This window comes from Bos taurus, chromosome X (assembly GCF_002263795.3).
Source record: "Bos taurus isolate L1 Dominette 01449 registration number 42190680 breed Hereford chromosome X, ARS-UCD2.0, whole genome shotgun sequence".
Taxonomy (NCBI): domain Eukaryota; kingdom Metazoa; phylum Chordata; class Mammalia; order Artiodactyla; family Bovidae; genus Bos; species Bos taurus.
In genome coordinates, this window is record NC_037357.1 from 119,090,702 (window position 1) to 119,234,880 (window position 144,179).

At 38.1% G+C, this 144,179-nt stretch overlaps 4 protein-coding genes and 1 non-coding gene across 5 annotated transcripts; 2 read left to right on the forward strand and 3 right to left on the reverse strand.

Moving 5' to 3' along the window:
* Positions 1–19,315: 19,315 nt before the first annotated feature.
* On the reverse strand, positions 19,316–59,173 carry ZFX (zinc finger protein X-linked). Its single transcript, NM_177490.2, has 8 exons — positions 59,108–59,173; positions 42,981–43,069; positions 39,220–39,789; positions 27,547–27,696; positions 27,185–27,328; positions 26,581–26,733; positions 25,911–26,051; positions 19,316–25,065 (listed from the first exon to the last, which is right to left on the reverse strand). The coding sequence occupies exons 2-8, from the start codon at positions 43,039–43,041 to the stop codon at positions 23,882–23,884; spliced, it is 2,403 nt and encodes an 800-aa protein (NP_803456.2). The 5' UTR covers positions 43,042–43,069; positions 59,108–59,173; the 3' UTR covers positions 19,316–23,881.
* On the forward strand, positions 58,339–59,075 carry LOC104970594 (basic proline-rich protein-like). The gene is made up of 2 exons (XM_010822139.1): positions 58,339–58,670; positions 58,739–59,075. Exons 1-2 carry the CDS (start codon positions 58,339–58,341, stop codon positions 59,073–59,075), a joined length of 669 nt encoding a protein of 222 aa, XP_010820441.1.
* Positions 59,174–66,397: 7,224 nt separating the features above from the next.
* Positions 66,398–68,841, reverse strand: LOC112445114 (uncharacterized). The gene is made up of 3 exons (XM_059883851.1): positions 68,638–68,841; positions 68,009–68,358; positions 66,398–66,687 (listed from the first exon to the last, which is right to left on the reverse strand). Exons 1-3 carry the CDS (start codon positions 68,839–68,841, stop codon positions 66,579–66,581), a joined length of 663 nt encoding a protein of 220 aa, XP_059739834.1. The 3' UTR covers positions 66,398–66,578.
* A 10,980-nt stretch (positions 68,842–79,821) lies between these two features.
* On the forward strand, positions 79,822–79,926 carry LOC112445227 (U6 spliceosomal RNA). The gene has a single exon (XR_003033596.1). It is a non-coding gene; the product is annotated as a U6 spliceosomal RNA (small nuclear RNA).
* Positions 79,927–115,148: 35,222 nt separating this feature from the next.
* EIF2S3 (eukaryotic translation initiation factor 2 subunit gamma) lies at positions 115,149–130,042 on the reverse strand. Its single transcript, NM_001046117.2, has 12 exons — positions 129,961–130,042; positions 129,362–129,425; positions 128,288–128,415; positions 128,076–128,197; positions 125,663–125,757; positions 124,322–124,480; positions 122,917–123,051; positions 121,553–121,647; positions 120,996–121,140; positions 119,377–119,546; positions 118,857–119,029; positions 115,149–115,568 (listed from the first exon to the last, which is right to left on the reverse strand). The coding sequence occupies exons 1-12, from the start codon at positions 130,027–130,029 to the stop codon at positions 115,505–115,507; spliced, it is 1,419 nt and encodes a 472-aa protein (NP_001039582.1). The 5' UTR covers positions 130,030–130,042; the 3' UTR covers positions 115,149–115,504.
* Between the last annotated feature and the right edge of the window lie 14,137 nt (positions 130,043–144,179).

A 144,179-nucleotide genomic window follows, 5' to 3' on the forward strand; every position in this document is an offset into this window, starting at 1 on the left:
TCTGAGGAGCTGAGCAGTGCTTCCAATAGTGCCAAAGGGATGGGAGAAATGAAGAGTCCAGGGTCCACCGAGGAGAAGGGACCCTGATAAATACTCCGTGTTTTCAGCTAGAATCTCTGAAGGGCCGTATCTTAGGAACAAGGATGAGTCAGAAATGAATAAGCACTCAGAAAGACTTACTCTCCGCTTCAAATCAGTTTAATCCCTGATTACATTAAGGAGAACTGCCTCTTTCAGTTGCCAGCCTGAAACTAAAGTAAAACAATTCTATAAGAAAACAATTCGTTACAGAGAATCAAATTATCTCTATAATTTTTCATATATATGTCAAACATTCCATCAAAAATTATTAGGAGAATTCTGGCTGAGATGGACTAAGAAGGTTGAATTTACCCTCCCATCTGAAACAACCAAAAGATGAAAAAATACATGCAACACTGGGTTACAAGACACTGGACATTAGGCGACAGATGACAGTGATGCAGAGAGCTGGAAAACAAACAAGGTGAACACTAGGAGCACCCCACATTACGGCCTTGGGTGCCCAGGTCATGGGGCAGGGCAGGGGAGCTCAGAAATAGCCCACTGACCTCCCCAAGCCGAAGAGACAGAGCTGAAAATCTGAGGAGATCAAAATGGCTAGAATCTTCAGGAATGAGTTTCCAAGAGGAGAGAACCGCAGAGAGAGAAGGCCAGCTTCTCTGCAGAGGGCCTCCCCTGAGTATTCAGCAGAGTACTAATCAACACAGGCATGTCAGGAAACTGCCCAAGGCCAGGGAAAGAATCAAATGAAGAGATTAGAGGGAACAGGACTCAGAGTTAACACAGGGCCAAGAATACTGCGTGTTCCCACTAACCGGACTGGACAACCTCAAAATTCACAGGGAATTTGGCAGAGTACTCAGAAGAATCTGAGGTCAGTTGAGGGGATAATTAACCCTAGACTAAACACTGCTCTGATCCTGTCTAACAAATCTTAAAAACAAGACCTGAAAGGATCAAATTGTTTCCAAGGAGCTATGTCACAGAATAAAGCTTAAGAATGTTTATAGGAATACAAAATTATCCATCACTCAACAAGGTAAAATGTACAATGTCTGGTGTCCAATTAAAAAAATTACTAGGCATGCAAAGGAGGAGGAAAATACAACCCAAAATGAAGGGGGAGGGGGAATCAATCAATCAAACAAACCCCAAAATGACACAGATGCTAGAATTAGTAGACAAGACCATTAAAAAGGGTTAAAAGGTATTTCATGTCCTCAGAAGTTATGACATGGGAGATATGTATTAAAAAAAAAAGACTCAAATTGAGCTTTAAGAAATAAAAATTATAATGTCAGATATGAAATTACACTGGACAGGATTTATAGTGATCAGTAATAGCCAAAAGTTTTCCAAATATAATGGAAACTATAAACTCACAGATCTAAGAAGCTCAGTGAATCCCAAACACAAGAAACATGAAGAAAACTACACCAAGGCACATCATAATCATATCGCCCAAAGCTAGTGATAAAGAGAAAATCTTAAAAGCAGCCAGACAATTTTAAAAAATGTTACTTAACAGAAGAACATCATATTTCTCTTTGGAACAATGCAAACAGTGAAGATACATCTTTAGAATATTAAAAGAAAAAAAGTAAACCGAGAATTCTATACCAAGTGAAAATATCTTGCAAAAATGAAGGGAAGTAAAGACTTGTTCAGATTTACAAAAGCTGAAAGAAGTCATCACACAATGGGGAAACAACAGTCTTTTCCAATACCAAAGGAAAACTGAATATCCACATGCAAAAGAATGAAATTGGACCTGTATCTTATACCATACACAAAAATTAACTTGAAATGGATTAAAGATTTAAATGTAAGGCCTGAAATCATGAAACTCCAAGAAGAAAACATCAGGGAAAATCTCTTTGTCATTGGTCTTTGGAATGATTTTTTGGCTATAATACTAAAAGCACAGGCAAAAATAAACAAGTGAGACGATGTTAAACTAAAAAGGTCCTGTACAGTAAAGAGTATCATCAACAAAATGCTGCTGCCTATGGAATAGGAGAAAATATTTGTAAACCGTATAACTGGTAAGAGTTAATATCTAGTATATATAAGAAATCCATACAACTCAAAAGCAAAATAGCCAATAACCCAATTTAAAAATGGATAAAAATCTGAACAGACATTTTTTTCAAAGACGACACAAATGACTAATGGATTCATGAAAAGTGCTCAACATCACAAATCATCAGGGAAATGCACATCAAAACCACAGTGAAATATCACTCACACGTTAGGATGGCTGTTGACCAAAAGGACAAAATACAGTAAGTGTTGGCAAGGAGGAAAGGAAGAAAGGGGAACCTTTGTACTTTCCTGGTGGGGATACAAATTGGTGCAGACGTTATGGAAAACAGTATAGATGTTTTTCAAAAAATGAAAGCTAGAACTACCATATGACCCAGCAATCCCACTTCTGTGTATAAAACTAAAGGAAACAAAATGGATAAATGGATAATGAATATATGTGATTTGTACACATAAAGGAATGTTACTGACTTTAAAAAGAAGGAAATCCTGCCATTTGCAACAATATGGGTCAACTTGGAGGACATTATGCTAAGTGAAATAAGCCAGACACAAAAAACAAATACTGCAAAATCTCACTTATATGTAGAATTTAAAAAACTCAAATTCATAAAAGCAGAAAGCAGAATGGTAGTTGCCAAGAGCTAAGGGTAGGAGAAATAGAGAGCTGTTAGTCATAGGGTGCAAAGTTTCAGTTATGCAAGATGAATAAGCTCTGAAGATCTAATGTGTAGCATGGTGACTAAAAGTAGAGCAACCATATAATATAGCAATCCCACTCCTCTCCAGAAAAGATGAAAACTATAATTCAAAAAGATTCATGCACTCTGTGTTCATAGCAGCACTATTTACAATAGCCAGGACATGAAAGCAACCTAAATGTTGATTAAGAGTGGAATGGATAAGAAGATGTGGTACATATATACAGTGAAATATTACTCAGTCATAAAAAGAATGCTATTTGCAGCAACATGGATAAACCTAGAGATTGTCATACTTAGTGAAGGAAGTCAGAGTAAGACAAACATCGTACAACATCACTCATATGTGGAATCTAAAATATGATACAAATGAACTTATTTACAAAAAAAGAAACAGGCTCACAAATTCAGAAAACAAATTTATGGTTACCAACCGGGAAAGTGGGGGAGGGAAGGGAAGAATTGGGAGTTTGGGATTAGCAGAGGCAAGCTAGTATAGATAGGATGGATAAATAACAAGGTCCAACAGAAGCGGAAGATATTAAGAGGTGGCAAGAATACACAGAAGAACTGTACACAAAAGATCTTCATGACCCAGATAATCACGATGGTGTGATCACTCACCTAGAGCCACACATCCTGGAATGTGAAGTCAAATGGGCCTTAGAAAGCATCACTATGAACAAAGCTAGTGGAGGTGATGGAATTCCAGTTGAGCTCTTTCAAATCCTGAAAGATGATGCTGTGAAAGTGCTGCACTCAATATGCCAGCAAGTTTGGAAAACTCAGCAGTGGCCACAGGACTGGAAAAGGTCAGTTTTCATTCCAATACCAAAGAAAGGCAATGCCAAAGAATGCTCAAACTACCGCACAATTGCACTCATCTCAAGGCAATGGCACCCCACTCCAGCACTCCTGCCTGGAAAATCCCATGGACGGAGGAGCCTGGTAGGCTGCAGTCCATGGGGTCACTACGAGTCGGATACGACTGAGCGACTTCACTTTCACTTTTCACTTTCATGCATTGGAGAAGGAAATGGCAACCCACTCCAGTGTTCCTGCCTGGAGAATCCCAGGGACAGGGGAGCCTGGTGGGCTGCCGTCTATGGGGTCGCACAGAGTCGGACACGACTGAAGCAACTTAGCAGCAGCAGCACACACTAGTAAAGTAATGCTCAAAATTCTCCAAGCCAGGCTTCAGCAATACATGAACCGTGAACTTCCTGATGTTCAAGCTGGTTTTAGAAAAGGCAGAGGAACTAGAGATCAAATTGCCAACATCCGCTGGATCATCGAAAAAGCAAGAGAGTTCCAGAAAAACATCTATTTCTGCTTTATTGACTATGCCAAAGCCTTTGACTGTGTGAATCACAATAAACTGTGGAAAATTCTTCAAGAGATGGGAATACCAGACCACCTGACCTGCCTCTTGAGAAACCTATATGCAGGTCAGGAAGCAACAGTTAGAACCGGACATGGAACAACAGACTGGTTCCAAATAGGAAAAGGAGTACGTCAAGGCTGTATATTGTCACCCTGCTTATTTAACTTACAGGCAGAGTACATCATGAGAAAGGCTGGGCTGGAAGAAGCACAGGCTGGAATCAAGATTGCTGGGAGAAATATCAATAACCTCAGATATGCAGATGACACCACCCTTATGGCAGGAAGTGAAGAGGAACTAAAAAGCCTCTTGATGAAAGTGAAAGAGGAGAGTGAAAAAGTTCACTTAAAGCTCAACATTCAGAAAATGAAGATCATGGCATCCGGTCCCATCACCTCATGGGAAATAGATGGGGAAACAGTGGAAACAGTGAGAGACTTTATTTTTTGGGGCTCCAAAATCACTGCAGATGGTGACTGCAGCCATGAAATTAAAAGATGCTTACTCCTTGGAAGAAAAGTTATGACCAACCTAGATACTATATTGAAAAGCAGAGACATTACTTTGCCAACAAAGGTCCGTCTAGTCAAGGCTATGGTTTTTCCAGTGGTCATGTATGGATGTGAGAGTTGGACTGTGAAGAAAGCTGAGCACCCAAGAATTGATGCTTTTGAACTGTGGTGTTGGAGAAGACTCCTGAGAGGCCCTTCAACTGCAAGGAGATCCAACCAGTCCATTCTGAAGGAGATCAGCCCTGGGATTTCTTTGGAAGGAATGATGCTAAAGCTGAAACTCCAGTACTTTGGCCACCTCATGCGAAGAGTTGACTCATTGGAAAAGACTCTGATGCTGGGAGGGATTGGGGGCAGGAGGAGAAGGGGACGACAGAGGATGAGATGGCTGGATGGCATCACCAACTCAATGGACGTGAGTTTGAGTGAACTCCGGGAGTTGGTGATGGACAGGGAGACCTGGCGTGCTGCAATGCATGGGGTCGCAAAGAGTCGGACACGACTGAGCGACTGAACTGACTGATTGTATAGCACGGGCTTCCCTGGTGACTCAGAGGGTAAAGCGTCTGCCTGCAGTGCAGGAGACCTGGGTTCGATCCCTGGGTCGGGAAGATCCCCGGAGAAGGAAATGGCAACCCACTCCAGTATTGTTGCCTGGAGAATCCCATGGACAGAGGAGCTTGGTAGTCTATAGTCCATGGGGTCGCAGAGTCGGACACGACTGAGTGACTTCACTTGACTATTGTACAGCACAGGGAACTATATTCAATATCTTGTAATAAACTACAATGGAAAAGAATCTGAAAAAGAATATATATATATATATATATCTGAATCACTCTGCTGTACACCAGAAACTAGCACAACAATGCATATCAATTATACTTCAATTTTTTTTAATTAGAAGAAAAAAGAAATTTAAGAAATTTAATGGGCAAACTGCATTAATAGACACTAAAACAAAGAAGATATATGGATGGTAAATGAGCATATGAAAAGATGGCCAAAGTTACTAGTCATTAGGGAACTGTACATTAAAATCTAAATGAGATACCATTACAAACTTAATAGAAACTAAGACAAAAAAATTAAACTTACAATACGAAGTACTGACAAGCACACAGGACAAATGGAAGTCTCATACATTGCTGATAGTTATACAGAATAGTACAGCCACTCCAGGAAATGTTTTGACAGTTTCTTATAAAGTAAAACATACACTTACCACATTACCCAGGTATCCCACTCCTAGGAAACCACCTTACATAAATGAAAACTTATGTTCACAAAAACGTGAATGTCTATAGCAACTCAAATCATAATTGCAACCCAAATGATCTTCAATGGGTGAATGAATAAACAATTGTGGTACAGCCGTATAATGGAATGCCACTGAGCAATAAGAAGGAACAAACTATTACATGGATGAGTTTAATGGCACTATACTGTGTGAAAGAAGTCACTTTCAAAAGTTATATATTGTAAAATACCTTTTCCATGGAATTTTGGAAAAGAGATTATAGAAGATTGTTGGTTGCCATGGATTAGGGATGTGATGAGGGTAGGATGTGAAGGGGCAGGTTGAGGGAGATTTTTAGGATGATGGAATTTTTCTGCAACCAGTTTGTGGTAGGGGTTATAGAAACATATATATTTGTTAAAACTCATGGAACTGTACACCAAAAACAAAAAAGGAATCATTTTTACTTTATGTTAATTTCTAAAGCTCATAAACTTCTATACCAGAAAGTCAACTGCACTGTTATTTTAAAATAAAATGAAATTTCAAAAAAGAAAAATATTAATATCAATACATAAGCACTAAAATGGGGACAATTTTTAGAAGAATTATCATAAGTCTTGGTGAGGATGTGAGGCAACTAGAACTCTTAATACTGCTAGTGGAATTTAAAATGATACAACTGCATTGGAAAAAAAGTTTGTGCCTAAAATGTTAAATGTAGACCATACAAACCACTCACTCCATTTACCCAAAAGAAATGAAAACTTATATCCACACAAATACATAAATGTTCATGCCAGTTTAATTTGTAATAGCCTAAAACTGCAAACAATCCAATTATCCATCAATAGGTGAATGTATAAAAATATTGTAGTATATCCATACAATGGAATAACACTCAGCAATAAAAAGGAATGAACTATTAGTACATGTGCAAATATGGAGGAAATTCAAAATAATCATGCTGAGTGAAAGAAACAAAAGAAAGCAAAGAAAGAAGGAAGGAAAGAAAGAAAAGAAAAAGAATAGCAGGGTTAAGAGCAGACTATATGCAGCCATTGATCACTTAGGAAGGCTTTCTTATCTCTCCATGCTATTCTTTGGAACTCTGCAATTCAGATGGGCATATCTTTCCTTTTCCCCTTTGCCTTTAGCTTCTCTCCTTTTCTCAGCTATTTGTAAGGGCTTCTCAGACAACCAACCATTTTGCCTTTTTGCAATTATTTTTCTTAGGGATGGTCTTGATCCCTGCCTCCTGTACAATGTCACAAACCTCCGTCCATAGTTCTTCAGGCACTCTGTCTATCAGATCTAATCCCTTGAATCTATTTGTCACTTCCACTGTAAGGGATTTGATTTAGGTCATACCTGAATGGTCTAGTGGTTTTCCCTACTTTCTTCAATTACTTTGCTGACAAAGGTCTGTCTAGTTGAAGCTATGATTTTTCCAGTAGTCATGTATGGATGTGAGAGTTGGACCATAAAGAAAGCTGAGTGCCAAAGAATTGATGCTTTTGAATTGTGGTGCTAGAGAAGACTCGAGAGTCCCTTGGCCTACTAGGAGATCAAACCAGTCAGATCAAAAGGAAATCAGTCCTGAATATTCATTGGAAGGACTGATGCTGAAGCTGAAGCTCCAATACTTTGGCCACCTGATGTGAAGAACTGACTCTTTGTAAAAGACCCTGATGTTGGGAAAGATTGAAGGCAGGAGGAGAAGGGGACGACAGAGGATGAGATGGTTGGATGGCATCACCAACTCTATGGACATGAGTTTGAGCAGGCTCCAGGAGTTGGTGATGGACACGGAAGCCTGGTGTGCTGCAGTCCATGGAGTCGCAAAGAGTCGGACATGACTTAGCGACTGAACTGAACTGAACTGATATGCAGCCAATGATAGAATTACTGAACTGGAAGGTATATCACAAGAAACTACCCAAAAATGAAGCATGGAGAGATTTAAAGGATGAAAAATGTATTTTAAAAAGTATGAGACACGGGATACAATATAGAGACCTAAAATAGATCTCACTGGACTCCCAGAAAGAGAGGAGAGAGAGAATGAAGAAGCTACATTTGAAGAGAGAACAGAAGTCATTCATTTCTGGTTTCAAGAAACCCAACAAATCCTAAGCAAGAAAAATCAAAAGAAATTCACACCCAGACATATCACAGCAGAATTACAAGGGTGGGGAAAGCACACACAAGGGAAAAAACTAATCACTTGCCAAAGAGCTATAGTTAGCTCAGTAGCCGACTTCTCAATGAGAACAACGGAATCCAGAAAACACTATAATGAAAATAACTGCTAACATAGTATTCTAATTTAGAGTTTACAACACACCGAGAATTAAAACATATGACAATAGTCATGGGGCAACTAAGCCCATGTGCCTTAACTACTGAGTCTGTGCCCTAGAGGCCAGGAGCCCCAACTACTGAGCCCACGTTCCCATGGGCCTAGAGCCCATGATCTAGAACAAGAGAAGCCACCTCAGTGAGAAGCCCATGCACCCCACCTAGAGAGTAGCCCCTGCTTACCACAACTAGAGAAAACCTGTGCCAGCAACAAAGACCCAGCACAGCCAAATAAATAAAATTATAATAAATAAATGATACAAATGAACCTATTTACAAGACAGAAACTGAGTCACAGATCTAGAAAACAGACTTATGTTTACTAAGGGGGAAGGGGGGATAAACTGGGAGGCTGGGATTGACATATACCGACTTCTATATATAAAAGATAACTACTAAGAACCTACTATATAGCACAGGGAACTCTACTTGGTGCTCTGTAATGACCTATATCAGAAGGCAATGGCACCGCACTCCAGTACTCTTGCCTGGAAAATCCCATGGATGGAGGACCCTGGTAGGCTGCAATCCATGGGGTCGCTATGAGTCGGACACAACTGAGCGACTTCACTTTCACTAATGACCTATATCGGAATGGAGTCTAAAAGACAGTAGATACATGTATATGTATGGGTGATTCACTTGGCTGTACAGCAGAAACACACACTGTAAACCAACTATAATAAAAAGCCAGTTTTAAAAAAGTAAATCAAAAGTCCTCATCACAAGAAAAAAAATTGTTCTTGTAACTATATATGGTGACAGATGTTGTTAACTAGACTTGTGGTGATCATTTCACAGTATATACAAATACTGAATCATTATGTTAAATGCCTGAAACTAATATCATGTTATATGTCAACTGCATCTCAATAAAATATTTAAAATTTTTTTTCCAGAAAAACATATATATGACAACAGTAGCATTTAAGTTAGGAAGACTAATCTATAGTCCTTACATTTTCTCAGAGAAGTATAAAAGTACCAATTAACATTTGACTTTGATAAGTTAAGAAGTCATATTATAATGTATAGGGTAACAATTATTAAAACAGCAAAAGAAATTTCTTTTATTTGCAGACCAACAGAAGGGGAAAAGTGAAGCAGGAAAAAACAATAAATCCAAAATAAAGCAATTAAATAGGTAAAAGGTAAATATGCATCTAAATTTACTCAACAATCACTAAAAGTGCGAAAACCAGGTCTTCTGTGCCCAAGCGTGTGATGCAATATGAAGAACCACCTATTAAGTATTCCTGCCAAAAACCTGAATATGAATCTAATCAAGGCTTCAGATCTAACTACTCATTTGCAAGAAATAAGAGCAACAGAAGAACAAGTTAAATGACATCAAGAGGAAGCAACCAGCCAAATGCAGTCTGTGAGACATTCCATATAACAAATGACCTGATTTCTCTGAAAAATTAATTCCGTAAAAATGGGCAGCTGAGTGGGTGAAGAACTCTTAAAGAATAAAAGAGTCAATTAGGGAAATTTGGATATGGATTGGGTAATATAAGATAAGCAATTATTGTAAATGGTGATGGCATAGTAGTTACATTTTTTAAATGCCATCTGCTTGAGAAGCATACTTGGGTATTTATCAGTGAAGCTACATATCTAGAATTTGCTTTAAAATACTGCAGCATAAAATGGGATGGGAGGAATAGATGAAGGAGATTGGCAAAATGTTGATAATTATTGAATATGGATAATGGGTAAATGGGGGTCCATTATCCTATCCTGACTGCTTTTGTTTATACTTGAATTTTTATAAGAAAAATATTAAAAATGTACAGGTTAATGTACAGACAAATACGAAATATTTATCAGATAAATATCATGAATATTTTAAAATTTTCTTATGTGCTACTTACAAGAGATTAATTTTAAAGCATGATGACACCATAAGGCTATAAGTAAAAATAATTTTTTTTTTGATGTGTAGAAACAAAGTTATGGCTGTTAGTATATAGGCAGGCCCCATTTATCAAAGAAAAAAATTTATGTATTTTACATTGATATCATCAAATGATTCTATTTTTTTATTTTAATAGTTATTTTTTTAAATTTTATTTTATTTTTAAACTTTACAATATTGTATTAGTTTTGCCAAATATCGAAATGAATCCGCCACAGGTATACCTGTGTTCCCCATCCTGAACCCTCCTCCCTCCTCCCTCCCCATACCCTCCTTCTGGGTCGTCCCAGTGCACCAGCCCCAAGCATCCAGTATCGTGCATCGAACCTGGACTGGCGACTCGTTTCATACATGATATTATACATGTTTCAACGCTATTCTCCCAAATCTCCCCACCCTCTCCCTCTCCCACAGAGTCCATAAGACTGATCTATACATCAGTGTCTCTTGAATGATACATTTGTAAGTACATAATAAGCTCCCCAAATTTATATTATATGGTCATTGCAAAGAACCAAGAAACTCAAGACATCCTTGAAGAAGAATAAAATGGGTAGACTTTCCCTAAGAAATATAACAGTTATTCTTGATACTCCCCTGGTGGTCCAGTGGCTAAGAATCGTGCTCACAATGCAGGTGGCCCAGGTTTCATCCCTGGTCAGGGAACTAGATCCCACATGCTACAACTAAGATCCCGAATGCCATTACTAAGATGTGGTGCAGTCAAACAAATAAATAAATAAATTTTTAAAAAGAAATATAAGAATTATTCTTAAACTATAGTAAGTTATGGGACTAGTATCCAGAGAACATAAAAACTCTTTCAACTCAATAATAGAAAGACAGACAACCCAATTTTAAATGAGCAAAGGATTTAATAGACATTTCTCCAAAGAAGGCATACACATGGCCAGTAAGCATATGAAAAGTGTTCAACATCCTTAGTCATTAAGTAAAAGTCACTCAGTCGTGTCCAACTCTTTGCGACCCCATGGACTATACAGTCCATGGAATTCTCCAGGCCAGAATACTGGAGTGGGTAGCCTTTCCCTTCTCTAGGGGATCTTTCCAACCCAGGGATTGAATCCAGGTCTCCTGCATTGCAGGCAGATTCTTTACCAGGTGAGCCAAAAGGGAAGCTCAATAATGTATTAAGTAAGTATGCTATTTACCCCATTAAATTTTAATAAAGTAGAATTAACCCACTGAAATAATGTTCTAATAATGAAATAATGTTCTAATGTCACAGTAAGTTGGAAATTGCATTCCTTAGTCATTAGGGAAACACAAATCAAAACCACAATGAGATAAAACTTCACATCCACTAAGATAACTATAATCAAAACAACAGCCAATAACAAGTGTTGGCAACAAAGTAGAGAAATTGGCACCCTCATAATGCTACTGTTGGGAATGTAAAATCATGCAACTGCTTTGGAAAATAGTCTGGCAGTTGGTCAAAATATTAAACATAGAATTATTATATGACCTAGTAATTCTACTCTTAAGTATACATACCCAAGAGAAATGAAAACACACGTACGTGCAAAAACTTGTGCACAAAAGCTTATTGCAGCATTATTTGTAATAGCCAAAATGTAGTAAGCCAGAAAGAGAAAGACAAATACCATATGATATACCAATAGAATCTAAAATACAACGTGAATGAACAAAACAGACTCACAGACATAGAGAACAGACTTCTGGTTGCCCAGGGGGAGGCAGGGTAGAGGACAGATGGATTGGGAGTTTGGGATTAACAGATGCAAACTGCTATATATAAGATGGATAAACAACAAGATACCACAGTATAGCACAGGGAACTATATTTAATATCCTGTGATAAACCATAATGGAAAAGAATATGAAAAAGAATATATATATGTATGTATAACTGAATCACTTTGCTGTATAGCAGAAATTAACATAACATTGTAAATCAACTATACTTCAATAAAATAAAAAAAACTAAATAGCCAAAAAGTGGAAGAACTCAACTGTCCATTAACTGATTAATGGATAAACAGATGTGGTATATCCATACAATGGAATATTATTCTATCATAAAAAGAATGAATTAGTGATACATACCACAATATGGGGGGCTTCCCAGGTGGCTCAGTGGGTAAAGAATCCACCTGCAATACAGGAGACGCAGGAGATCTGGGTTCAATCCCTGGGTCAGGAAGATCCCCTGGAGGAGGGCATGGCAACCCACTCCAGTATTTCTGCCTGGAGAGTCCCATGGACAGAGGAGTCTGGTGGGCTACAGTTCATGGGGTCACAAAGAGTCAAACATGACTGAAGTGACTAATCACACTCGCATGTACTACAATATGGATGACCTTTGAAAACACTATGCTAAGTGAAAGATGCCAGTCAAAAAGAGCACATATCATATGATTCCATTTATTTGAAATTACCAGAGTAGCAAATCTATAGAGACTGAAAGTAGACCAATGGTTGCCAGAGGCTGGGAGGAGAGGGGGACCAGGGAGTAACTGCTAGTGGGTACAAGATTCCTTTTGGGGTGATGAAATATTCTAAACTTAGATCATGGTGATGGTTGCAAAACTCTTTCATTATACTAAAAGCATGCAATTGTGTATTTTAAATGGATGGATTTTATAGTATGTGAATTATATCTTAATAAAGATGCTTTTTAAAAAGTATAGTAATTCAAACAGGGTGGTATAGTTGCAGAAAAAGACAAATGACAAATGGAACAACACAGAACACCTAGAAACAGACTCATATACATAGGAATATTTTCAGCTGGCTCTGAAAATCAGTGAAGACAGTACTGGCTTTTCAATAAACAGTTGAACTTGTATCCATTTGAAATCGAAAAAATTTAAATTGGATGCCTAATTCTTAGGCATGTATATTCTAGAACTGACTCTGTGGATTAAAGACTTAGTTGCGATAAGTCAAACTACAAAGCTTTTGCAGATAACACCAGAGAGTATCTTCATTAGAGTAGGGAAGGGAAGGCTTTCCTAAGACACATGAAGCACTAAACATAATGAAAATACTTCAATTTTGGTTCTTTAAAATGAAGACTTATGTTCATTAAACAAAGCAATAGAAAGAGTAAAATGGCAAGCCATAGAGGAAGAGAAGATACATGCAGAGACTGCTAAATTACATATAACTGGCAAAGGACTAATATCAACAAAGAAAAGGTAAACAATCCAACCAAAATGGGCAAAAAAAAAAAAAATCTATACAGGCTTTCACAGAAGAAACACAAATGATCAGCAAGTGTGTGAAAAGATGCTCAATATTATTCATATTTAGGGATATGTTAAAGCCTCAATGTAAATTTTTTTTTTTTACATGTACAAAGTTGGCAAGACTTGAAAGTCTGAGAATATGCTTTGGTGAGAATGGGTAGGAGTGGGACTTCTCATACATTGCTGCACCTGTCAGAGTGTAAATGGGTTCATTTTGAAACAAAGCTTGGCATTCCATGTTAAATTTGAATAATGTGAGAAAACACATTCAGAAATAACAGCTATGTCTGCAACAATAAATGCTCTCCTTGCTAGCTTAACAAGATTTATAATATACTGAGAAAGAAGGATATGGAGAATTCTTATCTAGCACCATCTATAGGCTAAGCATTAAGACCTTTTCACATGCTTCTTAAAGTTGAAGCAAAAGGGGTACCCAGACTGCTGTTATTCTATGACAGGAAACTTCTGGCTGAAGTTCCTTCTACCACATAAAAATAACTCAGAAGTACTGTTAGTCCATGAGGACAAGCTACACATTTACAAATATCACCACTCTCTTGCTTTGCTCTTCAAGCGACATAGGTTTCAAATATTTAAATTTTTCAGTACAATAACAATCACATGCTGGGATGTGAAATTAAAGAGATTCTTCAGTTGAAGACAGACTTGACCCATCACCAAGAAAGTGTTCAACAAATAACTTCCAGACATGATTAAAACAGCACACACACACACGATGTATCTTAATGAGATTTCTGAATTCCAAAGATATTTTAAAAATCATATGAATTTTAGAAAACAAAGGAAACATATAGAAAAGAGAACCAGTGAAATAACATCTATCAACGGTGAAAGATTTATAACCTCCCAACTAAGGGACTGTGACCAAAAGTTTATACCTCCCAACTAAGACATTAGTTGGGAAGGCAAAAGTAGATTTTTGGGGTAGTCAAGGCCTCAGAAAGAATATAAGACACCCACATATCAGGCATGAGGGAATAAACATTTGGTATGCATCAATCAAACAACAATTTATTCAGCACAGAGATGTCAAATGGGGAGAGATAAAATGAATAAGAAACAATAGTAGCAATAAATCTTGCAATATATGCTTACATATAAATAGAGTATGATAACGTGAGTGAGGATTTATAATACAAGCAATAAGAAAGGATTGTTGAAATAGAAAACACATATCGGACAAAGCAGAATTCAAGATCACACACTAAAAAGGACAAAAACAGATGCTCTGTACAATCATAAAGAAGATATGTCATACATCTATGTAACAGAAATGTACAAATGCCAAATACATAATGCAAAACTTGAAATACAAGGAAACTGAATAAAACACCAATATGATGGGAGATTTTAATATTTTTTCAAAAATTTAAAAATCAGATAGTTAAAACAGTATAATATATATTTGAAATTATAATGAAGTCCAACTTTATCTATAAATTTATATCAGAAATGGAAAAATATACATTGTACTAATTTTCCTGTACTGTATGTTCCCCCTAAAAAAACTTATTATCCCTTGCCCAAAAAGAAAACTATAAAATTCCAAAAAATGTAGAGGATATTTGGGACACAGTATGAACCCAAACCAATAAAACTAGTGATCAACACTAGAAAGGAGATATTACCAGAAATGCAAGAGAATAAAATAATTATGAGAATATTACGTACATCTTTATGGTAATAAATAGAAAAATCTAGAAAAGTGGTCCTTAACCATGGCTACACATTGTCATCAATTGAGGAACTTGAAAATTACTGATGCCTAAGTCCTTCCGCCTAGTCAAGGCTATGGTTTTTCCAGTGGTCATGTATGGATGTGAGAGTTGGACTGTGAAGAAAGCTGAGCGCCGAAGAATTGATGCTTTTGAACCATGGTGTTGCAGAAGACTCTTGAGAGTCCCTTGGACTGCAAGGAGATCCAACCAGTCTATTCTAAAGGAGATCAGTCCTGGGTGTTCTTTGGAAGGAAGATGCTAAAGCTGAAACTCCAGTACTTTGGCCACCTCATGCGAAGAGTTGACTCATTGGAAAAGACTCTGATGCTGGGAGGAACTAGGGGCAGGAGGAGAAGGGGACGACAGACGATGAGATGGCTGGATGGTGTCACTGACTCGATGGACATGAGTCTGAGTGAACTCCAGGAGTTGGTGATGGACAGGGAGGCCTGGCGTGCTGCAATTCATGGGGTTGCAAAGAGTCGGACACGACTGAGCGACGGAACTGAACTGAACTGAAGTCCCTCCCAGAGATTCCAATTTAATTGGTCTGGAGCGTTGCCTGGGCACTGGGTGGGACAAAGGCTGCCTCACGTGATTCTGATGTTTGACCAAAATTGAGAACCACTGAATTCTTAGTGGGCTTGGACCATATGGTCCATGAACCAGCATCACTATCTCCACGGAGCATGCAAGAAATGCAGAGTCTTGGACCCCACATCAGGCCCACAGAATTAGAATAAGCATGTTCACAACCTCCCTCAGGTGATGTGAATGCACATTAATGTTTGCAGAGTACTGATTTAGAAGAAATGGATGATTTCCCATGGCAATACAGATACCAAAATGCATTTAAGAAGAAAAGTTGGTGGGCCAGTTAAAATAGAAGAGATCATTAAAGTAAAAACCTACCATTTTACAAAGAGGCAGCAGACCCAAATGCTTTCACGACTGAGTTCTATCGAGATTATAGAAAAGTTTCCAAGTTTATCTTATGGACTTAGTTTTACATTAACATTTAAACCTGATGACAACAATACAAAACAAGGAAACACCAAAATTATGAACACAGATACAAAAATTCTTTTAAAAAATACTAGCCAATTTTAAGTAACAATATATTTAAAGGACAATAAAAATTTCATAAGTAGGGTACTTTTATCCTAGAAATGCAAATTTGGTTTAACTTTAGGAAACCTATCAATGTAATTCAGTATACTTCATTACATCAACAAATAAACAGAAAATCAGTAACTGTATCAATATGTGGCTAAAAGATATTTGATAACATTAGTTATTCCTAATAAAGTCTCTAAGTAAAATAATAGTGGAAGGAAACTAACTTTGATAAACATGTTTTCCAAAACCAACATTATACTAAGTGGTTAAATGCTGGACTGCTGCCATTAAAAGCAGGAGTAACACAGAAATGTCTGCTGTAATATATATAGTATTCAGCATTGTTTTAGAAGTTCTAGCTAACATAAAATAGAAAATGGAAATAATTGACATCTTTTTGCAATATGACTGCAAACGTAGAAATTCAAGACTACTAAAACAAATTAGAATTGAGACTGTCATGTGGTAAAGTAGCTAGGTCTATGAAAAATATATAAAGATGAATAGGTGCTTTAATAGTATCTAAGTTGACTAAACTATGGTGGGTACAATCTCTGGCAAGTCTTTCAGCTGTTACAGAGAATGAGATAGAGCTCAGTCTATTTTCCCAAAGGGACAGATATATTATGTGACTTATAGAGATGCACAGTCTTATTTTGGTCAAAAAAAATTTTACATTCCTCCAAATGTCCTCTTGCTCTGTTTACATATTTACCTTTGTACAGTTTTGTATGAGCATGAAGGGAAGGCATATAGTCTATTAACTATGATTACCTCAAGAAAATTGGCTTGAAGGAAGTGTAGAGATGACATCATTAAGCTGCCTTTATACTTATTTTGTACTGTACGGCATGTTACAATAACATGTGTTTTATAACTTAAAAATTTAACAAAACTAAAACTCAGTAAAGATTTTCTTTTCTCTGTGCTTTGTCTTCATCGTGGCGCACAGGCTCTAGAGTGCGCTGGCTCAGTAGCTGCGCTGCACCGGCCCTAGCGCACTTCCATGGTGGCTCAGAGTAAAGAATCCGCCTCAATGCGGGAAACCTGGGTTCGATCCCTGGGTCAGGAAGATCCCCTGGAGGAGAGCATGGCAACCCACTCCATTATTCTTGCCTGGAGAACCCCCAGGGGCAGAGGAACCTGGTGGGCTACAGTCCATGGGGTCGCAAAGAGTCGGATACGACTGACGACATGGCCCTAGAGCACGCAGGCTCAGTTGCCCCCAGGACATGTGGATGTTAGTTCCCTGACCAGGGACTGAAGCTTCATCCCCTGCACTGAACATAGATTCTTAAACACTGGATCACCAGGGAAATCACACAGTAAAGATTCCTTTAAAGGATGTTCTGGGTGGGACTTCCCAGGTGGCTCAGTGTAAAGAATCTGCCTGCCAATGCAGAAGACTGCAGGTTCAATCCCTCTGTGGAGAAGATCCCCTGGAGAAGGAAATGGCAACCCACTCCAGCATTCTTGCCTGGGAAATCCCAAGGTCAGAGCAGCCTGGCAGGCTACAGTCCATGGGGTCGCAAGAGTAGGACACAATTGAAGCAACTAAACCACCACCACCAATGTTCTGGGTAATGGGGTAAGAGGGAAAGGCATTTTACTTTCTTCTCTGTACCATTCTGAATTTTCCATAGTCTCTCCAAAAAGAATGTGCATTAAAAAAAATCTTTTAAGTCAAACAACAGTTACAGAAATACTTGATGTTTGAAAAGAAAATCACTAAACATACAACAGAATCAATGTTGTGGTTACAAAACACAAGATTTATGCGTTACCAACTGAGATTGGAAGAAAACAAAGAACAGCCCTTTAATAAAGCAAGTGTATTGTGGGTCACATACAATAAAAATAACTTGCAAGATATCCATCTTTGTATAGTTTAATACATGTTCCCTTTAAAAGCTATTTTTTTTTTTCTGAAGAGAACTTGAAGCATACCGGCCTGGGAGAAATAGGAACTTAATGTTTCAAAGTCTGTCACAACTACCTCAAGAGAGGAAAAACCAACAGGAATATGCAAGGCCAAAAGCAAAGATCTCTGCTAGTGGGCTAATGCCAGAGGGCAACCCAGAATTGGACTAACCCTTACTTTATGAGACTGGCTTAAGGGAACTTTTCTTTGCTTCCCCTGAGGGTGGGGAAGATGGTTGTTCCATTTCTTTGGTAGAGGACCAAGCCGTCTCTCTATAGCTCAGAGGGTAAGGTGAACCCCACACTTTCAAGTGACTGGCTGCATTATTCAAGGCCTAGACTGGATGGAGGAAAAGATTTAGCCTCTGGGTCTCTCAATCCAGCTTTTACGATATGAAGCCACATACCCAGTGTGGGTGGTTTCTTCTATTTTCAATGTGATTAGAACCTCCCAAACTCCATCAGATAGCTTTGGAATACCTCCCCTCATTTCAGAGCTCAGGCAAAGGGAAATGGGTTCTGCATTTAAAGTCAAACACAAGCATGAAAGAAAAGCAGAAATTGGCCTCTCTTGAAAAGTAAAATATAGGTCTAGCTAACTATTCCATTTTTGTCAATGGGTTTAGCTATTTCTGAGTAATTCACATCATCAGTGAACAAAGACCATCCAGAAGTACTATGTAGGTTTTCTGCGGTGAACTTCCCTTGTGGCTCTATGGTATCAGCACATCACTACAACGCCAAATCCTTTGTGTTCACCAGTATCAGCAACACAAGTAACCTGAGACCAAGAGAATAGGAAAAATCAAGGAAAATAATTCTTGATTTTTTTTACTTTGACCTCAAACTTAGTTGACTAAGAATTTCCATCAGAGGCCATGAAAAAGATTCTGAAGTCTGAGCAGGTACAGATGCTATATGTAGGTATAACAGTGGTACTTTCATCCGGCCTAGAAGTGATGAACTACTGAAGGAGTCACATTACTTCCATCTAGTACCGTGTTGGGGATTTATTAACTGTGTGATTTAAGCCTCGTGTCCATGTATGTGTGTGTGTAGACCTTGTCTACAGGCAACACTCCACTAGAGTAACTTAAAAATAGGAATTTATTTACAATAGCAAAGGTGTCAAAAATAACAGGAACAATATATAACAAATCCAAGAGTTATTTTATGAAAAAGGCAAACAATACATACACAAAAGATAAAACAAAATCCAAAAGGGCAAACTTAATGTGACCTTAACAGCTGCATATGTGGCAAAATGGTTTTTCAGATATGAATTACTTAAGTACTGCTGGGCCAATTCAACACACTTTTTTCAGCCTTTCTTTTTTACTTGCTGAACCTTCCTGTGAATTCTATTTACTTTTGAGGAATGTAACTTTGGGGAGGCCATACAAGATTTATGAAGTACATGCAGGATATTTACATGTATACTAAAAGATAGACTTACTGACAGGCTCACATTTCAAAAGGGGTATAAAGTGGTATGAAAGTGAACGTATAAACTGAGTCCCGTTTCACCATCACTGCTTCCTTCTAGGGCATGTGTGTGTGTTGTCTGCTATATAAAATTAATGCACCAGTAATCTTTATAAAGTTCCTCAAGTGCTCTAAAGCAGTGCTTCCAAACTTGAGCATGCATCAAAGTCATATGTTAAGACATGTTAAAACACAAGTCACTGACTGGGTCCCACACCCAGTTTCTGATTCAGTGAATCTAGGGTGGGGCTGAGAATTTGCATCTTTTTGACCAAGTCCAGGTAATAATGCCACCACTGCTACCAGGCCACATTTTCAAAACCACTGCCCTGTACTATCACCCTTGTAAGATTTCAACTACTCATAAAGCTTTTCCTTACATGAATCCTAGAATTTGTGAGAAATAAAGGAAATTGTTAATACTGAGGTTCCCAGAGAAGAGAGCAATACATTGTCTGTGGTTGGGATCAGACAAGTAAGATGTTATCCATCAGGGGTTCTATCGTGATTCAGTTTTCAGCATGGCATGGTTTTGTCTTTTTTATGGCTCTAGACAGTAACATTCACCTATCTTCTTAATCATTTACCTCAAATTTTGATTAGTGTTTCAACTATTAGAGAAACACTTGTTCCAACAGTTACATAAGCTCTCATCTTTAAAAATCAAAGATGACTCAAATCTGTTTTATTTTCTTCTGACTCCTGATAACTTTTACCTGACTTCTGATTTTTATTATAACAATGACTGTTCTCTAGGATGTTAATGTCTACTAAAGCCTTCCAACTGTGTACAAAGGGGTAACTCTAGGGCAGGGATTCTGCTGTGGAGGTACGGACAACCCCACTGACTAAATGTGCTATTGGACTGATGCTGAAGTAAACTTTAAGTGCTCTCAAAAACCATTTTGTGCGTGGGGAAATTTATCTTGGGGGAATTAGAGATGCTAATAAAACAAATCCTTTATGAAGATAAAAGTAAATAAGAATTTCAAGGACATGCTCATCAAAAGACTTCCCAGTCACCTCTTAACTTCTCTGAAATGTTACTTGCAAATTTGCAGACCTGAAATATTAGTAGTATTTAAATCCAAGTAACAAAATTCAAAGCGATCAAGCATTGTGCATTCTGCTGCGGCATGTAAGGAATTAAGAAATGGGGAAAGGAAAATAATCCACTGCTTTTGATGTTTATTGGGTTTACAAAAACTGTACATTTTTTTTTTCCCTTAAGAAAAAGCATTAACTTAGTACTGGTATCAAATAGACTAAACATTAACAGGAAAATATTCTGATTTTTATTTTTGCACGTTATTCTCAAGTACACAATTACAATAATGTCACACATCCCTATATGATTTTCTTTTTATGTATTTTACTTTTTTTACAAAGTGTACAGAGGGAGGGACATACAATATTTAATAGGATATTTCTACAGAACAATAACTTATATTATGTCCTTGTAAAAATCTGTACCTCTTTAAAACATTTAACTGAAACATCCTTTTAGCTTTGCTAATCAAAATCATTTTAAGAATTAAAACTAGGTTGTAACTAATGTCAGTACATAACAGTGACTACGATTTCAGTTTTTCTTTATACAGACAAATACACTTTATCATATTCACTTGACCAAACCCTTAAATACCTTTTAAAGGTTTCAATATTGTGCTTTAAAAAGAAAAGAATGGTGTATGATTCCAGACCGTGTAAGAGAAATATAAAGTGTGTAAATTGTTGTGTTCTTTATCTTTCAGTTAGTTTAAAAAAATATAAATGACCAATTATATTTTCTGTATTAATTTTTACAGGATGTTTTAAAATTAACAAATTTCTACTTTAAGTGTTTTCTTTTACATTATTTGTGGGAAAAATAGAAATTAAGGGAGATTTTAAAGGTTCTCACAAAAAAACAGACAGAGCTTTCAACTGTACTGCAGGGCAATGAATCACGAAATTGTTACTTAAAAAAAAAAAGCACGTTACGGGGGGCAAAGGGCACAGGCGTTTCTATGCCTTGGCTTTCACTGGCATTCAAGGATGGTGTTTGTACCAGCCTAAAGCACTTGATTTAGAAATGGACTCAATCAGTCTAGCACTTCAGAGGCTTGCCAAACACTATTAGATTTCTAACCCTAAAAATATAACTCTTGCAAAGACGTATCAATGGCAAAGACAAAGATGAAAGCTAAAAACCTAATAGCACAAAGGGGATAGAGCACCATAATGAAGTGGCAAGGCAGCTAACAAGTGGGGAAAGAAATTCCAAAATCTCCCACAATGTGCCAGATACTCATGTGTCAACAGCCAATGTACTAAGGATTCGCTCAGTCGTGTCCGAGTCCTTGCGACCCTGTGGACTGTAGCCCACCAGGCTCCTCCGTCCATGGGATTCTCCAGGCAAGAGTACTGGAGTGGGTTGCCATTTCCTTCTCCAGGGGATCTTCCCGACCCACGGATCTAACCCAGGTCTCCTGCACTGCAGGAAGACGCTTTAACCTCTGAGCCACCAGGGAAGCGAGACCCCAAAACCTATTTTCTGTTCTCCAAAATTCACCTTAACCAAATTCTAAGTAACCAAGTACATTCTATGTATTTATGACCCTGAATCATATCTATTTGTTAAAAAAAAGTTAACTGCTAAAGAAAAACACAACTGTGAAAGACTTGGTGATATTCCAAATAAGGCCTCAAAATTTTCTCATGCACTGAGAATACACCTTTACCTTCTAATCAAAGCCAACGTGAGTGTTACGTTTTTGAAAGGCTGCTAGCTGTAACGGAGAAGTAACGAGCAGTCTCAACTTGCCAAGTTGAAGTCGTAATTAGCACCCATTCTGTGGTACATGGAACCGCTGCTTCCTTAGTCCCCTCACTTGGTGACACAGAGTCCCCTCACGGGCTTCTCAGAGAGAACTGAGGGAGTATATATCTGGATACTCATTAGCTTTTCAGAAAAATATAAAGGCATGAAGCTGAAGTTATATGAAAACATTCTATGTAGAAACATCTTAAGTTCTATTTTTCAGTTACCAAAGATATTTAAAAGAAAATACCTTTACTCTTTAAAAATACTAGTGTCCTTATTTTCCTTCTAATTCTTCACCTGAGTAGTCTCTCCAAAGAGCATGATTTACAAAATGCTCTCTCATGCATCCCTGCATCTTTCATGTTATTGTAAATTTAATACTTCTCATTATTATAGATTTTAAACAACTACTAACTGGGATTGTGTGTATAAATATGTAAAATAAGCAATACACACGATACACATGATACATGTCATATATATGTGCATATACATAAGTCAGGGTACATTTACATATATAAAGTTGCAAAAGATCCTATGAGCCACGAATTACCTCTAGGAGATTCCAAATGCAGTCCTCAGTAAGTCTCATTTGTAGCACACAATCATTCCAACACAAAGCAGCACAGACAAAATACAACAGGATCAGGCAAAAATTTTCAGTAAAGCTTTCTAAAAGTTTGCTATGCTGACAAAAGGTGTAAATACTTCAAAGAAAGCACCCCCTGAAAGGATATTTTGTCTGCTGAACAAAACGAAAGGTAAACCCGAACCCAGCCACTGCTCTTCACTCAGCAATGCCAGGGACGCAAAAGCTCGAATGAAAACTTTCATTGTCACGTGGTCTGAAAATATTAAACAAGAAGAGTAAATGACTTCCATGTTAGGATAATTAGACCTGACCATAAAATCTCCCGTTTATGTTAGTAGATGTCTCTGACAATTTTATTGTGAGAAATTTATGGGAAAAAATAAGTCAACATGAGTACTTTCAGAGTTACCAATCTAAAATTACCTCAACTTTAAGTTAAATGGTCTTAGAAGAGTACCATCAAGGTAAGCAAGGTAAATATTTAAATAAATATAAAACTTCTAAGATAGAAAAATTCAGTATAGAATCAGGGATTACTTTATTAAAAGCAACTTGCTTGTTGCTGCTTTTCCCCATTTATTAAACAAACTGAATAGAATTCAGAACACACTATTGAACAAAATATAAAAAAAAAAAGTCAACTAAAAGCAATAAATCTATTTGTACACAGCATAAATCAATATACAGTATTGTATGTGAACGAGACTGACTGGCTTTTAAAATGATTTTTCTGCTTCAAAGCCAACATCTCTACAAAAGTCTGCCGAAGTATTATTAGGGCAGGCCAACTTCTTTATGATGTCGCATTATGTGCTGGTTCTTTTCTGAAGGTCTTCGGAACCCTTTCTTGCAGTACTCACAACGGTGAGGGTAGTCTTTTGTATGAATGGAAATAACGTGCCGTTTAAAGCCTGAGGCATCTGTAGTGCTATACTCACAGTACTCACACTGATACACTTTCCTGCCACTGTGTGTCTTCATATGCTTTTTAAGCTCATTCTGTTGCCTAAATCCCTTTCTACATCTCTTACACCTAAACGGAAGATCTTTTGTGTGAACTGAGAGAATATGGCGACTTAGAACAAAAGGATCTGCAATCTTAAAGTCACAATGTCTACACTGGTGCATTTTTTTACCCTTGTGGGCAGCCACATGTTTCTTGAGTTCTGAAGGCCTATGAAAGCCTTTATCACACATGTCACACTTATGGGGATAGTCCTTTGTGTGAACTGAAATTATGTGTCGTTTCAAATCGCTTGAGTTCGAACTCTTGTGGTCACAATGCAAACACTGGTGTGTTTTGCTTTCTTGGTGGATAAGAGCATGTTGCTGGACCTCTTTGGTATCTGAGAAAGTCAGAAGACAAATGTCACACTTGAATGGCATCTCTTTACTATGCTTAGTTTTTACATGCGTTTTCAAGTTAGAAGAGTCTGCGGACCTATATTCGCAGTACTGGCACTGGTACGGCTTCTCGCCAGTATGGATTCGCATGTGCTTTTTGAGCTCTGATGGATGACGAAAACCTTTACCACACTCCACGCATATATGAGGAAAGTTCTTGCTATGGACCGCCAAAAGGTGGCGATTCAGTAACCCTTGTTCAGCTGTCTCGTATTCACAGAATTTACATTTGTGCATTTTGTTAGCTCCTTTTTCCTTATGCACCATTTTATGAGTAAACAAAGCCCCAGCATGAGAGAAATGCTTTCCGCACTCATCGCATTCAATGGCCTTCTCCGCCTTGCTGGTAAGCTTGTGGCTCTCCAGGTGGTTGTGTAAACTTATCTTCTTGTTGGTAGTGTAATCACAGTCAGTACAGCGGTACTTCTTCTTGGTAAGGTGTTCAGGATGGTTTTTCATGTGCCTTTTCAAAAAACCTCTCGACTTAAACTTTTTCCCACAAATCATGCAAGGATAGACAGTCAAGGGATGTCCATCAGGGCCAATAATTATTGCTAAGAAAGGAAAAGAAAGGAGCATGAGTGATCAAACCAAGTTCTGTTTTGGTTTCTTCAAGAATTTAAAGTGTGTGTTCTGAACATTACTGGGCAAGTACTCCTATGTTAGGCTACTTGCTGCTTAACATTCCTTTTACAATTTTTCAACATAAGAGATTAGCAGCCTCATCATGAAGGGTACCTGGTCTGAAAACTCCACTCAGTATGACTGTACCAATCTCACTCCCTTCAGCTTGGAAAAAATAAATGAAATAAATATGTAACTTTTACCAACTAGCAACTGAAGCTATACCAATTAAGAAATCGGTGGAAAATTATTGATAAAAAAGTTTCATAATCACAATTGCCGTTTTGGTTATTCTTAACAACATAACATGTCAATTTACAGTAAAGCTTAAAGATGTCTAAAAAATTTTAGTATGCAAATCAGCATGTAAGAATAGACAGGAATATGCCACATGAACTGAAGTACCTGTCCTGCTGCTCTGTAAATTATTCCTGCTTTATGCTGACATAATCAGATTCTTTAAATACGTTCATTTTTTTAAAAAAAGTTAATGCTTATAACATATCTCAGGGATTTCTTTGCATAGCCACATAAAAATCACCCAAGTTTTGAATTTTTTAAATCTACATTTGATCCACTCACTGTTGTTTTTAATCCAAGGAAATCATTCATGAATATCACTGAATTCTTAAAATTATATTTTTAAATTCAATACACAAAAACTCTATGTGGTCTAGCAGCTAAAATGCCATCACAACACCTTTAAGGATACATACTAGAGTTTCATCTGAGAGCTCGCAAAGCACGCTGCGCTGTGGAACTCGTATGCCCTCACCTGTTTGGTACTGCCTGGAATCAGGTCTTCTCCTTTTCTTTGGTTTTTGTTTAGCCAGTCTGCCAAGCCCAGCAGACTCATCTATGTGCAAGAGGGCACTTGCAGTGCCATTCCGGTTTTCAATTCCATCAGAATTATTACCTAACAATGTGCATTAAAAAACAAAATTATAAAGTATTATAAATTATAAAGAATTAGGGACTCTATTAACTATAACAACGAAAATAAGCCATGATACTCATGAATGACGGAAATTCCCCATTCTAGGTAATGGGTTTTATGACCACATCTATTATAGCAAGACTGTAAGAAATGCCTAGCTTCCATATCTAAAAAACATATGTCAGCATTTTGCCCCATGGACTCTCTTGTTGTCTCCCCAAACTGTAAAGTCATGGGCCACATATAATCAAGATGCAAAGTTTCAGCTTGAAAGCTTGTGTACTTCTTGCACTACTTCCTTCTACATGATATACACATGAAGGAAATTCCTTAAAAATAAAGACAAAAAGTAGACTTTATAATCTTCCTCTATTCTTATTCAAATCAAATAACCCTTACAGGATGCTGGTATTTCAGATTTGTGAAACATAAGACCACAGAAACTGTTTTTAATCATGAATTCACGTTCAAGAACCAACTCAATCCCAAGAGCTGCAACAGGACTTACCGTAAGCTGCTGCCCATGCTATCGGCATGAAGGTTTTGATTTCGTTGTCATCCATCTGCTGCTCATGGGCGGCAGCGGCTGCTGCAGCGGCAGCAGCATCCTCCTCTCCTACAATCACTTCCATATAAACTTCATCTGCAATTTCAGCAACATCTAAGTAGAAAATTTTAGAAACTTCTGTGACCACGTTTACAGAGATCACAGGAAAGATATTTTCACGTGAATTCGGTTAACAGACAAGTAGAAAGAAGGTTCACATGTTATATACCTAGAACACAGCTTTCACATAGTAAGCACTCAATCAATATTTGTTGAATGAATCATGTATTTCTTGGCTTTTAACATAATTTGCTTTCTTTAATTTTATCTTTCCATATTCTTTTCCATTATGGTTTATTATACGATTTTGAATACAGTTCCATAATTTGTTTTTAAAGCCATATTCTAAGCACACATAGTAAGTCATTGATGTTTCTCTTGGAATACAGCAGAATCATAGTCTCTATAATACTGCTACTTGTTTCCTCCAGTTACTGGTCATATTTTTTAAAAAAAAGAGCTACAAGAACAAAAATTCTCTCCCACAAAAAGGCCACCTACTTACTTAAATCTTCATCTTCTTGCTGAGAGTCGTTGACAGTCATATAAACCATCTTTTCTCTTGGCACACGAATACTGTTATTCTGATCAAGTAGTTCAACTCCATGATCATTCTCAGGCTCACTCTCCACAATGTCTACAGTCCCACCTATCAGGGAAGATGACAGCTCAAGAATCTATGTGAAAACTTCATTTTCACTTGTTTTACTTATTACATTTGCATACTTTTCTACTGCTATATTGGAATCCTCGCTTAAAAGGTTATTTTCAGAAAAGATTACAAATATTCATTGTCTAAACCACCAAAGAGTAATTAGGGTGAAGTGTTTGATCAGGATGGATACTATGCTGAAGGTCTTCTCTTACCTAAGTCATCCTCTCCAGGATCAGCTTTAAAAATGTACACCTTGATAACTTCAGGGCAAGTGCCATCTACTTTACAAGGATCGATCTCTGACTCTGCATCCATGGTCATTCCAGAGGAACCATCGTGTTCTATTTTGCCAGCATCATCCACTAAAAAGGGCAGGAAATATATAATAACAGCAGATATTTAAATAAAATGTTACCATTTTCAAACACCCTTTTTACAAATATAATCTCTTAACTTGATTCACATAAAACTGGACGATTTTTACCTCAACAAGTAGACATGCAAAACTGATTGTAACAGGTACTGGAAATGTGGCTAACTGTTAAGATAGAGCAGGGTCACAGAAGGCTTTGTACAACCAGGCAGAGGGGTTCAGACTTGACTCTGATAGACAGGTGGTTTCACAGTCTGGTCAGGTATGACAATCTCTCAGGAAACTTAAAAACACGTGCACGGCCAAGCAGTTCTACAGAATCAGAAACTGTCAAGGGTGGGGCCTGACAGATTTAGAGGTGCCCTGCCCCAGGGATTCTGATCAGCAGTTCAAGAACTTCTGCTGTAGATGGTGCATGAGTCTCACAGAGCTGGCCTTGAGAAAGGTAGCTTCAAAGGAATCAAGACACAAAGCAGAGATACCACTTTTGAGTCTACTGCAATAATGCAAGAAGGCCTCAAAAATCAGGACAGAGGTAGGATGCATGGGGAAGAGGGCTATCCTTGAGTTGTATCTAGGACTAAAATTGCAGAACCTGAAGCCCAAATAAAAACTGAACAAATGGATCTCTTCCATTGATAAAAGCAGAATCTATTTTCATTATTCAGTCTTTTACAAAAGTAGAATTCACCTTCAGATTTTCATCTTGAAAATGTGTCTACTAACTTAAACTACGAAATTATTCTGAATATGAAATATTACAGAAGTGATTTACTTTAAAAAGAAAACACTTTGGTGGTCCTATTAAGTACTAAAAATTTCACTGTGATTTTAAAGATTCCATTAGAAATGAATTTCTAAAAACAGACAAAGAAGACTTTCATAACATTGAGTCATCACACATATGATTTCTGCATAAGTGCCTCCTTCTAATGTTGTAATGAAGAACTAAAGTTTCAGAATAAGGCCTCTCCAAAACAGAAGAGCATAATTTCTGGAAATTAAGACCTCTTCTAATAATAACTATCACTTGCATAGCATTTTGCAATTTCCTTAGCATTTCTATATAGTTTTATTCCATTTGATTCTTACCTTTTCCAGAAAAAGAAAGGAAAGCTCTGAAATGATATGTGATTAGCCCCATCAGTTAATAAGGGGTGGGAGAGAAAGTGGGGAGGTGCCTGTCTTTAGAACTTAGACTTCTGTCCTCATCCTCAGATTTTTAAAGAAATGTATGTTCACTATATAAAATTTGGTATTAAAAAAAATTACCAATAGTCTCACTAACCAGAGATCGCATCATTAGTAAATTTTCTTCCTAGTTTTTTCTTTTTAAAATTAATTTATTTTAATCGGAGGCTAATTACTTTACAATATTGTCAAGTCTTATGTAATAATCATCATTACATCCCATTTAGTATCTTAAAAGCTAAAGAAAAATTTGACTTATCAACAATCTCATTTGCAAAAGTAAAACTACAGCAAAATATAGGCACACTTTATCCTTAGGTTACATTTTCTCAGAACTTTGTAGATACTGTTCCACTGTCTTCTAGCACTGAGTATTTCTGTGTGGATGTCCCTATAATACTTTATCCTCAAAGTTCCCTAAACATCACTGTGATTATGACTTAGTAGTTTTATCATTTGGTCAACTTGAAAGAAAGATTTAATCTTTATTTCAAGAAAGTTCCTTGAAGATTCTAATCTTTATCTCGGAAAAATTTTTTCCATTATTAAGTATTTTTCTAGTTCAGTTAGTCCCTTCTTCTGGAATTTCACTTATGTGCACTTGTCTCCTTTATCTGTCTCCCATATCTATCCATCTTCCCCATAATCATTTATATCTTTTTATTTTTAACCATTTCATTTTTGTGATTTTCTTAAGCCAGGTATCCCTCTGCCCCTCCCTGGTTATATACTGAGACATATTTATTCTTGTAGTTACTTCTATGGTGGCTTTTATCTTGATCATATTCTTACTTTTCAACTTCTGTCAGTTTACTATTTACCTCTAATGTCTTGTAATACATTTTTGAACCTCTGTATCTCTTCTCTGAGTTTTAAGAGATCACATTGTTTGCAGTTTCATTGAGCCTGCAGGTCAGTGCTAACCAATAGAATTTTGTGACGACGAAAATGTTCTATATATCTGCACTAGCCACATTTGACTACTAAGCACTTGAAATGTGGTTGGTGCAATTTAGAAACTATGTACTTAAATTCATCTTGCAAAATATTAAATAAAATATTTCAGAGAGCTGAAGAACATGAATCTTCAAAAGGCTCACCATGCATGATAACACAACACATGAAAAAAGGTCCACACCTAACTAAATACAATCTATGATTATATTTCAGACCAATGGGGATGAAAAGATGATCTGTAAAACTTTCAGATGAAAAAGAAATATCTACAAAGAAACGAGAATCAAAATGGCATTAGGCTCTTAAACCAAACGTTAGATGACAATGAAACATGCCATCACAAATTCTCAGGGAAAATTCATTTCAACCTAGACTTCCATACCTAACCAAGTTTATCAGTTAACTTAGAAGTTCACTTTTAGACTTCCCTCTCTTATCTTCCTCAAGAATCCTCTTTTTGAGGTTAAAATTTCAACTTAATTCTATTATATAGCCTATAAAATATTTCAAAGAATTGGTTATAATCTGATCTCCTTTATTCTTGAAACTTTCCTAGAGAGGTTCAAAGGCTTACTTAGTCTCTGTAGACAGAGACTTAAAGGATCAGAGCCATTCCAATGCCTAACCTAAGTTACAGTGATCTCCAACTTGGCATCAGAGATATAATTAGTGAAAAATATAGGCCAAATTACACTGAATTGGCCTAAAACACACAGTTAATTAAACCTTGTTAACCAAGAACTGCTTTCTTCACAAATTCAGAGGGAAGAGGAATGATTGCTCCAATTCCACCCTGCTGCTGCTGCTGCTAAGTCGATTCAGTCATGTCTGACTCTGTGCGACCCCACAGACGGCAGCCCACCAGGCTGCCCCATCCCTGGGATTCTCCAGGCAAGGACACTGGAGTGGGTTGCCATTTCCTTCTCCAATGCATGAAAGTGAAAAGTGAAAGTGAAGTCGCTCAGTTATGTCCAACTCTAGGTAGCGACTGCAGCCTACCAGGCTCCTCCGTCCATGGGATTTTCCAGGCAAAAGTACTGGAGTGGGGTGCCATTGCCTTCTTCGAATTCTACCCTATGCCTGCCTTTACCCAAAAATGCCCTGATGGGACAACAGGAAGGTTTTAAATGAAGCCAGTCCAGGGTTAGTCTTGCTAGCCCAATGGATGTCACCAACAGAGAGACTCTGTGTGGATGATTATTATGGCTAGTAGTTATTGACAGGCATGCTTTGTGCTGGAAGCCTGGTGTGCATGACCTCTAATTCTCACAACCACACTGCTGGTCAGGTAGTATTACTGCCTTTTCACAAATAAAACTTCAAAAAGGTGAAATTAGTAATTTGCTCAAATTCATACAGCTTATAGGCAGCAGGCATGGCATCCAAGTTGAAGGCTGGCTGACTCTAAGCTACATGTGCTATTTCCATACACCATGCTGCTTCTCTATCATCCCTATGAAAGGACAGGTATGTTCTCTCTCCCTCTCTCCTGTCTCTCCACTAACCAACTCCCATTATCCCATCAAGTAAGCAGAGATCTGTCCCAAGAGCAAGCTATCAGACAATTTTTGTCTAGGGCTCAAGCAGATAAACAGTAAATATGAATCACAAGCCCAATCTGAAGCTCCAATTGTATCTAACACTTTCAAGATGTAGAACTTTTAACCCAATCTTTTTCGTGGTGGGGAGAAGGAACTACAACATCTTTATCTTATTTGAGCACTTTATCCCCTGGCGGCTCAGACGGTAAAGAATCCACCTGCAATGGAGAAGACCCAGATTCGATCCCTGGATCAGGGAGATCTCCTGGAGAAAGGAATGGTAACCCACTCCAGTATTCTTGCCTGGGAAATCCCACGGACAGAGGAGCTTGGCAGACTACAGTCCATGGGGTCGCAAAGAGTCAGATATGACTGAGTGACTAACACTTTTCATTCCTAATACAAATCTATCTGATATCCAGACTGGACATTAAACTGAAAGCTCTTAATTCACTGTAATTTTAGTGTTGTGATTTCTTAGTAAATTTCAGAATGCCTACAGTAAAGATAATAATTTTCTATGGATTAACACAAACCTTTCTGAATTTTATCAAAACAAGCATCTTCTCTATAATAGTTCAATAAATAAGACTTTTCTCACATTTCAGAAATATTCCCATGTGGATATGTATTTTTTAAATTCTGAAATTTTGCTGTGGTTTATCAAATGGTTTAAGGAAGAAAACTGATAGAGCACATATATTTTAAAAAATGGTAAGATACATACACATTCAAGAATCAGCCCGTAGAACAAAGAAATAAATATTTTATCATGTTTCCTGTGCTAGTAACTCCTAGAATCAATAAACAAGTCCTTTGACTGTATTGATCCTCAGAGTTTATGCATCAAACATAAAGGGGTTTGGATTTATTTAACCATTCCCCAAACAACTTTTAGTTGGATGTCTTCACTATGAAGTTGTTCTTAATTAGGAGCTAACACAAGACCAACTGGTCAAAACACCTAAACCAGAAGGCCAAGGCCACCACACTCCACATCCTCAGGGGTGCAGTTGACACTGTGGCTAGACAGTGAACAGTGGCAGGCAGCAACCCTGTAGACAGACCCTCAGCTTGTCTACATGCTCCACCTCCAGCAATGGCTTTGCCATTTGCCCAGTTGCACAGAAAGCTCCCTGAGAGGGAGCTTCAAACCCTCCCTCTTCCTCAACCCTAAATTTAATCCAAATCCTACTTTCTACATACGTCACAAAGCTGCTTCTGCCAAACTCAGTTACTGAGAGAACCTTATTTCAAACCATCATCAGCTGTTCCTCACATGGACTTCTACAACCTCCTCCTATAGTGTATTTTTTTTTTGTTTCTGATTTTACGCTGACCTTGTCTGCTCTCAACATTACCATTAAGGTTACTTTTCTAAACTGTAAATCTAGGTATGTTATTATTAATCTACTTACAACCTTCTAACAACTCCCCTCTTAGTACAAGATATTTAAGAGCCTGTACGATTTGTGCCCTTCCCTATCTTACCACTCATTTCTCACCACTTCCTTCATTTGCCTCAGCAAACGCATTATTTGTACCCCAAGCAAAAGTCTCTGAACTTATCTTTTCCAGCTCCTTCCATTTAAGCATGCTCCATTCCTCCCCTCTTGGCTGCCCACTGAACATTTCATTCCCCTTTCAAATTAAGTTCACCATACACTATTTTTTAAAGATGTGATAATGGTGTTACTGTTTCATTTTTTAAAAATCCTTGTCTTTGCAAACTATATACTCAAATACTTACGAATGAAATGATAGGTAGAATTTGCTTCAAAACAACTTAAGGAAGGAAGGAAATGCATAGGAGTAGAGATGAAATAAATTAAGATATGTCTTCAAGCAAGCTTCCACAGAACTTGGGCTTATAACACTTCTATGGCATTTAGCTCAATCAAGTGTACCCCAAATTTCCTAACATCTTTTCACTTAGTGCTTCCAAAATACTTGGTACATCCAGTTATATACACACTCAATGGTAGTTACCTGTTTCTGTTTGTCTTCTCTCCATGACTGTGAACTTTAAAAAGTCAGAGACCTTCACTGTTTATTTCTAACAGCTAGCATGGTTCTTGGCTTATCATGGTTTATCAATAATGTTTGTAAATAAATATATACAAAAAAAGTAAACATGGGCAAGAGTAAAACAATAATAGTTCACATACAATTCACTTATCTCATGTAAACATATTTTGAATATAACATTTGAAATAACATTTTTGTAGTAGAAAAACAATGGAATAGGGCATCAGCGCTGTCTGGGTAGATTCTGCTATAATGGGTTAATAATTAAGAAAGCATTTGGGCCCCCTCTAAATTATTTCCTAACGTAGATATTGGCAGTAATATGGTAAGTTTTAGTAAATCATTGCAACTCTTATTTGCCTCCACTATCCACCAATAAACACTACTTATCCCAAACTCTACTGCTTTGTAGTATTAACTGTATATACACACACACGAAGAAACGCAATATTAGAGTAGGGACTAGAAACTGTGGAATAAAACACACTTGATTTCAAATGTTCACCCTAATGCTAGCTGTATATGTAACTTTGGACAATTTACTTCCACTGAGTCTCAGTTACCCAATCTGTAAAACAGTGATAACACCAACATTATAAGGTTGCTGACACTAACAAAGTATAAGCTTAGGCACAAAGATATTATTTAGTGAAGATTTACTATTACCTATTTTTGTTGTTACCAACCTGTTACAAATCTCCAACTAAATAATCTCTCTTAGGACAAGAGGATAAATCTCTTAGAATAAGTTTTAAAAATTGTTCATATTGACCTGATAACAATCAAACCACATTTAGATAAAAACCAGAGATAAATGTTGAGAACATTATGCTAGGTAAAAGAAGCCAGACACAAAAGACCACATATTATAGGATACCATTTATATGAAATGTCCAGAATGAGCAAATAAAGAAAGCAGAATGGTTGCTTAGAGTTGGAGAGGATGGAGAGGGATGATATGAGTGATACTTCAAAGAACATGGGGTTTCTCCTTGGGGAAATGAAAAAAATTTCTAAAACTAATTGTGAGGATAGCTGCACAAGCTTATGAATATACTAAAAACTGTTGAATCGCACACTTTAAATGGGTGAATGGTACAGTATGTGTACAAAGCTGTTACCATAAAAAAAAAAGTTTATTTCAAAACTTAAACTGAATATAGGATTAGAAAGGAGTATCTAACTCCTATTCATCTCCGATCTAACTGTTCTAATTAAAAGACATGAAAGATGTCAACAAGACCTAGAGTGACATCTCGTTGATCAATCAGAGGCACCCAGAGAATATTTTGTTTCCTGCAGCTGTTGCAAGGTAGTGCCTAACTCATCATCACCAGATCTTCTCTAACTTTCCCTATTGTACAAACTGATGTTTCACCAAGTAGCATCTTGACCATGCAGCTGCAAAGTGAAACTATAGGAGGGTGAAGATCACTGCAAAGAAATTAGGGATGTCTGGAAGCTGTCTCAAATTAATGGAGAACTTAAGGAACAATTTGAGTAACAAGTGGATGACTCAAACACTCCACTTTCAGAGAGACAAAAAACTCCTAAGTGCCATAAAGCAAAGCTACCAAACCCAGCCTGACCAGAACCAAGAGCCACAGCTACTGGAAGGGAAGAAATGTGTCATTAATACCTTAGATGAGGCATAATGTCCACAGATTTTCAGCTATAGCATTCATATATTCAACAAATATTTCACATCTAATATGCCAAAGGGTTTGATGGGGAAGATATGTAAGTAGCTAAGATGCAACAGATAGTTCTTGTCCTCAAGAAACACTTTAGAAGCAATCACAACATCTAGACAGCAAAGATAGAGATCATTCTGACTTCAAAGGCAGCTTATACTGTGAAAGAGTGTGCCAATGTACACTACCCACAACACTACTACTTGCTATGTCATCATCTTTTTAAATGAGACCTTCAGAGGAAAGAAATCTGCCAAGATGGACACTAAAGACTCTAAAAGCTATTTAGCAGTCTCTTCGATTCAATTCCTTTGGAGAAGGAAATGGCAATCCACTCCAGTATTCTTGCCTGGAGAATCCCATGGACATAGGAAACTGACAGCCTACAGTTGATGGGATTGCAATAGTCGCACACGACTTAGCGCTATCTTTCTTTCTTTCGATTCAATGATTTCCTGAAATTTTTAATGAGAAGAATATTTGAACATCTGTTCATATTCTTCTTTGACCTATCAAGTAATGAATAAACATCACAGGAATTCAGAGATACCATCTCTCTCATGTTATGAAGAGCATTAAAGCTGAGTGCTAATAATGGCATCTCGGCATTCTCTATCACGGATAAAATCAGGCCATTCCTGTGTATGTTTGGCACAAAGCCCTCTCAATCCTAAACTTCTGAAATCAATATAGGTTTTAACTTAAAATGCAGCATAAAAGAAGTGTCTTTACTGGGAGGCAGAAACAAGAGAAAAGCTAATTAATTACAAGGCATTCAACTGGTTTGATTCCAAAGCCAACAGTTTAATATGATTATTACTTTGAAGGGAAAAGGAAGGACTGTTCAACAGTTTGTGTTCTGCACCTATAAACCTATAAATGCTCAACACACTTCCACCATCCAGCCAACCATCAAAACCTGTACTCATGCTTTTTCTATCCCTTCAGTGACCAAAATGGCAATTTATACAAACTGCTTCACCTACCCCACCACTTCCACCAACTTCTCAACCCATTATAGCTTATCTCCTCTACATCCTCTCCACTGGCCCATGCTTTATTGAAATTATTCTAATTAAGATACCACTAACTTTTTATTATAATTTTTAAAGTTCCTTTCCACTTACAGTTATTACAAAACATTGGCTATATTCCTCATGTTGTACTATACATCCTTGAGCCTGTATTATACCCAATAGTTAAAATAAAAATTTTTTTACATACGGTAATATACATGAGGGATGGGATGGGGAGGGAGGTGGGGGGTCCAGGATATGGGGACACATGTATATCTGTGGCTGATTCATGTTGATGTATGGAGAAAACCATCACAACATTGTAATTATCCTCCAATTAAAATAAATTAATTAATTTAAAAAAAGAAAAAAAGAAAAAAAATTTTAATTAAAAAATAAAGTTGCCTTTCCACAAAAACAAAGGCTCACTGAAAAAGATACCAATGACTTCTTAACTGCCTAAAGAAAAAGGCCACTCCCTCCTCAGTGACTGACACTCTTAGAAATTCTTATCTTTGACAGTGTTAAAGATTTTTCTCTTCCTCTTTTTCCTAAACCTTTCTGATTTTCATGGGCTCTTCTCTGCCTACTTCTTAAATTCCCAAAGGATCAATACTTGACATTCTTATTTGATAAGCACTTTCTGGGGCCCACCATCCATTTCCAGATAGGACAGGATACCAGCTATACAACCTCTTGTCCCAAATTTCTTCCTCTCTAGTCACAAACTCTCTCAAAAGCACCAAATTCATATTTTTAACTTCCACAGAAACATCCACCAGATTGTTCCCAGCAAACAACCCAAACTTTAAACAGGTCCTAAATCACTTTCTTTCCACTGAATTTATTTCTCCTCCCAGGTAACAGCATAACCAGGCAGTCATCTCCCAAGGTAGAATACCTTAGGGTCCTCCTTGAATTCTTTCTTCCTTAAATCCCTACCCCTAAATCTATCACCAAATCACATTCATTTTACTTCCTAAACTCTCTTAAATTGAACTCCCCTTCTATACTCCCACTATTATGTAGGTACTCAGATCTTCTTTGTCTCATCTAGGAACCATTTCGACTACTCTCTATCACTAACTCTCCTCACCTATTCTTACTCCATATTACTACTAGGATTATCTTCCTAAAATAAATTCAAGTTTCAAACAGGGTATTAATATTTTTCCTTGTCAGAGTGGCAAAAATTAAAAGGGGAAACAATGTCCTACGCTGGTCAGAATGTAGGGAAATGGACATTCTCATAAACTTGGTGGGTGGAGTTAATACTAGGATTAGGCAAACTATCAAGGCAAATATAACCAGACTTGTAAATATGTGTACCCTTTGATCCATCAATACTAGTTCTAGGAATGCATTCTAAGTAATTAAACAGAAAGTGCACAAAGATACAAGTACATCCTAAAGTTCCCATGATTCTCAGAAGAGGCCAAGACTCTTTTTGACATACTATACCATTTTCCTGGAATGGCTCCTCCTCATCCATGACCTCCTTCATCTTGTTAAACTAGGAACTCATCGTTGAGTTCAAAGGTCAGCAACTCCATTCTGTCTCCAGATTAATTTAGTCATACCTCTACATCATAGTGTGACCTATCTTTCTCTCCCATTGTAGACTGCAAGCTCTCCAAGAACAATGGTTTTTTGTGTTTTTTTATTTAGCATATATCCATATTCTTGGGTTTCCCAGGTGGTGCAGTGGTAAAGAATCCACCTGCCAATGCAGGAGACACAAGAGATGCGGGTTTGATCCCTGGGTTGGGAAGATCCCCTGGAGAAAAAACGGCAACCCACTCCAGTAATTTGGCCTGGGAAATCCCATGCACAGAGGAGCCTGGCAGGCTATAGTCTATATTTGCACTATCTACACAAATTTCTGAAACACAGTAGAGGCACAATAAACGTGTTGGAGTGAAGGCATTTTTCTTCTTTTCACAAACAATTCTCTGATTTCCAAAATCTTAAGAACTTTTAAAAGGTTATTTCCTAAAATGCTGGTGGACTCCAACATGTTCTATTAAATTAACTGTAACAGGTATTCAAGCAAAGCAAACAGTCTTGTAAATTTGTATGAGCAAACAGTCTGTGAGTCTTGTTTGAATTTAGTTCCTAAAGGCATGGGAATTTCCAGACTGGGTCAGAACTGTGGTCTATTCAACTGTGGATTTTCTCTCTGACAGAGGCACGAAGAAACAGATTGTAAGACGACACAGCTGTCCTCCCAGATGTTAGAGGTGTGTTCCAAAACAGTTACTTTTCTTCGATAATCTAGTATGAGTCTGTCACATTTGAAATCATGTTTTGGAATCATTTGTTTAAATACTATGCCAGAGCTCTTTTCCATGCTGTTATAATAAACAGCACTTTACATACTGTGTAAGTACATAAGTCGGAGAAGGCAATGGCACCCCACTCCAGTACTCTTGCCTGGAAAATCCCATGGACGGAGGAGCCTGGTGGGCTGCACTCCATGGGGTCGCTAAGAGCTGGACACGACTGAGCGACTTCACTTTCACTTTTCACTTTCATGCACTGGAGAAGGAAATGGCAACCCACTCCAGTGTTCCTGCCTGGAGAATCCCAGGGACGGGGAGCCTGGTGGGCTGCCGTCTATGGGGTCGCACAGAGTCAGACACGACTGAAGCGACTTAGCAGCAGCAGCAAGTAAATAAGTATTATGTAAGTAGTACATCCATATACAAGAATATAAGTAGTTTGACTACACATTTTTCTTTTAAGTTTCAAGAGGGTTCCTAATTCTAATAAAGGCTTGTAACAGCCTAATCACATCCTTCATGATTTCACAAAGTTCAGTTCTATTCCTTTCCACCTTTGTCTTTCTAGACGAAAGAAATTTCATCCTTCTATTGTGTCCTTAAAAAGAAATGACTCTATCCTGTATCATTTCAGTTTTCTTAATTTTGAGTTATCTTACAGGGTCCAGACTGAAACAACAATGAAGAAAGGTCAATGAGATTTAATTTAACTTTATAGAAGTCAAGAAAATATCCTCCCAACCTAAGTTAGGAAAGACAACCTTTGAAAACACCTTTGACAATCACTGTACCACAAGACTTACAGGAAATCATAAGGTAGTCCTCACAGTTGCCTTTGTCATCCTCCTGCTGGTCCACAGGGATCCCGTTGGCATCTATGACTGCTTCTGAGGCACAATCTGCTACCAATACTTCTTCTGACACTACATCGGCTGTCAGAGGATCAGTGACGATTTCTGCCTCTACTACGCTATCATGAACAACGTGTTCAACGTGTCCAATGTCAGACACGTGTATGGACTCACTCGTCAAGACGTGTTCTGGCATAGACATTGAGGCTGAAGTAATATCAGAAGCTAAGACGTCATCTGGGACTGTACAATGTGCTAAAGACACTTCTTCTGTTACATCTGAGTCCAGCACTTGCTCAGGAATGATGACTGTTTCAGATACATCTGCTTCTTCCATGATATCTGGACACTGAACATCTTCTATAACAACGTCCTCGATAACATCTTGGATTACAACTGAGTCTGGGTCATCGGGAACAAAGTTATGCACAGTTATGTCTGAATCCACAACATCTGAAACAAAAACAGTTTCTTGTACTTCCACAACAATTTGATCACCATCCATGTGTGTAGCATCAGCTCCTTAAAAAAACAAAAATTAAAATCACAAATTTCAGGTAGACCTGCATGACTACCTCAATTAATACAAATGTTACTTAAGTTCTACCAGGAAAACAGTCTAGAGCGCCTCAGTTGTCTCAAACATTAAGACAGATTAAAGAAATAAAGAGGAACTCTATTTTTGAATCATATCAGAAATTAGAAATTCTTAACACAAGAATTTTTATACTCATCCCAAATCAACTGATAAGGAAATAATAGAAAAATTGAGACAGTCACACAAAAAAATATATTCATGAAAGTAATTTCCTAGACTAAGATTAAACCCACATGTATAGATACTTGAGGGATGATTATGATTATAAAAATTAGTAAGTAAAGCAACTTCAGGAGGTAAATATACCATTTCCCTCATTGTATGTTTTTCACTTCTTTCCCTTCTTGCTCCATGTCTCTCTCATGTTTTTTCTTCTTTTCATCTCTCCCATGTTTTCTTTTACTTCCCTTCCATTTTTTCCCCTTTCTCCTGTTTTGTTTGAGGACAATATCCCACCAATATCCTCCATTTATGACTATGGAAATTCAGAAACTATCTTCTGAATCTAGAATATAAAAAGGATTGGGCCATAAATAAAACCAGGGCTAGAAGGCCACAGTTATAGAGGAAAGACAATTGGTTAAGGAGCCTCTGTGGAAAGGTAAGATGAATAGAAGTGTAGCTGCTCTGCAGCAGTGGAGGGTAAAGTTAGTTGGAGCAGGGCCTGATCCAACTTCACCAGGGTAGTCTGCCTCCATCCAGCTTCCTCCCATCTTCCCATATCCCAATCCCCCAGGGAGTTCTTAAGAATATAAGAAACCCTATTCTAGTCCACTCTGCAGTTAACGAATGAAGGTAGAGGGTTGAATCATTTGAAGCCCAGTGAGATTAAATGACTTCACCAAGATCACACAGTTTGCACAGATTATGGTGCTCAGTAAATATTACTCTGAATGAATGCCACAAATGAGAATCAAAATCAGATATCCTTGCCAAAACATAATGTAAGACAAAACAAATCCAGTATCTTGGCTCCTGATCCAGAAAAAAGCAAACATATTTTATAAAAGTCTTACCTAAAAAGCTATTCAGTCGATTAGCACTTCTGGATGTGACTCAGACCAAGCTGAGTCCAAGCAGCTGCCTAACTCAATGACTGTATCAATGGCCAGGCCCACAGAGACACACAGGGCTTTTTAAAAAAACTTTTTAACAAACACAAATAATCAACAAGGGCCAAAGAACCTTTAAAAATGTAAGACATCTTAAAGCCAGTTAATATTCATTTAAATTTTAATTATTCCTAGAAATAACAAAGTGTTTGCTTTAATTCCCATAGAACTCACACAAAATGTTTTATACTGTTTTCAATATTCTCAATGTAACATCAAGTAATAGAGCACTGTAATCTCCATTTTGCAGGCACGAAGATGAAAGCATTTAGTGGCAAGAGTACCGGTTAAAAAATCTAAACCACAGGGCAGGATTTGGACACTTATTAGTTTTGTGACCTTGGGCAAGTCATTTAACCTCTGAGTTTAGGTTTCCTCATCAGTAAAATGAGGACAGTAGTATCTGCCATGCATACCTCACAGGACTGTTGTGATGATCAAATGGGAATATATGGGAAGTGTTCTGAAAAACTGTAATGAAAGGTTTCATTATTATTAGGACATATGGAAATGGAGGCCCTGGCAGATTAAGTGACTTGCTCAAAGATAAACAAACACCATAAGTGTTAACAATCAGGGCTAAAATGCAACAGCCCTTCAATTTACCCCTCAGCCCATGATCTAGGCTTGCATGCAGCAAGATTAAGCTAGTAAATAGCGTGCGTTTTTCTCAAAGAGCTTAGTCTCTCCTTCAAGCACATTAATTATACTTCATGTTCTAAAGAAGAAAGAATCATAACTTTGCATTTATCATTATCAAGCTGAAATTACCAAAGGTGAATCAAAAGACTATCCCATATTGTTAAGAAAAATACACAAACCCCCATTAGATTTAGAGATTAAAGAAAAGTTAAAATTAAATATCATTAATATTTAATTTCCTGATAGTTAATTACTATTTCCTTAATATACTGTAATAGTCATTTCAAGTCCAATGGAAAACTCATTAACATTTTATTTATAAGGATTCCTAGTTAATGTTATATAAAACCATTTTACATTACAAAACCTAGCATAATAACTTCACTATGTTATATAATGGGAACCATGAGTAATTAAAAATTGTGAATACTTTTTTTCTTCTATTTTTAGAAATTCATAAATTTAATTTTTCTTGAACAGTTTGGGGAGTGAGGTAAGACTCCATCTTCCTGAAGCAAATGGCTCCTTTTGTTACCTTGTGAGAGAGAGGATTTTAAAAGTAGGATGGTGTCAGAAAACAGACTGCCTTAGGTTTATACTTTACCTGCTGGATAATGGGAAACAGAGAAATGACAAGATCCACATGTTATTTTATGATGAGTACTCTGCTGGGCTAGGCAAAAAAGACTAATGGGAAGGAAAAGAATTTAAAAGTTACTGAAGACTAAGAATGAGATGATAGAGTTCGTCTATGTGGAAGAAAGTAGAATGAAGAGATGTAAACAAGGAATATCTTCAAAGGAAGAACTTTAATAGAACTTAATGCTATAATTGAACTATACACTAAGGTTTTGATCCTATTGCTGTTGCTGCTCCTGCTGCTGCTGCTAAGTCGCTTCAGTCGTGTCTGACTCTGTGCGACCCCATAGACGGCAGCCCACCAGGCTCCCCCGTCCCTGGGATTCTCCAGGCAAGAACACTGGAGCGGGTTGCCATTGCCTTCTCCAATGTGTGAAAGTGAAAAGTGAAAGTGAAGTCGCTCAGTCGTGTCCAACTCTTAGCGACCCCAAGGACTACAGCCTACCAGGCCCTCCGTCCATGGGATTTTCCAGGCAAGAGTACTGGAGTGGGGTGCCATTGCCTTCTCCATGCTGTTACTGACAAGAATATGAGTGATGGTTAAGAGGGAGCCATATTTTTAGGCAGGGAAATAATAATGCACTCACTTCAACATCTGTAGGTTTGACAGGATAATAAGATACCTAAATGTGAATATCAATGAGAGCATCTAGCAATTTGTCCATCTGACAACCAACTCCAAATCTGGTAGTTGGGAAGCGGAACAATCCAAATAGTTATACCTGTTGTATCAAAAAATGAGTTTGGTTCTTGTGGTTGTAATTCAAGTCCATCTTCATCCATGGCCTTTAATTTTCATCAGTCACAGCTCCTAAATTAGGGGAGAAAGTAAACCAAGCATTAGGTGTTTTATATCATGTATTAAAAATATCATATAATATTTACACTTCTGAAACACTCAAAATTATGTGACAAATGAATATCTATCAAAAATGTATCTAGGTGAAATAAAAAAGTTAAAATTAAATTGCCAAAACCATAATGATATATAGGCATCTATATGACAAGCAAAGGTAGATAAATCAAAAAATCAACTTTGCCTAGACTTTCTGAGATACTACTTACATACATCATACATACAGCAAACATCCTGATGTTCTGACACATGCATAAATCTGGGTAATCACTATTCTACCCAGATCAAGATAGAGAACATTCCCAGCATCCCAGCACTCTTGTCTCCTCTCAGTCTGTAATATTCCTCACTCACACAAGGTCAACTGGCTTTATTAAGACTCAATCTGTAGCTTACTGAGAGGAAATTCCTGCACAATTTTCTTACTGCTTCTCTAAATTTAACGCAGTCTGCTATCTTCCAACCAATACATTAAACAACAGTTAAAAATTCAAAGTGTGTGTAGCAAACACCCTTTAGGATCTCTGCCTAACTTAAAATGACCTAACTAACCCTCCAGTCTAGAGAAGTAAATTCCCACAGTGAATTTATACTCTCCTGGCCATAGCTGATTGGCACTAACTATAAAACAGTACAAATAAGTTCATCTTTGAGCACAATAAAATCAAAGTCCTATCCCTAGAATTGAACCATGAGCAAAAGTCACTCAGTCTATCATTCTCTCTCTCCTCTCCTCATGGCTGGAACATAGGAGGTGAGGAAGACTATTTACCAACTTCAGCTTAGACTAGTGAGATAAAAGTTTACAAATAAAAAACAAAAAGAATCCAGTGAATACCTTGAGAAATAGAGAAAAGGGAGCAGGGAAGGGAAGCTTACCAATTATAGCTTTTTAGCTCCTGGTTCTAGATCTTTCTGAGGTCCAGCTACAGTCTGCCTTGAGTTTTGCAAGCCACCCCAATGACCTTAATGCTCCCTTTTCTACTTAAGCCAAAAATTTACAACAAAAAAATTAACCAATCAAATAATATACTACTTAATACTAATCACTGCTTCAAAAGAGCAGACATCAGGGATTAGGGCTTACTCATGTTACAAGTATTACATAAACTTCCTCCCTCACTGGTTTCCTTATCTCTACTTTCTCACTTTCTAATCCAACCTAAATGGTAGTATTAAACACATCTTTCTTTTACTTTTATCATCTTTTGCTGATGATAAAAGTGCCACAGGAGCTTGCTAAAATTTCAAACAACAGAAACAAGAGTCATTTTTTTTAAAGCATCAGCTAGGTGATATCAGGCCTCTGTTCAAAAAATGTTTAATGGCTCCCTGTTTCCTTCAAATAAAGATGAAACTTCTGCCATATTCTAAGTGCCAGTTGCAAATTATCTTTTTCTCATTACCTTCCTAAGTCTCTCTCCTTCAAGCAACATCCCCGAACACCACATTCACACACTTCAACCAAACAAAAATGCTCAATATGCACATAAGATCCAAATTCTATACTTGGCTCAGAATTTCTTCTACCAGGAACACCTTCCCCCAAACCCCCTTCCCCACACCCAAAAAAGAAAAAGATGAAAATAATATCCCCCCTCCTCTGAATTTCTACAGCATTTTATCCTTTTTCCCTTTTTCTGACTGTACTTGTTTGCTGTAAATTATGATTATTTTCAGATGCTAAACTTGCATTTATATACACATATATAATCCTTAATGAAATATCCATGAGAAACTCAAGTAACATTAATAAACAGATTTTCAGTTTGTCAATTCTGAGATGTATTCTATCCATTTTCAGGAAAGTGAATGTTTCATGCTATTTATTTGAAGTTGTTCAAATTAAACGGACCAAAAACAAAAATATTTCAACTATAAAAAAATGTAAAAAAGAAAAAAAAAGTAAAACATAAATGCTCTGAATAAATTGTCACTGCTCTCTCCCCAACAAAATCACCTCTGGCCATAGTCCATTCTCCCGTTTTAAAAATGTAACTACAAAATTATAAATGTAAGCTAATTTTCTAAGCATAATGACATAGTCTTAAAACATGAAACTAAGCCAATTTAGAAGGTAATAAATAGGGTTCCTTAAGGTATTAAGGTTCCTCTCCCCAATTTCCCTACATAAACCCAAACCCATCAGCTCTAAGAATTTTCCATCTGCACAGTAACCCCTTTTCTCAGCTTTTCTATTAAAGTGTTTGACAGCTAATCCCCTCATTCTCTCCTTCCTCAGTTTAAGTGACACTCTTGTCTCTCCCTATCTTCCCAGCTTCTGTCTACTCTGCTGGCCCTCTCCCCTTACTTCAGTCATGCCCAGGATAGGACACTTAGCCCTATTCTCTTCTTTCTCTTTATTCCAGAGTTTCAATTACGATTTACACAAAGATAATTCCCCAAATCCAATACTCAGGGTAGTTCCTAACACTTCCACCAGGCTGTCTGCTGAAGATTTTCATCAGGAGAAAATCCTGCTTTCTCCCGATATGACCACTAAGGCCTTTTCCTTCTTCCCTGCTTATATTCCACCAGGTTGTCATACTGTGTCCCTTCCTTCTCCACAGGTTCCCTGGAATCTGTCCCTTTTTATTTCTAGTGTCACCCTTCACTCTCGGTTTCACATTTCCTGATCCCCAAGGGACAAAAATAGCCTCTCAACTGGCCTTTCACTTTCTGCCACTCCCACAACAAATGACCAGGAACCTCCAAGTAAGGGCTGGTGCCAACTGCCAGGGCATTCCTGCGATCTGTGGGCAGACTAATTTTCAGAAGTACTGTTTTGTTCAAGGCACTCCCTGCTCAGAAAGCTCCAGCAGTTCCCCAAAACTCAGGGTGCTCTAAAATATTAACCCAAGTTACCATATTAAACTTATTTGCTATTATTCTCTATATTTCACATCATATCCATTTCCTCAGATACTCTGGTCCAAATGGAGGGTGTCTGTCCGCTCACCTTATTTTGACTCAGGTAAGCAGTAACTGTTCAACAGTTTTGACTGGTTATTTTTCCTTCTATTTTGTCATTATAAAAACTCAAATCAGGAAAAAAACATGTTTTGAACTTCCAGGCAGAGGTTACTGTACTTTGTAACCCCTCTGGGTTAGAAACGTCTCTGATCATCAGACTGAAACCAATGTTCTTAGAATGGGACTAGGACACCTCTATGGATTGTGACAAAGTCGGGGTGGTAGGGGGCGCACACTGATAATGTAACTGAAAGTGCCCCTACTTTTGCTGCAAGAACCATGTCCAGGGACCAGCTGAATCTGAAGACAAATCAGCAGAATGGTTCAGAGAACCAAGAACCCAACGATTTGGGTGAACACATAGTTTTAGTCTATCAAATGCCCTCAAAATAATTCCAGGACCCCACTGTCACCTTAAGCTCAGTAAAATATTCCCTTCCTGGATGCATGATCTTAAAAATGCTATGCAAGAATTCACAGCAGAAAAACATACCATTTTAAGAGAAATAATGGATTGAGCTAAACTCAGGAAATTCAAATAACTTTCTTCCATCCTTTAAAATAAAGCAATAAAAATACCATGCCAAGTTAATAAGTATAGCGGTGGCATTTTATGTCTTAAATTAGGGATAAAGAATATAATTTATTTGTTTTATATCTTGTGATACCTAGACACTTTCACAGTCTTCCTCTCAGGCAGATTAACAGGGTACTTATGTATTCCCTCTGCTTTTTGTCATAAGCATACAAGAATCACTTGTCTGCTTCTGGTCTTCCAAAAACTCAGTGCCTTTTAATTTCATGATATAACTCTAGTTCCTCTCCCTAAGACATGCTCAGAGACTCAAACTGTATTATACATATTAGATGCAACCGCTCAAGTCACAGGAAACACAAACAAAAGCAGACCCGTCTGTAACAGAATTTTTCTTAAAAAGAAAATGAAACTGCTTAAAATTTACATTTAAAGCCTAATATGTTCTCTCTTAAGCTACATTTCTTTACCAATTCTTTCCCATATTTTTCAATGTGGGATATGTAGCTATCATTTCTTCAGATATCTAACTTTCAAATCTGGAATGCTATTTCACTTCTCTCACCAATTCAGCCCTTAAATTTGTCTCACAGCCAGCCAGTCTTAAATTCATCATGTTCCCTTTATTTTCATCGCTACCACTCTAACAAGCTCTGGTGGGCTTCCTCCAGAACCCAGTGGCAATCTTCCAATCAAAAGTTTGAGCCCTTTTTGAATTGAAGAAATTTTCTTCTGTTTCTACACTTCTTCCATTTTCTCTGTTCATTCTTATTAGAATTTCTATTACAGAATGCTAGAACTCCTAAATCTAGCCTCCACATTGCTTTAACCTTTTCTCCTGTATTTTCTATCCTTTTCTATTACATTCTCAGAATCCTTAAACCCTTTCTTCTAAACTAGCTATTTGATCTTCACCCCATCCACTGATTTTTACTTAAAATATGTTTTGGGACTTCTCTGGCGGTCCAGAGGCTAGGACTCTGTGCTTTCAATGCAGGGGGCATGAGTTCGATTCCTGGTCAGGGAACTAATATTCAGCACGCCAAGTAACATGGCCAAAAAGCTTTTTTAAAAAGTTTTAATTTCAAAATAAACTTAGTTTTCTTTTTCACAGTAACCTTTTTTCAGTGGATACTGCATCTTCTCAAATATCTCTGAGAATTTATTCTGTACTCTATATTAAACTGTTCCCTCTGCTGTTTCATTATTCAATACGTTGAATTTGGTGCCTCTCTTTCAGACAAATGGTATTCCTCAAAAGCATTGTTCTTACAGGTTCTCCACGTATATTTGTGGATGAGGGTCTAGACTACATTCTGATAGCTGGGCTATATTCTGTATTTTCTCAGCCCAAGTGAGAATCCCTGGTTGCCTAGCAATGAACCCAAGTTCTGACCAAAGGAGTCCTGTCCAGAATAAGGCCAAGGGAGAGAAAGGAACCATGTAATTAGCCAGACTTTCCTTTATGGTGGATGAGTATCCCATAACGCAGGTACTGGAGGTCCAATATCCTCAGGATAGCTATAAGCTACCTAAAGCACTGCCCTTTTAGCTTTCTCCCCACAATACTCACATTGGAATTTCCTATGGATGAATTTGCAATTCAAAAAGCCAAATTTCTGGCATTAGCTCAGAAGGACAACTACTAGAGACATCTATACGGATAAGTAAATGGCTTGGCTTTCCATAACTTTAATTATCTGGTTGTGCCCATGGCTTGCTCTTTTTCCTAGGATGTCCCCACTTCTGACACTGGGGATAACACAAAATGACAATTTGGGGACGGTCCTTCCAGTTTTTCAAATAGGGATACATTTCATTAAGCTAAGCTCTCTAGGGCCTTGTCATTGATTCCCAATTGCTTTATGCAACCAGAAATTCATCATATTCTGGACTACAAGTGGCATATCCCTCAGGTTTTCTTTTTTCTTTGAATTTGTATACTTCTTCCTCAATGTGATTTCAAAAGAAAGTAAAAATAAATGTGTGTTCTCTAGTCTACCTTCAAGTCATTATTAATTTGTATGTGTCAAATAAAACAGCATGGAAATATGTAAAAGGAAAAAGAAAGAAAACTATGAGATAGAAACGGAACCAAAAAAATCAATAGTAGTAAAAACTTACAACTTTTATCAACACCTGACAGATCAAACACTCAAAAAATAAGTAAAAATATATATAAGTAATATTAAGCTAAAAGGTTTAATTCAAATTCCACTAACAGAATATTCTAAACAACCTTGCCACCCTCTGTGTTAAGAGGAAAAAAAAATGCTTCCTGTTGTAAATGTCAGAGCCTGTCCTTCCTTGTCCTGTCCTACTCAGAATTCTGTACATTTTGCTCAAAAATTTAATGCCAAGTTGTTACAGATTATAATTTTTCCCATAAAACCATTTGTGCCAATCAGTCATTTCAAGGTTTTTTGGTTAAAGTCTAAGAGTTCAAACTTTCAAAATCTATTAAAATTTTGTCCTAAAACTAACACAACACTGCCTATTAACTATACTTCAATTAAAAATTTTTTCTTTAAAAAAAGCTTTTAAACGGGAAAAAAAAATTAGACCTAAAAATGACAAGTCTTCCTAAAATCTTATTTTTCCAAAGCCCCTATTCATGTTCAGATTAAGAGTTGCCAAAATATTAATACCTAAACGTCCACTAACAGATGAATGGATAAAGAAAATGTAATATATAAATACAGTGGGATAGTATTCAGTCTCAAAATCCCATCAGTCAGACTCAGAGAAGCAGAGAGTAGAATGGTGGTTCCCCGGGGTTAAATGGAGGAGATGTTGGAGAGATAATGGTAAAGGATAGAGAGTTCTGCAAATCCTCTATATGGCATAGTGTCTATAGCTAACAATACTGTAGTGTACACTTAAAATTTCCTAAAAGGGTAGATCATATGTTAAGTGTTCTTACTATGAAGAAGGAGGTGGTGAAGAGAAAAAGGAAGAACAGGAAGACAACAACAGGATTCCACTAACATGAAATGGGAAGAAAAGGCAAATCCATACAGACAGAAAGTAGACTGGCAGGGGCAGGGGGTGGAAACTGATTGCTAACTGGGTACAGGCTTTCTGAGGTGATAAAAATGTTCTAAAATTACAGGTGATAGGAGGACAACTCAATCTACAAAAAATTCACTGAAGTGTACAGTTTTGAAGGGTGTATTTTGTAACAGCTTTCTCTCAATAAAGTTGTTTAAAAAAACACACAAGTACACGCAAATCAAAAACTAGTTCATGTTACAATATGTATTTTTAGATAGGAGACTGATATCAGTATCACTTTATAACAAAAAGAAATATATTAAAACTTAGATGAAACACTAGAAGTATTTCTTCTCAAGTCAAACTTAAGACAAGGATGCCCACTATATTACTTAAGATTGTATGGGAACTGATAGCCATAGCAGTAAGATAATGAAATGCAAGATATAATTATTATTTGAAAGAAATTATATTTATTTACATATGACTTACCGAGGAAATTCAAGAGAATCAACTAAAATCTTAATTTCAGAATGAATTCATGAAGTGTGCTGATACAAAATTAATATACTTGAAGGCAAAGGTTTTTCTTTTTTAAGACAAAAGCTTGTTTATGCCATAGTTAAAAATGTAAAATAGCACTGATAAGAATAACTGAAAACTCTACTAAAGGATTTTTTAAAAAAATACAAATACAAAGAAAAATCAATCTTGCTCTTCAATATATTGGATCAGTAATATTAATTCTCTTTGATTACTACATTCAGTTAAAATTCCAACACACTTTTGTTGTAAATCAACTGACCTTATATATGTAGGTCTACTTTCAGACTATTCTGTTCCACTGACCAATTCGGCCTTGCACCCACTATATTAATCATTATAACTTTATAATAAGCTTTGATATATGGTAGTGTAAGTTTTCCAACTTTTTTTTTCAAGACTGGCTTTGCTATTCCAGGCCCTTTTCATTTCCATATAAATCTGATATGGTCTATTAAAAAAAAAAAAAAAAAACCTTTTAGGGTTTTGATTGGGACTTCATTGAATCTGTATGTCAAAATTGACATATTTATAATATGGACACTTATGATCCATGAACATTGTGTCTCTCTACATTTATTAGCTCGTCTTTCATTTCCTCTCAGTAATGCTTTTTAACTAAAGGTCTTAGTAAGCTGTGCTGGGTTTATTTGAAGGTATTGAATGCTTTGTGATATTATTATAAATTGTACTACTGGCTTTTAAAACAAAAATATCAAACAATCAATCAACTGTACTGGCTTTTAAATCTGATTTTCAAATTGTTTGTTGTTAGTATAGAGAAATACAATTAATTTTTGTGTATTAATCAATGTCCCCCAACTATAAAGTAGTAAAAACAGAAATAAATGTCACAGAGATAATAACACCCCCCAAAAAAATTCCCATAAATTTGAAAGTCTCAGTAATTCAATGGGCAATAGGAAAATTATAAAAATCACAATACATTTAGAAATAACAAAAAATCAATTCATATCAAATTCACAGTATCCAGTTACAGTTCAGAATAAATTTTATAGTTTTAAAGGCATTTAACAGTAGAGATTAAAAACTAATGAGCTAAACTTCAAATTAAACTTTTAAAATGTCAGAATAGATGCAAATAAGATAGAAATATTAACCATATGAGCAGAAACAAAAAGGGTCAATAAAAAGAACTATTTTAAAAGCCTTAATATAGTCAAGTTATTGGCAGTATTTAATATAGGCAAGTTATTGGCAGTACAAAAAAGGAACAAATTAATGAAGTTAGACATTTTAAAGTCATTAGAGAAGACTATATATTTTATACCAATATATTTGAAATGTTATATCTTTCTAGAATACTTTATTTTGTATAAAGAAAACTCAAGAAAAACCAAAAGACTTATCATGAAAAAAACTATTAATCAAAAAACAATTCAGAAAAAAAAAGACACCAGGCAAAGACAATTTCACAGATGAATTCTAACTTTCTAGAAACAGATCATCTCTATTAAACACAACTTGTTTCAGGAAGAAATACTCAATATATCCCCCCTCCAAAAAAAAAAAAACCCCACCAAAATATCATTTTTAATGATAAAATATTAGAAGCACTCCATTAAACATTAAAGTACCTAGACAACAATGCCTGTTATCAATGTTTTCATACAAGTCTGTGCTAGAGGCATTAGTCAATGAAGTAGAAGAAAAAGAAAACAAAAAACAAAGAGGCAAAAAGGAATCAAAAGAAGAAATGAAACATCTTTATTCACGTACACTTATGTATTTAGAAAATACAAACGAATTATAAACTCCCACATTTCAGTGAATCCAAAAATACCACCTGTTTTAAGATGCATCCTTGTTCTACCTACAACTAAGGAAAATACACTGTCAATTAAACTGATACTACACTTTAACATCTAGAAATTTCATTTTAGACTTATCAAGACAATTCTTTTAGACTGATTTAGATGTATTTCCATCATAGCCTGTGCATATACAGAAGAAAAAAATAGAAGCAAAAGAAATTGATAGAGGAGTACTCCTAAAACTTCACATTCAGGGTCCTACTCTGGAATGCTCTTCTACTTAAAGCTCTTCAATTTTTTCTAACAATACTTTCCTCTACCAACAAGAGTATTGGTGATACAGCATTTCGCAAAATATTCCATTATTATCTATGGGATTTTCTTTCAGGTAAAGACACTCACTTCACAATTCCTTCTGCCTTCAGTTGTATTGCTGAGCAAGAAATTACAAAACAACAATCCACATACTCATTTAAGTGATGCATATAAAGACGATAACATCAAGACATGGACAACCATGATTAAAGAACACTATCAACTGAAGATCTATGTGACTCTCTGAGGGGGAGAGATGTAAGATGTAATGGAGGGGGGGGAATGTACTTCAGAATCTATGAAATATAGTAATATGCAAGTTCAACAAGGTTACACTATCAATACATTAAGTCCATAGTACTCCCTATATATCAGCAATAAATAGAAACAATATCTAAAAAATATTCACAATAACAAAAATTATACAAATTTTTTCTAGCAAAAAATCTAATAAAAGCTGTGCAAGAGCTTTATGAAAAGCAGTAGAATACAACCAAGACTCAAATCCCAGCTCCACTATTTAGCATATATCTGTATTTATCTATGTATTATTCTGTAAATTTGATGAAAATACAATAGAAATCCAATAGTTTTTCATACAAACCAACAAACTGACCCGAAAATAAAGGAAGGAAAACAGCTTTAAAACTCTGAAAAAGAACACTTATTAAGATTTAATTAGGGAGGAGGGAGAGGGGTTCGGGATGGGGAACATGTGTATACCTGTGGCAGATTCATGTTGATGTATGGCGAAACCAATACAATATTGTAATTAACCTCCAATTAAAATAAATTTATATTAAAAAAGATTTAATTATAAAGCTATCATTGTTAAATCAGAGTGGTAAAGGTATTATAGTCAAACAGACCAATGAAATCAGAAAAAAGTAGAAACAGATATATATATGAGTACACGATAAACTTCAAGAGTAGTGTTACAAATTAGTGAGGAGGAAGGCCAAACTACTCAGCAAATTCATATTAAAAAGATAAAATTAGACCCCTACATCACACAATAGGGAAAAAATTCCAGATGAATCAATGACCTAAATATGAAAAAAGTACAATATCATTTATGACCTTGGGGCAAGGGAATAATTTCTTGCTGATATGAGAAAACATAAGACATGTATTTAAAAAAAAAAAAAAAAACTGAGAAAACTGACTACTTTCACATCAAGAAGTCCCACACAAAAAACATTCCACAAACAAAACTAAAAGATTAGCCACAGGCTAGAAAATGGTATTTTCAGTGTGTAAAACTACACATCATTAATATTCAGAATATAAAAAGAATAACCATAAACCAATGAGGAAAAGGCAACAATCCAATAAAAAATGGACCAAGGTTAGGCACAAGTAAGTCACAGAAAATTCATACAGCCAATAAATACATGGGAAAAAAAGTTCAACAACATGAGTAATCTAAGAAATGCAAAATGAAAACAGCAATGAGATACCATTTTTACCCAAAGACTGGAGAAAACTGCAAAGTCTAATCTTTTGGCAGTGGTCTGGAGAAATAGAGGCTCATATACAGTTGGTGGGGATGTCAAATGGAGCACAAGTCGACAATTCCCAATAAAACTGACAAATGCACTGACTCTTGAACGTAGCCACTCGACTTCTACAATCTCAAGAGAGAAGAACCCCCTATTAGGATGCTCAGGGCCACGTTGTTTGAAATTGCAGAAAACTGCTAACAATCTAAGGGCCCCTCCCTACGAACAGATAAATAAACTGCAGTATATTTACACATTAAAATATAAGTAAAATGAATGAGGTAGATCAGTGGTTTTCAAATTTCTTGGACTCAGGACCTCTTTACACTTTTTTTTTTTCTTTACACTCTTAAAAATTGAAGACCTCAAAGAGTTTTTGTTTATGTGGGTTCTATCTAGACATGTTTATGTTAAAAATTAAATCCGAGACATCTTAAAAAGATTTATTAGTTCATAGAAAATCAACCCACTGTATGTAAACATGAACACTGATTTTTAAATAACTATTTTTCAAAACAAAAAAATTGTGAAAAGAGTAGCACTGTTTTACATTTCTGCAAATCTCTTCAAAGACAGGCTTAATAGAGGACAGCTGGATTCCCATAACTGCGTCTGTGTTCCATCTATCATGACATCATGTTTCGTGGCGCCTTTGTACAGTACTTGTGCAGTGCACAAAAGAATGAGGCTGGAAGAATCTCAAGGATCCCTGGGAATTCCTGGAGCACTCTGAGAATCGCTAAACCGGATTCACATACAAGCATAAAAAAAATCTCAAAAAACACTTTACTAAGTGAAAAAACATATGTAAAATGATAAACACAGTACGATACCATATATGTAAAGTTAAAACACACAAAGCAGTACTTGATATTGTTTCTGGTACATACGGATTAAGACAGTGGTTATTTCTGGCAAAGAAAAGACAGGAACGGGACAGGGAGGCACTCTTTATAATCTGTGATGTTTTCTTTAAACACAGAGCAAGTTATGAAACAAATAAGTGTAAGATATTTAAGATCTGTTAAATCTGAGCGACACTTGTTTTTTAGCAATTCGGAGATATTTCATAATTTTAAAATTTTAAATATTTTTTCAATCCTAATGGTTGTATTTTCAAGATCGTGTAGCTTCCTCAAAATGTACCTCCCTTTGAGTAAATTATAGTTACAAGATTCCTGGATTTTATAAAAAAAAAAAGTTCTTTGGAAAATAATTTGACAGGAATAAGAGGAGACTGGCTATATTAACCCCAAGTTTAAGCAGTGGGGGTTACTCAGCTTATGTGGTATGTCTTACTACATACACCCCTTGGTCAAAGAACACGGTGACTAGACAGATACTTTAATAGTTGAAAACTATCCAACTACATACAATTCTCTGCACCCAATAATTGAGATAATTGTTTTTAGGTAACTGTCTTTACTATGTGCCAGGTGATGCTCTGGGACAAGGATAAATGAGAACCTGTCTCTACAGGTTTAGGAAAGATAACAAAAATATAAATACACAGCTAAAACAGAATAGGTTAAATGCTAAATTAAAACATACCGACACTGCTATATGAGACAGAAGAATAAACCTGGAAAAATGATAGTGCCATAAAAGAAAGAAAACAAGCTAGAAGCAGGAGTTATTTTAGGGGCTCTGGGTTTAAAGAGCAATTTCCCCCCAAATAAACAGTACTGGGCATCTACTATGTTCCAGATAAATTTGGTTTCGGCCATGTTAGACACCTGAATAGAGGTGGTTAATAGGCAACTGGAAATGCTAGATGAGAAACTAGAAAAGAGGGTGGGCATCGTAAATGGCACCAAAACCACGGGAGAAGATTCAAGAAAACAGCATAGATGACTGACCTGGAGGAAAATCCCATGCCAAAAGACAGAGAAGCACGGAGTTTCTGAAACACAGAACACTTTTACGAGATACACCTGCTGACATGCTGTGGGAAAGTTTCCCAATTTGGGAAGTATCGGATCTAGAAAAGTGGGATGAACAGAAATAAACGTGCTGGTGAAAGGAAAAACAGCTGAAGTTTTTTTAAGATGAGCAAACCCAGGAATGTTTTTAAGGACAGGGAAAGGCACCAGCAGTTAGAAGGCAATGATGCAAGTGGCAGAACCACACTGACAGAGAGCTCCATCCTTTGGGACCAGTGGATCCCACAGGCAGAGCGTCTGGGCCTGAAGGAGGCCAATTCTTCCTGCAAGCGAAGAACAGGAGGACAGCTTAGGGAGAGACAAAGGAAGAGCTTGAAGTGGCAGGAAGGAAATTCAATTGCTTATATCTGATAGTCGTCTATCTTTCTGGCCTAAGTAAACGATTAGGTAATCTCTGCTGAGGCTGAGTGGTTTAAAGGACAGGTTTAGGAGTTAAAAAGTAAAAAAGAAAAGTCTGGAATTGCCAGTGTACACAAACACAAATGATATAAACAAGGACATCAGTGGCAATAAAAGTCTAGATGGGTTTAGAAAAGAAGCATTTACAAACAGCAATGCGAAAGAAAAGTTTTTCTTCAATGCATTATGCGCATGCTTTTTAAAAAAGGCAAACTTGCATCTATCTGAAAGATACACAAATTGAAAATCAACACCTCGTTTATCCAAGATGGCCAGTGTTCCACCAGTTTTAAACCATAGATGTCTGTCCTCTTAACTATACAACTTGAGTCTAACTCTGAATCTTATTCATCCACTCTTGCTGTACTGGAACATCCACTGCTGCTGCACTGCATGTGCAGCAATAACAATTCTTTTAGAGTTCTATGTATTTCCCAGTTGTCAAGATACAAAGCAACTGGTTCTTTCAAGTTTACGTTTACCTTTACCATCCCAACAACCACAGCCCACCCTAGTATCTTGCTTAAGAGTCAGCCTCCTACAACGCACTGTCTCAAACGTTTCTAACCCATGGCCCTTTACAATCAACATCAGACTCTTTAAAAAAAAATGGAAAAAGTGAAACAACTTTCTAATAAATATTTATGCTACCTATAAATTTACGTTATCATAAAATTCTAGGAGACACATTCCCAAAATGTGCATCTAGACCAGTTCAAATATTAATCAAAACATGAGAAGGCTTAGTTTAGCGAACAGCCTTAGTTACCCTCTTAATCAAAAAGGTGGTTCCTCTTACAAGCAGAAAAATAGGGATTCCAAAAAAGCCATCTGAAGGCTGCTGCCTTTTTAATCATCATTAAAACTGACTTCTTTAAAAATTACCATGGGGATACTTACAGGTTCATTCCTCCTTTTGGTAAAGTAACCCACAGCACTGATCCTGTAATGTTCAACCACGGTAAATGAAAAGCTAGAAGTCCCTCCCCATTGGTTTATTACAGAAATTATAGCAACTCTTGAACAAAAGGTTACTTGAAGTGAGAAATTAGGACAAGAAAAAGGAGCAGTTATCTTTTACAGATTATTTTTTAAAAGTAGCAAAATTGGCTTTACTTTCGAACATTCTTGATAATCATTCCTGTAGTGAAACACTGCTTTTCAAGGTTAACTTGCTACTCTCATATCTCAACTTTGAAACTCTTCTGAGGCCACCGGAAGGTCCAAGAGACTATAAAGCCGGGCTCAGGTGCGTCATCACTCTTGATACTTGAGGGCTCTCTGGGCTCTTCCCATCAAGTATAAGCCTCTCTACCTGCAAAGCAAGCTCGATCTACCTTAGCCACCACTCCCACCAGCCAAATTATACACACTCGCTGTTTTCTGTAGGAAGCGTTCACCCTTGAAACGCCCTTTCCCCACCCCCATCAAACAAAGTCCTACCCATCCTTCAGTAACCTCAAAATGTGACCTAACTTTGCTTTCCTCTGAAACCCCAATAACTGGTTGTACCTTCCCCGCACCACCTCAGTCCATCTCACCTCATCTGCCTCTGAACAACGAACTTCTTGGAGTCGCCGTCTGCACTACAAGAATCTTTTTACTCTTTCGGAGCACCACCTGGCACTGGGCTCCGAGTTCACGGGAGAGTAAAGTATGCAATCAAAACTACTTACAAGGTGGAACTGCACCGTAGAGTTTTTCACATCAAATAGAGAAACTGAATACCATACCAGGCACAGGAACAGCACTGCATCACTTTATGCTGTCCTTTAGTAAGAATATAAAGCTTCTGCCCTTTTCTTACTCCTGGCGGAAAAAAAAAATGCTACCAACAGATCGCTAAGAGCTTAAATGTATCTTTTCTAGAAAGCTGTTGCCGAATTAATGAAATTCAAATGACTCCGTAAGATTTTTCATTCCTCCGTTTGCGTGCTGTGCAATTTGCATTTTTCCCTTATAGCATAAAAGTGGTTAAGAACTTCTTACCTATCAATTTTTTTTTTTTACTCCTTAATTTTTTTACTCGAGAAGACGGTGATTGTTGGAAAACAACTGCATCTAGGGCACCCTAACAGTCACGTGTGACTTCGATGTGGTAAAAATTAAAAAATGTCTTGGGGTCTCTTTTGCGTGATGAGTCCACATGCCTCGGCGGCCATCCGTCCGGACGACCCTCAAATGACTACCAGCGCGGGGGAAGGGACCTGAGGGACGAGATGGCACCGGCACCCGGGCGCCAGCTATGGCCGCCTGCGGCAGCTCAGTTAAAATACAGCGGAAGCAGGAGCCAGTCACGGGGCTGCGGGAGGCAGGGCAGGAAGGTGGCGCTGCCGCCGAGCGCCTGGAGCCCGAGCGCCCATCATGGCGGCGAGGGCAATGGCCGCTGTGGGGAGCGAGCACGCCCCCTCCGCACGCACACGCTGCCGTGCCGGGCCTCCGGGACCCGTCACCGGAGCCGCAGCCGCCGCCGCCCGCTCTCCGACCCCCCCTCACGGGCTGTAGCGGAATTTTCTCTTCAGACGCCGCCTTCAAGATGGCGGCTCCCCCTCCCGGCAACCCCCTCAACCGTCCCCAGTAGCAAGCGCCGAGGTGCCGCCATCTTGTCCCCCGTCCCTCCCCCCCCCCCGTCGATATTTACATAGCGAAAATCGGCCCGGCCGGCCTGCGGCCTTCACCTCACGCCTGCAGCCTTCGCCTCCTTGCCAGGCCTCACCCCCGCGCGATGCCCCAGGCCGGCCGCGACACCGACCCGGGGCCCCTCGGCCATCTCCAGGGCCACCGGGCAACCCTCCCCCAACGCCCGCCCGTTTGCGGAGCGCGCCTCCGCCGCCGCTCAAGGCAGCCGGGCTCCTCCCCGGGCCTAACTGCGGCCTCCTTGGGGCCTGCTCGGCGCCGCGCGCCACACCGCCCGGCCTAGCGCGGAAGGGCGCCACGCGGGCCGCCGACCAGGCCGGGACCAGGCCCCTGCGCGCAGGCTAGGCCCTACGGCCGCGGCGGCGCCCGGAACTCACCGGACGGGCGTGCGGGCGGTCGGCGACGGTGGCGGGTGCTGCAGGCCGGCCTTTCTCTGGAGCACTGGGCCGGGCTCCGGCTGGTGGGGCGGGCGGAGGGAGGGAGGAGGGGCCGAGTTCGGAGCTGACAAAAAGCGGCCCAGCTCCCCGGCACGGGCCCGCCGTCAGCACGTCACGTCACCGCCCGGGAGAGAGACCCAGGAAAATGCGGAAGGATAGATAGGCCCCCTCCTTTGCCCGGTGTGTCCCCCTGGCGCCCCGGTCGGCGCGCTCACGCTCCGCGACCGGGGAGCCCAGTGGCCTCGCTGCGGCGGGGTCTCCGGCGGCCGCAGTCTCCGTGACAGCGCCCCCCTTCTTTCCACCTCCTCCGCGCTCCCGCCCGCCGCCGCCGCTACACACGCGCCGCTGCCGCCGTCTGGGCCGTAAAAGCCCGCGCGGGGCCGTGGTCTGCCGACCCCGTGGCGAGGCAAGCGGCCCGCAACCGGCCCGGCCGCCCCCCACCATCTCCCGAGGGCCGCGGCCGGCCCCCGGGCCCTCCCCGGAGACCTACCGCCTCTCCGCGCCGGTCCTGGCCCAGGCGCCTGCTTGAGTTGTTTGCAGGCCCTCAGACCCCCGCCCGCAGTAAATGTGTTTTCTTCATCCCTGTGGCTGGAGAAGAAGATAAATTTAGCAACCCCCACTATCCCCTGCCTTCGCTTAAAAAAAAACAAAAAAAGCAACTTTGAAATAAAATGAAAATAGACTTGCCAGTCTAAATGGGTGTGTGGCCAAAAGGAGGGGGAGAAGGGTTATCCTAGAGCACGTAACAACCGTTTAATTTTTTCTTTTTAATAAACGTTCAGAGAACCTAATTGATTAGTTTACGGCAGAAAAAATAAAAAGTGTTACGTGTTACATTTTGAAACTTGTTTCGCACATTGCAACGAACAGGAATTTGTAACGTATATTTTCTCTATATCTGTGTTTTACGGTTGGGGAGTCTGAAATATATGTCTTGTGTGATTGTTTCATAAAGAATTTTTCACATTCTTTAATAAATACAGAAGGAGCAGCAGAATGGCGATATGGGTGTTTTTTACAAAGTCCTTAAGCCTTTCAAAGTTTAAAGAGACTTAGTAAAATATGTATTTGAGTAAATAAAACATTTATCAACTCCAAAAATGTGTATTTTGCAATTTCGCTACTGAAATTGGTATGCTTTTTTCATAGTGAACCCAAACTATGTTTAAAACTTCCTAGTTAAATGCTAAATAATGTAGCCTTTACATTAATTCGAATCTGATATGCTTTATTTCTTTGTTCAGCTCACTAAATGTTAAAGATATTTCTAAACAGTAAAGAACACAAAAGTTATAAAGCAAACAGCATATTAGTGTGAAATCTCTTCAAATATAGAGGCCTTCTATTTTAGTATCCCGTGATGATTTTTTAAAACTCCCAGAATGCAATTTGTCCTTTCCTTCAGACCTCTTAAAACTATAAAGTTGCTTTCAAAAAGGAAAAGCAAAGGTACAGTAAGAAGTACTCTCTGAAAATGTACTTGATGGTAAATTTCCTCTCAAGGCTTTAAGCTTGATTTTTTTCAAGCAATTAAATGATAGATGACATGTCATCATTTATAGAAAATTCCACTGGGCTGAGATACTGACTATTCACAGAAAGGTAAATAAAACTAATATTTTTTCAAGTTTAAAAAAAAAGTGAAAAATAGCTTGTATACCCACACTAATATGATTTCAAAATATTGGTAACCAGCATTTAATAGGTACTTTCCAAGGGCCTCCTTTTAATGCTATGACATGTCAAGAATGGGTCTCATCAATCATGTAACTAAGCAACATAGGACAAAACCTAATGTCAATATTCTTGTTCTAGTTCTTCCATAATTACCCTCCAATACTTCTAAGTCCACTAGCACTTGAGGAAAAAGTGTCAAGGAACATAAAAAAGATGTTTGTTCAATTTAAAAAGCCAAAAGCAGTTTAGGTACAGACACTTTTAAAGACTGTTAGGGGACTTCCCTGGTGGTCCCAGTGGCTAAGACTCCCTGCTCCAGATGTGGAGGAATGGGTTCAATCCCTGGTCAGGGAACTAGATCCCACATGCCTGCAACTAAGACCTAGCACAACCAAAAATAAATATATTTTTTAAAAGACTGTTAACTTTGATGGGAAACAAGGAAAGGATGGCCGAGTCCTATTAATTATATTTAACAAACCATTATTGAAGTCCAACAAAGATTAGTCTATGGATGATTGTACAGATGAGGTCAGCTATAATCTTTTGTTTTTTTGCGTTTTTTAAAAAGGTATTTCAAATCCATTTATGGAAAGCTGTAAGAAACAGTATATGATAAAAATTTCACTGGAACTACATTTAATACAAAATTCTCATGTTATAAAAGTGAAGTCGCAAAGGAAGTATGAACAGCAGAGATCAGAAATTGTTCAATGGTTCGATATTGGCCCAGTGGCTAAGACTCCATGCTCCCAATGCAGGGGGCCCAGGATCGGGGAACTAGATCCCACATGCCACAACTAAGACCCAGCACAGCCGAAAAAAAGAAATATATTTTTTAAAAAGGAGATTGTTCCATATTGTATAAAACACAATTTACAGGTTGTGAAAATATTCACAGTAGGACCCTGAAGACACCTAAAATCACTGAAAGCATTTGATAATCAAGCACTAAGTGATTAAGCACCTGAGACCTTGCATTTAAGGGACCTACTACAGCCTCTCTTGCACTGATACTTTTTTTTGTTGTTTTAGTATTAGGGACCTAGAGAATTCTGGACACAGGGAGTAAAAAGATGGTGCTTGCCCTTGGGGAACTAAGAATAAGGAGCCTGTGTATGGCTGAATACAAACATTCTTAAGTGCTTTCATTTTCTCACTTAAATAAACACACAATAAAGTGAAATTTTATTTAGGGAGATTGAGAGCAGAACATTTCAAAGGCATATGCTGTGAATACAAACTAGATGGTTTCAAAGCAGTCAAAGGGATTTTGGTTATGTGCTAAAATTTATTTGTTCCTTCAGGGCTGTTAATGTATATCAGATAGTTAAAAGCAACTACTCAAGGTTTTGACAGTGTTTTAATAACTTAACTAAAAATCCCTGACATGTTTATGGGTCCTTGAGCCAGGAATAATACAAGGCCTTTCAATCATCTCTTCAGAAAAAGATTATTCAGAAAAGAAGCTGTTAAAAAAAAGAAAAAAAGAAGCTGTTGCTTTTCATTTCTCATCACTGACAGAAATCCAAATAAGAAACAATAAATTACTAGCTTATGAGAAATATAGACCTTCTTGAATAAAGTTGTGGTAATTCATTATATTATATCCCAAAGGTTAAAAAAGCATTTACTTTCCCGTAGCAAGAACCTAGTTTTATTGAACTAAGCATGCCCTATAAAAATTTATCATTTATCTGGTACTTGATACTTGTTATACTTAATATGAACACGTTGCGTCACGTTGGAATTCAGCTGACTATAATTAATGCCAAGTAAGAATTTTTACTCTGAATCTTTAAACCACCCTACCCAAGGGAAATAATTTTAAAATAAACACTGACTGACAATTAGGTGGTTTTCAAACAGTATTTTTCACACAAATCATTAGTTGAATAAGACAGTTTAATTCCTGAGAATTACTAATAGCTAAATTCTACCTCATGGATTATAAATCACAGGACAAAGCAAACAGATTAGCTCCAATGAAGAGGTAAAAATTAATATATGAGGTCTAGAAACAATAACCAGTAATAATGAGCACCCCAGGCACCCAGACTGGGATCTCTATATATAATTTCCCACTACAGGACCAGGGTTTCTGGGAGAAATGACTGATTCCTGGGCTGGAGCAGAACAGTACAAGATGAACCAGCGATATCTTCTCATAAAAGAAAGCAAAAAAAGAAAGTGTCAGAAGGTCTCAGGAGCCAGTTTTAAAGAGGCTCCAGCTGGCTAAAGATGAAAAACAATTGAATGTTAAAAGAATAATTGCTTTGGATCAAAATACATCAAATATGTCCCTCAGTTTATACTGAGGCTTTTAAAAATGATCACCTAATGGTGATGGTTGCACAACTTTGTGAATATACTAGAGACTAGTGAATTTTATAGCATGTGAACTATATCCTGACATCTAAAATATGATCACCTTTGGAGAATACTAGAGAACCAACCAGACTTCCCAAGTGGCACTAGTGGTAAAGAACACACCTGCCAATGCAGAAGAAGCAAGAGACATGGGTTTGATCCCTGGGTTGGGAAGATCCCCTGGAGGACAGCATGGCAGCCCACTCCAGTATTCTTGCCTGGAGAATCCCATGGTTAGAGGAGCCTCGTGGGCTACAGTCCATAGGGTCGCAAAGAGTCGGACACGACTAAAACAACTTAGCACACAGCCGTGCAGAGAACCAACCATTATTTTAAAAACTAGTAAAGGGAAAGATCAAGTATTTATCCTGTATAAACTATACTGAAATAGCCAGAATACTGGAGTGGGTAGCCTTTCCCTTCTCCAGGAGATTTTCCCCACCCAGGGATTGAACCCAGGTCTCCCAAATTGCAAGTGGACTCCTGACCAGCTGAGCCACAAGGGAAGCCCAAGAATACTGGAGTGGGTAGCCCATCCCTTCTCCAACAGATCTTTGCAACCCAGGAATCAAACTGGGGTCTCCTGAATTGCAGGCAGATTCTTTACCAAATAAGCTATTAGGGAAGCCCTGTATGAACTATAAGTTAAAAAAAATAGTTGATGAATGGAATATTCTTTTAATAGAAGTATCCCTTCTCCAGTGGACCATGTTAATGCAGAGTTCCAAAGAATAGCAAGGAGAGATAAGAAAGCCTCCCTCATTGATTAATGTAAAGAAAAAGAGGAAAACAGTAGAATGGGAAAGACTGGAGATCTCTTCAAGAAAACTAGAGATAACAAGGGAACATTTCATGCAAAGATGAGCACAATAAAGGACAGAAATGGTATGGAACTAACAGAAGATATTAAGAAGAGGCAGCAAGAATACACAGAAGAACTATATAAAAAAGATCTTCTCAACCCAGATAATCACGATGGTGTGATCACTCACCTAGAGCCACACATCCTGGAATGTGAAGTCACGTGGGCCTTAGGAAGCATCACTACGAACAAAGCTAGTGGAGGTGATGGAATTCCAGTTGAGCTATTTCAAATCCTAAAAGATGATGCTGTGAAAGTGCTGCACGCAATATGCCAGCAAATTTGGAAAACTCAGCAGTGGCCACAGGACTGGAAAAGGTCAATTTTCATTTCAATCCCAAAGAAAGGCAGTGCCAAAGAATGTTCAAACTACTGCACAATTGCACTCATCTCACATGCTAGCAAAGCAACGCTCAAAATTCTCCAAGCCAGGCTTCAACAGTACATGAACTGTGAACTTCCAGATGTTCAAGGTGGATTTAGAAAAGGAAGAGGAACCAGAGATCAAATTGCCAACATCTGTTGGATCATCAAAAAAGCAAGACAGTTCCAGAAAAACATCTACTTCTGCTTTATTGACTATACCAAAGCCTTTGACTGTGTGGATCACCAGAAACTGTGGAAAATTCTTCAAGAGATGGGAATACCAGACCACCTGACCTACCTCTTGAGAAATCTGTATGCAGGCCAGGAAGCAATAATTAGAACTGGACATGGAACAACCGACTGGTTCCAAATTGGGAAAGGAGTACATCAAGGCTGTATATTGTCACCCTGCTTATTTAACTTATATGCAGAGTACATCATGAGAAATGCTGGGCTGGATGAAGCACAAGCTGGAATCAAGATTGCTGGGAGAAATATCAATAACCTCAGATATGCAGATGACACCACCCTTATGGCAGAAAGTGAAGAAGAACTAAAGAGCCTCTTGATGAAAGTGAAAGAGGAGAGTGAAAAAGTTGGCTTAAAACTCAACATTCAGAAAACTAAGATCATGCCTTCTGGTCCTATCACTTCATGGGAAATAGATGCGGAAACAATGGAATCAGTGAGAGACTATTTTTTGGGCTCCAAAATCACTGCAGATGGTGACTGCAGCCATGAAATTAAAAGACGCTTACTCCTTGGAAGAAAAGTTATGACCAACCTGGACAGCATATTAAAAAGCAGAGACATTACTTTGCCAACAAAGGTCTGTCTAGTCAAAGATATGGTTTTTCCAGTAGTCATGTATGGATGTGAGAGTTGGACTGTGAAGAAGGCTGAACGCCGAAGAATTGATGCTTTTGAACTGTGGTGTTGGAGAAGACTCTTGAGAGTCCCTAGGACTGCAAGGAGATCCAACCAGTCCATCCTAAAGGAAACCAGTCCTGAATATTCATTGGAAGGACTGATGCTGAAGCTGAAACTCCAATACTTTGGCCACCTGATGCGAACAACTGACTCATTTGAAAAGACCCTGATGCTGGGAAAAATTGAAGGTGGGAGCAGAAGGGGACGACAGAGGATAAGATGGTTGGATGGCATCACCCACTCAATGGACATGAGCTTGAGTAAACTCCAGGAGTTGGTGATGGACAGGGAGGCCTGGCATGCTGTAGTCCATGGGGTCACAAAGAGTTGGACATGACTGAGGGACTGAACTGGACTGAACTGAACTGAAGAAGCATCCCTACAATATATGAAGAAGACTTGATAGAATATCACCATTTTTCAACCACTAATAAATCAATGGATCTGAACAATGATCATCAATAGCTGCTAACCAGAGTAACAAGCAGACATATGCCTCATGATGGAAATACATAGTGCATTGATGGAAAAAAATGAAACCTGAACCTAATCAACCCACTAGCTCTCTCTGCCAATTTACAGGAAATAAAAGAACAGAGAAACATATCAATGAAACAACAGGGATGTAATCGATAAAATCTAGATGGTGGGAAACACTATGGGATCTTCTTTCTTCAATAAATAAATTATAAGGCGAAAAACATTGGAGGGGAAACCAACAGATGAGAAAAGCAACAAAAGATATCTCAGTCAATTGAACTGTATGAACTTCATCCGAATCTTAAGTCAAGTTAAGTATTAAAAAAATCAGACAATTAGAGAAATGTGAACACTGACTGGATTGCTATCGACACTAACCAGATAAATGCTGACATAAACTATTGTTAATCTGGTTTAGGTGTAAAGATGGTGTGATCATATGTTTGAGTCCTTATCTTTTAGAGATACATTGTCAAAATATTTACAGATAAAATGATATGCTGTCAGAGATGGCCTTCAAAGAGGGTGAGTGGAAAAGAGGTTGAGGCTGAGTGGTAGATAGAATTGAAAGAAGATTGCAATTGAGCAGACAATCGTTGAAGCTGTAGGATACGCACATGGGTGCTTGATGCATTATTCTCTTTGTGTATATATTTGAAATTTTCCGTAGCAAGTTTAAAAAACAAACATATATAAGCATAGAAGGAAAAAAATTACCTTCAAATTTCAAAGAATCTTTGGAGAAGGGCAAGCATTACAGATACTAGTTGTTTCTTTTCTCACTTTTCTGTGGACCATATAATACCACTTCTTTTCAAAACAATAAGAATAAGCACTAAAAGAAATAAAATTAGACTACATATTAGGAAAACAGCAATGCCTTTCAAATTTGGAAGGGAACACATTGTTAAAGATGTGAATTCCTGGGCCTCAGTTCCTAGAAATTCTTATTTTTAGTAGGTACAGTACACAGCTGAGGAATTTGCAGTTTATCCAGGAGCCCAGGTGATACATAAACAAGTGGCCCACACACCAATAGCACTTTAAGAAATTCTAGTACATCCTTTAATACCTCTTTGCCCACATTTATAAAAACTTTCTCTTTGAGTATCAAAGAAGTAAAATTGCTAGATGTGGCACATTTTCAGTATTACTTTCCAAAATGACTGTACTAATATACATTCCCTCCAGCAGAAGAGAATTCCCAGTTCCCCATTCCTTGGCCAACTCTTGATGTGCTTGTGCTTTTCAATTTTTGCCAAGAACATAACTATCTTACAGAATGACCTTTCAGCTAGCAACATTTGTTAAAGCAGCTCTTGAAAAATTTTCCACATTTTGAACAAAGACTTCTTTTTAATGACATAACGGCTTTTCACCCGAAAACACATTCAATAAATATGCTAAAAAGAAATGATAATTCAACCTTAACCTTAGAGCAACTACAGGACATTAGAATTATTAGTCAGAGACTCTCATATGGAACAAATTTGAATTGTGCTCAGTGTTTACATAAACCACAAATGTTTTTTGATTGTTTTTGCATACAAACATCAAGCAAATAGAAACAAACAGCCCAAACTGAGAACAAAACAGGAAGAAGCATCTGGCAGAAATGTGGCAAGTTTCGTAATTCTCCAAAAGGTGAGGTGAGCCAAAGACACAGCAGAAATCTGACCTAGTAAAATTAAAGTTTCAATAAAGTGTGAATTGTGCATATAAGATTCCTAGTCCTTGGTAATAGAGCCCCCACTTTATGGTAGTGACATTAAGGGAAATTTCACATGAAGATGAAGTCAGCAGTAAAAAGAACATGACATGATGTGGTCTGGTGAGGAGTCTGGGAAGGATTTTGCTATGAAAAATGACATGTGAGTAGATCTCCCCACTCCAAAAAAAAGGACTATGAATAAAAGGGTTAAAGTGGCCTGTGCTCTGGAGCCAAGCTTCTCAAATGGGTACACAAATTGCCTGGGAATGTTGTCAGAAAGGCTCCCTGTGACGCAGTGAGTCCAGTTTGGGGCCTGAGATTCTGCATTTCTTACTAGCGCCCAGGCTAGGCCTGCACATCAAGGGTCTGTGGAACCTGCATAGTTGCCCTTGTCCCCATAACTTTGCCTGAAGTCTATCACTGAGAAGTAGTGTATGGCAGGTACCTGCTGGTACTGCTGCTAGAAAGACAGCAGCCCTGGCCCGGGAAACAGCTGAAGCCTTCTCCACAACCACCCAGCATAAAGGAGCTGGCTTTCTGTAAGCAAGGAGTTCTGCCACCTGGACCTTCTGTGGCCTGGGGAGTTGGGGGTAGAACAAGGAAGAAGTCAATAGCTATTGAGATTAACACTGCCGACCATGTCCACGCCTCCAGGAACTCATCAGGCAGAGGAGGACAAAGATAAAGATAGGAAGAACAGAGCGTCAGCCCCAGCACCCAGGGACTCGCTGTTCCCACCAAGGCGTAGGATGAAAGCTTAGAGAAGGTCTTCCTAAGCTGGAGGAAGATCTGTATCTGTGGACTGAAAGAACTCACCACGGTTCACAGGAAATTAAGTACCTGCCCACAGAGATATTTGGCAACAATGTTTAATAAGGGGCAGGCGGGGGTGGGGAGTGGGGTGGGGGAAGCCCTGCCATCATTCTGGGAGGAGAAAACAAGTCATCATTAATGGAGGGCTTGAGTTCCACACGCCACATGGTACTTTCCATGAATTCTCTCATTTAACCCTCATAGCCTTCCAATAAAATGGTGGTGCTGGCTGTTAAGTGGACTGGATTCAGCGACTCGGACCATCTTGTCAGGATCCCTCTGCCCTCCAGCTGCCTCAGCTCTCTCATTGCGCTTGGGAGCAGGCAGGCTTCCCCCAGATGCACTTGCAGCTCTGGGCTCACAGTGTCCCAACTCAGCTGCCCCAAAAGAAGACAGAGTCCCTCTTCTGGTTTCCCCACAGAAGGACACCGGTTGTTTATGTTCTGTGCTCACCCTTGGATCCATGACGGTGGGCAAGAGGATGGAGTGAGATATTCAAGCAGGGGCTGAGGGTACTATGACTAGAAGTCCCACCAGAACTAAAAGGTTAGAGCGAGAAGAAACAGACAAAGAAAAGAGAGGAAGGCTGGTCTGGCTAACAGATCCAAAGGGTCCATGACAGGGAGGTCTAGGAGCTGCCCCACTTTACAAAGGACAACAGTAAGGATCAGAGAGGATCAGAGAGGTCAAGTCACTTTGCTCAAGGTCACACATCACGGGGCAAGTCAAAGAGCTCTGGTCAGAGCGCCACAAAGCGAGGCGGTCTGACCAGAGCTCTTAACCACTGTGCTCGAAGGCAACAAAGCCAGTTTGATTTCAGACTTCTCTACAATATTGGTTTTCAGAAGAAAATGAAGCAACAGGCCAACTTTTGGGGGAAAAAGACTGTAACTGAAAAGATCTGTGTGCTCTGCCAAACTGTCTTTCTCTCTCTCTCTCTCTCTCTCTCTCTCTCTCTCTCACACACACACACACACACACACACACTCACACTGTGTGACAGGCACTGTTCTAAGTTCTAAGGGGACCTCTGTATTCCTCTGCTTGAGCTGAGGGAAGAGGAGGCTGGTGGCCCACTTCTCCCAGAGTGACACGTCTGCTCTGGAGGAGGGTAAGTGGGCAGGGATTGTAGCCCCTCGTCTTATCATCTCGCTCTTCCTGATATGGAACCTTTGCCCTCTGAGCAAACAGGAGCAGGAATGATGGAACCCAGTACTACACAGCCTACCGCATGTGTGCAGACCTTCCGTCCTACTGTGAAACCTGGGCAGGGGAGAGATCGCCAGTCATCTGCCCTGCCCCTGCCTGGATATATACCTTCTGCAACACAGAGCTGGCTGTGATGAGAGGTGGTGTTGGCCTGCCTCCCTGGAGTGAAACCAAAGCTCTAGACCAGGAGATGTAAGGGAATGGGGCCTCATCTTTCTGGTTCTATTTTCTAAGAGTTCTAAGAGCAGAGCCTCCATCATACTGAGCTGGGGGATGGGAAGCAGTCCTTGGCTTAAATTCTACTGACTCCCATTGTTCTTCAGTTCAGTTCAGTTCAGTTGCTCAGTCGTGTCTGACTCTTTGCAACCCCATGAACTACAGTACACCAGGCTTCCCGGTCCATCACTAAGGTCTGTAGATTTTCTTGAATAAATGCTTCTCTATTTGCTGTATGTCCTTAAAACAAATTCCAGATACTTAAAATGATTGACTTTTTAAAATAATTTTTACCAGTTAAATGGTTATTTCATTGAGGAGAGTATCTCCTGACCTCTTTATCCCACTATTTTAAAAGTCAACTACCATAATCAGGTTTTTTTTTTAAGGCAAAAATAAGTTTTCTTGGTAGTCTTATATTCGTGATTCAAACATATTCAGTGTGTCTCAATTCACTGCAATTATTTGTTTTTTTAAGCTATGCTGCACCTAGGCTGCCGGAGAAGGCAATGGCACCCCACTCCAGTACTCTTGCCTGGAAAATCCCATGGACGGAGGAGCCTGGTAGGCTGCAGTCCACGGGGTCGAGAAGAGTCGGACAGGACTGAGCGACTTCACTTTCACTTTTCACTTTCATGCATTGGAGAAGGAAATGGCAACCCACTTCAGTATTCTTGCCTGGAGAATCCCAGGGACAGAGGAGCCTCGTGGGCTGCCGTCTATGGGGTTGCACAGAGTCGGACACGACTGAAGCGACTTAGCAGCAGCAGCACCTAGGCTGCAGGATCTTAGTTCCCTGACCAGGGATTGAACACAGTGAGAGTTCAGAGTCCTAACCACTAGACTGTGAGGGAATTCCCTGATGCAATTACTTTTACTGATGTTCAAATTATCCCAAATTATTCTTGGCTACAAAGAACTGCTTTAAAAAGTTGCCTTCAGATTTCTTCTGAAGTGACACTAACAGTCACAGAGAACTTTCTTGCTATTACAATACAGGGTACACGACATTCCATAGACCCACAGAATGCTTCTGAAAAACTTAAAAGTCATAGTTACCAGGGAATTCCCTGGCGGTCAAGTGGTTAGGACTCCACAGTCTCACTGTTGAGGACCCAGGGTTCAATCTGTGGTCAGAGAACTAAGATCTCACAAGCTACATGGTGCCACCAAAAAAAAAAAGTCAAGCTTACCAGTATCAAAAGGAACACATAGGACTTCCAAAGAAACAAAGAAGATAAAAGTAAACACTCAAAAGAGAAAAATAAATGTAAAAACCACAAAGCAAATAAAAAATGATCACGCACATGCTCAATCACTAAGTCATGTCCAGCTCTTTGTGACCTCGTGGACTGTAGCCTGCCAATCTCCCCTGTCCATGGGGTTTTCCAGGCAAGAACACTAGGGTGGGTTGCCATTTCCTTCTCTAGGGGATCTTTCCGACCCAGGGATTGAACTTACATCTCCTATGTCTCCTGCATTGACAGGTGGATTCTTTACCACTGTGCCACCAAAAAATGATGAGAAAACAAAGTAGCATAGAAAAATGAAATGAATAATAAAACAAATGTATTAGTGATCATGATAAATATAAATGGAATCTACTCCCTTATTAAAAATTAGTATTCACAAATTGAATTAAAGTTCAATTTTATATAATTTAAATGAAGCACAAGATGAAACAAAAAGATTAATGTAAAGGAAGAGGAAATATATAAACAAATACAAATTAAGAGAAATCTAATATGAAAAATATTAGTAGAATTTGACATTTAAAAAATGACACTGATGAGGTACCATTTCACACCAGTCAGAATGGCTGCGATCCAAAAGTCTACAAATAATAAATGCTGGAGAGGGTGTGGAGAAAAGGGAACCCTCTTACACTGTTGGTGGGAATGCAAACTAGTACAGCCACTATGGAGAACAGTGTGGAGATTCCTTAAAAAACTGGAAATAGAACTGCCTTATGATCCAGCAACCCCACTGCTGGGCATACACACTGAGGAAACCAGAAGGAAGAGACACGTGTACCCCAATGTTCATCGCAGCACTGTTTATAATAGCCAAGACATGGAAGCAACCTAGATGTCCATCAGCAGATGAATGGATAAGAAAGCTGTGGTACATATACACAATGGAGTATTACTCAGCCATTAAAAAGAATACATTTGAATCAGTTCTAATGAGGTGGATGAAACTGGAGCCTATTATACAGAGTGAAGTAAGCCAGAAGGAAAAACATAAATACAGTATACTAACGTATATATATGGAATTTAGAAAGATGGTAACAATAACCCGGTGTACAAGACAGCAAAAGAGACACTGATGTATAGAACAGTCTTATGGACTCTGTGGGAGAGGGAGAGGGTGGGAAGATTTGGGAGAATGGCAATGAAACATGTAAAATATCATGTAGGAAACGAGTTGCCAGTCCAGGTTCGATGCATGATGCTGGATGCTTGGGGCTGGTGCACTGGGACGGCCCAGAGGGATGGTATGGGGAGGGAGGAGGGAGGAGGGTTCGGGATGGGGAACACATGTATACCTGTGGCGGATTCATTTTGATATTTGGCAAAACTAATACAATTATGTAAAGTTTAAAAATAAAATAAAATTGGAAGAATAAAAAAAAAAGAAAAAAGAAAAAAAAAAGAAATAAAAAAAATAAAAAATGACACTGAAATTTAAAAAGAAATTTATACATAGAAGGATAGAGAAACACTAAACAATATGATTACTACCCTGCAAACAAAAGTCCAAGACAGACAGCTTCACTGAGGAATTCTACCAAACATACAGAGAACAACTTATACCTACCTTTATCAAATGATTGCAAAATAACTGAAGAGTGGGAAACAGTGCCAAATTCATATTATGAAGACAATATCACTCTGATACCAAAATCAGACAAACACACTACAAAAAAAAAAAAAAATTATAGGCCAGTATCTTTTACGAATACAGATGTAAAAATCCTCAAAAATATTAGCAAAATGAATTCAACAACGTGATATAGCACATTAACAAAAGGAAAGACAAAAACCAAATAATCATCTCAACAGATGCAGAAAAAGCATTTGACAAAATTGAATATCCATTCCTGATAAAAATTCTCACCAAAATGGGTATAGAAGGAACATAAGGAAAGCCGTTTACAACAAACCCACAGCCAACATAATACTCAGCAGTGAAAAGCTGAAAGCCTTCCTTCTAAGTTCAGGAACAACACAAGGATGCCCACTCTTGCCACTTCTATTCAGCATAGTATTGGAAGTTCCAGCTACAATAATCAGAAAAGAAACTACAGGTATCCAAATTGGAAGGTTAGAGGTAAAACTTGTCACTATTTGCAGATGCCATGATATATGTAGAGAGAACCCTAAAGTCTCCACACAAAATCTATTAGAGCTAACAAATGAATTTAGCAAGAGAGCAGGATAAAAAATTAATTCACAGAAATCTGCTGCATTTCTTTATACAAATAATGAAGTGTCAAAAAGAAAGTAAAAAAAATCAAATTTAAAATCACATTAAAAAAAAATCAAATACCTACCAATAAACTTAACCAAGGAGGTGAAAGACTTCTACACTTAAAAAGATAAAACACTGATAAAGGAAACGGAAGATGATTCAAAGAAATTGAAAGCAACCCCATGCTCTTGGATTGGAAGAATTAATACTGTTAAAATGGTCACACTACCTCCAAGCAATCTACAGATGTAATGCAATCCATGTCAAAATACTCATGACATTTTCCAAAGAAATAGAAAAACTACTCCTTAAAGTTATATGGAACCACAAAATGCCCAGAATTGCCAAAGCAAGTCGGAGGAAAAAGAACAAAGTTGAGGACTTCCCTGGCAGTCCAGTGGTTAAGACTCCGCCCTTCCACTGCAGGGGGCATGGGTTCGATCCCTGGTCAGGGAACTAAGATCTTGCATGCCACACTGTGCAGTGCCTGTTCCCCACCAAAACAGAACAAAGCTGGAGGCATAACCCTCCCAGACTTTAGACTATATTACAAAACTACAGTAACCAAATAGTGTGGTCTTGGAAAAAAGCAGACATATAGATCAATGGAACAGAATAGAGAGCCTAGAAATAAACCCACATCCCTACAATTAATTAATCTATGACAAAGAAGTCAAGACTATACAATGGAGAAAAGAGAACCTCTAAAACAAGTGGTGCTGAGAAAGCTGGACAGCTACATGAAAATAAAGAAATTAGAATACTCCCTTATACCATATACAAATATAAACTCAAAATGGTTTAAAAACCTACGTATAAGACATGACTACATCAAACTCCTAGAAAAGAACATAGGCAAAACATTCTCTGACATAAATCATAGCAGTATTTTCTTAGATCTGTCTCTCAAGGCAAAAGAAACAAAAGCAAAAATAAATGGGATCTGCTACTGCTAAGTCGATTCAGTCATGTCCGACTCTGTGTGACCCCATGGACTGCAGCCTACCAGGCTCCTCCGTCCATGGGATTTTCCAGGCAAGAGTACTGGAGTGGGTTGCCATTGCCTTCTCCAAAATGGGATCTAACCAAACTTAAAAGCTTTAGCATAGCAAAGGAAACGATCAACGAAATGAAAAGACAACTTGTGGAATGGGAGAAAGTATTTGCAAACAATGCTTTTGACAAGGAGTTACTATACAAAATAAATGAATAGTTCATACAGTTCAATGTCAAAAAAATCAAACAACCCAGTCAAAAAATCAGCAGAAGACTTAAATAGACATTTCTCAAAAGACACAGAGATGGCCAACAGGCACATGAAAAGGTGTTCAACATTGCTAATCATTAGAGAGATGCAAATCAAAACTACAATGAGGTATCACCTCACACCAGTCAGAATAGCCACCATTAAAAGGTCTACAAATAAATAAATGCTGAAGAGGGTGTGGAGAAAAAGGAAACTTCCTACACTGTTAGTGGGAATATAAACTGGTGCAGTCAGTAAAAGAAAACAGAATGGAGGTTTCTTAATAAACTAAAAATTGAGCTAGCATATCATCTAGCAATCCCACTCTTGAATATATATCTGAAAAAAATGAAAACTCTAATTCAAAAAGATATATGTACCCCAATGTTCATAGCAGCACAATTTATAATATCCAGGACATGGAAACAACTCAAGTGCCAATCAACAGATGATTGGCTTAACATGCGGTATATACAGACAATGGAGTATAACAGGCATAAAAAAGAATAAAATATTGCCATTTGCAGCAATATTTTGAGGAGGAAATGGCAACCCACTCCAGTATTCCCACCTGGAAAATTCCGAGGACAGAGGAGCCTTGTAGGCTACAGTCCACGGGGCGGCAAAAGAGTTGGACATGACTTAGTAACTAAACAATAGGGAATCATATTCAAAACCTTGTAATACTTGTAATGGAATACAACCTGAAAAAAAACTGCATCACTTCGTGTCCTGTAATCATAGGACCCTAAAATGAGAAAAACTTAAAAATGTACAGTTTATTACAGGGAAAGCACACACTCTGTATAGCAAGGGTATGAAAGTCAAAATATACATCACAGGGACTTCTCTGGTGGTCCAGTGGCTAAGATTCCACACTCCCAATGCATGGGGTCCAGATTCAATCCCTGGTCAGGGAACTAGATCCCACATGCTACAACTAAGAGTTTGAATGCTGCAACTAAAGATCCCAAATGCTGCAACTAAGACCTGGCACAGCCAGATAAATAAATAAAAATAAATATTAAAAAATACATCACAGTGTATGATTCATAGCAGGGGTCTAGAAAGAACAAGTGTAGGGTTCCATTGTTTTTCCCCCTCTGGTCCCACCAGATGTTTTGTACTCATTTTGTATCTTCCTGCCCCAGTGCCTAGAATCAGCCATTTCTTCAAGGAGCCCTGATTCCATTTATGGGAGAATGGTGTTTAGAAACAAAGATCTGGATGAGAGGTGTGCTTCCTACTTTTGGGGTGTAACTGTTTCTAGGCCATTTCAGCAGCCAGAGCCAGAAAATATATCTAAGTATACTATCTGATATTTATAGACCTATCTATATTTCTGTATCTATTTACCAACTGGAGTACAATATTTATGTATAGCTCTTTTTGTTGACAGTCTTACATTAGTTAAAACATGGGCTTTTAAAAACAATATATTGACAAACATTATTATACTAGTTTCAGGTATGTAACATAATGACTCAATATAAGTATATATTGCAAAATGATTCCCACAATAAGTCTAGTTAACATCCATCACTATACATAATTACAGAATCTTTTTTCTTGTGATGAGAACTTTTAAGATCGACTCTCTTAGCAACTTTCAAATATGAAATATAGTACTGAACTATTGTTAAATGAAGCACAAAATGATTCATGTAAATGAAGTGGAAATATATAAAACAAATGCAAATTAAGAGAAATCAAAGATAAAAATACATTAATAGATTGGGCTTCCTTGGCGGCTTAGTGGTAAAAAATCTGCCTGCCAGTGCAGGGGACATGGGTTTGATCCCTGGTCTGGGGAGGTTCCACATGCCACAAGGCAAGTAAGTCTGTGCGCCACAACTACTCTAGAGCCTGTGAGACACAACTACTGAGACCAGGTCCCACAGCTACTGAAGCCTGAGCCCTAGAGCCCATGCTCCACAACAAGAGAAGCTACCTCAATAAGAAACCCGTGCAATGCAACAAAGAGTGGCCCCGCTTGCCACAACTAGAGAAAGCCTGTGTGCAGCAACGAAGACCCAGCACAGCAATAAATACATAAATAAAACAGCGATATGGAAAGACATCCATGTCCTAATCCCCACAGGGATTTTGCAGATGTGACTAAATTAAAAATCTCGTGATTGAGAGACTACCCTGGATTATCCAGGTGGGTCCTAAATGTAATCACAAGGGTCCTTAAAGAGGGCAGCAAGAAAGTCAAAGGAGATAGTAGGAGACCTGAGAATGGAAGCAAAGGGTTGGAGTGATGTGAGGAAGGAGTCACAAGCTGAGGAAAACAGGCTGCCTCCGGAAGCTAGAAAAGTCATGGAAAATGAATTCTTCTCTAGAGGTTCAAGAAGAAACCAGCCCTACAACACCTTGACTTTATTTAGCCTAGTGAAACTGATTTCAAATTTCTGGCCTCCAGAATTGTAAGAGAATAAATTTGTGTTAAATTTTTGTAGCAGCAATAGGAAACTAATACACCTATCTTTAGTTTTGCCTTTTTCAAAATGCCATATGAGGACTTCCCTGGTAGTACAGTGGATGGGCATCCGCCTGCCAATGCAGGGGACATGGGTTGGAGACCTGTCCGGGAAGATCCTACATGCCATGGGGCAACTAAGCCGTGAACCATAACTGCTGAGCCCAAGTGCTGCAACTATGGAAGCCTGTATGCCCTGGCACCCATGCTTTGCAACAGAAGAGGCCACTGCCGTGAGAAGCCCATGCTTCACAACTGGGGAGTAGCCTCCACTCTCCACAGTTATAGAAAAAAACCCTTGTACAGCAACAAAGACCCAGTGCAACCAAAAAAAAAAAAAGCCATATCAATAGAATCATACAGTACTTTTGGGTCTTTGGAGTCTGGCTTCTTTTGCTTGGCAAAATGAATTTAAGATTCACCAATGTTTATATTATACATACTTTACCACAAAAAGAAAGATTCATTCATTTTGTTGAGTGAATCAATGGATCTTTCCTTCTTATTACTGACTAGTATTCCATTGTATGCATGCACCAGTTTGTTTATGGGTTTCCCAGGTGGCCAAAGTGGTAAAGAATCTGTCAGCCAAGCAGGAGACATGGGTTTGATCCCTGGGTCGGAAAGATCCCCTGCAGAAGGAAATGGCAACCCACTCCAGTATTCTTGCCTGGGAAATCCCATGAACAGAAGAACCTGATGGGCTACAGTCCATGCGGTCACAAAGAGGCAGACATGACTTAGCAACTAAACAGCAGCAGCAATCAGTTTGTTTATCCATTCACCTGCAGAAGGACATCTGGTTGTTTCCAGTGTTTGATAATGATGCTATAAATATTTGCATACACGTTTGTGTGTGTACATAAATATTCATTTCACTTGACTATTAAAACCAACTCATAGGTATTCATAGCTTTTAGGACATGGAGATGTAGATTTAAATAGCATTACCAGGGAAACATATTACTAAATAATACAAACAAACAAAAAAACCAGGCTTTTAAGGCCAAGGTTACTTTCACAGAATAAGCCATAAGTTCTCAGTTCCAGATGTCTTACAAGACCCCTTTGTTAGACATAACATTTTAAGGACATCTTAAGAAACCAGAATATTGTCTTCTTATTCTGTTGCTGGGATTTCTTACAACAGCAGTTAGGAGGGCCTATGATTTTTTCAGACTAAATGCTGAAATTTCATTATTTAGAACTATGAGAAATAAGGACAATTCTAAGAAGATTAAACTTACTATGGAAAAGAAAGGGGCAAAACAGAATTACAAACAATTGGAATAGGAACATATAATGTTATCTATCTACGGTGTAAATAGAAAAAACCTAACAACAAATATTTGAATTTCTGATTTACAATATTGGCAATCCATTCACTCCTCGTCCTTAGTATTGTTTGCTATGAAACTTTGTCAAATGGTTTCATGAAGTCATTAAAATGTACCTGTTCTTTTTCCAACAGATATGCAGTGACACTTCTGCCAAGGGAGTTTTGCCTGAATAGAGAAAAAAATAAGACATTCAAATGTAGAAGTGGCAACATTTTCCCCTAAGGCACCAAAGCCACAGAGGAAGAACTCTGAATTGCAACACTCAATGCAAAATCAGGTTCATGTCACATAATCTGCAAAAGGTTTATAAAACCAACTGCAAAGCATTTAACAAATATTTGTCAGGGTATGGGATTTTCTCCTATTTACAAGCTAACAAATTAGCCTGTTAACATTTCCTGGATGCCAGCAGCACAGTAAGCAGTAGCAGCACCATCAGCATATTTGTGTGGGTTCCCCACAGCCCTAAGCCCAAAAAGAGGCCATGCAGAGGGGCCAGGTGGTCATACTATGTACACAACGCATGTCTGCATCACAGCCAAAGGACACCGGCCGTGGGGAATTGACATCTTATATAGCAAGCTTGCTCTTTACCCCAGAAGGAAATATCACCTCCCCCCTCAAGGCAGCTCCTTGCACATACAGCCCAGAGAAATGAGTCAGGTAAAGTGGTCAGGGCCTTGCATTCTTGGCACATACAGCAAGAATAAGCAGGGACACTCTGGGCTGTGTCAGATTGTATCTCCCAATTATACTATGCCCAGAGAGAAAAGAGGCCATCTCTCCTCCCACTTGAAGTGAACAGTAAGACGTACTGCCCACAGTTTTGCCCCTAGAAATACCTTCTGCCTTTGGCTGGGCAGCAAACTGCAAAAACCAGGCCTGTGCTTTTTCTCTGTTAACCAGTCATAGAGAACTCTCGGGAAGCCATAAATGTGGATTAAGTGAGAAATGAATTGATAGGATCAAGTACCATAGGAGTTTAAGACACCTCTCCAGGCAGTTTACTGGTGCCTTCTGACTAGCCTGGACTCAATCGTATATATAACATTATCATTTTCAAACAGAATACTGGTGTCATATCCAACTTTATGCTTCCATGGATTAGATAACATCTCGTTTCTAGTGGTCCTTTCAAGTGCCATATCTCACTCTCCTTTTGCCTTCCAAATCTCCTGTCCATGCTCTCGAATGAGTGAACCTACGCAGAAGCCAGAGAGCAAGGAAATCTATTGATCCAATCCCTTCCCAGGGTACAGCAGAGGCAGAGAGGGCGGAGTGAATCTGGAAGGGCAATGGAAGATATCCAGCACAGCCCATAAATGGCATTGATGTCATTGGTGTGATTTTCTAAAACCTTAAACCATTCTTGGTAAGGTTCCAAACAAAACAACACATACTCCTTTCAATTTACACAGTAGTTCCGTTCCTGGAAAATTCCAGGATATTAAAACTGCTCAAAAAATACTTTGAGTTATGCTCGCTTCAGCAGCAGTATACTAAGATTAAAATTACACAGAGAGGATAAGCATGGCCCCTGCACAGAATGACATGCACATTTGTGAAAGCATCCCATATTTTTAAAAGTAAATTTTAGAAAAAAAGTACTTTAACTTTACATGTAAATAAGGTTAGGCTTAGGCTTGGACAACCACAGATAGGTTTTTCATACACATGGATGGCTAGAGGGACATTCAAAAATTATGTAAAACGGAGGAACATTCATCCCTGTACAAATGTCACAGACACTGAAGGACACATGACATTCTTGGCTCCTGCCCTCTAACTGCCAGGAGATCCCTGCCAGGGGATTCCTGTCAATCACTGTAACAACCAAAATAGCCCCATGTGTTTTCAAAGTATACCCTTGATGGCACTGCCCCCGGGGAGACCCACTCTCCTAAGGCGAAACATTCATCCTTACAGAATTTGAGTTTGATACTTCACCCCTTAGTGGCTGGGGGAGACAACAAATGAAAGAAATGACTTCTCGATTCATGGCTCCTTGTTCAGTCCGATATACAGAAGTCTCTGACCCAGCTACCAAACACTTGCTGCAATTTCTAGCAACATGGAATTGTGAACTTGAATTTTATGATTTGGTATAAATAAAAAGTAAGAAAATAAATGGATGCAAAGCTCAAACTTCACATGCAGCCAGGTAAAGTTTATAAATAACCACATTCGTGTCACTTGAAATTAAACTAACATTTTTCTACTTTTAACTTACATATTTTTTTTTAGTTTTGTTTCTTTTTTCGGCTGCACTGTGGTGCATGTGGGGTCTTAGTTTCTCCACCAGGGGTCTAACTTGCATCCTCTGCTTGGGAGCATGGAGTCTTAACCCCTGGACCACCAGGTAAGTCCTTTAACTTACACATTTTAAGTAACACACACATGTTATATAAAATTACAAAATCTAGACAAAAAAATAAAAAGTAAAAACATCATACTCTGTGGCAAACAGAATAATGGCCCTCCTCAAAGATGTCCCTGACCTTATCCCTGGAACCATTTACATGGCAAAAGGGATTCTGCAGATGTGACTAAGTGAAGGATTTTTTTTTAATCAGAGGATAATTGCTTTGCAATTTTGGTTGATTTCTGCTATACAACAACATGAATCAGCTATATGCGTACATAAATTCCCTCCCCCTTGAGCCTCCCTCCCACTCTACCCCCACCATAAGTGAAAGATCTTGAAATGGAGAGATTACCCTGAATGATCCATGTGCACTCAATGTAATCACAAGGATTCTTAGAAAAGGGAAGGAGGGGAATCAGAAGGCCTCATAAACCTATAAGAGAATAAGTTTGTATTGTTTTAAGCTACTAATTTGTTTCAGAAATAAGAAGAAATTCATAAACACCCCCTGCCAGCCGTCACAGAGATCCACCACTGTTAACACCTCAGTGCCTGTACTTGAAGAGATTTTCCTACATTATTATGTGTATGTGTGTGTGTACTTTTTGCAAGGATGTATCACAGTGTGCACGCTATTTTATAACCTCCTTTTTTAAGTCAACAAACTCCATCTTTCCATTTCATCAAATACCTAAACCATATTAAAAATTTCCCAAATAACATAAAAAACAAAAAATCAGTTGTTTCATCCAAATCATGATCTGTTCAAGGACCACCCACAGCATTTAATTTTTAGGTATCTTTTGTTATGATGTTGACTATTGAAGAGATGGTCCTACAGTTGTTCAGAGCAACCTGCCACCTTCTGAGTTTGTTTAGTTTCTCTATTTTGAACATCATTATCAAATCATGGGTTTTCACAGAACTCATTTGTTTCCATTAATTGCCACCATTAGTCTTCATAATGTTCTGAATGTTATGACTGTGGCCAGTGGGACATAACCCCACTGATTTTTGAGAACATTATGGATTGTGAGCATAAAAGATGTCCCTAGATCTCCTTGTACTTTCCCTGTCCCAGCCCTGCAGTAAGCTCTTTCTCCAAAAGGACCCAGCTTCCCTTTAAGGGGAATGGTCTTCAGAAGCTACAACCTGAGCACGAGGGAGTGTTCATTAGTACTGAGGTGACATTGCTTTTAGGTCATTTTAATGGACAGAGCTAAAAAAAAAATACATAATTGTGGCAGACAGACTTTATGGTGCCACTGTGATCCCTGTCTTCTGGTGTTCATACCTTTATGTAGCTACCTTCTCCGAAAAGTGGGAAGAACTATGACTTGCTTCTGGTCAGTAGTAGGTGCTAAAGGTGAAAGGATGCACATGATCATATATATATACATATATGACTATAGTATGTATGACTAACACCAGTCTTGCAAGGACACTATCTCCCTTGCTGGTTTTAAAGAAGCCAGCTGCCATGTTGTGAGCTGCTTATGGAGAAGGCCACTTGGGTAAGGAACTAAGAACAGCCTTTGGCTGAGAGCCAGCAAGAAACTGAGGCCCTCAGTCCAGCAGCCTACAAAGAATGAAAGGCTGCCAACAAACATGTGAGGTTGGAAGCAGATGTGACCGCAGTCCTGGCTGACACCTCGATTGCAGCTTTTTAGTCCCTGAAGCAGGGCATCTAACTAAGCTATGCCCAGACTCCTGACCCACAGAAAGTGTAATATAATAAATGTATCTTGCATTAAGCCTCTAAGTTGGTGGAAATATTGTTATGTATAATAGATAACTAGCACACTATTTAATCATGGATATACATGAATATTTTCAATTCCATTTTAATATCTCAATGTTTTCCTCAATTTCTTGGATTTTATCCTAATATTTTTACCAATAATGGAACCACTAGTCCTATCCTCTGGAGGACTGCACACTAAATTGTGAATGAAAAACTGAAAATGAGGGATCTCCTTTCCATTCTTCCTCTCTTCCAATGGGAAAATTTATTCACTCATATTTTTTTTCTTATGGCCTTACTCATCAAGTAAACTAATACTTTTAGCCCTGGGATTCCTTTAAATTGTTACTACAAATTATAATATTTCCTGTAAATATAGTACTTTATGGTTTAAAACAAATTTGCTCATGTATAAGTTTCTATAATAAATTTTGGAATAGCATTCAATTAACAGCCATTTGATTTAGGTAAAATTATCATACAAATTATCTACTTCTCCCTAACGATGTTTATTTCCCCAAACAAGGTATATCTTCTCTTCAAAAAACAGAGTTTTAACAATTAATACACTGTTTGATTCTTCATATTTTTAACTCACATATTAAATAAAAATTCAAAGTCCAAACTCTGAACAAATACTTATGATAAATAAAGAGGTCCCTAATCTAAACCAATCACTTCTTTCTTGGAATATTTAGTAACAAATACTTAATTCATAAAATTATACAAGCACATTTATATTTCTATTATTTTTGCTCAAAAATTAAATGCTGTCAAATGTCTTCTTGAAATGATGTTATTTGTTGTTATTGTTCAGTCACTCAGTCGTGTCCAACTCTTTGCAACCCCATGGACTGCAGAACGCCAGCCTTCCCTGTCCTTCACTATCTCCCGGAATTTGTTCAAACTCATGTCCATTGAGTGGGTGATGCCATCCAACCATGTCATCCTCTGTCATCCCCTTCTCCTCCTGCCTTCAATCTTTCCCAGCATCAGGGTCTTTTCTAATGAGTTGGCTCTTTGCATCAGGTGGCCAAAATATTGGAGTTTCAGCTTCAGCATCAGCCTTTCCAATGAATATTCAGGGGTGATTTCCTTTATGATTGACTGGTTGGATCTCCTTGCTGTCCAAGGGACTCTCAAGAGTCTTCTCCAGCACTACAGTTCAAAGGCATCAATTCTTTGGTGCTCAGCCTTTTTTATTGTTCAGCTCTCACATCTGTGCATGACTATTGGAAAAACCATAGCTTTGACTCTATGACCTTGTAGGCAAAGTAATGTCTCTGCTTTTTTTTTTTTTAAATCTAGGTTTGTCATTGCTTTTCTTCCAAGGAGCAAATGTCTTTTGGATTCATTTTGAATACTTGTCGATTACTTTCAGGTTCAACACAATATGTTATAGAATAATTCATCCTGACAAAATAACATTTCCCAAAAGTACTATTTCCAGTAACAATTTCTCTGCTGAATAAAATTGACAGCAAATATTGTAAAATATCTCACAACCACTTGGCACACGGATCAATATTACCATAACATATTTTAAATAAAGTAGCAGTACTGGCTTTATAAAAGCTTGAGGAACAAGTTTCTCCTGACTAAAAATACCATACCCACCAAGAAAAAAATTGTTATTTAAATCAAAGACCTTTCTGGCACAGCTTCACATGTTCCTTAAAACACTCTTTTACATCATGAAATTTTTATCTGGATTAATAATGCACTGAAGAGGCTAAAGCTGAAACTCCAATACTTTGGCTACCTGATGTGAAGAACTGACTCCTTAGAAAAGACCCTGATGCTGGGAATGATTGAAGGCAGGAGGAGAAGGAGATGACAGAAGATGAGATGGTTGGATGGTATCACCGACTCAATGGACACGAGTTTGAGCAAGTTCCAGGAGTTGGTGATGGACAGGGAAGCCTGGCATGTAGTAGTCCCTGGAGTTGCAAAGAGTCAGACGCGATTGAGCAACTAAACTGAACTAACTGAAGAGGCTAACCTTGAGAAAAGGGTATGGGTTTTACTTATCTCTGTTCCCTAGTCTGGTATAGAAACTGGCATATTAACTTAATTAACATTACATAAATGAATGGATAGTTGGGGGAAGGAAGGAAGGCAGGCAAATGATCCAATGAGATGGCCTTAAATGACTTTAAGTTACTCTGAAATATATTTAAACACCTTAAAAGGGATAAAGAAATACAAAACAAGGACTGAAGGAAGCTAGCCAAAACCTTAGTGAAAGCTGCAGATTTCCATGAGTCAGTTAAATAGGGATTAATAGGCTATAAACCCAGAAATGAGGATTATGTGGTCTATAGATACAACTCTTACTCTGAAATTTTGGAATCCATGTTATTTTATCTATAAAAGGGGAATTAGTCTAGCCTTTGAGACCACAATCCACAGCCCAGATCTCACAACCTAGCCAGTGTCTGGCCAACAACAACCTCTGTCAAGTGACAATGATCGCAAAAGAGCACAGGTTTAACAGGGGCAATACTGCCCTCTAGGGAGAATTTTGGAAGTTTGTGGGTATTTTTTCTTGACACATTGAAGTGAAGCTGCAAAACATTAATGATAAAGGGGATCTTAAAAGTCACAAGAGAAAAAAAAAACCACTAAGAAATGAAAATCAGAATACCAGAAGACTTTGTATCAGCCAACAACTGATACCAGAAGACAGTGGCATTATATTTTCAAACTGAAAAAGGGAAATTATTAGTAATGTAGGATTTTATACCTAGGTAAATTACCATTGTAAAGGCGAAATAGAGACATTTACAGACATACAAAGAAGTAATTTACCACTCACAGGCTTTCACTAAAAGAAACACTGTGGATGTACCAATTTCTGGTACCAGACAAGAAAAGAGTAAGCCCACAAAAATCTCTCTCTTCCACTTGAAACAACTAAAATTTCTGGGGGTAAAAACAGAACACAACAAGCAACTACTTGAGAATCCTGAAAAGTAAGCAAAGGAGGTGAATTGAGAAAAGAACTAAAAACTTTAGGAAGTGACTCATACAGGGGTGAGTTACCAAATTTTTACCTACATTCTGTCCCAACACTGATCAGAAGGAAAGTCTCTAGCAGAGCTACCATAGACAGTACAAGGAGAAAAAAAATCCAAGGAACCCCATAGTTTGGGCCAGAGGTCTGAGAAAATGTGCCCCTCAAAGCTGGAGACTGTAGAAGGAATCACTGTAAAAAATTCTCACCCATCAGAGGACTTTAACAGGACCCAGATTGTTACTTTAGGTTCAAAATATTCAGTATACAATCCAAAATTACTTGACATACTAAGAATTAAGAAAATGTGACTAATTGCCAAGGGAAAAGACATTCAACGGTTGACAAATCCAAGATGATTCAGATGTTGAAATTGACAAAAACTTTAAAGCTGTTATAATTATGCTCTGTGAGGTAAACACACCCTTCAAATAAATAAAAAGATAGTTCACAGCACAGTAAAAAGAAACTATAAAAACTAACCATTGGAAATTTTAGATGACAAAAATACAATATATGAAATTAAAAATTCACAGGATAAGTTTAATAGAAGTAAATGTGTAATACATATATTATATAATATATATATGTATAAAGTCATTTTATATATATAATCACATATTTACTTCTATTGAGCTCATCTCGTGCATTATGTTCATATAAAATGAGGATTATATGGGATATATTCTTACTTTAAAGTTTTGGAATCCATATTGTTTTGTCTATAAAAAGGGGATTAGTCTAGTCTTTGAGCACATGAGAAATTGGAGATCTACAGCCCAGATCTCACAACCCAGCCAGTCTCTGGCCAAACAGCAACCTCAATCAAATGAGATAGCAATTACCTCAAAAGTGCTATGGGCTCAATGGGGGCAATACTGCCCTCTAGGGGTCATTTTGGAAGTTAGTGGGTACTTTTTCTTTTTTTGATACGTTGGCATCAAACTGCAAAACATTAGTGATAAAGATATATATATATATATATGGTGAGAGAACGATTGATTTTAAAGAACTGGCTAATGCATTAGTGTGTGTGTGTGTGCTCAGTCATTTTCTGCTCTTTTCAACCCCATGGACTAAAACCTGCCAGGCTTCTGTCTGTGGAAATTTCCAAGCAAGAACACTGAAGTGGGTTGCCATTTCCTCCTCTATGGGATCTTCCCGACTCAAGGATTGAAACCATGTCTCCTGCACTGGCAGGTGGATTCTTTACCATCTGCACTGCCTGGGAAGCCCAGGGAGGCTGCGAAAACCAAAATCTTCAGAGCACAAGAGGAGGCTGGAGACCCAAGGAAAAATTGATGTCACAGTCTTGAGTCCAAAAGCAGTCTAGAAGCAGAATTCTTTCTCCTTAAGAGAGGGAAATCTTTTCTCTTGAGGCCTTCAACTAATTAAATAAAGCCCACCCACATAATAAAGGATAACCTACTTTATTCAGAGTCTGCTTATTTAAATGTTAACATATTTTAAAATATCTTCACAGCAACATCTAAACCAGTTTTTGACCAAACACTGGGTACCATAACCTAGCCAAGTTGACACATAAAAGTAACCATTACAGATGGCAAAGGAAACAATTAGTGAGATTGACAATAGATTAACAGAAATTATCCAATCAAAAAAATGGAAAGAAAGAAAACTGAAGAAATTTAACAGAACTTCAGAACTGTGAAAAAATACCAAAGAGTGTGTGTATACCACTTGTACCACTGGAGTCCCAGAAAAGCAGAAAGAGATTAGTACAGAAAAAATATTTGAAGAAATAATGGTTGAAAATTCTCCAGATTTGGAGAAAGACATAAATATATAAAGATAAGGAAAAACCCACAACAAGATAAACTGACCAACAAAAAATTCTGTTCATTCTTCTCTATTACATATAGAACATTTATAAAGAATGATCAGATATAAATGACAAATGAAGTCTCAACAAATTTCAAAGCATCAGTATTAGCCTTAACTCTGATGGAAAACAACTATAAAAAGAAATTTTAAAAAATTTAGAAGTCAAAAAAAAATTTAGCCAATTATAACTCAATTAAGCTGAAAAAATGTTTAGAATGCTACAGTGCTGCTAAATGACTCATAGGTTTAACAGTAAATCTTGATTTGGCAAAGGATTCTTAGGTATGACAGCAGAACCATGAGCAACAAAAGAGAACAGATAAACTGGACTTTATGAAAATGAAAACCTTTTATGCTTCAAAAGATACCATCAAGAAAATGCAAAAACTCAAAGAATGGGAGAATGTATTTGCAAATCATAAATCTGATAAGAGCTTTGTAACCAGACTATATAAAGAACTATTACAACACAATAATATGAAGACAATCCACTTTTTAAAATGAGCAAATGATATGAATAGACATTTCTCTAAGGAAGATATACAAATGGCCAATAAATATACGAAAAGATGCTCAACATCACTCATTATTAGAGAAATGCAAATCAAAACTACAATGAGGTATCAGCTCACACCAGTCAGAATGGCCATCATCAAAAATCTACAACAAATAAATACTGGAGAGGATGTGGAGAAAAGGGAACCCTCCTGCAAGGTTGGTGGGAATGAAAATTGATACAGCCATTATGGAGACCATTATGGAGGTTCTTTAAAAAACTAGGGATAAATCTACCATATGACCCAGCAATCCCACTTACTGGGCATATACCCTGAAAAAAACCACAATTCTAAAAGACACATGCACCTCAGTGTTCACTGCAGCACTATTTACAATAGCCAGGACATGGAAGCAAGCTAGATGTCTATCAACAGATGAATGGATAAAGAAGATGTGGTACACAAAGGAATATTACTCAGCCATAAAAAGGAACGAATTTGAGTAAATTATAGTGAGGTAGATGAACTAGGGCCTCTGACACAGGGTGAAGTAAGTCAGAAAGAGAAAAACAAGTACCGTATATTAATGCATATATATGGAATCTAGAAAAATGGTACTGATGAACCTAGTAGAGAAAGGACTTGTGGACACAGTGGGGGAAGTTAGGATGGGATGAATTGAGAAGGTAGCATTGACATATATACACTATCATGTGTAAAACAGTTGGAAATTGCTGTATAACACAGGGAGCCCAGCCTGGTTCTCTGTGATAACCTAGATGGGTAGGATAGGGGGAGGGGAGGGAGGCTCAACAAGGAGGGGATATATATATATATGACTGATTCGCATTGTTATATGGCAGAAACCAACATAATATTGTAAAGCAAGTTTCCTCCAATGAAAAAATAAATAAAACAAACAAAAATGGGTAGAGGAGCTGAACAGACATTTTTCCAAAGAGGACGTATAGATGGCTAATAGGCCCATGAAATGATGTTCACCATCATCAATTATTACAGAAATGCAGATCAAAACCACAATGAGATATCATCTCACATCTATCAGAATGGCAAGAAACAATAAGTACTAGCAAAGGTGTTAGGAAAAAGGAGCCCATGTACACTGTTAGTAAGAATGTAGACTGGCACTGCCATTATGGAAAAAAAGATGGAGATTGCTCAAAAAATTAAGAATAGGACTATCACATGATCTGGCTATCCAACTTCTGGTTATTTATCCAAAGAATACAAGAATACTAATTTGAAAAGATATATGAACCCCTATGTACATCACAGCATTATTTACAATAGTCAAGATATGAAAACAACCTAAGCACCCATCAATGGACAAACGACATGATACACACACACATATATGACAGTGGAATACTCCTCAGCCATAAAAGTATGAAATCTTGCTATATGCGAGAACATGGATGGACCTTGAGGGTATCATGCAAAGTGAAATAAGTCAGATGGAGAAAGACAAATACCACATGATTTCAGACATGTGGAATAAAAAAAAAAAACTAAATATATGAACAAACCAAACAAAAACAAACACATAGATACGGAGAACAGAGTATTGTTGACCGAAGGGGAAGAGTGTAAGGACGAGATGGATAAAGGGGGTCAACTATATGGTGATGAAAGAAAACTAAATTTTTGGTAGTGAGTACACTATAGTGTATACAGAAGTTGAAATATAATGTATACATGAAACTCATATAATGTTATAAACCAATGTTACCTCAGTAAAGAATAGCATGGAAAAAAAGTTCAACATCATTAGCCATGAGGGAATGCAAATCAAAACAAAACTGGGATACCACTTCTCACCCACCAGGATCACTAGAATCAAAAAGCCTTAACAAGCTACAGGAACTCTCTCATTCATTGCAGGTGAGAATGTAAAACGCACAGTCACTCTGGAAGACACTTTGGCAGTTTCATACAAAACTAAACACACTCTTACCATACGATCCAGCAATTTCTCTCCTCAGTATTTACCCAAATTAATCAAAAACTTATGCTCACACACAAAAAATCTGCACATGAGTATCCACAGCAGTTTTATTCATAATTGCCAAAATCTGGAAACAATCAAGACATCCTTCAATAAATGAATGAATAAACAAAGTGTTACATTCACACAATGGAATATTATTCAGTGATAAAAAGAAATAATCTATCAAGCCAGGAAGACATGGAGGAACTTTAAATACATATTGCTGAAGTGAAGGATGCTAACCTGAAAAAGTTATATACTGTACTATTCCAACTATGACATTCTAGAAAAGGCAAAACTATGGAGAGTGTAAAAAGATCAGTGGTTGCCAGGGGATGGAGGGGACAGAGGAAAAGAAGAATGAGTAGTGGAGCAAGGGGATTTTTAGGGTAGTAAACTATTCTGTATGATAGCATAACGGCAGATATATGTAATTATACAATTGTCAAAACCCATATAATGTATAACAAAAAGAGTGAGTCATAAAGCATGCTGCTGCTGCTGCTGCTAAGTCGCTTCAGTCGTGTCCGACTCTGTGCGACCCCATAGACGGCAGCCCACCAGGCTCTGCCATCCTTGGGATTCTCCAGGCAAAAACACTGGAGTGGGTTGCCATTTCCTTCTCCAATGCATGAAAGTGAAAAGTGAAAGTGAAGTCACTCAGTCATGTCCGACTCCTAGCGACTCCATGGAATGCAGCCCACCAGGCTCCTCCGTCCACGGGATTTTCCAGGCAAGAGTGCTGGAGTGGGGTGCCATTGCCTTCTCCAATCATAAAGCATAGACTTCAGTTAAAACCAACCTGTTGTAAACAATGTAAAATTATGACCCAGTAATTCCATACCTAGGTATATACTGAAGACAAACAAAAACATATGTCTGCACAAAAACTTGCATACAAGTTTATAGCAACATTGTTCAAGTGAGCCAGAAGGTGGAAACCCAAATGTCCATCAACAGATGAATGAATAAACAAAATGTGTCATGTTCATACAACAGGAAGTTATTCAACAATAAAGAGGAGTTAAGTACTTACTGATAGGTACTACAACATGGATGACCTTGAAAACATGCTAAATGAAAGAAGTTGGTCACCAAAGTCCACATATTATGACTCTAGTCATATGAAAGTTTAGAATATGGAAATCTATAGAACAGCAAGTCCATTAGTGGTTACTTAGTACTGTGGCAGGAGACGGCGGGGAGGGACCTATCAGGAGGAGAGGATGATATAGCTAGAGGGTACAGGGTTTCTTTATGAAGTGATGAAAAGGTTCTAATATTTACCGTGGTAATGATTGCATATATGTATGAATATATTAAAAACCACCAAATTGTATACTGTAAATGGGTAAACTGTATGGTACATGAATTATATCTTCAATAAAGCAGTTTTTTAAAGAGAAGTATTGATACATGCTACAACATGGATGAATCTCAAACATATGCTAAGTGAAAGAAGCCAGACACAAAAGACTACTTATAATTCCATTCACATGAATGTCTAGAATGGAAAAATCTATAGCTCCAGAAAGGAGATTAGCAGTTATTATTGCTAGAAAGTTGAAGAACAAGGGAATGGGAGTGGGTGGGTGATAGGTAAAGAGTATGGGGTTTCTTTTTGAGGCGATTCAAATGTTCTAAAATTTACTGCGGTTGATGGTTGCACATTTCTGTGAATATACTAAAAACCACTGAATTGTACATTTTAAATGGGTGAATTGTATTGTATGTGAACTATATCTCAATAAAGCTGTTTTTTTCCTTTAGCCCGACTTTATTGTTTGAATATTTGAAATCATTATTCTATACACAAATTTTAATTTCCTACAAAGCTCTATATTCCATATCACTAGGTCACTTCACTCTCCATTTTATGCCACATTTCCATCAAGAACTATTTCCCCAAATCACAATCTGCCTGATTGTGTGGTGGTGTTGTTCAGTTGCTAAGCTGTATCCAACTCTTTGCAATGCTGTGAACTGTAGCCCACCAGGCTCCTCTCTCCATGAGATTTCCCAGGCAAGAATACTGGAGTGGGTTGCCATTTCCTTCTCCATGTTTTTTTAAAAAGACTTAATTTTTAAAATTATAAAGTATTTATAGCTGAATTAGAATTTAATTACTACACACCAAAATGTACAGGGTTTAGCAAAATTAGTATTTTGAGATAACTTTTTGATTCTTAAATGGGTTAATTTTAAATAAGAAAGGAAAATTCCAAAATGGCTGATTCCAAATCTGGGAAAGAAATCTATGAGGTAAGCCTGGGACAACTTGCAAGGATGCTACCAGGAGAGCACAGGAGTCACTGTGAAGGGGCCCCACTGGCCAATAAGAATAAGAGAATTAGAAAATCAACATTTTGCCACCTCTAATGAAATTATGTATTTACATTCTAGTTATCAGTAGAGGTTAAAACCTCTAGATGAGAGGTGAAAGGGGAATTTTATAATGGAGAGGTAGCACTGAGAACACCTAGGTAACAAATACTTGGTGTACAAAGATTAAGTGCTTTCCTCCTACAAGTCAAGGAACATCAAAAATTGTCACCTGACTACAAGAAGCGTGGCAAGCAGCCTGGAACAGATTCTCCTTCACAGCCTTCTGGAGGAACCATTCCTGCTGACACCCTCATCTCAGACCTCTAGCCTCTGGAATCATGACACAATAAATTTCTGTTAAGTCATCCATTTTGTGGTAATTTGTTACGTCAGCCCTAGGACGCTAACACTAGTACTGATACACGCTATAGCATGAACAAATCTTGAAAACATTACACTAAATTAAAGTCAAGTATAAAAGGCCATATATGATATGATTCCATATATGCTAAAAGTCTAGAACAGGCAAATTCATAGAAACAGAAAGTAGATTAGTGGTTGCCAAGGGTTGAGGCAGGAAATGGCTGCCTAATGGATATGGGGTATGGGGCTTCAGGTTTGGGAATGAGAAGTGGTGCTGGTTACACAACTTCTTGAATATACTAGGACCCACTGAATCACACACTTTAAATGAATGAGTTTAACAATATGTGAACTATATTTCAGTAAGAATAAACACCCTGAGCCTTAAGGACAAGACAGTTCTAGTGGCTGCTCCTGGGCAAGGAGCTTGATTTAAGAAAAAAAAAGTTGAAGAAAACAGGAAAGCCTAAGAATAAATGAATTCCATATTCAGTTCAGGACCCTGGGGTGAAGAAAGTAAACCCCCCAAAAGTAGAAAAGTAAGTATAAAAATATAAGTTCCCTGCTTCCTGGTTAGGACTCTGCACTTTCACTGCTGAGGGCACAGGTTCAGTCCCTGGTCAGGGAACCAGGGGGAAAAAAAAAGAAAAAAAAATACATGTAAGAACAGAAATTAACGATAGAAAACAAAATGGTAAACAATAAAACTAAAATGTTGTTCTGTAACAAAATACTACATAAAAAAATCTCCAGGAAGTCTGCTCATCAGAGAGAGAGACGAGAAAAAAAAAACAGTATTAGAAAAGAAAGTATAACAAAAAGTAATAGCAGATATTTTTAATAACATATGGTAATACTATGAACAACTTCCCTGATGGCTCAGATGACATAGAAATTCGGATGATAAGGGAATATTACAAATATTTCTATACACAAGAACTTGACAACTAAGAGCAACTGCACCAATTCCTTAAAAAACACAAATTACCCCAATGCACCCTATATGAAATATATAATTTTAATAGTCCTATAAGTCTTTAAAAATTGAATTTTTAATCTTAAAAATCCCCCAAAAGAAATCTCAAGGTCCAGATGGCTTCCATTAGAGAATTATACCAAACTTTTAAAGAAGACTTAAGATCAACTACACACAATCTTTTCCAGAAAACAAAACAGGGAACATTTCCCATTTCATGTTATGAAACTAGTATTTCCCTGACCAAAACCAGAGAGACAATACAAAAAAATGAAAACTACTGCCAATATCTCTCATGAATACAGATGTAAAGTCACTAACAATACTTTGCAATGTATAAAAAGAATTATGTAAGTTCTATAATTAGATTATATTTAAAAACCTTCTATAACTCAACAACAGAAGACCCACTTAAAAAATGAACAAAGGACTGTAACAGACATTTTTCCAAAGATATAAACATAGCTAACAAGCATATGACAAAATGCTCAACATCATTAACAATAAAGAAATGCAAATCAAAATCACAATGAGACACCATTAGGGTCTCACCAAAATCACTTCACACCTATTAGGGTGGCCATAAGAACAAGGGCAAAACATCAAATAACAAGTATTGATGAGGATGTGAAGAAACTTGAACCCTCCCTCGTATATTCCTGCTGGGAATGCAAAATGGTATAGCCACTTTAGAAAAGAGTTTGGCAGCTCCTCAAAAACTTAAAATATTGAATTGCCATATGACCCAGTAATTCCACTTCTAGGTATATACCCAAAAGAATTGAAAACAGGTGTTCAAACAAAAATTTGTACATGAAAGTTCACAGCACCACTCTTCACAATAGCCAAAAGATGGAAACAACTCAAATATCCATCAACAGATGAATGGATAAACAAAATATGGCATATTATTCAGTCATAGAAAGGAATGAAGTACTGACACATGCTATGACATGGATGAACCTTGAAAACATTATGCTAAGTGAAAGAAACCAGACACAAAAGGCCACATATTGTATAATTCCATTTATATGAAATATGCAGAGTTGGCAAATCCATAGAAACAAAAAGCAGATTAGTGGTTGCCAGGGACTAGAGGAAATGGGAATGGAAGTGATTGCTTAATGAGAATGAGGTTTCCTTTCGAGGTGATGAAATGTTCTGGAATTAAGACAGTGGTGATGGCTGCACAACACTGGGAATGTTCTTAGCAACAATTAGTCATACACTTTTAGATGGCTACAATGGTAAATTGTATGCTATGTGTATTTTGCCATAATAACTTTTAACAACAAAAGAATCATACACCATGACTAAGTGAGGTTTATTCTCTAGATGCAAATCTAGTTTAATATTCAAACATCACATCAACAAACTAAACACGAGAAGTCACATAACCATATCAATTGATGCAGAAAAAGTATTTGACAAAAGTCAACACCCATTTCTCATTAGCAAATTTCAGAAACCTAGGTATAGAAGGTAACGTCTTCAACTTGATAAAGAAAATCTACAAAAAACACTTATAGCTATCACTATACTTATTGGTCGGAGAAGGCAATGGCAACCCACTCCAGTACTCTTGCCTGGAAAATCCTATGGACGGAGGGGCCTGGTGGGCTGCAGTTCATGGGGTCACTACCAGTCGGACACGACTGAGCGACTTCACTTTCACTTTTCACTTTCATACACTGGAGAAGGAAATGGCAACCTACTCCAGTGTTCTTGCCTGGAGAATCCCAGGGACAGGGGAGCCTGGTGGGATGCCGTCTATGGGGTCGCACAGAGTCGGACACGACTGAAGCAACTTAGCAGTAGCAGCAGCATACTTATTGGTGAAAGACGGCTTTCTCACTAAGAACAGGAACAAGGCAAAGACATCTGCTCTAATCACCTTACTCAACACAGTACTAGAAGCCCTAGTCAGTGCAACAAGACAAAAAGAAAAAAAAGGCAACTTGTTTGTACAGGAAGAAATAAAACTGTCCCTATTTGCAGATGACATAAATGTCTATGTAAAAACAATCTACAGAAGAACTCCTTGAACTTATGAGTCCAGCAAAGATGTAGGAGACAAAATAAATGTATAAAATCAACTGCATTTCTATGTTAGCAATGAATACATGGACACCAAAACTTAAAAGACAATATGACTTATAATCTGTCCAAAAAAATTGAAATGCTTAGGTGTAAGTCTAACAAAACGTATATAGGACTTGTATACTGAAAATGACACAGCGCTGATGAAAGAAAGAAAAGACAAATAAATGGAGAGACATTCTGTGTTCATGGATTGGAAGATTTAACAGAAAAGATGTCAGTTCTCCCCCAGTTCAGGTACAAGTTTAATGCAATTCCCATCAAAATCCCAGCAATATTTTTTATAGATATAACCAAGTTTATTCTAGAATTTATATGGAAAATAAAAGATACACATTAAAAACAAATACAAACCTCTGAATCAGGACACATCTTAAGACAGATGGTATTTTAGATTTGATGAAATATGGTTTGATAAAACATATATGTCTAAGTATGTCTAAAGGTATTCTTTCAATACATTTAATAAAATAAAATCTAAGATTAGAACAAAAAAAGAAAAAGGAACTGTAACGGCTAAATTAATTTGGGAAAAGAGGAATACAATAGAATGAATCAGTCTACATGGCTTCTTGACTTAATGAATAGCTACAGCAATCCAGATTGTGTGATAGTTGCAGATAGACATAGATCAAGGAAATCCCTGGTGGCTCAAACGGTAAAGAATCTGCTTGCAATACGGGAGACCTGGGTTTGATCCCTGGGTCGGGAAGATCCCCTAGAGGAGGAAATGGCAACCCATTCCAGTATTCTTGCCTGGGAAATCTCACGCACAGAGGATCCTGGTGGGCTACAGCCCATGGTGTCGAAGAGTCAGACATGACTGAGCAACTAACACAACAGACATAGATCAATAAACAAAATAGAGAACCCAGAAACACACCCACACAAATATGCCCAAATGATTTTTGACAAAGGTGCTAGAAGAATTCAGTGGAGGTAGGAGAGCCTTTTAATCAAATGCCGCTTGATCAACCGAACACTGAGGCAAAAATATGAACCTCAACCTAAACCTCATTATCTTATATTAATACAAAAATTAACTCAAAATGGACTGTGGACTTAAATATAAAACATAAAACTTTCAGGAAAAAAACACAGGAGAAAATCTTTAGGACTTAGGGTCACATAGTGTTCACAGACTTAACACTAAAATCACCATACAAGGAAAAACGGGTTAAGTTGAATTTTGTCAATATGTAAAATTTTTCTCTGTGAAAAACTTTAACTACAAGATGAAAAGTCAAGCTACAGACTGGGAGAAAATATTTGCAAAGCACACATCTGACAAAGGATTAGTATTTCTAACTCAACTGTTCAGTTTGTTCAGTTGCTCAGTCATGTCCGACTCTGCAACCCCCTGAATCGCAGCACGCCAGGCCTCCCTGTCCATCACCAACTCCCGGAGTTCACCCAAATTCATGTGCATCGAATCGGTGATGCCATCTAGCCATCTCATCCTCTGTTGTCCCCTTCTCCTCCTGCTCTCAATCCCTCCCAGCATCAGTCTTTTCCAATGAGTCAAGTCTTCGCGTGAGGTGGCCAAAGTATTGGAGTTTCAGCCTCAGCATCAGTCCTTCCAATGAACACCCAGGACTGGTCTCCTTTAGGATGGACTGGTTGGATCTCCTTGCAGTCCAAGGCTCTCTCAAGTCTTCTCCAACACCACAGTTCAAAACCATCAATTCTTCAGCACTCAGCTTTCTTCACAGTCCAACTCTCACATCCATACATGGAACTCAACTGTAGGAAAGTAAATAATCCAATTACAAAATGAGGAAAAAACATGAGCAGACATTTCACCAAAGAGGATATACAGATGGCAAATAAGCCCATGAACAGATGTTCAATATCATTACCATAAGAGATACAAATTAAAACGAGATATCACTATACACTTACCAAAATGGCTAAAATAAAAAAGTGACAGCATCAAATGCTGGTGAGGATATGCAAAAACTGGCTACCTGACTGATGGGAAAGTAAAAAAGTATAATCATTCTGGAAAAGAGTTTGGCAGGTTTTTGAAAAACGAAACATGCCACTACCACATGATTCAGCAATTGCACTCTTAGGCATTTATTCCAGAGGACTAAAAACTTAAGTTCACACAAAGACTGTACATGAATATTTACAGCAGCTTTAACTGGAATAGGCAATAACCAGAAACAACCAGTGTCCTTCAATGGGTAAACAGTTAAACTATGGTACATCCATACCACAAAATACTATTCAATAATAAAAAGGAGTGAACTATTGATACACACAACTTGGATCAATCTCCAGAGAACTAAGAAGAGTTAAAAAAAAAAAAAAAGCCAGTACTCTAAGACATGATTCCATTTATATAACATACTTGAAATGACAAAATTATGAAAATGGAGAACACACTAGTGGTCACCAGGGCTTAAGAACTGAGGGAGAACAAGAAAAAAGCAGGTATGACTGGATGAGGGCAATATGAGAGATCTTTGGTGATGGAGAAATCCAGTATCTTGACTGTATCAATGTCTATATGTTGGTTGTGACATGGTACTATAGTTTCGTAAAATTTTACCATCAGGGGATGGGCTTCCCAGGTGGCACTGGTGGTAAAGAATCCGCCTGCCAATGCAGGTAGACATAATGCGGTTTGATCTATGGGTTGGGAAGATCCCCTGGAGGAGGGCACAGTAACCCACTCCAGAATTCTTGCCTGGGAACTCTCATGGACAGAAGAGCCTGAAGGGCTACAGTCCTACAGTCCATATGGTCGCCAAGAGTCGGACACAACTGATGCGATTTAGCATGCATGCATGCACCATCAGAGGACACTGGATAAAGGGTATCTGGTTATTTCTCTGCATGATTTCTTAGAACAGAATGTGAATTCACAATTATCTCATAGTAGAAAGTTTACTATTAAAAATAGGATGGGATACAGAGAAAACAGTGCTGAGAGGGAAATTTATAGCTCTAAATGTCTATGTGAGAAAAGAATATTTCAAATCAATATTCTATTGAATATTTAAAGAAGTATTAACAATCCTTCTCAAATTCTTTCAGAAAATAGAGGAGCTGAGAACATTGACCAATTAATTCTAAGAGACTAGCATTATCATTGCTTCAGTTCAGTTCAGTTCAGTCGCTCAGTCGTGTCCGACTCTTTGCGAACCCATGAATCGCAGCATGCCAGGCCTCCCTGTCCATTGCTTGCTGCTGCTAAGTTGCTTGTGTCGTGTCCGACTCTGTGCGACCCCATAGACGGCAGACCACCAGGCTCCCCCGTCCCTGGGATTCTCCAGGCAAGAACACTGGAGTGGGTTGCCATTTCCTTCTCCAATGCATGAAAGTGAAAAGTGAAAGTGAAGTCACTCAGTCGTATCCGACTCTTAGCGACCCAATGGACTGCAGCCCACCAGGCTCCTCGGTCCATGGGATTTTCCAGGCAGGAGTACTGGAGTGGGGTGCCATTGCCTTCTCCATCCATTGCTTGGTACGTACCAAACAAAGCCATCACAAGAAAACTAAAAATCAATATTCCTCATTAACATAAATGCAAGAATCCTTAACAAAATATAAACCAACTGAATTAAGCAACATATAAAAAGGATAATACACTATAACCACATGAGATTTAACCTGGGAATACAAGGCTGATGTAACATCCAAAAATTAATGTAATACACTGTGTTTAAAAAGAATAAATGACAAAAAGACACACATTCATCTCAATACATGCAGAAAAAACATTTCACAAAATTCATCATGCATCCATGAAAAACACTGTCAATGAACAAGGAATCAAGAGGAAATTCCTCAACTTGAAAAAAACCCAGAGCTAACATTCGCTGGATTATCAAAAAAGCAAAAGAATTCCAGAAAAACATCTATTTCTGCTGTATTGACTGTGCCAAAGCCTTTGACTGTGTGGATCACAATAAACTGTGGAAAATTCTGGAAGAGATGGGAATACCAGACCACCTGACCTACCTCTTGAGAAATCTGTATGCAGGTCAGGAAGCAACAGTTAGAACTGGACATGGAACAGACTCGTTCCAAATCAGGAAAGGAGTACATCAAGGCTGTATATTGTCACCCGGCTTATTTAACTTATATTCAGAGTACATCATGAGGAATGCTGGGCTGGATGAAGCACAAGCTGGCATGAAGATTGCTGGGAGAAAAATCAATAACCTTAGATATGCAGATGACACCACCCTTATGGTAGAAAGTGAAGAACTAAAGAGCCTCTTGATGAAAGTGAAAGAGGAGAGTTAAAAAGTTGGCTTAAAACTCAACATTCAGAAAACTAAAATCATGGCATCTGGTCCTATCACTTCATGGCAAATAGATGGGGAAACAGTGGAAACAGTGGCTGACTTTATTTTTTGGGGCTCCAAAATCACTGCAGATGGTGACTGAAGCCATGAAATTAAAAGATGCTTGCTCCTTGGAAGAAAAGCTATGACCAACCTAGACAGCATATTAAAAAGCAGAGACATTACTCTGCCAACAAAGGTCTGTCTAGTCAAAGCTATGTTTTTTCCAGTGGTCATGTATAGATCTGAGAGTTGGACTATAAAGAAAGCTGAGCGCTAAAGAATTGATGCTTTTGAACTGCGGTGTTGGAGAAGACTCTTGAGAGTCCCTTGGACTGCAAGGAGATCCAACCAGTCCATCCTAAAGGATATCAGTCCTGAATATTCATTGGAAGGACTGATGCTAAAGCTGAAACTCCAATACTTTGGCCACCTGATATGAAGAACTGACTAATTTGAAAAGACCCTGATGCTGGAAAAGATTGAAGGCAGGAGGAAAAGGGGACGACAGAGGATGAAATGGTTGGGTGGCATCACTGACTCAATAGACATGAGTTTGAGTGAACTCTGGGAGTTGGTGATGGACAGGGAGGCCTGGCATGCTGCAGTCCATGGGGTCGCAAACAGTCGGACACGACTGAGCGACTGAACTGAACTGAAATGAACATCATACTTAATGTTGATGGACTGAATGCTTTCTCTCTTAAGACCAGGAACAAAACAAAGATGTCTGTTATTGTCACTTCTATTCAACACTGATGTAGATATTCTATCCAGCATGAAAAAGAAGAAAAAAATTAAAGGTAACCAAAACGGAAAAGAAGATGTAATCCTGTCTTTATTTGCAAATGATATGATCCTATTTGTAGAAAATCCCAAGGAATTCACACAAAAAAGATTAGAATAAATGATGACCACAGAATACAAGAGCAACATGTGAAAATTAGAAAATCAAATAACCCGATTTAAAAAATGGGCAGGAGTTGAAAAGACGTTTTTCCAAAGAAGACATACAGATTGCCAACAGGCACATGAAAAGATGCTCAACATTACTAATCATCAGGGAAATGCAAATCGAAACCACAGTGAGATACCACCTCACACCTGTCAGAATGGCTATCATCAAAAAGACAAGTAACAAGTGTTGGCAAGGATGTGGAGAAAAAGGAAACTTCCTGCACTGTTGATGAGAATGTAAATTTGTGCAGCCACTATGGAAAACAGATGGAGATTTCTCAAGAAATTGAAACTAGAGCTATCATACAATCTAGCAATTTCTATCCTGCATATTTATCTGAAGAAAACAAAAACACTAACTAGAAAAGATACATGCATCCCCATGTTCACTGCAGCATTATTTACAATAGCCAAGATATGGAAGTGATCTAAGTGCCCATCAACAGATAATGGATAAATAAGATGTGGTTGCTTGGACATAGAGACTGTTATTCAGAGTGAAGTCAGACAAAGACAAATATCGTATGATACTGCTTATATGTGGAATCTAAAAAATGGTACAAACGAACTTATTTATAAAACAGAAATAGTCACATATGTAGAAAACAAACTTATGGTTAGCAAAGAGGAAAGCGTGCAGGGGGTGGGGGGTAGTGAGGGATAAAATGGGAGCTTGGGATTGACATATATACACCACTATAAATAAAGTAGATAACTAATACAAACCTACTGAATAGCACAGGGAACTCTACTCAATATTTTGTAATGACCTATTTGGGAAAAGAACCTTAAAAAGAGTGGATTATTGAATATATATAACCGATTTACTTTGTTGAACACCTGAAACTAACACACTGTAAATCAACTATCCTCCAGGAAAAATTAGTTTTAATAAAAAATAAAAGAATGCGTTTTCTAAAACAGAAAGATGTGATACATACACAAAGAAAAATTACTCAGCCATAAAAAAATGAAATCTTGCCATTTTAGACAACATGGTTCAATCTAGAGGGCATTATGCTAAATAAAATAAACCAGGCAGAGAAATACAAATACTGTATGACTTATATGTGCAATCCAAAAAACAAAACAAAGGAACATATAATAAAACAAAAACAGTTACAGATACAGAGAACAAACAAGTGGCTGCCAGAGGAAAGAGGGGCAGATGGAGAAATAGGTGAGAGAGATTAAGAGGTACAAAGTTATTTGCAAAATAAACAACTGGTATGGAATGTAAAATGAGGGGAATACAGTCAATAACTATGTAATATCTCAGTATGGTAACGTATCGTAACTAGACTTTTCATGGTGATCATTTTGAAATGTATAGAAATATCATCATATGAAAAATAGACAGCTAGTGGGAAGGAAGTTGCTGCATAACAAAGGGAACTCAACCCGGTGCTCGGTGACAACCTAGAGGGTTGTGATGGGGGGGTGGGAGGGAGGTTCGAGAAGGAGGGGACATATGTATAGCAAGGCTAATTGACATTGCTATACGGCAAAAACCAACACAACATTGAAAACTATCCTCCAATTAAAAATAAATTTTGAAAAAATTACTATGTTGTGTCACAGGAACTAACATACCACTGTAGGTCAATTATATGTCAGAAACAAACTTTTAAAAAAACAGCAAGATCAGATTTCTGGCCACAAGAGGTAGGGGTTGAGGGAAGGGGGATTAGATGAAAGCAGTCAAAAGGTATAAACTTTGAGTTCTAAGTACTAAGGAGGTAATATACAAAAGTAATAATTAACACTTCTATGTATTATATATGAAGATTAAGAGAACAAACCCTTAGACTTGTCATCAAAAGGAAAAATACATTTTTCTATGTCTTTAATTTTGTATCTATATGAGATGATGGATAGTCACTGAACTTATTGTTCAAGATATCACTTCTATATGTTAAGTCAAATCATTATGCTGTATATCTTAAACTTACACAGTGCTGTTATAGCAGTTATATCTCAATAATTTTTACATACCATCTGAGCCACCCTTCACATATGAGCAACAACCCCAAAATGAAATTTAAAAAATTATATTCATAAGTATCAAAAACAACTAAGTAGGAATACATTTAACAAAAGAAGCACCAATACAGTGAAAACTAAAAAACATGACGGAGAATTTTTGCATCTATGTTCATCAGTGATATTGGCCTATAGTTTTCTTTTTTTGTGGGATCTTTATCAGGTTTTGGTATTAGGGTGATGGTGGCCTCATAGAATGAGTTTGGAAGTTTACCTTCCTCTGCAATTTTCTGGAAGAGTTTGAGCAGGATAGGTGTTAGTTCTTCTCTAAATTTTTGGTAGAATTCAGCTGTGAAGCCGTCTGGACCTGGGCTTTTGTTTGCTGGAAGATTTTTGATTACAGTTTCAATTTCCGTGCTTGTGATGGGTCTGTTAAGATTTTCTATTTCTTCCTGGTCGAGTTTTGGAAAGTTGTACTTTTCTAAGAATTTGTCCATTTCTTCCACATTGTCCATTTTATTGGCATATAATTGTTGATAGTAGTCTCTTATGATCCTTTGTATTTCTGTGTTGTCTGTTGTGATCTCTCCATTTTCATTTCTAATTTTATTGATTTGATTTTTCTCCCTTTGTTTCTTGATGAGTCTGGCTAATGGTTTGTCAATTTTATTTATCCTTTCAAAGAACCAGCTTTTGGTTTTGTTGATTTGTGCTATGGTCTCTTTTGTTTCTTTCGCATTTCTGCTCTAATTTATCTCACACCAGTCAGAATGGCTGCGATCCAAAAGTCTACAAGCAATAAATGCTGGAGAGGGTGTGGAGAAAAGGGAACCCTCTTACACTGTTGGTGGGAATGCAAACTAGTACAGCCACTATGGAGAACAGTGTGGAGATTCCTTAAAAAACTGGAAATAGAACTGCCTTATGATCCAGCAATCCCACTGCTGGGCATACACACTGAGGAAACCAGAAGGGAAAGAGACACATGTACCCCAATGTTCACCGCAGCACTGTTTATAATAGCCAGGACATGGAAGCAACCTAGATGTCCATCAGCAGATGAATGGATAAGTAAGCTGTGGTACATATACACAATGGAGTATTACTCAGCCATTAAAAAGAATACATTTGAATCAGTTCTAATGAGGTGGATGAAACTGGAGCCTATTGTACAGAGTGAAGTAAGCCAGAAGGAAAAACACCAATACAGTATACTAACGCATATATGTGGAATTTAGAAAGATGGTAACAATAACCCTGTGTACGAGACAGCAAAAGAGACAGTGATGTATAGAACAGTCTTATGGACTCTGAGGGAGAGAGAGAGGGTGGAAAGATTTGGGAGAATAGCATTGAAACATGTAAAATATCATGTATGAAACGAGATGCCAGTCCAGGTTCGATGCACGATTCTGGATGCTTGGGGCTAGTGCACTGGGATGACCCAGACGGATGGTATGGGGAGGGAGGAGGGAGGGTTCAGGATGGGGACCACATGTATACCTGTGGTGGATTCATTTTGATATTTTGGCAAAACTAATACAATTATGTTAAGTTTAAAAATAAAATAAAATTAAAAAAAAAACATGACAGAGAGAAGATAAAGATAATGGAGAGAATTCCATATTTATGAATTGGAAGAACCAATATTGTCAGGATAGTAATTCCCTCTAGGTGAGATCTATAAATTTAATGTGATCCCTACCAAAGTTACAGCAAGCTTTTCTGGAGGAACTGACAAGCCGAACCTAAAATTTATATGGAAATTTGAAGGACTTAGAATAGTCAAAGCCAATTTGAAAAAAGAACAAAGTTGGAGGATTGCTTTTTATTTTTAAATTTTTATTGGAGTACAGTTGCTTTACAGTGTTGTAAAATATGGAAGACTTCTACTACCTGATTTAAAAACTTACTGTAAAGACACAGTAATCAAGAGAGTGTGTCATACAGATCAATAGAAAAGAATTCAAGAAATCAACCTTTACACGTATGTCAACTGCTTTTCAATATAGGTACCAAGACAATTCACTAGAAAAAGGATAGTCTTTTCAACAAATGGCTTAGGACAACTGGATACCCATATAGGAAAAAAAGTAAACTTAGATCTTTACTTCATACCATAAAAAGATTAACTCAAAACAGATCAGACTTAAAAGTAAGAGCTAAAACTATAGACTTCAAGAAGAAAACATAGGAGAAAAAAGTCTTTGTGAGCTTGGGGTAGGCAAGAATTTTTAGATATGACACCAATAGCATAATCCATAAAATAAAAAAATAAATTAGACTTCACCAAAATAAAAAACTGCACTTCAAAGATATCACTGGTAAAAGACAAGCCACAGAAGTGGAGAAAATATCTGCATATCATTTATTTGATAAGAGACTTGTATTGAGACTATACAAAGAATTCTTACAGCTCAGTAATAAAACAATCCAATCAAAAAGTGGGCAAAATATTTGAATACACATTTCACCAAAGAAATATGAAGGCTAGTAATCACATGAAAAGATGCTCAACATCATTAGTCATTAGGAAAATGCAAATTAAAACCACATTGAGATACTACTACATATCCACTAAAATTGCTGTAATAAAAAACAGATAATACCAAGTTTTGGGAAAGATGTGGAGAAACCAGAACCCCCCTCCCATACATCGTTGATGGGAATATAAAATTGAGAGCCACTTTGGCAAACAGTTTAGTAGTTTCTTAAAAAGTGGAACACAGACTTACCATAGAAGCTAATATTCCATTCCTCGGAAATTTATTCAAGAGAAATAAAAACATACATCTACACAGACTTGAATACTGATGTTCATAGCAGATTTATTCTTAACAGCCAAAAAGTGGAAATAATCCAAATGTACATCAACTGGTGAATGCATAAACAAAACATGGTATTAACTTTACAGTGTAATACTATCTAGCAATAAAAGAAACTACTGAAAACATCCTAATTAGAATTCAGATGCTGATGTAGAAGCTTGAGAGAATTTTCTGAGGTGATGGAAATGTTCTATATTTTGCTTGGGCTGATGGATACATGGGTGTATAAAATAATCAAAACTCAGCAAACTGAGCACTTGAGATTTGTGCATTTTACTGATAGATTATACCTAAATAAATTAAAATTTGCTTGATTCTGCTATAAAAGTCCCAAGTGAGAAATGCTTGGCTTCCAATGTTAGTATTTGAGAGAAGAAAAGCTAAAAGAAAACTAACAAGTACTTAGTAAAAATTAGCACAATAAATCCAAAGAAAGTAGAAGAAAGGAAATAATAAAGGTAAAAAATCAATGAAATAAAAAGCACAATAGAGACTCAACAAAGCCAAAAACTGGTCCTTTGAAAAGGCCAATAAAAGTTTTGAAAAAATAGGCCATGAGTCATAATAGCAGTTGATGAGAAACTTCTGAGACAAAAGATTATTGGAATACTGTTCTGGAGAACACAAACCAAAGACTAATGGTTTTTGTTGTATTTTTTACAACACTTTGGAGAAGGCTGAAGATGATTTACAAATCACAAAGTTACTAAGACAAGATAATTTGAAAGGAATAAAGGTTTTCTTTAAATTTGAGCTATAATCTCTATCTTGCCATCATTAAATGCATTCCTGGTTAACTGCAGCTCCTTCTGCGATCAGATCAGTCACTCAGTCGTGTCCGACTCTTTGCGACCCCATGAATTGCAGCACTCCAGGCCTCCCTGTCCATCACCAACTCCCGGAGTTCACTGAGACTCATGTCCATCGAGTCAGTGATGCCATCCAGCCATCTCATCCTCCGTCATCCCCTTCTCCTCCTGCCCCCAATCCCTCCCAGCATCAGAGTCTTTTCCAATGAGTCAACTCTTTGCACGAGGTGGCCAAAGTACTGGAGTTTCGGCTTTAGCATCATTCCTTCCAAAGAAATCCCAGGGCTGATCTCCTTCAGTATGGACTGGTTGGATCTCCTTGCAGTCCAAGGGACTCTCAAGAGTCTTCTCCAACACCACAGTTCAAAAGCATCAATTCTTCGGCACTCGGCCTTCTTCACAGTCCAACTTTCACATCCATACGTGACCACAGGAAAAACCATAGCCTTGACTAGACGAACCTTCTGCAACAGTCTTGACATCAACACACATTATTTTTAAAGGGTTGATTTTTAATTCTTCTGTAGTATACTACTTAAAATTATGATTTCTGCTAAGTCTTTTTATATATGTGTTGTAGGAAACATATTACTCACTGTATCCTTATAATAGGAAATTATATTTTATAGGAAGTATTTATTGTAGGAATATAGATTGCAATGGATATACCAGCCTGATAGTGATAAACTTTTATGTATAATTTCACTATTATGTAAGTTGCACAAATTCACTTGCTGGTCTTGGCTTTCCCCCATAAACTTGTTTGAGAAAATAAACTTGTGATTCTAATAGAGTCAAAGCTAACACAGACAAGCAGCCTGTTCCTTTAACAATCCTTTCCATTCCTTTTGCTAAGGTAACAATGAATACTGCATTGTGAATTCTCAAATTACTTTAAGTCAAAGAAATTATTACCTCTCAGGGATTCCCATAAAATACCTTTGGGACCAATATTTTCATCTTTAATTTGAACCATCTTTAATGGCTGAATCAAAGGTGGCTTACAGTTTTACTTCATAACAGAATAAATGTACCAGAAAACCTACTTAATGAATCCCTTCTGACTAACACTTAGGTGTTCTATAATTGTTGCTATACTAAGCAATGCTGGAATAAACTTCCTTCTACATAGATCTTTGTGAACATGAGCAAATACTTCATTATGATATATTCCCAGATATGGAATTCTGGGCCAAAGGGTGAGATGTTTTAAATCTCGATAGATATAATCAAACTGTCCTTTTTAAAGAATGTAGCAGTGGAAATTCCCTGGTGCTCCAGGGGCTAAGACTGTGAGCTCCCAATGCAGGGGATCTAGGTTTGATCCCTGCTCAGAGAACTAGTTCCCACATGCCACAAATTAAGAGTTCAAATGCTGCAAGTAAGTGTTCACATGCTGCAACTAAAGATCCTTCAGGCCGCAATGAAAAGAACTCATGCACTGCAACAAAAATTGAAGATCCACGTGCAACAACTAAGACCTGGTGCAGTCAAATAAACAAACAGTAAATATTTTTAAAGTGTTCCTGAAAATAAAAACATCAATAATGACAAATTTTAAAAACTGTACTAGTTTACACTTCTCACCAACAATATACCCTCACCAACACTGGTTGCTATACATCTTTTTAATTTTTGCCAATTTTAATGAGTGAAAATGAATTATATTACTAGTTTCATACATTTCTTATTACAGGATAGGCCGACCATTTCACAAATGTTTATTGAGAACTTGGTATTTCTTTTATAAACAGCCTGTACTATTTCCAAGATGGATTTTCAGTTGCCAAAAAGTTGAAGTCAGACATACTGTCCCAGAACAGTTCTTTATCCTCCAGAAGAGCATGATTACCCTGCTGCCCAATGTCTGTAAACATTCCCTCAAATGCAAGCATTAAGAGGAGTATTTAAGTTCTTCCTGAATAGTGATATGATCCCCGACTATGAAAGTCAATGGCCCAGCACAGAAGAAAAGTTTTTTCTGAACCCGCAAGACCCTATCTTCTAAGAGTCACTGGCAGCAGCACAGCCCTTCCTTATTGTGGAGTCTGAGGCAAAAAGAACATTCCATGGAGATGAGATGCCACTTCTGCTCCTGCCTGTGGGGCTTCACTGCCACTAACTTCCATCTTTGCCCAAATCACATCAGCGGCACTCAGTGTGCTCATGAGTCCTCTTCTTGTTTGTCTTTAGTCCACCGAAAGTGATGCAATATGTATTTTGTCCTGTTTCTACTCTATCTTATTGATTTGTACTAGGAATAGAAGTACATTCACATCACAGTAATCCAAGTCTATGCCCCAACCACTGATGCCAAAGAAGCTGAAGTTGACTGGTTTTATGAAGACCTACAAGACCTCCTAGAACTAACACCAGAAAAAGATGTCCTTTTCATCATAGGGGACTGGAATGCAAAAGTAGAAACGTCAAGAGATACCTGGAGTAACAGGCAAGTTTGGCCTTGGAGTACAAAATGAAGCAGGGCAAAGGCTAACAGAGTTTTTCCAGTTTTTCCACTGGTCATACCAAACACCTTCTTCCAACAACACAAGAGATGACTCAACACATGGATATCACCAGCGGGTCAATACCGAAATCAGATTGGTTATATTCTTTGCAGCCAAAGGTGAAGAAGCCCTATACAGTCAGCAAAAACAAGACCTGGAACCATCTGTGGCTCAGATCATCAGCTCGTTAGCACAAAATTCAGGCTTAAATTGAACAAAATAGGGAAAACCATGAGGCCATTGAGGTATGACCTAAATCAAATCCCTTTTGATTATATAGTGGAGGTGATGAACTGACTCAAGGGATTAGATCTGGGAGACAGAGTGCCTGAACAACTGTGGATGGAGGTTCATAACATTGTACAGGGGGCAGTGGCCAAATCCATCCCAAAGAAAAAGAAATGCAAGAAGACCAAGTGGTTGTCTGATGAGGCTTTACAAACATCTGAGGAAAGAAGAGAAGCGAAAAGCAACGAAGAAAGGCAAAGATACACCCAACTGAATGCCGAGTTCCAGAGAAGAGCAAGGAGAGATAAGAAGGTCTTCTTAAATGAATGATGCAAAGTAGTAGAGGAAAACAATAGAATGGGAAAGACTAGAGGTCTCTTCAAGAAAATTGGAGATATCAAGGGAACATTTCATGCAAGGATGGGCATGATAAAGCACAGAAACAGTAAGGACCTAACAGAGGCAGAAGGTATTAAGAGGTGCCAAGAATACACAAAACTATACAAAAAAGCCAAAAAACCCTTCACCTGTAGGGTGAGGTCAAGTGGGCCTTTGGAAGCATTACTAAAATCAAAGCTAGTGGAGGTGACAGAATTCCAGTTGTGCTATTTCAAATCTGAAAAGATGATGCTGTTAAAGTGTTGCACTCAACATGCCAGCAAATTTGGAGAACTCAGCAGTGGCCACAGAACTGGCAAAGGTCAGTTTTTCATTCCAATCCCAAAGTAGGGTAGTGCCAAAGAATGTTCAAATCACTGTACAACTGCCCTCATTTCACATGCTGGTAAGGCTATGCTCAAAAACCTTCAAGCTAGGTTTCAACAGTACACGAACCGAGAACTTCCAGATGTACAAGCTGGGTTTAGAAAAGGCAGAGGAATCAGAGATCAAATTGCCAATATTTGTTGGATCATAGAGAAAGCAAGGGAATTCCAGAAAAATATCTACTTGTTTCACTGACTACCCAAAAGCCTTTGACTGTGTGAATCACAACAAACTGTGGAAAATTGTTGAAGAAATGGGAATATCAGAACACCTTACCCGTCTCCTGAGAAACCTGTATGGGGGTCAAGAAGCAACAGAAGAATCTTACATGGAACTGACTGGTCCAAAATTGGGAAAAAAGTACAACAAGGCTGTATATTTTCACCTTGTTTATTTAACTTATATGGAGAGTTTAATTATGCGAAATGCCAGGCTGGAGGAATCACAAGCTGGAATCAAGACTGCTGGGAGAAATATTAACAATCTTAGATAGGCAGGTGACACCACCCTAATGGCAGGAAGTGAAGAGGAACTAAAGAGCCTCTTGAGGAGGATGAAAGAGTGAAAAAGTTGGCTTAAACCTCAATATTCAAAAAATGAAGATCATGGCATCCAGTCCCATCATTTCATGGCAAATAGGAGAAAAAGTAGAAGCAGTGACAGTTTTTATTTTCTTGGCCTCCAAAATCACTGCAGATGGTGACTGCAGCCATGAAATTAAAAGATGCTTGCTCTTTGGAAGGAAAGCTATGATAAACTTAGACAGCATATTAAAAAGCAACAAACTTAGACAGCATATTAAAAAGCAGACATCACTTTGCCAACAAAGGTCCGTATGGTCAAAACTAGTTTTTCCCGTAGTCATGTACAGATGTGAGAATTGGACCATAAAGAAAGCTGAGTGCCAAAGAACTGATGGTTTCAAATTGTGGTGTTGGAGAAGACTCTTGAGAGTCCCCTGGACTGCAAGGAGATCAAATCAGTCAATCCTAAAGGAAATCAACCCTGAATATTCACTGGAAGGACTGATGCTGAAGCCGAAGCTCCAATACTTTGGCCACCTGATGTAAAGAGCTGACACCTGATGTAAAGACCCTGATGCTGTGAATGACTGATAGTAAAAGAAGCAGGCAGCAGAGGCTGAGATGGACTCATGCACATGAATTTGAGCAAACTCCGGAAGATAGCGAAGGACAGGGAAGCCAGGCATGCTGCAGTCCAGTGTTGCAGTCAGACAGGACTTAGTGACTGAACAACATCAAAGGAATATTATTCTTTCACATTTCATGTAAGCTTTAATTACTTTTTCTTATTCTATCATCTTTTAAATTGTAATCTTTTTGGTGCTGAGTTTTGAACTTTTTATGTATCAGATCTACCAACTTTTCCTATATGACTTTTGGATTTGTTTTGCATTCCTTATCTGAACTATTAAAATAATCTAAGATATCTTTGTCATTATAATTTTGGCCCAATAAATAAAATCTTAAATAACACTTTAAATATCTTTCACCATCATATGGGTAATAATTTGAACTAAAAGTCTATCCTTTTCCTCACTGACATAAATGCTGCCTATAGCATGTATTGTTAAAACTTTTTATCTAGTTGTAAATTTTGTTCCAATGATCTATTCACTTAATACCACATACAAATCTATTCAATACCATACTTCATATATTATAGCTTTACTATATGTTCTAAAACACACCAACTTTCCCGTCATAATTCTTTTACAGAAGTTTATTATTCCACCACCCTGAAGGACACTTACAATTTTTACTTATGTGACTGTGCTGTACAATTCGTGGGATCTTAGTTTCCAGACCAGAGACTGAACCCAGGTCCCCAGCAGTGAGAGCCCAGAGTCCTAATCACTAGACTGCCAGGAAATTCCCATTTATTTACTATTCTTGTGAATCTTACTTTTCCAAATCTTTAATATCAACTGGACAAGTTCTTTTTAAAAACCTATTATTATTCATACTGCACCGAATTTATAGAGGGGAAAAAGGCAGTCATCTGTACAATATTGAGTATTCTCATCTAATAATATTGTCTATGTTCTCATTACTCCTATCTCCTCTCTTGTCCTTCAAGAAATGTTAGTTTTATTCATATGTATCTTGCATAGTCTTGTTAAATTTATACCTGGCAAGTTTATACCCACTGCATTTTTTGATTTGTGTGTGTATGTGTACAGGTGTGGTGCAAATGAATTAGTAAATTATTGAGTAAATTAACATTTTTTTCATGTTTATTTTGAACTGTCACCTCACCTCACTGAACTCTTGTAGCAGTGCAAGTTTTTCAGTTTCTGGTTTATATTTTCTAGGTAGATAATCTTATACCTTGTAAGTAACATTCTGTTGCTTCCATTCTCAATATTTCTATCTCATTTGCTAAGCCCCAGAGAACAATACTGAAGAACTGAAGTGGCAGCTGATATTTTTGACTTGTTCCAGACTCTGAGAATATAGAAAAAAAATCAAACAATAATATGAATTCCAGTACAATGCAATTGATGACTTCCCAACCCTCTGAATTTGCCTGTTATTTGGTCAAGCTCACCCCACATTTTACCCAAATGGAACCAACCTTACCCCACCCAGCATTATGGGAGGTTGTCACTGTGCTCCAATGTTTCATCATTAACACTGATTTTGATAGTTCTCTAAGTACCTTATAGCAAGTTAGCAGTTTCCTTCTCTATATTACCTACATTTAAAACATTTTGAATTGTATCAAATGTATCTTCAAGGTATGCGTTTTTCTTTCCACCAATAAAAGATCCATGCACATACAAGAATGCATTACTCTTTCAATATAATGCTGGACTTAATTTACTGTTTTGGAACGGATTTTTTAACTTTGTGAGAATGGCCTTGGGTGGTTTGCTTTTGCTTTGTCTCAGGCCAGAGAATGGCCCCTCTCCAGGTTTGGGCAGCAAGGATGTAAAAAAAAATTTTTTTTTTATAATATTTATTTATTTGGCTGTACAGGGTCTTAGTTGCAGCATGTGGGATCTAGTTCCCTGACCAGGGATCAAACCCAGGTCCCTTGCATTGGGAGCTCATGGTCTTAGCCACTGGACCAGCAGGGAAGTCCCAGGATGTAAAAATTTTGAACAATGAATCAGAATGTCTGTTTTGCCTCCTTTTTGTGTCCTATATTCTGAAACAATTTAAATAACAGGAATTACCTATTCCTTGAAATCTGGCAGAATGTATGAGTCTGTGGAAACTTCTGCAGAAGTAATTTTTTAATAACTTTGCTTCTTGATTACCAGTATTTTAAGGGTATCTGCTTTGTGTCAGGTAATTTGAAAAACTTTTATATATTTCCAGAAAAGCATCCATTTTCCTCGGCCATGTTAAATTTTCCTAGAAACACAATTTCAGGAGTTTTATGAGTGCAGCTATTTGCACTCCAAATCAGAAACACACAAACACACACATTATCTTTGGAGGTTACAAACAAAGAGTGAAATAGCAGAGCGAGCTTTCTAGGTCAGCCTGGAAATTGTTTGGATGACGTCAAAGCTAGTGTCCTCGTGTCCCCCATTTTCATGAGATGAACTTTACACTTCATTAGTTTTACTGGGTTGGCCAAAAACTTCGTTTGGGTTTTCTGTACAATGTTATGAAAAAACCCAAACGAATATTTTGGCCAACCGAATACATAGCATTCTCTTACAAAAAGGGTAACTCTGGCTGTGTTACCCCCCAGATTGCAGTGGGACAAGTGTGGAAGGCAGGAGTTGTTACAGGGCTATTCTAGGTGAGAGCCACTGGTGGCTGGGAGTAGGACAATAGCAGTGAAGATGGTGAGAACTGGTCAGATTGTGAAAATATCTTAACAGGAGAGACAAGAAGATTCACATATACAGTATACTTTCATCAGTAACATCGCACTATAGACAGATTCTCAACCAGGTACAACTTTTGCTGACAATCACTGTATGGGCTTCAGGTTCTATGAAAATACGGCCTGTTGTTTTCATATTTGTGTATTCCCATTTACAGTTAAGTACAGTGCTTTGCAAATTTATTGAAAGTCATGTGCATGTTTGAAATAGTTCTGACATGAGATTAATTACAATAAAATAGTCAACTCCAGAATTTCAGGTAGAAAGTGCTTATGTTAGACATAAAATCAATGTTTGAATTAAAATTTTGCTTCATTAAACTGTGTTTCTCATGCTATAATGCAACTTTTCAAAGTCAAGCAACTACGTAACATTAATATGCTTCCTCAAAACTTACAAACTTACGTTAACAACCAGAGTCAGAGCTTTTAAACTTCTACATATCAGCAGGTCCAACGCCCAAAAGAGCACAAGGCTACAACTGCAGCATCAAGTCCTACATTAAATGCAAATTTAAGAAAAGTAAACCAAAGAGTATTATCAGACTACCCAAACATAGTAAGAGTCTGTGTTATTTGATAAACCTCAACTCTCTAAATTTGTTTTTCAACACAGGGGAGCTTTAAAAAAATAACGCCTGGGCTCCATCCAAAGCCAATTAATACCAGAATCTCAGTGGAGCACTTTCCAACAAAACATAAAGATTCTCCAACAATTCTAGTATCAGCCCGTTAAGAACCACTGCTTCAACAAAATTTTATGAAAGATAAAATAAGCAAAAATTAAAATGCACAGCACAGGAAAAGTATAGAAAAAGGGAGAGTAAGTTAAAACCCAAAGGGCTCACCCTTTGCTACCTCCTCAAACTACCAAAGATTACTAATATTAGGATATACATCATAATCTTATCAATTAGGCTATTAAGATAAAATGTAAAATAAAGCCTGGAAAGATCTTTGCTACTTAACTAAAATCATCTGGTGTTTACAATACTTTCCAATGGGGGAAGGCTGTAGGGTTTCAGGCGTAAAGCAATGCAGAGACAATCGTAGGGCACCAGGTGGAGTAGCTGAAAACTTTGGGCTCTAGTTTCCTATACTCTAGTCCAGACAGGGAAAGGAGAGAAAGGCCATGTCCATGGAAACAAGTCCTCATGCCTGAAAGGATAATTTTATTTGAATCTACTTTCACTCAAAATTTTAAAAAATAAAGCAACATAAAATATGGGGAAAGGGAAGTTGGTCTTTGAGAATTTGCACGTTTTTACTGCTACAACAATCCTTCAAACCTGGAGCTACTCAAAGATGAATCATGAAAAATAAGAACAAAGACTTTATTTCAAACAGATTCAGTGGTATGTCTACTACAGCAAAGTCTGGTTGTAGCAAACAGTTTCCTTTCAAATCTGCACTGATGTATAAATTAGACATTATTTGGGAATGATTAATTTCTGGTAAAATGTAGATTCAATCCAACATGATGCTAATTTCTATATTTATTGTAGGCTCTATTTCAGTACTAGAGGTTAAATTTTCATCACCAAAAAATGAGAATAATCTTACAGCTACTACTAAGGTAATGAGCTGTGAAATTATTTTCCCACTACTGTTCTGAAAATATACCCCTAGATTGTTAAGAGAAATTCCAACTTCATTCAGATCTGTTATTTAATTCTTCAGTCATCATCTACTGTCGGCTTGATTGTCACTCCTCTTCTTATTTGACCCCAACCAATTAAACTGCAAAATGAAAATAAAAGAAATCATGAATTTTATATCAGCTTCATTATCATTAGCACATAATCACATGACACAACTAGTTTTACTTGCCTATCTGCTCAAATGGAATGTTTCCAAAACCTGCCCCTCCAGAAAGAAAGCTCACACTATCTTTATAGACCCAGAGATGGGCTCTGGCCAGAAGGACTGACAGGAAAAGCAAACAGAAAGTTGCTACTATAAACATGCTCAACTTTGCAAATACACCTGCCCCTTCAGAACCACTAATGAAGAACATTCCAGTCCACCCAAGGAACCACGCTGACATACAAACCACTTCAGTCTGATTTTTTTTAATTCTTTTTTCCTCTTTGAAAAAAAAAAATTTTTTTTTTAATCGTTTGCAGCACTTCAACAGGTCACAATGGCTTTATCAAGACTTTAGCTGGTAAAGGAAATTAAGAGATGACCTAGAGGAGTAGATAATCTATAAACAGATTACTCTCAATAGCAGAGGGATTTCTGCTCCACCTCTGTTTCAATGTCTGCTCTAGTCAATGGCCAGGACAGATTGCTACCTAAATTGTAGGTTCCAGAACAGAACTTACCTAAGCATGGGTTAAAAACAACAAATCTAAAGAATATAAGGATCATTCAGACGTTCTCATTTCTTTTAATAATTTTAACATACTTGCTTATTTTTAAGCAACATCTAAAATTTCATTTGGACAGAATCCTCTTATAATATTAGTAGACACACAAAAAGATCATTCCTTTAAAAATACACTGGGAAAAAAAAAGGAAAAAAAAAGATAAATAAATAAAATACACTGGAAATCAGTGTGTCTATAACAGCAAAGAGTATAATCACATGAGAGTCAAATCAAGCAGGCATAAATCATCACAAAGCAGGATGATTTACTAAAAGTTTAACTCTGTCTCAATTACAAAGTAATAATTCAGATCTTCTGAACAGTACATGATTAGATCATCCTGAGGCATTGTGCCAGGGAAGCCTTAATAAGGGAGGTAGATAAGAAGAAACAAAAGCAAACCAAAGGTGATTTAAGTAATTATGTGGACAATCAGGACACAAAACAGTCTAATGTAGAAGGTTTATATGATACTAAGCAGGAGGAATTTAAAATGCGTTCAAGTAGACTTCCAGGAAGGTCCTGAATCAGAAAGTAGTGGGAAGTTACTAGAAATTACTGAATACTGCATGAAAAAATGTTTTAGGAAGACTAATTTTGACTGAATGCTTAAATAACAGTAGAAGAGGCATATTAGCAATCTTTTGCACTAACTTTTAAGTGTGAAATGATGATGGTATGGGCTACAAAGAGGTCACACAGAATAGAAAGGAAAGGGTAGATTTAGTAACTAACCAGGAAAAGAGGAGAGAGAGGAGGCAACAATATGTGTCTGTCTCCAAGTTCTATCCACTCAAAGGGCCCTAAAGAAACAGCACCTTTGGAGAAGTGAGCACCCCTAGCACCCAAATCTTCATTTCTAACACCATTTCCCACTAAGAGGAATCAGGGCTCCCTGGAGAAACGGCCAATTCTAAACTGGAGCAGGAGAGAGACACAAGGTGACTTCAGAACAACCTGTGCCAGAAAGTAAGGAACTATTAAAAAACAAACCCAACAGAGACATACTGAAGCTTGCGCAGCTTTCAAATTGTCCATGGGGTTGTGATTTGCTTCAGAAAGCAAAGTAGAGGGTTTACCTTCTGGGAAGACAAAAGTCATTTTCTCTGAAAAGCTCTCTTATATAGTTGGCTTTTGCATCCTCCAGAAATAGGAGGGCAAGGATCGATGCCTCCTGAGTCTGGGTTTCAGTTGAAGTAGAGCGAATACAGTGGCTATTCCCCAAAAGTCCACAGTGGGGTGTAGTTATCTCCAGAATACATTACTGTTAATTTAGCATGGGTTTTGTGACAGTCATAGAGATGGATCCCTTAATAAAATAATAGGTTAAAAAAAATGGGGAAATATCAACAGGATATAGGAGCCAGTTTGTCTCCTGGACAAATTCTAGACATCAATATAAGTAAGGACAGTAATGAATCAGTAAGGGCCTGCTGAATAAAATAGGACTCCATGAATGCATATTATAACTAGGTAAGTAAATAATGGGGAAGAAAGAATGTCAAATGACAAATGATGAGTGGCAGAGTTAGAGTTTGGGGGGATGGGTAATCACCATTTTGTAATCACTATAATCAAGCTCAATTCAGACAAAAATCATCAGTGGATGCTAAGCTAAATCCCTCCCCTGGAGGGGAGGGGAGGGGAGGGTGTGATAAGGAACAGACTATTTACATAGGTTTTCCCCCCAAAGAATACTAATTCACAAGCGTAGAGTAACTATAGGGTGGAGAAACTGGCCAATGCCTTGCCTGTATGATCAAAATTAACCTCAACAAGGAGCAATCAGATATCATGTGTCTCTAGTTATGACTCCCCGAGGAGACATCACCACCTACCTGAAAATATTCTAACCAAGAATACATAACCTGAACCTAATCTTAGGAAACATCAAATAAACCCAAAAGGAGGAACAATCTAGAAAGTAACTCGCTTGTATTCTTCAAAATTGCCACTGACAAGTAAGACAAGGAAAGGCTGAGGAAATTCCAAATTAAGAGATCAAAGAGCCATGAACACTAAATGCAGTGCATGACCCTAGACAGGAAGGAGACAGAGGACATTATCAGAACAAGTGATAAAACTGACTGTAGACTTTAGTATTTTAACAATGTTAAGCGTCTTGAAAGTTAAAGTGAAGTCGCTCAGTTGTGTCCGACTCTTTGCAACCCCATGGACTGTAGCCTACCAAGCTCCTCTGTCCATGGGATTTTCCAGGCAATAGTACTGTAGTGGATTGTCGTTTCCTCCTCCAGAGGATCTTCCCGACCCAGGGATTGAACCCGGGTCTCCCGCACTGCAGGCAGACGCTTTACCGTCTAAGCCACCAGGGAAGTCCTTAAGCTTCTTGAAGTGGTTATATAAGATAATATTGTTTTCAAGAAATATACACCAAAGTATTAAGAGATAAAGAGGCAACCTATTTCTCAAAAAAAGGTTCAGAAAAGGGTATTAAACCTAAATTCATTGGTTTTTGCATAGGTTGTATCTATCACAAATCAGGCCTAGAAATACAGATTTCAAAATCATCCGAATAAGCAGTTGAGAATTAAAGCCATGGTACAATAACCGTTGCCTTCAAGGTAAAGTGTGTTTGTGAGTGTGTTAAGTAAACTGTGTTTTTTTATTAGACACTGACAAAGGCTAATAAACTTACCGCCAGTGTTTCTCAACTCTTCGGCTAAGTGCAATCTTTTCTCCTACTTCTGTGCACACAGGATTAGTCAAGACGATTTTACCCAAATCAGCCTTGACTGCACTAACTCTTCCTCCTGTCGACAGGGATCCTATATTCACCATAAGCACTTCATTCTTAGACAGCTTTTGTACCTAAGGAAATCAAGTGGTGAAAAATAACCCCCCAAATCAAGAAGATGCTTTCCAAATAACTGCTTATTTTTCTACCACCTTACCAACAAAAGACATCAGCTATTTTTCATCTCTGCCAACCTGATTTCAGTTAAGACTTTTAAGAAGAACATACAGATAACAGGAATTATGTCATTGTTATACAGGACATACTGTTTCCCGTTGTTTTACTTTAGACTGCCATATGCAAGTTCTTGGTTTTCGGGAAGTCAAATTTATTTACCTTCTCTCTTTTCTTAATCCTATCTTAACTAAAAAGTATGAACCTCAAAACTGGTCTTAACGTCACTGGCACTCCAAGTACTTACTTTCGCTGCTTTCTTGTCTCCTTCAGTGCGAACACCTAGAAGCCTTCTAAGCAGGAAATAGGAAATTTCCAATTCTGTGAAGATCTCAGGTAAAGCTCCAACCGCACCAAGTACTTGCCCCACCATTCTGTCAGCCCGGCACAAAGTGGGGTCAATTTTTGTTCCAACTCCTGATCCAAAATAAGATATATATGGTCCAACATTTTATTTCCTATAAAGCTGTTTACCCAAAAAACTTATTCAAACTAGTACAGCACATACCTACCTACACATTTTAATATACAACTTATATTTTCATACTAATTTATTGGCTACATAGGTGTGACAATAGTTATCTGAAGGAAGAGAATTGTAAACTCACAGGTTAGTTGGGTATTTGAGGACGAGTCTCTTGATTTAAATTGTAAGCAAAGGACAAACAGAGATAACAGCCTAAATAAAAAATGAATCTGAATATCCTTAATGAAGGCTGAAACAATACAAAATTCATGAGTAGTTTACAGGATGTTTACCCGCCATTTTTCCCCGAAAGAATGATCAAAAAGACAGCTTAAAGATTTTACGTGATTCCTGGGATTGATTTCAAAATATCTTAGTTGCATGTCTTTCATGGAGGAGAGAAGATATAAAGATGAGGCAAGAATGGTCAAGTATTGGGAATTCCCTGGCGGTTCAGTGGTTAGGAACTGGCACTCTCACTGCTGTAGACCTAGGTTCGATCCCTGGTTGGAGAACCAAGATCCTGCAAGCCATGTAGCACGTCCCCACTAAAAAACAACTGTAAAGTATTGATAATCTTTGAAGTTGCATGGTGGCTACATGACCACATGTTACACTATTCTCTGTACTTTTATGTTTGAAAAGTTCCGTAAGTTAAATTTTAAAAGTCCCAAGAATTTCCTTATTTACAAAACAAATAAAAAGGATAAAATTATACACAACAAACTCCTAATTACAAAATAGAAAAATGAATTAAATAGCCAAACATCAGAGAACAAAAAGACGAACTCCTTCACACCAAACATTTTCTTTAATCCAAAAGTTACTAACACCTCTGACGAATTCTCACTGTATCTTGCCTTTTTCTGGGTATCAGGTAATACGTTACTGTACGAGACCAGGAAACCCATATGTTATTTCAGTAACAGCAAGATAATGGAAGTTATCATCTTTAATTCCCACCTCAGTGTTTAACTATGATCTACCATGATTTAATTGACATTTGTGGGTAACTCTCCATTTGAAAATCATACAAAAACAACAAAAAAACCACACTACCCCAAAACCATGTTTAAAAAAAACCTGCGGTTAGGTATTTTTAGATTTTAGGCCATAAAATTTACTTTGGTACTGCTAAAAAGGAGCTACTTTAAAAATTAAACCAAAATTCTTGCTTAAAAATAATTTTCACAAACATACGAAATCATCATATGACCTAAAATCAACAGCTTAACCACATATACATTCCCCTACCCTGCTCAATCATTAAACATCAAATGCTGATTCTTGTTGATGTTTGACAGAAAAGAGCAAAATTCTGTAAAGTAATTATCCTTCAAAAAGTAAAGAAATAAAGTGGCAAACAAAAAACCCCATAGGGATGAGAGGAAAAGCCTTACCAATAAGACCTCCTGGGGCAGCATACTGAAGATCATTATGCTCTGCGAAAAGCGATACAATTTTGGAAAAGATAGGTTTACACATGAGTTTTCCTTCACTGTCTTTGGAAACAATACCAGGTCTGACTTCTATCTCCTGGCCCACCTGTAAAAATATAAATTAATAATTAGAATTTGTGGGACAACACCATTTTCATTACATATGAAAAGTTCTAACAGGAAGACCACAAAACTGAAAAGTCATCCTTATTTCAAAGATCACTATTAAAAAAAAAAGATGTGGACGAGATCTTCAAATTCAGAACCATCCAAATGTTTTGAACAAACCTATCATATAGGCCTATCGCCAATTTAAATGTGCTTCATATTCATAGAAGCCTATGAAGTTTGAGGTCAAACACACTCAAAAGATATACTAGTAAACAAATAAATCTACATCAAGTACTAGACACCACGAAGAAAAAAATTATTTTTCAATTTGGAGTGTCTATACTATTCTCCTACTTAGGACAAGAGAAAAAATAAAGCAAAAACACAACAATCAAAATCCAGTTTACCTTTAATACTCCTTTTAGAATACTACCACCAGCTACACCCCCCTTAAGGTCATCAACTTCACAGCCAGGTTTGTTGACATCAAAGGATCTAATAACTAAAAGAAAACAAAACAAATTAAAGCCAATTCTATTCACTTTAACTTCAGAAAAATTTATTTTTTTGTAAGTTAACTTTTCTTAAATAGTAGACACATAAAATTTATACAAGGAGACTCTGTCACAAAGTCTAATATTATTGCAGCTAAGTATACTGCAATTTTAATTATGCTGGAAAAAGTAGAAATAACTTAAAAGTACATTGATAGGAGGCATATTATGGTACACCCATAGTATGGAGTATCATGCAGCTGTTAAAAAAAAGACTATTAGACGGGAGAATAGTTTGAGAGAGAATGGATACATGTGTATGTATGGCTGAGTCCCTCTGCTGTCCACCTGAAACTATTACAACATTGTTGATTAGCTATACCCCAATATAAAATTAAAAGCTGAAAAAAAAAAAAAGAATGTTAGAGTATATGTAATAATGTAGAAGGATAACCTTCATCTGTTGTTCAGAAAAAAAGAAAAGACTAGTTATGCATAGCATGATCCCACTTTCACATACAAAAACTGAAACAAGAAACGCATTATGTTTATAAAGGTGCACAAACAGTACACACCAATTGTTAACTGTAACTTCAGGGCTAAGGGGTGAGGCAGGCATCGTGGACCTTTCTGGTCATATACTTTATATGACTTCTGCAACCAAGATTTAGTTTCAAAACTTCAAAACAACCCTAGGACTATGTGACCTGCACTTTAGTCCTGAGAGCAGGAACCATTAACAAGGGGTACTCATTACAATAATCCAAGAGAACCCTGCCCACAACACACAGAAAGGGCTGGGGGGCACCTAGTGAAGCTTCAGAGGGTTCAAATGTCTGCTGTGAAAAGGTTCCACCATCTGTGTAGAAACCACGAGTTTAAATTATCAAATTATACTAATATTGATACCACAAACTTAAAAAAATGAGAGAGATGAATATCTTCATTAATGGTACAATGAAATCATTTGTCTGGAAGTCCTAATATCCTGTTTCTAACTAAAACATAATTCCATAAGGCATACTTTATTGTTCCATCTTGATCATGTAACATAACATACACCAAGCACAAAAAGGCTAAAAGTTATGTCTGTATTCAGGACTCTCATCCAGTAATGCAATCTAACTCTGCTAATACAATCTCAGAATTAACTGACTTCAAAAAAAAGTTTTTTATGGAGACTGTAATTTATTATCACCTCTGCAGAAATCATTGGTGATTCCCTTAAAGAGGAATCAGCAATGTGGGAAAGATCAAATAAAAATCCTATTACTTACCAATAAGTCTGGGTTCTGAAGTAAAGTCTCTTGGGGGTACTGGAATTTTCTTTACTATGTACTCACAGACAACTTCAATATTGTATTTTAGCTGAGCAGAAATTGGGATAATAGGAGCGCCTTCTGCTACTGTACCTATAAGACAAAATTTTCAAAAGATCAAAATTCTTCAGTTTTATAGAACTTGTTCTTTATATAAAATGATGCCTAAATAGGCATCATTTATTAAAATAGGCATCATTATTAAAATGATGTCTAAATATACCCACATATACCCACAGCAACAGGCAGAAAATGGTAATTCTTTTCAGAAAAGTGTCAGTATTCTATGTTTGTTTTTACTCCTGAAAATGAACACTATTGCATTCAAGGGGGAAACACTCAAATTTTACTAATAGATATTTAATATACCAAAATAATAAAACTGTTTAAAGGATTAAAATACTTAACACTCCTGGGAAAGACCATTTTACTAGTTGAAAGGTTTCTTTAGTTCAGTTCAGTTGCTCAGTCGTGTCCAACTCTTTGCGACCCCATGAACCGCAGCACACCAGGCCTCCCTGTCCATTATCAACTCCCAGAGTCCACTCAAACACATGTCCATTGAGTCGGTGATGCCATCCAACCATCTCATCCTGTTGTCCCCTTCTCCTCCTGCCCTCCGTCTTTCCCAGCATCAGGGTCTTTTCAAATGAGTCAGCTCTTTGCATCAGGTGGCCAAAGTACTGGAGCTTCAGCTTCAACATCAGTCCTTCCAATGAACACCCAGGACTGGTCTCCTTTAGGATAGACTGGTTGGACCTCCTTTCTAATAACATGCAACTGACCTCCCAATAAATGTCAAAACAAAATTACAGTCTCTTGCTAATCAAAGACTAAATGGCATACATAATATCTGCTCCTTATTAATTAAATGTCTAACAGGTTCATGAAAGAAATGTAGCCACAATGAGGCTTTGATCAAAATGAGACCTTTTTTGTTATGAGAAAACTGGACGCAGAAGAAGTCAACCTTTCTCACAAGAAAAACAAGGCTAAGAGAGAATCTAATGTCAACAATAAGATGTCTTCCCTGAAATGAAAAACACCATGCCATTGAAGGAAAGGAACACTAAAGATAAATCACTATCAGTTCCAATTCTAAAAGTAGCTACTCAGTAAGGATAGTGTAAGACTGAAGTTTTTTTATGGATTTTAAAAAATATTTTTTGCCCATGCCACAGAGCTTGTGAGATCTGTTTCCCAATTGAGGGATTGAATCAGTGCCCTCGGAGTGAAAGCAGAGTCCTAACCAGTGGACTGCCAGGGAATTCCCAAGACCAAAGTTTTGTTTTTTTTTTTTTAAAGCTTTTGTTTATTTTACCATCACTGAGGAAGATTTTTATTAGGTATTATGGCTTCTTACCTTGAACAAATGCAAGGATCTGTTCATACTGTTCTTTAGCCTGGCTTTCTTTTACCAAATCAATTTTATTTTGTAGAATCAAAATATGCTTCAGTTTCATGATTTCTATAGCAGCCAAGTGTTCAGATGTCTGAGGCTGAGGACAAGACTCATTACCAGCTAGATGATAAAGAATAAAAAAGATGCATAAGAATTAGCTAGAACTATCTATCAGAATAGGAAAATCCATAAGAGGCAGATTAGTAGTTGCCAGGGAGTGGAGGAAAGGGGGATTAGAGTGACTTCTTAATGGGCACAGGGTTTCCTTCTAGGGAGACAAAAATGTTCTGGAACTCAATAGCACTGATTCTTATAAAACACTGTAAATGTACTTCGTATCACCAAATTGTATACTTTAAATAGCTATACTGCTAACTTTTATGCTATGTGTATTATACTATTAAAAAAAAAAAACAAAACACCTAGCTGACATCTAAAAAATGAAATGCTTGAATGCCCTAACCCTATTCAAAGCAGAAGTCCTGGATTGTTGCCAAGCATTCAACTTTTGCCCCTGCTCCACCCCTTGTGCCTGCATTCACTGGAGTCTCCTGATTATCAGATTCTCTTTCCTGGTCTTAAGCCAGTAACCTAAGAATCCACAAGTTTGGCATTTCAGGGTCTGCCCTTGGCTTTTGCTCAAGCATAAGGTATAGCCCCCTGGCTGTATCCAGTTTTAGAGATGCTCTGACCTGGACAAGCTCTTGAGAGACGGGGAGTAATTTAGGGAAGACACTTAACACAGTCCATGAATTTCAACTACTATCAGAGGCTACTCCCTAACAAATAGAGGAAAGAACACTAAAAATAACCATTGGTGTTATCAAGAAGTAGGTATGTTTTGCTGGATACTCCAACGACCATCCTCCCTAAGTTGTGATGTTTAGGTGTCTTATACTCTATCCACTCAGCCTACTTTAAAAAATTATATCCCATAGCAACAAAATAAGCTCACATAAGGTGGCACAACCCCAGACTTGAAAATCGCAGTTCATCTACTAGACTTCAGCACTTATTATAAATGAAATTTGGATCTAATAAAACCATTATATACCAATGTTGTAGTAAACAGTTCAAAGATGCTCACACAAAAAAATTTAAAACTAAAATAATAAATCATTTCATGGACCCAGACTTTTGATAGCTGGAAGACAAGGATGTCATACTGGTTGACATGTTAGTTCTCATTCCTGTCACCTTTAGATACTGGATGTAGTCCTTAAAGGCCTTAGTTTTCCTTTAAGTATTCCATCTTGGATTTGCTCCACAGTGATTTGTTGGAACCAATTCTGATGTATTTACCTATCAACAGAAGAGCGGCATCCATCACTGCGGCACCGTTCAGCATAGTAGCCATCAGAATATCATGGCCAGGACAGTCAACAAAGGAAACATGCCTAACAAAGTAAAAAATAACCATCAATCCTAAGATCAATCAATACATCAACATTTGAGTTAGATTCCCTAAAATTAAACCCCTTGAAGTATAGAATGTCAATACTGCATAAAAATATGCAAATAATTATTTCTGTAAAGTCAAGCAGTTTCAGGACTTGGTGTTTCTAGACTTTAGAAATAAGATCACCTACTGGCTCAATTATACTTCAGAAAGAAACAAGAATTTCACTGAAACAGATCAGATTTGTAATTAACAGATCTATGGTTACCAACAGTGGGGTTGGGGGAAGAAGGAATCAGATGAAAGCAGTCACAAACTTTTTTAAGATAAAGAAGTAGCAGGGGCATAACATACAATACAATAAATATAGTTACCACCACTATATGTCATACATGAAAGTTGTTAACAATAAATCCTGAGTCTTCATCACAAGGAAAGATATTTTTTTCTATTTAAGTTTATATCTATATGAGATGATGGATGGTCACTAAACTTACTGTGAAAATCATTTCAAAATGTATGTCAAATTATTATGCTGTATACCTTAAAGCTTATTACAGTGCTGTATGCTGATTATATCTCAATAAAACTGGAGGGAAAAATATAAAATATGAAAGAACAAAAATTACCTATTGGCTAAGAGTAAAATCACTGCAGATCATTACAAAGCAAATGAAATTAGTTATGTATAGAAATAACTGAAGAAACACAAACTCCCAAATCCAATCAAAGAAAATATGGTATAAAGTAAATACCTGGGAATGTCATTGATTTGAAAGCTAAAACTGTTAACAGAATGGGTAGTGCTATCTGAAAAAATTTGCCAAAAACTTCTCCAGCATCTTGAAAAGCTGGAAATGCCAATCAGAAGTAGAGATGGCAGCACTATCTTAACAAAACTATGCTACTCATTCGGAACCATTATTTTTAATAGCTGTATACTCACACTCATAATCTAAAATAGGGGCACCAAACTGCCCCATTGTCATAACCACTCATGCACATCACGACTGCTTTCCTAACACAAGAGCAGAAATAAGTAATTCAAAAGAGAATCTGTGACCTGCAAAGCTGAAAATACTTATTATTGGGCCCTCTCCAGGACAAGTTTGCTGATAAGGGCCACAAGTAGGGTGAGGCAAGTGAGGCACTAAACACGCATGCAAAATTTAAGGGTATACCCAAAAAGCCAGTAATCAAAACAAAGAATATTTAAGTACTTAAAAAAATTTATACAAGAAAATCCAAGATGAATAAAATACGAAAAACTTACTGAAAACAGGATCAGCAACGATGTCATGCCAAAAGCAAAACAAACAAAAAATCCAGTGATAATGAAAAGAAAATAACAGTAATTTGAGCCTCTCTTTATTTTACTTTAGGAATTCCCTAAATTCCTAAATTCCAGTGGTTAGGACTCCAAGCTTTCACTGCAGGGGGCCCAGGCTCGATCCCTGATCACAAGGCATATGGCACGCCCCCCAAAATTTTTAATTTAAAAGTAAATAAATAACACTGTTTACTTTGATTGTTGTTGTTTATTTGCTAACTCATGTTCCCTCTTGTGACGTCATGGACCATAGCCCGATAGGCTGCTCTGTTCATGGAATTTCCCAAGCAAGATTACTGGACAGGGTTGCCATTTTCTTCTCCAAGATTCTTCCCACCCAGGGACAGAACCTGCATCTCCTGCATTGCAAGTGGATTCTTTACTGCTGAGCAACCTGGGAAGCCCTTATCTTCATCTTGATTACCAGGCCTGATTTTTTTCTTAAAGCATTCTCCCTCGCCTCAAACTCTGAGTTTCATTCACCTCTTCCTAGTCCCAGCTCTGCCTCGATCTACAACTTCCTTGTGGACATCCCCAATCACCATAAACATCACCAGGTGGATATCAGTATCCTCTGATAAAGAATATATAATCATATTCAGAAAATAAATGGGTTACAAGTCCTTGTATTTAAGAGAGGGGATTAAGAATGGCTTTGTTCCTTTATCTAAGACACAAAACCAACACTGTTTAAGAGAAATTTAGGAAACCTGGCAAAAAGAATCCCTTAAATCCAATGAGCTGTGTTTCTGTCTCATTTTGCTTATGTGATACTTTTCCTTTGGAGCACTTACACATATGTGTCTTAAGGTAGTTTTAAATACTTGACTTTTCAAATTACTGTCATTATGGACCAGAAAAACAAAATAATGGAAAAATAAAGCCATTCAACAATTAGGTTCATTGTTTAACATCTCAATTAAGTATCTCAAAAAGTACAAACCACACAACAACAAAATATGAAATGTTAAGTCAAAAAAGGTCACCTGACTAATTTGAAGTTCCCTTTGGTCCCTGGAATGTCTGTAGGAAACTCATCAGGTGTGCTACTTCCACAGGATCTATAACATTCTGGCCGAGGACAACTTGGGTCATCAAGTTTATAAATCTAAAAGTTTCAATGAGACAAGACTTGGATTTGTTATCTGCACACTCAACAATTAAAGTTGAGTTTTTCATTTCACTGTACACAGCTCACCTTAGCATTAGCATAGCCAAGTTTGATTGTAATATTTCTTTCCAGTTCATTTTTGAAACGGACAGTGTGGACTCCAGAAATAGCTTTTACAACTGTAGATTTCCCATGAGCTACGTGACCAATTGTACCTACAAAGTACAAAAAATTAATTCAAGTGCATTCAGTTACACCACATATTTTTTCAATTTTAGAGTAGAAAACCCAAAGCCATAACTCACTGTCAATATCACTGTAAAACCAAGAGTGACTGATTTTTCCTCCTACATATCCCTGATTACAAAAACTCATGATGATACAGGACTGAAGAGAACTTTCCATGTGACAACCTTGTTTTAAACCATACTGAGCATAATAAAAGCTATCTATCTTTAATCACAGAAAACAGTGCCTTCATTTAAAATAAACACTTGTAAAAAAATGCATGAAACTTTGTATATCAAGGAACTTTTCAGCATTTTCAGAGCGAAGTAAGTATGAAGAGCCCTGACACACAAAAAAGGAATCCATGGAAACACGAAAAAAACTCAGGTATGATTATAGTAATGCTATTAAGGCTAGTACATATCTTACAACTTTTTTAAGAATCTCAAGGTAGAGCCTTACTTTTAAGGAAGTTTTACTGTTTTTGTACAGACTCTCAAATACCCCAAATTTACACTCAGTCAACATAACTTCTCCTCCAAAGTTCCAGGTGCCAATTAAGGGGGAAAAAAAACCCACCCTAATTATAGCTTATGCACATATCAAACAAACTTTCACAAACTCTGCTCTTGCAACATCCTTGTGTGGCAAGTACAATCACATTTCCCCTCTTCTTTACTAGATGACTACATATCACCTTATGCTATTAAAAGTTTTCTTTAAGTCTCTACCTTTTCTTCTCACCTAGTCTATAAGCTAGACATAGGCAACAGGGGCCTCCCACCAAAAATCTAGCAGATGCATTGCTCCCGAGAGCTCAACGTCTATTTCTCGAATATCTGCATCTTCATGTAATTCAGGTACTTACACAAAGGCAAAGATTAAAATTATTTGCTGGAAATCAATCAAATCTCCAAGTTATTCTTATCTCACCTATATTAATTGTGGCTTGTCTGCTGATAACTTCATGTGAAAGTGGCGTCAACTTGGAAACATCCTGCAATCAAACATTTCTATGTTAAATCACTGTACATAAGATGAATCAGAATTTTGACTTTACATTGTTACCTACAGCTCGCTACCATTTGAATAGCCCTCTTCTACTTTTAAAGCGCTTTTCCTGTACAATCTTGCATTCTGGAAAGCACTAAAAGTCCTTCATCCTTACACACTGATTATGGGAGATGTAGAGGCTTTGGGTCCCCCAACCTTGAGAGCATTAGCACTAAGGAATGTGTAGATACTCCTTTCTCAAAACTTCCAAAATGAAGAGCCTTAATGACACTTAACACTAAGTTTCTAGCCAAATCATTCGGGAGGTTCGGGGCCCCACGACCGCACAGCCCCATGCCCAGCTCCCTGACTGACAGAAGCGCGTGGGGCAGCGCGAGCGCGGCTTTGGGCGCCGGGCAGGTCTCCCTCCTAACTCATGCTCCTGACCGCCCGGCACCGCCTCGTTTCACAGCCTTGCGGGAGGCCCGGTCATCCCCACTCCTGAGCGCATAGCGCATACTTCCAGAGCCATGCCTTACCAAAGTGGCGAGATCTTGCCGAGAAAGGTGCGGCTGCCCTAAAGTCACACCAGCCTCGCCCCCCGCCATCTTGCCCGGAGAGGAAGGAAGTCGGCCGCGTCCCTGCCTGACCGCGCGCAGGACCCCTAGTGCAGGGCGGAGCAGCGGTGACGGGAGGGCTGGCTAGGGCCCAGGCCTGGGAGAGGAGGATGGCCGCAGCAGCGGAAGCCTCACTGTTTGGACTTGTCTCTTAATTAATTTGTATAGTGCCTGCCGGCAGGCTGACTGAAAAACACAAGGCCAAGTTTCGGGATCTACTCGCGGCAGATCTGTTGGATATTTGTGCAGGCAACGGTGCGGGCAGCCCCAATAAAGGCCCCTAACTAGGCGGGCGATGCCACCGAGGCGCGCGCTGACTAGGGTGAACTCACTTCCGGTTCCCTTAGGGATGGCCGAAAGTTTCCCGGAACCTGGGATTCTTATCTGGGGTGTGAGGATAGACTGTTGGAGTGTCCTTCTTTACCGATTTCTATAATTTAATAAGACGAGATCAGCCCCGGGTCCGTCTCGCCTGTGACGGAGTTCTTGGCCGCGAGGTGGCCGCGTACCGAGCTGGCGGGCGGTGAGGAGGGCGCCCTCAAGCGGATGTTTTGCGACCCAGAAATGGCAAAAGCAAAGTCTCTAACTTGTTCTCAGCGAGAGGTTTCTAGAGCCTGGGAGGTGGTCCATGGTGTTGGACTCCATGCTAATGGAGTTAGCACAGGATAGAAGCTAGGTGTCGTGAGAGCGCCCAAAGGTGTTTTGGTTTTTTAGTCGATCCGAATCTCTATTTTCTTTACTCTTTCTCCTTTCTAAATATTCATTGTTCTTTTCCTGCAGCTAATGAAAACTGAAGGTTTTCAAATGTCATTTTGCGAATACAGACCGTATTCAGCGGAAATTTGGAATCAATTTTTTTTTAATCCCAAGAACATAACAGTCTGTACACACATATTTTTTGGAAACCTTAAATATAAGAAAATATAATTAAAAGTCACTCTAAAATCAAAAGTAAAATTATTCTTTGGGGATTTGTTTAAAAAAAAAAACAGTGAAAAGCAAAGTGTAGTGAATGTACTAAAAGCTACTTAAAATCTCTTAATGTACTTGAAATTTTTTCTGTTAAAAGCTATTGCTTTTTTGTGTGACTTCCTGATTTTCAGTAAAATGTGCATATAATAACAATAAACTATTCTGTGTGAAAAAAAAGATCTGAGAAAGCCCATTTTTTCACTGGACCTATTACCAATAAATCGGTATTTTAAAATTTAAAGATTTTTGAGACTTTCTTAACCCCTTTTTCAATAAGGTTCATTTCTGTTTAAGCATTTCTACACTTTGTAAATTTTCTATCATGTACAGGTCTTCATTTCTAGCCAGAAAAATAGTGTAAGGAGAAATGAGTATGTATTTAGGTTATCTGTGGTCATTGACTATGTAAGCAAGATTACAATGAATATATGTGTTCTATCAGAGAAAGACAAATACCTCATGATACCACTTATATATGGAATCTAAAATAAGACTCAAATGAACTTAGCTATGAAACAGAATCACAGACATAAAGAACAGACTTCTGGTTGTCAAAAGGGAACAGGGTGTGGGGGAGGGATGGTTTGGGAGTTTGGGATTAAATGTGCACTATTATATAGAGAGTGGATGAACAACAAGGTCCTGTGTAGCACAGGAAACTATGTTCAATATCCTATGGTAAACCATGATGAAAAAGAATACGAAAAAAGTGGCTCAGTTGTAGAGTCCGCTTGCAATGCAGGAGACCCGGGTTCGATCCCTGGGTGGGGAAGATCCCTTGGAGAAGGAAATGGCAACCCACTCCAGTATTCTTGCCTGGAGAATCCATGAACAGAGGAACCTGGCAGGCTACAGTCCATGGGATCACAAGAGTCGGACACAACTGAGCGATTAAACCTACCTACCTATATGCTGCTGCTGCTGCTAAGTCGCTTCAGTCATGTCCGATTCTGTGTGACCCCATAGACGGCAGCCCACCAGGCTCCCCCATCTCTGGGATTCTCCAGGCAAGAACACTGGAGTGGGTTGCCATTTCCTTCTTCAATGCATGAAAGTGAAAAGGTAAAGTGAAGTCGCTCAGTCGTGTCCGACTCCTAGCGACCCCATGGACTGCAGCCTACCAGGCTCCTCCGTCCACGGGATTTTCCAGGCAGGAGTGCTGGAGTGGGGTGCCATTGCCTTCTCCGACCTACCTATATACATATATATAAAACTGAATCACTGCTGTACAGCAGAAATTAATACATTGTAAATCAACTATACTTCAATAAAATCCATATATTTTTTTTTAATTTATTTTTAATTGAAGGATAATTGCTTTACAATATTGTTGGCTTCTGTCATACATCAACGTGAATCAGTCAAAGGTATACATGTTCCCTTCCTTTTTGAACCTCCCTCGCACCTCCCACCCCATCCCACCCCTCTAGGTTGTCATTTTTTTTTTCTATCACACAAGTTTTGGATACAAGAGTTTACCTAAAATAGGAAGTTACATTTCAATAAATGTATTCATTGGTTGATGGTAGATACTGTACCATATATTGTATTTGGGCGGAGGCATTTGTTTCCTAAATTTATACTAGGAACCAAATGTCTCCAACAAAATATAACTTATAAATTTATAGGTTCCTAAATTTAGAATTTTTATATTATATTCTAAATAGTTACACTGTACCAGCCAATTCAGAAAACCCACTGAGGTAATAAAGATGTGGAATTAGTGGTGATGGTTACACAATTACAAATATACTAAACAGTGAATTGTACTTCTTAAAAGGATGAAACTTATGGCATGTGAATTATTTTTCAATAAAAATATAAAACTTGTTGGTAATAATATATAATATGCTTCACTATCAGAAACTTTTATTGGAAGTAGAAATGTCGCTGAAAATAATGCTATTAATAATAATAGTATTAATATTGGCTCCAACCTTGGGAATTCTCTGGCAGTTCAGTGGTTAGGATTTGGTGCTTTCAGTGCCAGAGCTCAAGTTCAGTCCCTGGTCAGGGAACTAAGATCCCACAAGCTGTGAGGAGTGACCAAAAAAAAAAAAAAAGGTATACAATTCAGTGACATTTTAGTACAGACAATTCCACGGACAGAGGAGCCTAGTGGGTGACATGTAGTCCATCGAACTGCAAAGAGTCAGACACCACAGAGCGACTAACACACAAAGAATTGTGCAACCATCACACCAATCCAGATTTCCATCACCCCAAAGAGATCCTTCATGTCAATCCCCTTTGCAGTCAATCCCCATATGCATTTCTGGCCCCAGGCAATCACAAGTAGTCTATCTCTCTATACTGATATGCCTTTTCTGGACATTTTGTACATATCATACAATATATGGTCTTTTTTCACTCAGCATAAGGATTCTGAGGTTCATCTACACTGCAGCATCTATGAATAGTAGTTCATTACTTTCTATTGCTCAATATAATTCCATTTCATGGACAGATCTTGATTTTTTCCACTTTTTGGGTGTTGTGAATAATATTTCCACAAACATTTTTGTACAAGTTTTTATGAAAACATTTTTATTTATCTTGGTAAATATCTACTTGTGCTATTGCTGAGTCCTATGGTAAACCTATGTTAAACATTCTGAGGAATAGCCAAATTTTTCCAAAATGGCTGAACCATTTTACATTCCCACCACCAATATATGAGGCTCCAGTTTCTCCTTACCAATGCCTGATATTGTCTCTTCTTTTTATTATAGACATTCTTGTAGATGTGGTTTTAATTTGCATTTCTCTAATGAATATATTGAGCATCCTTTCATGTACTTAATAGCCACTCAAATGTCTTCTTTGGTAAAGTCTTTATTTAAACTCATTTTAAAATTGGGTTGTTTATCTTACTGAGTTGCAAGAGTTCTTCATATATTCTGGATACAAATCTTCATCAAATGCGTGATTTGCAAACGTTTTCTCCCAGTTTGTAGCTTGTCTTTTCGTTTTCTTAATGGTATCTTTGAAGAACAAAAATTTCTACCTTTGATGAAATCCAATTTCTTTTATGAATCTTGCTTTGGTTGTCAAATTTAATAACACTTTGCCTAACCCAAGGTAATGAATACTTATTCCTATGTTTTCTTCTTAAAGGTTTATGGTTTCAGTTATTACCTTCCAGATATGTGATCTATTTTGAGTTAATTTTTGTGTACAGTGTGAGGTAAGAGTTTAACTCCATATTTTTGCATGTAGATATCCAATTGTACCAGCACTATATACTGAAAAGACAATCCTTTCCCTATGGAATTGTCTTGGCATGTTTGTCAAAAATAAATCTGACCATAAAAATGCTTATTTTTGGACTCTCACTTCTGTTCCATTGATGTACAAGTGTATTCTTATGCCAGTACTACAATGCCTTGACTTCTGTAGTCATATAATACATTTTTAACTATGTTCTTTTTCACAACTGGTTTGGCTCTCCTCGAGCCTTTGAATTCCCATGTAAATTTCAGGATCAGCTCGTCAGTTCCTGCAATAAAGTTTGCTGGGTTTTTGATAGGGATTGTTTTATTTTGGGGGTGGATTATATCCTTTTATTCCTTTGGAAACTCTCGTCTTCCTAAATATCCCCCAAACTCTCAGCGTACATTTCCTAGTAATAATTACTGTGTACTGGGCATGGTGCTGAGTGGTTTGCAGTCATTTCTGCATTTCTTCCTTACAATTACCCTCGGAAATTTTCTATATCCTTACAAAGGTGAAAAAATTTTTTTGATGTGTACAATGACATTTATTTTTCCACAAACATTTTCTGGCCTTTCTGGCAGCATGGACAGTAGTAGGCAAGCAGGTTCTGGAATCAGAACAGTTCAAATCTTAACTTCTTCATTTTCCATATATGTAAATTTAAATCATGTACTAGCTACTCTGGGCTTCCCACATGGCGCAGGTGGTAAAGAATCCACCTGCCAATGTAAGACAGGTCAGTTTGATCCCTAGGTTGGGAAGATCCCCTGGAGAAGGAAATGGCAAACCATTCCAGTATTCTTGCCTGGGATATCCTACAGACGGAGGAGCCTGGTGGGCTACAGCCCATGGGGTTGCAAAAGTCAAACACAACTGAGCACGCATGCACCAGGCACTAGCTATTCTGTGTCTCAGCAACTTTATCTGTAACAAAGGGCTAGAAATAGTATTGACCTCAAAAAGGAGTAAATGAGATAATATACATCCAACATTTGACAAAAGTAAGCAAGTTAATACCTGGTAGGTGTTAAGAAGTCATGTATACCAGATTTTATTCATGACCTTCTTTGTCAGGAACCCTGGAGTAACTGACTGGAGCAACAGTTAAAGGAAATGAAATCTCAGTACGAATTGAGCGTAGTCTTACTAATTATAAATATCTTTCTTCTAAATATCTGCTTGTTTATCTTCACTTCCATCTTTGTGCTGTCATATAGAAAGGTACAATCGGCATGTACTGCTATATTTAAAATAGATAATCAACAAGGATCTACTGTATAGCATAGGGAACTCTGCCCAGCATTCTGTAATAACCTAAATGGGAAAAGAATTTGAAATATATACATGTCTATGTATAACCAATCACTTTTCTGTACATCTGAAACTAACGCAAGATTGTTAATCAACTATACTCCAACATAAAATAAAAAATTTTTTAATTAATTGCCCTAAGGCATAAAGTAAAGCAGTGGGGGATCTAGGATTTGAATCCATGCAGTCAGACCCAGAACCCACATGTTGAAGCATCATGCTGCAAGTATCCTGCATGGCTCTTTGGTGAAGCTGACCCAAATGCCACAAGCACATGTTGTTTGCTTGTATAAGGAGAATACTTCTGATAGGGATTGCTTTGTGTGGGTGTGTGCTCAGTTGTGTCTGACTCTGCGACCCCACAGACTGTGTAGCCTGTCAGGCTCCTTCATCCATGGAATTCTCCAGGCAAGAATACTGGAGTGGGTTGCCATTTCTTACTTCAGGGGACTGTTTTAAATCTGTAGGTAAGTTTGAAGAGAATCACCATCTTCTTGACCTTGAGACTTCCATTCCCAGAGGGCCATCTAGCCCCACCTATACGGCCCTCCCCAGTCATGCTTCCAGGACAGTGGGACTCTCAGCCAGGCCTAGGTCCTGGCTGTTCAAGTGTGCACCCTCTCACCAGCTTGCACTCTAGCTAACCCCGCCCCAAGCAGAAGAGGCCAAACTAACTTACCCAAGTCCCTACATGCCCTGTATGGACAAAGATATTTTGTCCTGAGACAGCTATGCAATCGCTGTTTTTTTTTCTTTTTCCAAAGAACTTAGAACCAATAAATAACCTCAGAGCCTAGATTCAATCTCGTCTCTATCCTTAACCACAGTCTCCAAACCCTAAAGCTGTGCTCCTGGCAACAGTCATTACTGGCGGCTTTTCTTCACTTCTTCCATCAAGCAAACACCATATAGCAGCTTTTCATTGCTCCCACTCACTCAACTCGGCCACTCACACTTGGGACGTCAGTGTGTGTGTATGTGTGTATGCACATCCACTGAAATGCAGAACTGGTGAATATGTGGCTTGTATCGTGAGGCTTCTGAAGTATAGTGCTGCTTTTCACTGATTTATAAAGAAGATAAAAAAGATTAACTTTAGGAAAAGGGTTCATTCTTTTTAACATTTTCATTTACAAAGAGGCATTGTCTGTACTGTGTTTCAAAGTAAATATATTTCATTAAAATGATGACATTAATTTTATCTTTGCTTGATAGTGGATGTTTAACAAGTTACAGTACTTTTCTAGCTAGACTAGCATATCACACTCTTTGTTTTACTCATCTCCCTGGCTATTCCTTCTCTGTGACAGTTCTCTACTTTTGTCTGGATGACTCCTGGTGCTCCAGACCCCAGACCTTGCTCTATTTCCCCTCAGTCCCTTGGTAATCTCCCAAACATGTCATGAATATTTGGCTTCCATGCTGAGGCTTCTGAAACACAGTGTTATTTTTCACTGGTTTGTAAGCAACACAAATGTGATTAATTTCTTTAAAAAGTTTATTCTTTTTCATGTTTTCAAGAGGGCCTTGTCAACACTGTATTTCAAGGTAAATATGTTCAGTTAAAATGGACCTAGAGATTGCCATAATGAGTGAAGTAGGTCAGACAGAAAAAGACAAATATCATGAGATCAATCACTTATATGTGGAATGGTACAAATGAACTTATTTACAAAACAGAAATAGAGTCACAAATGTAGAAAACAAACTTACAGTTACCAAGGGGGTTCGAAGGAAGGACAGGGATAAACTGGGAGATTGGGATTGATATATACACACTGCTGTTGTTGCTAAGTCGCTTCAGTCATGTCCGACTCTGTGCGACCCCATAGATGGCAGCCCACCAGGCTCTGCCGTCCCTGGGATTCTCCAGGCAAGAACAGTGGAGTGGGTTGCCATTTCCTTCTCCAATGCATGGAAGTGAAGTCACTCAGTCGTGTCCGACTCTTAACGACCCCATGGACTGCAGCCCACCAGGCTCATCCGTCCATGGGATTTTCCAGGCAAGAGTACTGGAGTGGGGTGCCACTGCCTTCTCCAATATACACACTACTATATATATAATAGATAACTCAAAGAACCTACTGTATAGCACAGGGAGCTCTGGTCAATACTCTGTGATGACGTGTATGGGAAAAGAATCTAAAAAAGAGTGAATATATGTATAACTGATTCATTTTGCTGTACAGCAGAAATGAACACATTGTAAATCAACTACTGCAACAAAAATTAATTTAAAGAATGGCGACATTCACTATACCATTTATTGATGGTGGATGCTTAGCAATTTACGGTACCTGTCTCTACAGCTTGTAGTGTGCCACCCTCTAGTCTCCTAGACCAGATCCCAAAGTTCTCCTGGACAGCTCCCTACCCTGCATGCCCCAGGTTCTACTCCTCGCACCTTCTCTTTTCTCCCCCATTCCCTTCAAACCTGCTCCTTCTTGAAGTCTTCCAGATCTCAGGAAATGAAAATTCCACCCTTCTTTGCAACCTCCTTTTCGTCTGTCCCTACATCCAGGAAATTCTGTTGGCGCTACCTTCAAGAACGTTTACAGAGTCTGGCCAGTTCTCATGTCTCCACTCTGCCTCCCACTTCATTCCATTGTTAGAATACTCTCCTTACCCATCTCCCTGCTTCCACACTTGTTTGCCTAATTCTTTCTTTAACTGACCATTTTGTTTGTGTGTGTGTTATCTTCCAGAGTTTTTTCCCTCTTTCCGTTTTATTGAGATGTAACTGACCTACAGCACTATGTAAGTTTAAAGTATACAGGATAATGACTTGACTTACATATATTGTGAAATGATTACCACAGTAAGTCTAGTTAACATCTATCACTTCATACAGATATAAGGGGGAAAAAAGAGAAAAAAATACATTTTTCCTTGTGATAAGAACTTTTAGAATCTACTCTTTAAGTAACTTTCAAATATACCATACAACAGTGTTAACTATAGTTGTCACATTGAATATTACATTATGCCTAAGTTCTATTTCTTACACAACAGCCTGAGTGTTAATCATATTACTCCTCTTCTCAAAACCTTCCAGTGGTTCGTAATTTCTCAAAATGCCAAAGACCAAAGACCTTATAATGACCAACAAGGCTTTACACAGTCTGGCCCCTTATCTCCTTCAAGTCAAGGCTAAAATGACTACCCAATCATCTTAGTTAAAAAGGAAACACCTCTCCTCCTTGACACCCCTCATCTCTTTATCCTGCTCTGTTATTTCCTGTATGGCCACATTCTAAGAGACCGTATAATTACAATTTGCTCATTTGTTTATTGCCTGACTTATGTAGTCTATTAGAGGGTAAGGATTTTCATGCATGTGTCACTGATAGAAATGCAGTGCTTATAACAAGACTTTGCACATAGTAGGCACTCATACACAGAAGAACTGTACAAAAAAGGTCTTAATGACTCAGATAACCACGATGGTGTGGTTACTCACCTAGAGCCAGACATTGTGGAGTGTGAAGTCAAGTGGGCCTTAGGAAGCATTACTACGAACAAAGCTAGTGGAGGTAATGGAATTCCAGCTGAGCTATTTCAAATCCTAAAAGATGATGCTGTAAAAGTGCTGCATTCAATATGCCAGCAAATTTGAAAAATTTAGCAGTGGCCACAGAACTGGAAAAGATCCATTTTTATTCCAATCCCAAAGAAAAGCAATGCCAAACAATGTCCATACTACCATACAATTGCACTCATTTCCCATGCTAGCAAGGTAATGCTCAAAATCCTTCAAGGGCTAGGCTTCAACAGTACGTGAACTGAGAACTTCTAGATGTACAAGCTGGATTTAGAAAAGGCAGAGGAACCAGAGATCAAACTGCCAACATCTGCTGGATCATAGAAAAAGCAAGGGAATTAAAAAAAAAAATCTATTTCTGCTTTATTGACTATACTAAAGCCTCTGACTGTGTGGATCACAACAAACTGTGGAAAGCTTTTAAAGAGATGGGAATACCAGACCATCTTACCTGTCTCCTGAGAAACCTGTATGCAGAACAAGAAGCAACAGTTAGAACTGGACATGGAACAACCAACTGGTTCAAAATTGGGAAAGAAGTACCTCAAGGCTGTATTTTGTCAACCTGCTTATTTAATTTATATATATAAATATATATATTATATATAATATATTATATATTACATCATGTGAAATGCTAGGCTGGATGACTCACAAGCTGGAATCAAGACTGTCAACAGGAGAAGTATCAATAACCTCAGATAGGCAGATGATACCACTTTAATGGCAGAAAGCAAAAAGGAGCCTCTTGAGGGTGAAAGAGGAGAGTGAAAAAGCTGGTTTAAAACTCAACATTCAAAAAATGAAGATCATGGCATCCAGTACCATCACTTCAGGGCAAATAGAAGGGGAAAAAGTGGGAACAGTGACAGATTTTATTTTCTTGGGCTCCAAAATCACTGTGGACAGTGACTGCCTCCATGAAACTAAAAGTCAATTGCTCCTTGGAAGAAAAGCTATAACAAACTTACTGTATTAAAAAGCATAGATATCACTTTGCCAACAAAGGTACATATAGTCAAAGCTATGGTTTTTTCTAGCAGTCACATACAGATGTCCAAGTTGAACCATAAAGAAGGCTGAGTGCTGAAGAACTGATACTTTTGAATTGTGATCTTGAAGAAGACTCTTGAGAGTCCCTTGGATAGAAAGGAGATCAAACCAGTCAACCTTAGAGGAAATCAACCCTGAATATTTGTTGGAAGGACTGATGCTGAAGCTGAAGCTCCACTACTTTTGCACACCTGATGTGAAGAGCTGACTCACAGGAAGATCTGATGTTGGGAAAGATTGAGGGCGAGAGAAGTGGGTGACAGAGGATAAGACGGTTGGAAAGAAAGTCAAGTCACTCAGTTGTGTCCAACTCTTTGTAACCCCATGGACTGTAGCCTGCCAGACTCCTCTGTCCAGACTCCTCTGTCCATGGAATTTTCTAGGCAAGAATACTGGAGTGGGTTGCCATATCCTTCTCCAGGGGATCTTCCCGACCCAGGGATCGAACTCGGATCTCCTGCATTGCAGGCAGCCTCTTTACCGTCTGAGCCACCAGGGAGATGGTTGGATGGTATCACTAACTCAATGGACATGAGTCTGAGCAAACTCTGGGAGATAGTGAAGGACAGGGAAGCCCGGCGAGCTGCAGTCCATGAGGTCATAAAGAGTCGGATGAAACTTATCGAGAGTGAACAACAACAAAGGCACTCATAAATATTTATGGCATGAATAAGTAAATTAGTAGATTATAATGAACAATTTATTTAATTAACTAGGAGTAAAAAAAAGGCAACAGTGTGAAGATCATTTAATATGCTAATTAGTATAATAACATAATGGTCTTCCCAGGTGGCTCAGTTGGTAAAGAATCTGCCTGCCAATGCAGGAGACCCAAGAGACATGGGTTTGTTCCCTGGATCAGGAAGATCCTCTGGAGAAGGAAACGGCAACCCACTCCAGCATTCTTGCCTGGAAAATTCCATGGACAGAGGAGCTTGGTGGGCTACAGTCCATGTGGTCGCAAAGAGTTGAACAGGACTGAGTAACTGAGGACACATAATAACATAATACAGTGGAAAGAGCATGAGGTAAGTGGTGACACAGGAGGGCAGAAGCCCTGACTGCCAAGGTCTACACATGCCAGCCGTCCTGAGTTTTGCTTCTTTTCCCTCTCCCCTTCATGTCCTACTGTGACTCTACTAAATTTTTGGCGGTTCTCTAAATAAATGTGCCTGGCTGACTCTTTCAGGCCTGGAAGGCACTGCCCTATGGGTGTCCTTTACCCATTTCCTTTTCCCCTTTCCTCCTTTCCTTTGGACTGTACTTAGCAATCATTGCCTCTGAGTAGCCTTGCTTGACCCACTGAACCCTAGACTGCACTTTCTCATCTGTGATTGCACACATAGCACCCCATGCTGTCTAAACCTGTCACCGTGTGTTAGGGACTCTGAAACCAAACCTGAATAGTTTTGAACCCCTTTTGGCTGACCACAGGTGCAAAGCAGTTCCTCTAACCACTTCTAGCAGAGAATTGTTTGCTAGGGCTTTAAGGATGGAAGTGAAATATGAAGAAGCATTGGGTTTCTGGAAGAATCACAGTGTTGAGTCTTCTTGACATTAAAGATACAAATTATCACTTCAATTTTCCTTTCGGTGGTGCGGTGGCTCCCTATGTTGGTGAAATGACACATGTATACATACTTCGAACAGTTTCATGAGGGGAGGGCCCTTGGAAGGGCCTTTGCTTCTTTTCGCGTCCACAACCCTTTTGGATTTCGTATTCTCCTAGCTGGGCCCAGGGGATGGGTCTGGGGGCTCATGAGATTTGGGAAGAGAGATGGGAGAAACAACTGATATGTTTAACAATGGGTTCACACCAAATAGTCCAGGTCTGACTTTGAGATGATCAAAGAGAACATCCCTGTGCAAGGATCTCTAGAACCTGTGACCTGTTTTTAAAGAGATTGAAGTTTCTTTGTGAAGGCTTTAGGCTTTTGCTTTCCTAGGGAAGTGCAGGGAAAATTAAGTTTGTGTGTCATGAAGTGCAAGGAGAGAGCTGGAGAAATGTGGAGAGGTGGTGACAGATCAGAAGGCCAGAAGTAATTGGAGAGAAGCTAAGAAGAGCCATTCCAAGTGACACGTGACCAGTGATAACCGAGATGGGGAAACATTAACCAGGAGTCCTCCAACATTCATGAAAACACCAATTTCCTATTAGTCACGCAACATAAAGATTCAAGTTATTCTATTTGGCTGTTAAAACAACAAACTGTCAAGGCTGGAAAATCTGGGAACCCTCAGACTGCATGTTGAAGGCTCCATCTGGGTTAGGGCCTCCCAGGGGTACCTAGTGGTAAAGAACCCACCTGCCAATGCAGGGACAAAAGAGAGGCGGGTTCAATCCTGGGATTGGGAAGATCCCCTGGAGAAGGGCATGGCAACTCCAGTATTCTTGCCTGGAGAATCCCATGGACAGAGAAGCCTGGTGGGCTACAGTCCATAGGGTCATAAAGAGGACACAAATGAGCAACTTAGCACTCATCTGGGACAGTGACCAGGAAATAATGCTTAGGGCAAGAGCCATCAACTTGTTGAATGGGTCAGTGTACAGGTCTTGGAGTGGATCCACAGAAGAAGTTTGTATGGATTTGGGGGATACTGGTGGGCCCTGAAGGACTGAGAGAGACTGGATCCCACAAGTTACCTCTTCAGGGGAGTGCTTGGCAAAAGTTTTCAAGAGGAAAGAAAATGCATGTGCAGCTTTATTAGGTTTTCCTGAGGATGTAACTCTGATTCCCTGAGACTGGAGTGGAGGTTAGTTACATGAAAAGTGATTACCAAGATAATTACTGCAGACTCTGGATTTCTGAAAAGCCTCAATTTACTTAAAGAGAGAGAGAGAGACTTCCCTGGTGGTCCAGTGGCTAAAACTCTGAGCTACCAATGCAGAAGTCCTAGGTTTGATCCCTGGTCAGGGAGAACGGCAAACCACTTCAGCATTCTTGCCTTGAGATCCCCATGAACAGTATGAAAAGGCAAAAAGATATGACACTGAAAGATGAACTCTGCAGGTTGGTAGGTGCTCAATATGCTACTAGAGAAGAGCAGAGAAATAGCTCCAAAAGGAACAAAGAGGCTGAGCCAGAGTGGAAACAACGCCCAGTTGCAGATGTATCTGGTGGTGAAAGTAAAGTCTAATGCTCTAAAGAAAAATATTCCATAGGAACCTGGAATGTTAGATCCATGAATCAAGGTAAATTGGAAGTGGTCAAACAGGAGATGGCAAGAGTGAACAACAGCAGCTAGGAATCAGTGAACTAAAATGGATGGGAATGGGCTTCTTTAATTCAGATGACTATATATTTACTCCTGTGGGCAAGGAATCCCTTAGAAGAAATGGAGTAGACTTTATAGTCAACAAGAGTCTAAATGCAGTACTTGGGTGCAATCTCAAAATTGACAGAATGATCTCTGTTTGTTTCCAAGGCAACCCATTCAATTACACAGTAATCCAAGTCTATGCCCCAACCACTAATGCTGAAGAAGTTGAAGCTGAACAGTTCTGTGAGGACCTACAAGACCTTCTAGAACTAATACCAAAAAAAGATGTCCTTTTCATCATAGGGGACTGGAACTCAAAAGTAGGAAGTCAAGAGATACCTGGAGTAACAGGCAAGTTTGCCTGGGAGTACAAAATGAAGTAAGGCAAAGGTTAACAGAGTTTTGCCAAGAGAACGCACTGGTCATAGCAAATACCCTCTTCTAACAACACAAGAGATGACTTTACACATGGCCATCACCAGATGGTCAACACCAAAATCAGACTGATTACATTCTTTGCAGCCGGAGATGGAGCTCTATAAAGTCAACAAAAACAAGACCAGGAGCTGACTGTGGCTCATTTCATGAACTCCTTACTGCCAAATTCAGACTGAAATTGAAGAAAGTAGGGAAAACCACTACAGCATTCAGGTATGAAAGTGAAAGTGAAGTCGCTCAGTTGTGTCCAACTCTTTGCGACCCCTTGGACCACTAGGCTCCTCCATCCATGGGATTTTCCAGGCAAGAATACTGGAGTGGGTTGCCATTTCTTTCTCCAGGAGATCTT

What these genes read in the sequence shown, in the direction of transcription:
- ZFX (NM_177490.2), bottom strand. Translation starts at nt 43,041, where the DNA reads ATGGATGAAGATGGACTTGAATTACAACCACAAGAACCAAACTCATTT. An exon ending in CTCATTTTTTGATACAACAG is followed by an intron (nt 39,790 to 42,980) that starts GTATAACTATTT and finishes TGTTTTTTTAAG; the next exon opens with GAGCTGATGCTACACACATG. An exon ending in GGACTACCTTATGATTTCCT is followed by an intron (nt 27,697 to 39,219) that starts GTAAGTCTTGTG and finishes TGCCCTTTTTAG; the next exon opens with TGGATGATGCTGGCAAAATA.
- LOC104970594 (XM_010822139.1), top strand. Translation starts at nt 58,339, where the DNA reads ATGGCCGCCTGCGGCAGCTCAGTTAAAATACAGCGGAAGCAGGAGCCA. An exon ending in AACCCCCTCAACCGTCCCCA is followed by an intron (nt 58,671 to 58,738) that starts GTAGCAAGCGCC and finishes ATATTTACATAG; the next exon opens with CGAAAATCGGCCCGGCCGGC.
- LOC112445114 (XM_059883851.1), bottom strand. Translation starts at nt 68,841, where the DNA reads ATGGATCCAAGGGTGAGCACAGAACATAAACAACCGGTGTCCTTCTGT. An exon ending in AGAGGGATCCTGACAAGATG is followed by an intron (nt 68,359 to 68,637) that starts GTCCGAGTCGCT and finishes TTCAGTCCACAG; the next exon opens with ATACAGATCTTCCTCCAGCT. An exon ending in TCTAGCAGCAGTACCAGCAG is followed by an intron (nt 66,688 to 68,008) that starts GTACCTGCCATA and finishes TATTTCTTTTAG; the next exon opens with TGCTTATTCTTATTGTTTTG.
- EIF2S3 (NM_001046117.2), bottom strand. Translation starts at nt 130,029, where the DNA reads ATGGCGGGGGGCGAGGCTGGTGTGACTTTAGGGCAGCCGCACCTTTCT. An exon ending in TTGGCTATGCTAATGCTAAG is followed by an intron (nt 128,198 to 128,287) that starts GTGAGCTGTGTA and finishes TGAAACTTTTAG; the next exon opens with ATTTATAAACTTGATGACCC. An exon ending in GAGACAAGAAAGCAGCGAAA is followed by an intron (nt 119,030 to 119,376) that starts GTAAGTACTTGG and finishes TGATTTCCTTAG; the next exon opens with GTACAAAAGCTGTCTAAGAA.